The 144,179-nt window shown below is 39.0% G+C and overlaps 1 protein-coding gene and 1 long non-coding RNA gene across 2 annotated transcripts; one reads left to right on the top strand and one right to left on the bottom strand.

The window, feature by feature from the left end:
• The first annotated feature begins 44,735 nt into the window (after positions 1 to 44,735).
• On the top strand, positions 44,736 to 100,415 carry ENO4 (enolase 4). Its single transcript, XM_053691754.1, has 13 exons — positions 44,736 to 44,924; positions 45,945 to 46,073; positions 49,661 to 49,851; positions 57,191 to 57,321; positions 58,715 to 58,884; positions 59,793 to 59,921; positions 72,499 to 72,567; positions 76,559 to 76,723; positions 76,880 to 77,005; positions 77,489 to 77,684; positions 79,257 to 79,324; positions 90,921 to 91,038; positions 100,095 to 100,415. The coding sequence occupies exons 1-13, from the start codon at positions 44,763 to 44,765 to the stop codon at positions 100,151 to 100,153; spliced, it is 1,713 nt and encodes a 570-aa protein (XP_053547729.1). The 5' UTR covers positions 44,736 to 44,762; the 3' UTR covers positions 100,154 to 100,415.
• A 29,808-nt stretch (positions 100,416 to 130,223) lies between these two features.
• On the bottom strand, positions 130,224 to 134,673 carry LOC128639626 (uncharacterized). The gene is made up of 2 exons (XR_008399234.1): positions 131,516 to 134,673; positions 130,224 to 131,406 (listed from the first exon to the last, which is right to left on the bottom strand). It is a non-coding gene; the product is annotated as an uncharacterized LOC128639626 (long non-coding RNA).
• Positions 134,674 to 144,179: the final 9,506 nt, after the last annotated feature.

Genomic DNA, 144,179 nt, shown 5'->3' with positions numbered 1-144,179 from the left:
AAGCTATTAAACTAATCACGAAAGATGCTTAATATGTATTGTAAATATGCAGATTAGGTTAATTTATTAGAATGTGTTAGTTTTACTTGTCTGATTATTCTGTCCTCTAAAACGGTTTTGTTTTTGTTTACATTTTAACATTAGAAACCAACACTAGGAGGCAGTAAAAACTCATAACTGTTATTGAGTATATACAACCCAAAATATCGCTATTATAAAAGTCAACACACTTTCTACTCACTACTGAGTGACCTGCCTCTGTACTGTGTGCAGTAACCTTGTTAACTAGCTATTGTCACCTGTTTGGTTACCTGTTCGCAGATCTTTATAACAGTGAGTTATCACCCCCTCTCTCTCTCTCTTTCTCTCTCTCCTCTCTCTCTTCTCTGTGTTTTTCTCTCTTCTCTCTCTCTCTCTCTCTCTCTCTCTCTCTCTCTCTCTCTCTCTCTCTCTCTCTCTCTCTCTCTCTCTCTCTCTCTCTCTCTCTCTCTCTTCTCTGTGTTTTTCTCTCTTCTTTCTTTCTTTCTTTCTTTCTTTCTTTCTTTCTTTCTTTCTTTCTTTCTTTCTTTCTTTCTTTCTTTCTTTCTTTCTTTCTCTCTCTCTCTCTCTCTCTCTCTCTCTCTTTTTTCTCTCTCTCTCTCTCTCTCTCTCTCTCTCTCTCTCTCTCTCTCTCTCTCTCTTCTCTCCCGCTTCTCTTCTCTCTCGCTCTTCTCTCTTTTATCTTCTCTCCCTCTTCTCTTCTCTCTCTCTTCTCTCTCTCTCGCCTCTCTCTCTCTCTTCTTTCTCTCTTCTCTCTCTCTCTCACTCTCTCTCCTCTCTCCTCTCTCTCTTCTCTCCCTCTTCTCTCTCCATCTTCTCTCTCTTTTCTCTTCTCTCCCTTTTCTCTTCCCTCTCCCTCTTCTCTCTCTTTTCTCTTCTCTCCCAATTCTCTTCTCTCTCTATTCTCTCTCTTCTCTCTTTTCTCTCTCTCTCTCTCTCTCTCTCTCTCTCTCTCTCTCTCTCTTATATCTCTCTCTCTCTCTCTCTCTCTCTCTCTCTCTCTCTCTCTCTCTCTCTCTCTCTCTCTCTCTCTCTCCTTTCTCTCTTCTCTCTCTCCTCTCTCTCTTATCTCCCTCTTCTCTCTCTCTCTCTTCTCCTCTCTCTCTTCTCTCTCCTCTCTCTTTTCTCTCTCTTATCTCTCTCTCTTCTCTCTCTCTATTCTCTCTCTCTTCTCTCTCTTATCTCTCTCTTCACTCTCTCCTCTCTCTTCTCTCACTCTTCTCCTTTCTCTCTTCTCTCTTTCTGTTCTCCCCCCCCCCCCTCTCTCTCTCTCTTCTCCCTCTTCTATCTCTCTCTCGTGTATATCTGACATGCACATATATATATATATTTTCTACTCACTACTGAGTGACCTGCCTCTGTACTGTGCGCAGTAACCTTGTTAACTAGCTATTATCACCTGTTTTGCTACCTGTTTGCAGATCTTCATAACAGTGAGTTATCACCCCCCCTCTCTCTCTTTCTCTCTGTTTTTCTCTCTTCTCTCTCTCTCTCTCTTCTCTCTCTCTTCTCTCTGTCTCTCTCTCTTCTCTCTCTCTTCTCTCTCTCTTCTCTCTCTCTCTCTCTTTCTCTCTGTCTCTCTCTCTTCTCTCTCTCTCTCTTCTCTTTCTCTCTGTCTCTCTCTCTTCTCTCTCTCTCTTCTCTCTCTCTTATCTCTCTCTCTCTCTTTTCTCTCTCTCTCTTCTCTCCTTCTTCTCTTCTCTCCTCTCTCTCTCCTCTCTCTCTTCTCTCTCTCTTCTCTCTCTCTCTACTCTCTCTCTTCTCTCTCTCTCTTCTCTCTCTCCTCTCTCTCTCCTCTCTCTCTTCTCTCTCTGTATCTCTCTCTCTTCTCTCTCTCTTATCTCCCTCTTCTCTTCTCTCTCTCTCTTCTCCTCTCTCTCTTCTCTCTCCTCTCTCTCTTTTCTCTCTCTTATCTCGCTCTCTTCTCTCTCTCTATTCTCTCTCTCTCTTCTCCTCTCTCTCTTCTCTCTCTCTTATCTCTCTCTCTTCTCCTCTCTCTCTTCTCCTTTCTCTCTTCTCTCTTTCTGTTCTCCCTCTCTCTCTCTCTCTCTCTCTCTCTCTCACTCTCTCTCTTTCTCATCTCCCTCTTCTATCTCTCTCGTGTATATCTGAGATGCATATATATATATATATATATATATATATATATATATATATATTTATATATTTATATACGCAAGGCTTTTTTTAGTGGAGGTACTCACTGGAACTGAGTACCCCCACCTCTGCCATCCATCTCATAACAGGTCATATTTGTAATCATGTTAACAGGGTCCGGCCCTGTCAGGCAGCCGGGATACCGGGAAAAATCCTGGTGGGCCACGGAGGGCGAATACGGAATATTTATTTTTTATGCTATTATGCTATAAAGCCTGCGGGCCACCGCCATACCACTCGGTGTCAGTGCTCCTCAGCTGAGCTCACGTCACGCTCCGCTCCGACTTAGTAGTCACTCGTCTCACACACACGTGACATAATAAGGAGGGAGCGCCAGTCTGATTTCCCAGTACGGTGGAAATATGGAGTAAATGGGTCAATATTAGGATGTGAATAGGCATAAATGGACTCTTACCCCACAGTTGTTTTCATATAGCATTCATGGGGTTAATTGTTGTCACTTAGAGGGCGAGGTCTAAACACGAACTAGGACTACACTTCCCATAATTCCGTGGGGATACTCGTAACGTCAGTGCCCTAGAAGTTCAAGCACATGTGTTGGTGACATGACCTGGACACCTGGAGGTCGGTGTTGAGAGGCTCGGAGCTGCGGTGAACGGTGGCCACCTGGCTGGGGTTCCAGTCGGGGTATGCCAAAAAAAGGGGTGAGAAATATTTAAATCTTGGGGGCCTTTCGGATAAAAACTCTACAAGTCATGTTCTAAATAACCCCTGTAATAAAGAGATGTGCTTTGCCACTCTCATGCAATAAAGGGGTTCATTGATTTATTCATTGACTTTTATTGAAAATCTGAGACAAACTGTATAGTATCTGAAAAAGGGATATAGATTGGGGAGTGTTGAGAAGCTGTAGGTATTATCATTCACTGTTGGACAATATAGAGGTAGGTCATGTCTCTGGGGGAAAATGAGCTTGTCTGTTTATTACACAGGGTTTTTTATAGTAGAAAAAAACAAAAACTATGATATTATGATATTTTGTTTGAGGGTACAAACCACATTAACACTTGGAATTAGGCACTTAATTATGACTGCACATATATGCTTGGAGGCACATTAAAATATGACGTTTGAAAGCCTTAAAGATTAAGGGGGTAGGGTTGACTCAGAGGGGGCGGGGCTGTTCTACACAAATTTCCAGGGCCGGTCTGATTTCCCATTCCAGCCCTGCATGTTAATACTCTAGTTTTCACAAGAGGGGGCTGCAAAATACATCAAACATTCTAAATAATGTTGTCCCATTGCTTTTCTCAACGTTACTGAGTACAATATATTAATCAATAATCAGTGAGTACAGGCACCTTTCTTTTACAAAATAGCACTGTATATATATATATATATATATATATATACATATATATATATTAGGCTGACCATATTGCCGCTTTAAAAAGGGACACATATGAAAAATACATATGTCAGGGCTGTTTTCAGGGCTGTTTAAAGAAATGGTTTTGTATAAGAACCCTCACATATGTATTTTTCATATGTGTTCATCCTTAAAGCGGCAATATGGTCATATCCAAAAGTACTGTATGTAGAAGCCCCTACAGTTCTTGCTAACAGGTGCATAGCAATAAATCTCCATAGACAAAAATTGGCAATAGAATGGTTTGTACTGAAGAGCTCAGTGACCTTAAAGGGACAGTCTAGTCAAAATAAACGTTCATGATTCAGATGGGGCATGCAAAAAACTTTCTAATTTACTTTTATCAATAAATTTGCTTTGTTCCTTTGGTATTCTTAGTTGAAAGCTAAACCTAGGTAGGCTCATATGCTAATTTATAAGCCCTTGAAGGCCGCCTCTTATCTTTGACTGTTTTTCACAGCTAGAGGGCAATAGTTCATGTGTGCCATATAGATAATAGTGTGCTCACACCCAAGGATTTACCTAGGAGTCAGCACTGATTGGCTAAAATGCAAGTCTGCCAAAAGAACTGAGATAAGGGTAAGAAGTAGAGGTATAGAGGTAAGAAGTGTATTATTAATATATTATTATCTTTTTGTTTAAACATTAAAAATTATGGAGTAGACTGTACCTTTAAATGTGGCACTGTCATATGATGCACCTATGCCACAAATCAGTTCATGAATTTTCTGCCCTACTAGATCTGCCCCTGTCAACTGTAAGTGCTATTATTGTGAAGTGGAAGCGGTTAGGTGCAACAATAGCCTAGCCACAAAGAGGTAGACCACTCAAACCCAGCGGGGTCGCTAGTGATGTAATGCATAGCACATAAAAAATGCTGTTGCATCACTTACTGCAGAGATACAAACTGCCTCTGGCAGCAACATCAGCACAAGGACTGTGTGTTGGGAGCTTCATGAAATGGATTACCATGACCAAGCAGCTATACACAATGTACACATTACCATGTGCACTGCCAAGCATCGGCTGGAGTGGTGTAAAGCAGCCACCACTGGACTCTGGAGCAGCAGAAAAATGTTCTCTAGAGTGATGAATCACACTCTTTTATCTGGAAGGCGGATGTAAGAATATGATGTGGTAGACGCCATGAGAACCTACTGAAATGCATAGTCCCTACTATAAAGTTTAGTGGTGGAAGAATAATAGTCTGAAGATGCTATTCAGGGTTTGGAGCTGCTATTCAGGACCCCTTAGTTCTAGTTAAGGCTACAGTATACAAATACATTTTAGACAATTAGGCTCTTATAACTTTGTGGCAACAGTTTGGGGAAGGGCCTTTCCTGCCCATGTGCACAAAGCGAGGTCTATGAAGACATGGCTTGATGTTTGGTGTAGAGGAACTCATGTGGCTTGCACAGAGCCCTGACTTCAATCCAATTGAACACCTTTGGGATGAATTGTAATGATGATTGCAAGGCAGATCTTCTTGTCAACATCAGTGTCTGACCACACAAATCTTTTGACTGAATGGGCACAAATTAACACAGACACACTCCAAAATAGTGTGGAAAGCCTTTCCATAAGAATTGGGCTGTTATAGACACAAGGGTGCCAAACTCCATATTAATACCCATGGTTTTGGAATGGGATGTGCAACAAGCTCATATAGGTGTATATAGATAGAAAGATAGAGATAGACAGACAGATATATAGAGCTATCAATTATCATTAGCTAAAATATCTGTGTTTGCTTCACTGTCTAGAAAAATATACAGATAAAAATATATACAGATAGACACACACACAGAGAGACAGACAGACAGACAGAGACATACAGGGAGTGCAGAATTATTAGGCAAATGAGTATTTTGACCACATCATCCTCTTTATGCATGTTGTCTTACTCCAAGCTGTATAGGCTCGAAAGCCTACTACCAATTAAGCATATTAGGTGATGTGCATCTCTGTAATGAGAAGGGGTGTGGTCTAATGACATCAACACCCTATATCAGGTGTGCATAATTATTAGGCAACTTCCTTTCCTTTGGCAAAATGGGTCAAAAGAAGGACTTGACAGGCTCAGAAAAGTCAAAAATAGTGAGATATCTTGCAGAGGGATGCAGCACTCTTAAAATTGCAAAGCTTCTGAAGCGTGATCATCGAACAATCAAGCGTTTCATTCAAAATAGTCAACAGGGTCGCAAGAAGCGTGTGGAAAAACCAAGGCGCAAAATAACTGCCCATGAACTGAGAAAAGTCAAGCGTGCAGCTGCCAAGATGCCACTTGCCACCAGTTTGGCCATATTTCAGAGCTGCAACATCACTGGAGTGCCCAAAAGCACAAGGTGTGCAATACTCAGAGACATGGCCAAGGTAAGAAAGGCTGAAAGACGACCACCACTGAACAAGACACACAAGCTGAAACGTCAAGACTGGGCCAAGAAATATCTCAAGACTGATTTTTCGAAGGTTTTATGGACTGATGAAATGAGAGTGAGTCTTGATGGGCCAGGTGGATGGGCCCGTGGCTGGATTGGTAAAGGGCAGAGAGCTCCAGTCCGACTCAGACGCCAGCAAGGTGGAGGTGGAGTACTGGTTTGGGCTGGTATCATCAAAGATGAGCTTGTGGGGCCTTTTCGGGTTGAGGATGGAGTCAAGCTCAACTCCCAGTCCTACTGCCAGTTTCTGGAAGACACCTTCTTCAAGCAGTGGTACAGGAAGAAGTCTGCATCCTTCAAGAAAAACATGATTTTCATGCAGGACAATGCTCCATCACACGCGTCCAAGTACTCCACAGCGTGGCTGGCAAGAAAGGGTATAAAAGAAGAAAATCTAATGACATGGCCTCCTTGTTCACCTGATCTGAACCCCATTGAGAACCTGTGGTCCATTATCAAATGTGAGATTTACAAGGAGGGAAAACAGTACACCTCTCTGAACAGTGTCTGGGAGGCTGTGGTTGCTGCTGCACGCAATGTTGATGGTGAACAGATCAAAACACTGACAGAATCCATGGATGGCAGGCTTTTGAGTGTCCTTGCAAAGAAAGGTGGCTATATTGGTCACTGATTTGTTTTTGTTTTGTTTTTGAATGTCAGAAATGTATATTTGTGAATGTTGAGATGTTATATTGGTTTCACTGGTAAAAATAAATAATTGAAATGGGTATATATTTGTTTTTTTGTTAAGTTGCCTAATAATTATGCACAGTAATAGTCACCTGCACACACAGATATCCCCCTAAAATAGCTATAACTAAAAACAAACTAAAAACTACTTCCAGAACTATTCAGCTTTGATATTAATTAGTTTTTCGGGTTCATTGAGAACATGGTTGTTGTTCAATAATAAAATTAATCCTCAAAAATACAACTTGCCTAATAATTCTGCACTCCCTGTAGATAGAAACATGAAAGATAGATAAACAGACCGATAGACAGACGGACAGACACACACAGGCAAATAGATAGATAGAAACATAGACATATGATAGATAGATAGATATATAAATTATAGATAGATAAATTACAGATAGAAAGATAGATAGATAGATAGATAATAGATGACAGATAGAGAGATAGATAGATGATAGACAGACACAGAGAAAGATAGATAGATTATAGATAGATAGATAGATAGATAGATAGATAGATGACAGATAGATAGATGACAGGTATATATATATAGATAGATGATAGACATAAACAGAGAAATATAGATAGATAGATAGATAGATAGATAGATAGATAGATAGATAGACAGATATATAGATAGATGATTGACAGACACAGAGCAAGATAGATGATAGATAGATAGATAGATTAAAAGATAGATAGATGATAGATAGATAGATAGATAGATAGATAGATAGATAGATGACAGTACAGCTAATAGTATTACTAATAGTAGCAGCAATATCAGTGCATGCAATTCAAGACTTTTTCAAAATGAATTAAGGCCATTATCCACTGAAGATACAGAAGTTAAAACGTTGAGCTTTATAATGCTGCACAGGGACAATTGTAACAGCAAATACATAAAGATACATCAGTCTTTTACATAATACCACAATATGTTATTAGATTTTTGCTAACAAGGCTAATGATTTGACCTGTTTGTGGCCTTTAAACCATGTAAGTGAGTAACACTAGCTTACAAGATATCCCAATTAGCAGGATAACTATGTTAATTGGATAATGGTATTAAGAACATAAATCTATTTACCTAAACACGCACATGAAATACAGGCTCCATCCACTGCAAAGTAAAGCAGATATGTACTGTTTGGTCTTCAGTTTTACCATCATTTAAAGGCTCGGTAAAGTCAAAATTAAACTTTCATGATATAAATAGAGCTTGCAACTTTCCAAAATACTTCTATTGTCTAATTTGCTTTGTTCTTTCAGTAGCCTTTGCTAAAAAGCATATGTAGGTAGGCTAAGGAGCAGCGATGCACTACTGAGAGCGAGCTGCTGATAAATAACTGCACATACTTGCATCTTTTCATTGGCTCACCCAATGTGTTAAGCTATCTCACAGTAGTGCATTGCTACTCCTTCAACAAAGAATACAAAGAAAATGAAGCAAGATTGATAAAAGAAGTAAATTGTAAAGTTGTTATTAAAACTGTATGTTCTAACTGAACCATGCAAGAAAACATTGTACCTTTAAACTTTCATGATTCATAAAGAGCATTCAATTTTAATCTACTTCATTCTTTTGGTATCTTTTTTTTTTTTTAATACATCGGTATTCTCAGGAGCAGCAATTAATTACTGGGAGCTAGCTGCTTATTGGTGGCTGCACATATATATCTCTTGTCATTGTCTCACCCAATGTGTTTTAGCTACCTCCCAGTAATGCACTGCAGCTCCTTTAACAAAGGGTAACAAGAGAATGAAGCAAATTTGAAAATAAATGTAAATTGGAAATTTGCTTTAAGATTACCAGCTCTATCAGAATCATGGGTTTCATGTCTCTAAAGAATGTAAACACATAATACAATAAAATAAAAAAATAAAAACTTCAGGGTATAATTTCTGGCACACTGGCTTCCTGTTGGGGGTGGAGCTCTGAAGCAGCACGCTCTGTGTCGGCTGTGTAGCCGACTGCCTGGAAATCAATTTCCACTTTCCGCCATCTAGCCCTGAGGCCCTGTTGGGGTTTACTGTGGCAGCTAGTGTGGCTCTTGCCCGCTTAAGTTGGAAGCCTTCTTGGACGATTGGGCCTGTGGTCTCACCGCAATCTGTTTTTATTGGTGCTTGCAGAGTACCCTGCCTCAAGGATAAGACGCTATTCTGACCCCTGACCTACAGTGGAGCAAAAAAGTATTTAGTCAGCCACCAATTGTGCAAGTTCTCCCACTTAAGAAGATGAGAGAGGCCTGTAATTTTCATCATAGGTATACCTCAACTATGAGAGACAAAATGTGGAAACAAATCCAGACAATCACATTGTCTGATTTGTAAAGAATTTATTTGCAAATTATGGTGGAAAATAAGAATTTGGTCAATATCAAAAGTTCATCTCAATACTTTGTTATATATCCTTTGTTGGCAATGACAGAGGTCAAACGTTTTCTGTAAGTCTTCACAAGGTTGTCACACACTGTTGCTGGTATGTTGGCCCATTCCTGCATGCAGATCTCCTCTAGAGCAGTGATGTTTTGGGGCTGTTGCTGGGCAACACAGACTTTCAACTCCCTCCAAAGGTTTTCTATGGGGTTGAGATCTGGAGACTGGCTAGGCCACTCCAGGACCTTGAAATGCTTCTTACGAAGCCACTCCTTCATTGCCCGGGTGGTGTGTTTGGGATCATTGTCATGTTTCATCTTCAATGCCCTTGTTGATGGAAGGAGGTTTGCACTCAAAATCTCACGATACATGGCCCCATTCATTCTTTCATGTACACGGATCAGTCGTCCTGTTCCCTTTGCAGAGAAACAGCCCCAAAGCATGATGTTGCCACCCCCATGCTTCAAAGTAGGTATGGTGTTCTTTGGTTGCAACTCAGCATTCTCTCTCCTCCAAACACGAGTTGTGTTTCTACCAAACAGTTTTACTTTGGTTTCATCTGACCATATGAAATTCTCCCAATCTGCTTCTGGATCATCCAAATACTGTCTAGCATACTTCAGACGGGCCCGGACATGTACTGGCTTAAGCAGGGGGACACGTCTGGCACTGTAGGATCTGAGTCCCTGGCGGCGTAGAGTGTTACTGATGGTAGCCTTTGTTATGTTGGTCCCAGCTCTCTGCAGGTCATTCACTAGGCCCCCCCGTGTGGTTCTGGGATGTTTGCTCACCGTTCTTGTGATCATTTTGACCCCACGGGGTGAGATGTTGCGTGGAGCCCCAGATCGAGGGAGATTATCAGTGGTCTTGTATGTCTTCCATAATCTAATTATTGCTCCCACAGTTGATTTCTTCACACCAAGCTGCTTGCCTTTTGCAGATTCAGTCTTCCCAGCCTGGTGCAGGTCTACAATTTTGTTTTCTGGTGTCCTTCGACAGCTCTTTGGTCTTCACCATAGTGGAGTTTGGAGTGTGACTGTTTGAGGTTGTGGACAGGTGTATTTTATACTGATAACAAGTTCAAACAGGTGCCATTAATACAGGTAATGAGTGGAGGACAGAGGAGCCTCTTAAAGAAGAAGATACAGGTCTGTGAGAGCCAGAAATCTTGCTTGTTTGTAGGTGACCAAATACTTTTTTTCCACCATAATTTGCAAATAAATTATTTCCAAATCAGACAATGTGAGTGTCTGGATTTGTTTCCACATTTTGTCTCTCATAGTTGAGGTATACCTACAGGGAGTGCAGAATTATTAGGCAAGTTGTATTTTTGAGGATTAATTTTATTATTGAACAACAACCATGTTCTCAATTAACCCAAAAAACTCATTAATATCAAAGCTGAATATTTTTGGAAGTAGTTTTTAGTTTGTTTTTAGTTTTAGCTATTTTAGGGGGATATCTGTGTGTGCAGGTGACTATTACTGTGCATAATTATTAGGCAACTTAACAAAAAACAAATATATACCCATTTCAATTATTTATTTTTACCAGTGAAACCAATCTCAACATTCACAAATATACATTTCTGACATTCAAAAACAAAACAAAAGCAAATCAGTGACCAATATAGCCAACTTTCTTTGCAAGGACACTCAAAAGCCTGCCATCCATGGATTCTGTCAGTGTTTTGATCTGTTCACCATCAACATTGCGTGCAGCAGCAACCACAGCCTCCCAGACACTGTTCAGACAGGTGTACTGTTTTCCCTCCTTGTAAATCTCACATTTGATGATGGACCACAGGTTCTCAATGGGGTTCAGATCAGGTGAACAAGGAGGCCATGTCATTAGATTTTCTTCTTTTATACCCTTTCTTGCCAGCCACGCTGTGGAGTACTTGGACGCGTGTGATGGAACATTGTCCTGCATGAAAATCATGTTTTTCTTGAAGGATGCAGACTTCTTCCTGTACCACTGCTTGAAGAAGGTGTCTTCCAGAAACTGGCAGTAGGACTGGGAGTTGAGCTTGACTCCATCCTCAACCCGAAAAGGCCCCACAAGCTCATCTTTGATGATACCAGCCCAAACCAGTACTCCACCTCCACCTTGCTGGCGTCTGAGTCGGACTGGAGCTCTCTGCCCTTTACCAATCCAGCCACGGGCCCATCCATCTGGCCCATCAAGACTCACTCTCATTTCATCAGTCCATAAAACCTTAGAAAAATCAGTTTTGAGATATTTCTTGGCCCAGTCTTGACGTTTCAGCTTGTGTGTCTTGTTCATGGGCAGTTATTTTGCGCCTTGGTTTTTCCACACGCTTCTTGCGACCCTGTTGACTATTTTGAATGAAAAGCTTGATTGTTCGATGATCACGCTTCAGAAGCTTTGCAATTTTAAGAGTGCTGCATCCCTCTGCAAGATATCTCACTATTTTTGACTTTTCTGAGCCTGTCAAGTCCTTCTTTTGACCCATTTTGCCAAAGGAAAGGAAGTTGCCTAATAATTATGCACACCTGATATAGGGTGTTGATGTCATTAGACTACACCCCTTCTCATTACAGAGATGCACATCACCTAATATGCTTAATTGGTAGTAGGCTTTCGAGCCTATATAGCTTGGAGTAAGACAACATGCATAAAGAGGATGATGTGGTCAAAATACTCATTTGCCTAATAATTCTGCACTCCCTGTATGATGAAAATTACAGGCCTCTCTCATCTTCTTAAGTGGGAGAACTTGCACAATTGGTGGCTGACTAAATACTTTTTTGCCCCACTGTATATCTGATGGGGAGTACTGCTTAACCGGCGAAGTGAGCTATCCTGGTCATGTAAGCAAGCTACATACAAGATCGCCGCGGTGGAACCTGTGTTCTGAGTCCCGTGATTTGACACGCTGCTTGAGGACGGAGCTGCTGATACCCAGAGGGATCCGAGTATCACACCCCGATCTCACAGCACAAGGGGGCAGTGGAGGCAACATTACTTGTTTTGACCCGCAAAAGAAGGAAATACGCCAAAGCTTCCAGGAACTACTTGTTGGTATCCTCGAGGTGTTGAAGTAAACCTCCTAAAGTTGTTTGTATCTTTGTGAAGACTCAGCTTCTATCGCCATCTGCAAGAGCGCAAGTATACCGTTTTCTCCTGTATACTGGTTCTGTGCTATCTTTTGCCTGTCTGTAACATATTCCCCGGCTTAGGGAACCAGCTTGGTTGTTACCTTTAAAGAACGAGAGATGGGCTACTGTTGCAATTAACTAATCCCTTGCCTTTGTACCATCAGGAGGAAAAACAGACATAATAACATAAGCCACATTGGTTTAGATCTCACAAGATAACTTCCGTAATAAAAGGGAAAAAGGGATTTATCCTTGCTACATACTTATCCAATACTATCCTGTTATAAACACTGAAGGGTTAGATGTACCCTATTGCTGCCCATACTAAAGCTCTCTGTTACCGGCTGGGACAAATGCCCATAAAAATCCTGTTTCATTTAAAAGGTGGATTTCTTGTCCTTATCTCCTCTCCACAAAGTATCTGGATACAAAGAAGAACTGCTTGAGACTTTCTTTCCCCCTCCAGGGAACTGGGCAAAGAGCTGTAAAATCTCTGTTGATTTAGTCCCATAGGGGTGTATATAAGAAGGGGTGTTTCCCAAGGACTTTCTTTTCCAAAATATTGAAGGCTATTTCTGATCCTGCCATCATGGCAGTTCTGTTTCAATTGTTATGGGGAATAGCTACAAATGTTATACTGTGCAAGTCTTGATCATATAAGTTTGTATAGTAGAAGCATCTCTCTGCTTATGTAACCCTTGCTATAGTTTCTCCTACTGGTTTATTATTTGCTAGACACTGAATATATTGGCTCTTGATGTTATTGATATGCTGCTGTATATCCTCTGTTAAGTGAGGGGGTGCTGCTGGCAGTTGACAAACTATATTCTCAGATAAAAATATCTCTCTCTTTGTAGTTTTTCTGTTCATTGCCAATAGTTCACTCACTTGGAAGGAGGATAACAATTTTGGGTCTCATATTTATATATGACTACTGTTCTCAGTACTTTGCCAACCATATATCTTGGTAAAAGTACAATGTTATTCCCCAGTACTCAGTAAAGTCTAATAGGTCCAGATCCATATTGTACCTCAATATAACGTGGTAATCTTGGCCCCCTCACGGCGTCTTCTTTTTATATAATACAGGCCTATGTCACTAGTTACCATTTTCACGTATTCTCTGGTTAGGGATTTTCTATCCCTTACCGGAGCAGATTACAACTTACACCTTTCATAAAAAAAAATTAAAAAAGAAAAAAAGGGGGGACACTCTCGTCACCAATCCCTTATCACAGTCCAATTATTTTTCATTTCACTTATTTTTTGCTTAATAGTTTGCATTGGTACTATTGTGTTTTCTATCTAATTAATTATATATGCACTTCACTTAATGAAAAAAATGTGTCACTCAGGTGAAATCTAGTTCACCCAGAATGCCTGTTAAATCTAAAGATAAAAAATGCAAGATGCCTGACGCCAGTTAAGATACCACATCTGGTACGACTCCTATTGTATTTGACACACAAACATTGATAGCTCAATTAACTGATCTGTTTGCTCCCCAATTTGATTCAATATCTACAGAAATAATCTCACTCTCCTCCGAGGTTAGACAATTCCCAACCAGAATGTTAGAAGCAGAGAACCGGATATCAGAGCTAGAGGATCAGGTAAATAGCCAAGAGAATATAATTGCTAAATAAGATTCTAAAATTAACAACATGCAGCTGCGCCTTGAGGATCTGGAGGTTCCCTCAAGGCGCAACAATATTAGAATAGTTGGTTTGCCCGAAGTTCCTGAATTTGCCAATCTCATAAAATTTACATCTGTAGCATTACCCCAGGCCCTATGTATTCCATCTAAACCATAGAAAGGGCACATAGAATTGGTCCCAGGAAATCCAATACAGATGGGTCCCTTAGAAGTAGAATGTGCATTTTTGAAAGTATTAAAATTCCAAGATAAAATAGAATTGCTAAAGCTATTCAAAAAAGGTGATCCTCTGATGTTCGGTAACAAAAAAATATTACTGTTTTTAGGCTTTTTCCAGCGAAACGTCTATGAAAAGGAAACTGATGGCCCATATTGTAGTAAATTAATTAATAAAGGGTTAAATGCTCGTATGATCTACCCTGCTAAAATTATAGTAGAGGATAATGGGTCTAGGCTGGTCTTCAATGATGCTGTCGAAGTTAAAGAGTATATTGCCTCTAAATAATTGGTTATTTTCAATATGTATATATCTCACGCTAATTAAAGGGACACTCAATCAAAATTAAACTTTCATTATTCAGATAGAGCATGCCATTTTAAACAACTTTCCAATTTACTTCCATTAACTAAATGTGCACAGTCATTTTATATTTAAACTTTTTCAGTCACCAGCTCCTACTGAGCATGTGCAAGAATAAGTGTGTATGCATTTGTGAATGGCTGATGGCTGTCACATGGTACGTGTATGCATTTGTGTTTGGCTGATTGCTGTCACATGGTACAGGGGGAGTGGAAAAATACATAACTTTTAAAATTGTCAGAAAAGAAATCTACTACTCATTTGAAGTTCAGACTAAGTGCTATTGCATTGTCTTGTTATCTTGCATTTGTTGATTATGCAAATCTACTGTGGTGACTGGTCCTTTAATGTGTGTAGAATGGTTTCTATTTTTCTATGTAATGCCTTAATTACGGTAAGCCTGCTAGTTTGCAGGTTGCGGTCCCAAATATAAACCGTGGATGCAATATCTGTTTATCCGGGGTCAGTCCCATGTTGTGTTTTTTTGTTTTTTTTCTCTCCCTCCCTCCCCCCGCATTGTTCCACTGGCAGAAGGAATCATTTTATTTTAGTCAAATAGCTGATTTTAAAATCTTGTCTTGGAATGTAGGAGGAATTTCCTCTCCCATGAAACGTAAATTAATTATAAAAACTTTGGCCAAATTTAACCCTGATATTGTCCTTCATCAGGAGTGCATCTTAAAGCTCAAGAAGCCACTAAACTTAAGATAAAATGGGTAGGAGAGGTGATCACTATCTCATCTACAAATAGGAAATGTGGCGTTGCCATCTTAATCAATAAGGAGCTTGATTATAACGTTATACATGTTGATTTAGATCCTGCTTCCAGATTTATTATACTACAAATCCTTATAAATATTAAATATACTATTTGCAATAAATATGGGGAAAATAAAGAAAATCAGAAAGCTCTAAATACTTTAATAAGTTTTGCCATAATTTGAAGCTGTTTGATATTTGGCGAATTATAAATTTGATTCACAGCTTTTCTCCTGTGAATCAAAAGCTCATAGAACCTTTTCACGGATTGATTTATTTTTAATCTCTGAGTCCCTGTCTATTCTTAGAGTTGATACCGGAAAAGGTTAGATCTTGGTATCGGACCACGCGATTATCTCCTTATCATTTCTCCTCTCTGGCAAAACTCAATCTAAAACTGCAAGATTATTTTATCTTCGCCATCTTTATAATAATCCTAGGTTTGTATCATGGTTAAAACAGAAATGGAAGGATTATTGTACTCATAATATTTCATATTTTAACAAAATAGAAATCTTTTGGAAGCCTCTAAAGCTGTTTTGCGGGGCGAAATAAAGGCGTATTTAAATATTTGGAACAAAAAGAACAGGGCTCGTGAAGTGCAACTAGCAAACCAAGTCAGAAGTACCTATAAAAAATATTATATGGGACGGTCTTTTATAAATTGGAATAAATATTTAGATATAAGAAAAGAGATTTATTTTTAATGCAAAAAAGCACAAGAAGAAGAATCCAAAATGAATCTCCACTTTAGGAGTTTCCATGGTTGTTCAGCAAAGAACTTAGCCAGACTCATTAAAAACAGAAATAAGAATTTTTTTATATCTGCTATTAAAGATGGTGATAATCGATTTACCCACACCAAATAAATTAGTAATGTCTTTCTTAAATACTATCAACAACTCTATGAGGTAGTAGACACAAATACTCATAACCAAGACACTTTTTGGTCTAAGACTTTATTACCCAAGATAAAGAAGGAGGATCTGGATACTCTTAATGTTCCTATTACTAAGGAGGAGATCAGAAAAGCGATCAGCAAATCTAAATTAAACAAAGCTGCTGGCCCTGACTGTCTCCCAGTACAATATTATAAGAGTCTAGCTGAAGATCTGATTCCATCGTTAGAAAAACTTTTTAATAGTTTCTTTCATTCAGATAACCCTATATCAGTCCTTTTCTCTGCAGCAAATATTTAGTTGATTCTGAAGAAAGGTAAAAACTCAGAAGATCCAGCATCTTATAAACCCATCTCTGTGCTAAATACAGATTACAACATTTTAGCTTCTATTATTTCCATTAGATTGGCTTCTTGTCTCGATAAACTTATTCATCTTCACCAGTCTGGTTTCATGTCATCCAGAAATCCTGCAAAAAAATCTATGCAAATTAATTACTTTTGTCGACTATTCATGGGATCTAGACCAATTTAAGAAGAAGAGTCCTTATAAGGATCTAGCTATTCTAACTCTAGACGTTGTTAAAGCATTTGATTGTATCTCTTGGGGACATCTTTTCAAAACTCTGGCAAATTTTGGTTTGAACAATTTGTTTCAATTTATACACAAGCTATATCAAAAGCCAATATCTTTTCTGCGTATTAATGGTACTCTATCCTCTAAAATAACGCTGCGGAGAGGTACTAGACAGGGTTGCCCTCTATCGCCCCTTCTTTTTAACATTGCCCTAGAGCCTTTACCGGCACGGTTAAGAGATGTATTAACAGGGATTTCTCTTGGTACCCAAAGCTTAAAAACCTTACTTTATGTGAACGATTTATTAATATTTCTGGAAAACACGTTTAATCAATCCCATCCACAGTCCAGTGTCTAGAGGAGTTCAGCTCCATTTCAGGATACAAAATCAATTTAGAGAAAAGTGAACTCATGTGGGTTGGAAAACATACCACTAAGCCTTCAAAACTCGTTCAGAGTGGTCAATACCATTAAATATCTTGGACTAGAAATTCATAAAAACCCTAAACATTGATATAAAGCAAACTTTATATTGCTTTTTCAGAAGATTAAAGAATATCTTGAGTTATGGGCAGCCTTTCCATTATCTATACGGCTCGCATTAATTTAATTAAAACAATTATTTATCTGCGTATTCTCTACCCTCTTCAAAATCTACCTTTTTACATACTAAGTAAAGATTTACGTAAGCTATCCTCATGGTTCTCCAAATTTATCTGGAACAGCAAGAAACCCTGCATCTCTCTTAATAAACTCTCGCAAAAATATATATCAGCCGGTTTAGCTCTCTCAAATCTTAGATTCTACAATTGGGTTGCTATGCTTAAAATTTCTATAGACTGGATTGCCCAGACTAATATAGTTTCTTCTACTGATATGGAATCACATCTTATTGCTCCCTGGTTCTTAAAGGCTATATTACATTGTCCAAAACGGAATCTACCTTCGAATGTCGTTTCTCTCATTTCAATTAAAAATATAATTTTGGCTTGGTATAAATTCTGCTCTTTCCTAAATATTGATTATACCTTCTCTGAATTTTTGCCCATAATCGGTAACCCGCAATTTACCCCATGTATAAATCAAAAGGTGTTTAAATTTGGCTAGAAAAAGGTATCAAAGATATTCGACAATTGATAGATGAGAACCAACAAATAATAGTTTTTTTGATATTATCTCCCATTTGTTTTATTTAACTTTACATTTAGTCCCCATATAATTGTTCATAAGTGTTTGACAAGTCTATGAGATAGGGTTATTTAGGTAAGAGTTATTGCCCAAGTTTGCATATATAATAATATTTGTTCAGGTATAAAATATAAGATGACTATAAATAAGTACATCTATTTGTGTATACATACATATATACTCTGTACAATTATATATTTCTAGTAAAGCAATTTTTTCTCTTTCATCCTTTTTACTATGGGACACTAAGGGTTAAATATCTTTTAGGAAGGTATACACATTGATTTCTGCTGTCTGTTGTAATTATTTTCAGGTGTTCCATAGTAAGTTAACAGATGCCTATAAAAGGATTCAAGTGCCAGTTGCTACCTAGGTATCCGATGACGGTTTAGGCCGAAACGCGTTATACCACTCAGTCTGTACTTGCAAGTATTTTATCTATATGCTGCTTTTATGTAATAAATGCTGATTCAAATATATATATTTTTCCTGAGCTCCGTTTTTTCGTTTTTGAAAACCAACAAATACTTCCCCAAGAGGTAATCTTCCAATATTATGACCTTCCTCGATCAAATACATTTGCTTATTTTCAAATACGACATTATATTTTCTCGCAAAAGTGGCATCTCTCTCCCGTGGCCTGATATCAAGATCTGTATCCAGAAATTTATATCCGGCAATGCTTCAATCTCTTTAATGTATGACATTATGCTCACTAAACAAAGCTTACTATTTATGGATAAATTGTGCAGCTTTTGGTTGCCCAATTTCCCTACAATAGATTCCGATAAAATTAAACTAAGCTTTGCTACTATTGCCAAATGTCAAATTTATGTGAGCTGGAAAGAATCACATATGAAACTCATTAATGATTTTTATTTATCTCCCCTCAAAAACATAATTTATGTAAGAACTTACCTGATAAATTAATTTCTTTCATAGTGGCAAGAGCCCATGAGCTAGTGACGTATGGGATATATATTCCTACCAGGAGGGGCAAAGTTTCCCAAACCTCAAAATGCCTTTAAATACACCTCCCACCTCACTCACACCTCAGTTTAACGTATAGCTAAGTAGTGAGGTGTAAAAAAGGAGTAAAAAGCATACAGAAAGAGGAACTGGAAAATATAATATGCTTTATATAAAAAATCATAACCCCCAAAAAATAGTGTGGGTCTCATGGACTCTTGCCACTATGAAAGAAATGAATTTATCAGGTAAGTTCTTACATAAATTATGTTTTCTTTCATGTAAGTGGCAAGAGTCCATGAGCTAGTGACGTATGGGATATAATACCCAAGATGTGGAAGTTCACGAGTCACTAGAGAGGGAGGGATAAAATAAAAACAGCTATAACCGCTGAGAAATTAAATCCAAAAAAATATTTATGTTTTTCTTAAAAATATAAAAAACTCAAATCAAAGGCTCTAGACTCAAACTGAGACAGCTGCCTGAAGAACCTTTCTACCAAAGGCTGCTTCCAAAGAAGCAAAAGCATCAAAATGGTAAAATGTAGTAAATGTATGCAAAGAAGACCAAGTTGCTGCTTTGCAAATTTGATCAACTAAAGCTTCATTCTTGAAAGCCCAAGAAGTGGCAACTGATCTAGTAGAATGAGCTGTAATTCTCTGAGGCGGAGACTGCTCCGCCTCTAAATATGTTTTGTGAATCAACAGTTTCAACCAAGATGCCAGAGAAATGGCAGATGTTTTCTGACCTTTCCTGGAACCAGAAAAAATAACAAATAGACTAGAAGTCTTTATGAAATTTTTAGTAGCCTCAACATAATATTTCAAAGCTCTTTCCACATCCAAAGAATGTAAAGACCTTTCAAGAGTATTCTTAGGATTAGGACACAAGGAAGGAACAACAAATTCCCTATTAATGTTGTTAGAATTCACAATTTTAGGCAAACATGTAAACAAAGTCCGCAAAACAGCTTTATCTTGATGGAAAATCAGATAAGGAGACTCACAAGAGAGAGCAGACAATTCAGAAACTCTTCTAGCAGAAGAGATAGCAAAAATAAATAACACTTTCCAAGAAAGTAATTTAACATCCAGAGAATGCATGGGTTCAAAAGGAGAAACCTATAAAATCTTCAATACCAAATTGAGACTCCAAGGAGGAGAAATAGATTTAATAACAGGTTTGATACGAGTCAAAGGGGACTATCTATCAAGCTCCGAACGGAGCTTTAGGGCCCGTGTTTCTGGTGAGCCTGAAGGCTCGCCAGAAACAGCAGTTAGGAAGCAGCGGTCACAAAAACCGCTGCTCCATAACCCTGTCCGCCTGCTCTGATGAGGCGGACAGGAATCGCCGGAATTCAACCCGATCGAGTACGATCGGGTTGATTGACACCCCCTGCTGGCGATTGGCCGCAAGTCTGCAGGGGGTGGCATTGCACCAGCAGCTCACAAGAACTGCTGCTGCAATGCTGAATACGGAGAGCGTATTGCTCTCCGCATTCTGCGATGTCTGTCAGACTTGATCCGCACTGTCGGATCAGGTCCGACAGACATTTGTTTTTTTTTTGTTTTTTTTTGTTTTTTTTTCCTTTTTTTATTGAGGGAAAAGCTGTACATAGAGAAATTACAATACAAAAAAAAAATCAGGATACATCTTCATCTTATATAATCAACATGGGATTGCATCTTAAATAAAATAACATAGAAAAGATTTTCCCCATTTTACTTGCATTTTATACATCTTTCCCGATGTTTTATCGATTTAGATTTACTGGAATATTTTTTCTTTCCCCCCCCTTATACTATTTTCTCTTTTCTTACATTCTTTGTACGGAACATCTATATATACAATGATACACTTTAGATAAGTTATACTGTTCCTTATACGTTTCCTTGAGTTCTCCTGCACAATATTACTGTTATTTATCTTAATTTCTCACCAGGGGCTAAAAAAAACCCCTCCATTATATAATAGAGCAAGCACAAAAAAAAACCAAGAAAGATCACCAACATATTAAAAAACAGTGCCCAACAGGGGGGGGGGGGGGCAGGGGGGAGGAGAGAGAAAAAAAAAAGGAAAAACCCTCTAATATTACAAAAAATTTGTTATGAGCATACCCAATTTGGAGGTAATGAGCCATTTACAATTAATTCTAGAAAGGGTATAGAGTCTTGAAATGTAGATAATATCTGGTGTTGCACTATAATAGGTGATATGTATATATACTTTTTCCATTTCTTAAAAAATGTGTTCACCTGGTTCTCTGCCCCCTTATCCAATCCTATGGTCTCTATCATAATCTGACCTCTCATATGATTCAGAAATTCCGTTAAGGACGGAGCATTTTTATGCTTCCACTTTTTGCATATTTCATTTCTTGCGCTCAGGATCGCCGTGTTTATAAATAGTCTGTCTCCGATATTGTGTGTTGGATACAGAAAAAAGACATGTTTTGCCACTATTTCTGTCCTGTCGTTTACATTTCTATTTATCCAGTATTGGATTATACTCCAAAATTGTGTGACCTTTGGACAGCTCCAGAAATAGTGCAATAAATCCGAATTTGGTCTATGGCATTTGGGGCAGATCTGCTGGAGTTGAGACCACTTGGCAATTCTGGATGGGGTTAGATAAAAATTGTTAATTACCTTGTATTGGGACTCCCTTAGGTTGATTCTATCTGTGGCTTCTAAAGTTTTCTTTATGCTATCTGTTATGTCTTTTTCCTGGAGTTGTGGAAAATACTTTAGAAATTTTTGTTTAATCAATTTGATGTGGCTTTCTCCCTCCTGAACCATGATGTACTGGTACCAAATTGATATTGATCTATTACCTGCTTTGTATAGTTTGATGCCTGACTCTATATTCCTCTGAGTCCAATTCATGCCGAACCTTTTTTCTTATTCGTTTATAAAATGGCGAGTCTGTAGGTAAGCATAGAAATGTTTAACTGGCAGATCGAATTCCTCCGTCAGCTCTACGAATGGTCTAATTGAGCCTGTCAAAGATTCTTTCAATTGTGATGCGTAAATCAACCCTTTATTTTTCCAGACATTAAATATTTCATTACTATATCCTGGTAAGAAGGCTGGATTACCGCATAGCGGAAGATGGTTGGAGATCTGGAATTCTATGCCGGACAGACATTTGTTAAATATGCCTCAAAGCCTGAACAAAACAGGGAATATCAGGAAGCTTAGCAATCTTTCTATGAAATAAGACAGAAAGGGCAGAAATTGTCCTTCCAAAGTATTTGCAGACATTCCTTTATCCAAACTATCCTGAAGAAACTGTAAAATCCTAGGAATTCTGAAAGAATGCCAAGAATAATTATGGATGGAATACCATGAAATATAGGTTTTCCAAACTCAATTAAATAGAATTACAAGCCTGTATCATAGAGCTAGTCACTGAGTCAGAGAAACATCTATGACTAAGAACTAAGCGTTCAATTTCCATGCCTTCAAATTTAGAGATTTGAGATCCTGATGGAAAAACGGCACTTGAGACAGAAGGTCTGGCCTTAAAGGAAGTGGCCAAGGCTGGCAACTGGACATTCAGACAAGATCTGCATACCAAAACCTGTGAGGCCATGCAGGTGCTATCAGAAACACATACGTTTTTTCCATTATGATCTTGGAGAACACCCGCGGAAGAACCAGAGGTGGAAAAATCTAAGCAGGTCGGTAAAACCAAGGAACTGCTAACGCATCCACTATGTCCGCCTGAGGATCCTTGGACCTGGTAAGGTATCTGGAAAGCTTCTTGTTTAGACAGATGCTGGACAGATAGCTCAGAATGCTAATGCACTGTGGCTGAGCTCTGTAGCAACCCAAGGGTTGCAGGTTTGATACCCGGTGAGGTCCACTCAGCCTTTTATCCTTCCGAGGTTGATAAAATGAGCAGTGCCTTGAGACCCTTATGGGTGATTAGCCATGCTTTACAAGTACCCGATACATACATACATCCAGACAAGAGGACATCAGATCTATTTCTGGAAGACCCCACATCTGTACAAGATGAAAAAACACATCTGGATGGAGAGACCACTCCCCGGGATGTAAAGTCTGATGGCTGAGATAATCCGCTTCCCAATTGTCTACACCTGGGATATGAATCGCAGAAATTTGACAAGAGTTGGATTCCGCACAAGAAAGTATCCAAGATACTTCTTTCATAGCTGAAGGACTGCAAGCTCCCCATCCTGTAAGACTTGCATCTGTTGAGATCAAAGTCCAGGAAGGATGAACAAAGGAGGCCTCTTGAACAATAAGGTGAGTCAGAGAGAGTTGAGTGTTAGGATTTAAGTATATCAGTTGTGATATCTGAGTATAATCCCTGCACCATTGGTGCAACATGCAAAGCTGTTAAGGATTTCTAAAACACAGACTCTACCAACCTTGACAAATATTTAGCCATAAATAAAGTTGCTAAAAAAGAGCACTGAATTACTGACTCAAGGCATTTATACAAACAATATATAACAACTTTACTTAAAAAGTGCTCAATCCATAGCTGAGAGTGTCTTATATAATAAAAGTATATACTTACCGTTTAAGACACCCATCCACATATAGCAGACAGCCAAACCAGTACTGAAACATATCAGCAGAGGTAATGGTAGAGGAGTATAATGTCGATCTGTAAAGGGAGGCAGCAGATGAATCCCTGCGACCGATTTTCAGAGAGTCTTAGAATAGATTTCCCATAGGCGAAAACATGGTGTACTCCCTTCACATCCCTCAGACAAACACAGAGGAATTGGGCTTCAAAATGCTTAGAAGCGCCTTTCACAGAAGAAAATCAAGCAATACTTGCTTCACCGCCTCCACAAGGAGGCAAAGTTTGTAAAACTGAGATGTGAGTGAGGTTGGAGGTGTATTTATGCTCCACCTCTCTGGGAGTCCCTTCATTGGCTCCCCATTCACAGCAGAATTAAATTCAAAATTTTCACCCTTACATACAAAGCTCTCACCAACGCCGCTCCCCTCTATCCTCCCCGCTATCCTCTCTAATAAACACGTATACTCCAGCCCGCCCACTAAGATCCAACAATGACTTGCTCCTTGCATCCGCGACTATCACCTCCTCTCATGCTAGAGGAACACGCTCCCTCGATACGTCAGGCTTTGCCCTAATCTTTCTTCTTTTAAATGCTTCTTGAAGACTTTTCTCTTCAGAGAAGGCTACCACCCAACTCAATAATAAATTAATTTCACTTACCTAACTTTTCCCTCATCTAACTCTGCATTAACATCTTTCTCAATCTTGCAGTCCTTACCTCCTGTTTCTCAACCTCCTACCCTTCTAGATTGTAATTTCCCACAGGAATAGGGCCCTCAATTCCTCCTGTATGTGTTTGTAATTTTTGTCCTGTCTCTTACAAGTTTTATATAATTGTTTTATTTAAATAAATTGTATCCATGGACAGCGCTGCGGAATATGTTGGCGCTTCATAAATAAAGTATAATAATAATAAAAACAGAATTTATGCTTACCTGATAAATTTCTTTCTTTAGCGATGTACCGACTCCACGGATTCATCCTAACTTGTGGGATATTGTCCTTCCTGACAGGAAGTAGCAAAGAGAGCATCACAGCAGAGCTGTCTATATAGCTCCCCCATTACCTCCACCCCCCAGTCATTCGACCGAAGGCCAAGGAAGAAAAGGAGAAACTATAAGGTGCAGAGGTGACTGAAGTTTACATAAAAAATACTATCTGTCTTGAATAGACAGGGCGGACCATGGACTCGGTACATCGCAAAAGAAAGAAATTTATCAGGTAAGCATAAATTCTGTTTTCTTTTGCAAGATGTACCGAGTCCATGGATTCATCCTAACTTGTGGGATACCAATACCAAAGCTTTAGGACATGGATGAAGGGAGGGACAAGACAGGAACCTAAACGGAAGGCACCACTGCTTGCAAAACCTTTCTCCCCAAAATAGCCTCCGAAGAAGCAAAAGTATCAAATTTGTAAGATTTGGAAAAGGTATGACGCGAAGACCAAGTCGCAGCCTTACAAATCTGTTCAACAGAAGCATCATTTTTAAAAGCCCATGTGGAAGCCACCGCTCTAGTGGAGTGAGCTGTAATTCTTTCAGGAGGCTGCTGTCCAGTAGTCTCATAAGCCAAACGGATGATGCTTTTCAGCCAAAAGGAAAGAGAGGTAGCCGTAGCCTTTTGACCTCTATGCTTTTCAGCATAGACAACAAAGAAGATGATTGATTGAAGATAAAATAAAACTAACAGTTTAACACCTCTTCTCTTTACTCTTCCTGCTTAGAGCCAGCAAAGAGAATGACTGGGGGGTGGAGTTAAGGGGGGAGCTATATAGACAGCTCTGCTGTGGTGCTCTCTTTGCTACTTCCTGTCAGGAAGGACAATATCCCACAAGTTAGGATGAATCCATGGACTCAGTACATCTTGCAAAATAAATAATATATATATATATATATATATATATATATATATATATATATATATATATATATATATATATATATATATATATATATTGTATTTATAATCTAGTGTCTCTACATATACTATTACCTCTTAACTGAAACAAACTATACCTGTGTTGCTCATCAAGACTTCTGAATACATTACACCTATTTCCCAGAGACATGTCTTAATAACACCTCTGCACCTCCTTCAGCAGTTGACTCCCTAATCCTAAACTAATCTCCCAAACTTCCTTTTGATTGCAGTGGTTGATTTCAGGGATAATTTGTTCACCAACAAGGCACATGAGTCATACAAAATAACATGCCAGATGTTTGAGGCATTGACAGATAAATTAATTAGACACACAGGGGCTGTTCCTAGCTAGCACCAGCGAGTGGCCAAGCTGCTGCATTTTATTGTCTAGGTTCCTTTTCAAAAGGAAGAGATAAGGACAGATTCTGTTTTATGTGTTCATGAATAGAGGAAATGCTTTTAAGGTCGCTAATTGTGCTTTAGAATAATTATGACAATATTCAGGATGATTATTAACAATTAACACATGTTATTATGACCCTTCCATTTGGCTCCTCTAAATAAATGCCTGCTTCTATCCTTCCAGCACCACAACTTAAATAAAACCACACACCACAGGAGGTTTGATTCTGTGTGCAGATACATACATTGCAGAATAAACCATTATTCATTGACTGTTAAGTGAATGTCTTTAAACCATTCTCCAGCTGTGAAGATTCTAAAAACAAACACCTTCTGGTTACTAACAAAAATTTAGTTTGCATACAAATATTTGATCCGATAAACTTGACAGAATGAAAACAATCTACATAGATTCCTGTAACAATTGCATTTTTGTGAAGTGTGTTTTTTACCCCTAAAGAGAAATAGAAGTCAAATGTAATGTTTTGTGATTCAGATTTAGAGCCTATATTTAAAATAAATAAATAAAACCCTTTCAAATTATTTTGTGATTAAATGTACCTGTTATTCTTTCTATCCTTTTCATGTCTTTTCTTGAGCCTATATCAATATGTTGCCAACAAAGAATACCAAAATAAGGAAGTGAATTTGATATCAGGTGTACATCGGAAACTTTTTAAAAATGTAGTTCTTTATAGGAGTAATACAAGTCTAACTTTGACTTTCACATTCTTTAAAAAATTTTTTTAGCAATCATCATTTTAATGCCAGGTTAGAACTCACTAAATATTAAGTCACATTTTAAATCCAACAAGAAATGTGTGTTGTAGCATAACTAATCCTACAGGATAGGTTCCTCAGCGGCTAATGTGAAGAAAAACAAACTTTACACTACTGGTAGACTGAAATGTACCTCCAGTGGCATAAAAAAGTAGTTCTGTTCATAACAGGAATATTCATTTTTCAGAACAAATGCTGAAATAATAATTTAAAAAACACTTTTAGATTAAATAAAGAAAAACATTTGTTCCATTTTTTTTCCACTGAAAAAATGATTATGAGTTCCAATTAATTACAGATAGAAAATGCTAAAAGTTAAGGGATTACCTCATTAAAATATTGACAGATATATAGTTTGTGTTTCAGCAAAAAGACTGTTGATCCAGGTTTACTAATAACCTGAAGATATTATCAAACTACTGATTATCAGCTATGCATAATGCACCATTTTCTACTATTGTATTGGTTGTTTGGTTGTATCCTTTATATATATATATATATATATATATATATATATATATATATATATATATATATATATATATATATATATATATATATATATATATATATATATATATATATATATATATATATATATATATATATATATATATATATATATATACTAGTTGGTAAGCTTGCCCAGAGGGCAGTCTATGTGTTGTAAATATAAAAAAATAACAAAAATAGAACTACAGAAAATAATAAACAAATTATCAAAAATTTAAAAATGAAACCTAATCCACATGAAAATAAAAAAGACCCCCCAAAATAAAAACACCCCCTAATCTAATGCTAAACTACCAATAGCCCTTAAAAGGGCTTTTTTGCAGGGCATTGCCCTAAGTTAAACAGCTCTTTTACAGCTACAAAAAATTCTAATTCCCCCCTAACAGTAAAACCCACCACCCACCAAACCCCCCAAAATAAATAAACCTAACACTAAAAAACCTAAAACCTGAAAAGGGCATTTGTATGTACATTGTCCTTAAATGGGCATTCAGCTCTTTTAAGAAGTGCTCATAAACTTAATCTAAAAAAAAAACAACCCAAAATTAAAAATAAATAAATAAGTCTAACCTCCAAAAATGTAAAAAAATAAACCTAAGTTTAAATTAAGATAAAATTACAGAAAATAAAAAAACAAAATTATCAAACTTTAAAAAAATTAAACCTATTCCCTATGAAAATAAAAAATTCCCTCCAAAATAAAAACGCCCCATAATCTAAGAATAAACTACCAATAGCCCTTAAAAGGTCTTTTTGTAGGGCATTGCCCTAAAGAAATTAGCTCTTTTACATTAAAATTAAACAAAGTCCCTTCTAACAGTAAAACTCACCACCGACCAAACCCCCCAAAATAAAAAACCTAACACTAAAAAACTTTAACTATCCATTGCCCTGAAAAGGTTATTTGTTTGGGCATTCAGCTCTTTTGCTGCCCATCCCTAATCTAAAAAAAAAAAAAAAAAAAAAAAAACCTAAGTCTAACCCCCAGGTTGGTACTCACGGTTGCTGAAGTCACCCGGAGAAGGTCCTCTTCTAGGCATTGAAGTCTTCTTCCAAGCGGCCGACATCTTCTTCCAAGCGGGGCCCTCTTCTTTCTTCATCCAGGACAGTGGAACAGAAGACCGGCGACGGCGGAACTGAAGAACAGCAACGGCGGAACTGAAGACCGGTGACTGCGGAGCCATGGAGCGTGGAGGATCCTCTTCTTCCGATCGCCGCCATACACTGAATAGTGAATTCAAGGTACGTGATTAAAGATGGTGTCCCTGTAATTCCTATTGACTGATTTGATTCTTCAAATTCAAATCAGCCAATAGGATGAGAGCTACTGAAATCCTATTGGATGTTCAAATTATCCAATAGGAATTCAGTAGCTCTCATCCTATTGGCTGATTTGAATTTGAAGAATCAAATCAGCCAATAGGAATTCAAGGTACGCCATCTTTAATTGCGTACCTTGAATTCACTATTCAGTATACGGCAGAGATCTATGAAGAGGATCCTCCAAGCTCCATGGCGCCGCGGTCGCCATTCTTTAGTTCCAGGGTCGCCAGTCTTCAGTTCCAGGGTCACCGATCTTCAGCTCTGCGGTCATTGGTCTTCAGCTCCGCCCTCTGCTCTGCGCCGGCTTGTTCCTAGAAGATGAAAGACGAGGTCACTGCTTGGAAGACTTCACCACCTGGAACAGGACCTTCTCCGCCGGACTTCAGGAACCGTGAGTACCAACCTGGGGGTTAGACTTAGGTTTTTTTTAATTTTTTTTTGGGGGGGGGGTTGTTTTATTTAGATTAGAGATGGGCAATTCTTAAAAGAGCTAAATGCCCTTTTAAGGGCAATGCCCATACAAATGCCCTTTTCAGGGCAATGGGTAGTTTAGTTTTTTTAGTGTTAGGTTTATTTATTTTGGGGGGTTTGGTAGGTGGTGGGTTTTACTTTTAGGGGGGACTTAGAATTTTTTGTAACTGTAAAAGAGCTGTTTGACTTAGGGCAATGCCCTGCAAAAAAGCCCCTTTAAGGGCTATTGGTAGTTTAGCATTAGATTAGGGGATGTTTTTATTTTGGGGGAGATTTTTTATTTTCATAGGGATTAAGTTTAGGGATTAGTTGTTTATTATTGGCTGTTCCGATCAGCCAATAGAATGCGAGCTCAATCTGATTGGCTGATTGGATCAGCCAATCCGATTGAACTTGAATCTGATTGGCTGATTCAATCAGCCAATCAGATTTTTCCTACCTTAATTCCGATTGGCTGATAGAATCCTATCAGCCAATCGGAATTCGAGGGATGCCATCTTGGATGACGTCACTTAAAGGAACCTTAATTCGTTGGGTAGTCGTCGGGGAAGGAGGATGTTCCACGCCGGAGGTCTTGAAAATGGAGCCGCTCCTCGTCGGATGGATGAAGATAGAAGATGCCGCTTGGATAAAGAGGTCTACCGGTCCGGATGTCCTCTTCTGCCCGGATAGGATGAAGACTTCTGCCGGTCTTGATGTCCTCTTCTGCCCCATCGGATGAAGACTTCAGCCCGGTTGGGTGAAGACGACTCAAGATAGGGAGATCTTCAGAGGGGTAGTGTTAGGTTTATTTAAGGTTGGTTTTGGTTAGAGTAGGGGTATGTGGGTGGAGGGTTGTAATGTTGGGGGGTGGTATTGTGGGGGTTTTTTACAGGCAAAAGAGCTGATTACTTTGGGGCATGCCCCGCAAAAAGCCCTTTTAAGGGCTGGTAATAGAGCTGTTAACTTTTGTAATTTAGATTAGGGTAGGGAATTTTTTTTTATTTTGGGGGGCTTTGTTATTTTATTAGGGGGCTTAGAGTAGGTGTAATTAGCTTAAAATTATTGTAATCTTTTTTATTTTTTGTAATTTAGTGTTTTTTTTTTGTAATTTAGTTTAGTTTATTTAATTGTAGGTAATAGTAGGTAATTTATTTAATTTATTTAATTACAGTGTAGTGTTAGGTTTAATTGTAACTTAGGTTAGGATTTATTTTACAGGTAATTTTGTAATTATTTTAACTAGGTAGCTATTAAATAGTAAATAACTATTTAATAGCTATTGTACCTAGTTAAAATAAATACAAAGTTGCCTGTAAAATAAATATAAATCCTAAAATAGATACAATGTAATTATTATTTATATTGTAGCTATATTAGGGTTTATTTTATAGGTAAGTATTTAGTTTTAAATAGGAATACTTTAGTTAATAAGATTTAATTTATTTAGTTAGATTAAAATTATATTTAATTCATGGGGTGTTAGGGTTAGGGTTAGACTTAGCTTTAGGGGTTACTACATTTATTAGAGTAGCGGCGAGGTCCGGTCGGCAGATTAGGGGTAATACTTGAAATTAGGTGGAGGCGATGTTAGGGAGGGCAGATTAGGGGTTAATACTATTTATTATAGGGTTTACGAGGCGGGAGTGCGGCGGTTTAGGGGTTAATAACTTTATTATAGTGGTGGCGAGGTCTGGTCGGCAGATTAGGGGTTAATAAGTGTAGGTAAGGTAGCGGTGACGTTGGGGGGGCAGATTAGGGGTTAATAAATATAATATAGGTGTCTGCGATGTTAGGGGCAGCAGATTAGGGGTACATAGGTATAATGTAGGTTGCAGCGGTGTCCGGAGCGGCAGATTAGGGGTTAATTGTGTAATGCAGGTGTCAGCGATAGCGGGGACGGCAGATTAGGGGTTAATAAGTGTAAGGTTAGGGGTGTTTAGACTCGGGGTTCATGTTAGGGTGTTAGGTGCAGACTTAGAAAGTGTTTCCCCATAGGAAACAATGGGGCTGCGTTAGGAGCTTAACGCTGCTTTTTTGCAGGTTTTTTTTTTCAGCCCAAACTGCCCCATTGTTTCCTATGGGGGAATCGTGTACGAGCACGTTTTTCCAGCTAGCCGCTACCGTAAGCAACGCTGGTATTGAGGGTTGAAGTGGCGGTAAATATGCCTTTACGCTCCCTTTTTGGAGCCTAACGCAGCCCTTCAGAGAACTCTAAATACCAGCGTTGTTTAGAAGCAGCGCTAGAAAAAATAGACGCATAGCTAACGCACCCCTTTGGCCGCAAAACTCTAAATCTAGGCGTATGACTTTAAAAATGTTGTATAGATAATGGTGTCTTCCATTTAAAGCCAACGATCCCTCCAGCCTCTTATAAACCAGTTGGCTGGAAAAAGTTGATTGAATCCACTTGGCTGCTCTATTTTGTGTAAGTCAAAATATTTTTAAAGGTACAGTTTAGTCCAAAATAAACTTTCATGATTCAGATAGGGCATGTCATTTTAAACAATTTACTTTTATCACCAATTTTGCATTGTTCCCTTGGTATTCTTAGTTGAAAGCTAAACCTAGAAGGTTCCTATGCTAATCTCTAAGCCCTTGAAGGCCACCTCTTCTCTCAGGGCATTTTGACAGTTTTTAACCACTAGAGGGTGTTAGTTCATGTGTGTCATATAGATAACACTGTGCTCACGCACGTGGAGTTCCAGGGAGCCAGCTCTGATTGGCTAAAATGAATGTCTGTCAAAAGAACTGAAATATGGGGGCAGTTTGCAGAGGCTTAGATACAAGGTAATAACAGAGGTAAAAAGTGTATTTGCATACCTGTGTTATATAGGGAATTGGTAATAAATGGATTATCTATCTTTTTAAACAATAACAATTCTGGTGTAGACTGACCCTTTAAAGGGACATACAAGGAAAAAAAGAAAATGCTGTAAGGTGTGTGCTTAACTCCTGCAAATGTGTTAAACATATAGTTAAAGCCAGTTGCAGAGTACAAATATACTACTGGGAGCTAGCTGGACACATTTGGTGAGCCAATGACAAGAGGTAGTCATCAATCACCAGCTAGCTTCCAGTAATGCATTTCTGCCCCTAAACCTACCTACTGTATGTATGCTTTTCGACAAAGAATACCAAGAGAACTAAGTACATTTCATAATAGAATTAAATTGAAAAATATCTTAAAATTGAATTTTTATCTGAATATCATTAAAGTTTCATATTGAATTTCATCCGCATTTAAATAAAACCAATGTTTTAAAAAATAAGTTGACTTTTCCAGGTTTTGAAACAACTGAGTTTGACCTAAATAAGTTCTTCAAATTGTAATGTGATTGTTGTTTTCTTCCTATAAGAACCTAAAGTGCTTTATATTTTAGATTAGAGATAAATACACAGTCCCACACTTCCACAAACATATTCATTTTCATTCAACCAATCATCACCTGTACAGCAATAAGCGATGTGTAAAATCCACAATCTGTGAGACTATGGGAATGATCTAAAGCAACAACAAAATTCATATTTTAAACGTCATACAAAACAAATATTTGAACCATTCACACAAAAATAATCAGGGAAAAATTGTATTGTTAAGGTGCATCAAAAATCATAACAAAATTCTTCACCAAAAATCGTATATTAAAGGGTCAGTAAACCTTAAAAATAATGTTATATAATTCTGCACATAGTGCAGAATTATATAACATTATATTAGCCAAACTTTGTAAATCATAATATTCACTTTTTATTTTGTAAAAATACCGCTGTTTTACAGACCCGCTCTCTGTACTCTGCTGAGCGGGTCTGTTGTTTTTACTGAGCGCATCGGGCCAGCTGTATAGTCACAGCCCGGCCCGACCGCGCCATTAGACACAGTGCAGCTCGCTCCTGCTGTCAGACAGAACGGGAGCGAGCTGCACTGTGTCTAATGGCGCGGTCGGGCCGGGCTGTGACTATACAGCTGGCCCGATGCGCTCAGTAAAAACAACAGACCCGCTCAGCAGAGTACAGAGAGCGGGTCTGTAAAACAGCGGTATTTTTACAAAATAAAAAGTTAATATTATGATTTACAAAGTTTGGCTAATATAATGTTATATAATTCTGCACTATGTGCAGAATTATATAACATTATTTTTAAGGTTTACTGTCCCTTTAACAAAAAAGTAAGATTTGTATGTAATTTACACAGGAATAAATCAAATTAAATATGCACAGTGTAAATCGTAATTATAGTACACTGGATGTGCAAAAATCGCACAGAAATTTAAACTTATAAATACAAAATGCAAAGCGTAATTGTTGTTTTTTTGTAAAATGGGCTGATCATAAGCGTTCCATGGCCCGCGTATATAAAAAATGTCTCTCTAATCCCAGTGTAATTCTATAAAGATTTTCACACTGCAGATCTCACAGTTTTTTTCTCGCCAACTAAAAGGTGGCGAGCTTTTCTCAAAACAATACGAACACTTATAACCCCAATAGAAAAACAAGTGCATACTAAAATATAGGCAAATTTAAGATGCTATAAGCAGATAACAGCATAATGTAAGTTATATTGGCTGCAGGATTTTAATTTTAAAGTGCACCCCCTGCTCCCTGCTAACTTTGCACTAAGAAGCGTAGTGTCCCTCTTCAGCAAGCTTCATTACTTTTAATAGGAGCCATCTCGCCACTCGCAGGGACTGACCCTTTTTTACGATCATTCCACCGAGGCAGCCCTGTGAGAGTCAGCGAGAAAAATTATTTTTGAGCTGGCAAAGATTATATCATCGAGCTCTAAGAATGAGATGATGAATGGATATAACTATATACCTGTTCACAATTACAATACAACATTTTTGTATTTTGTTCTCAAAATGTTTAAACTTGGCTGAGTGTTTACTGTGACTTTATTTTTTTTACTTCCACGTCCCTTTTCAGTTTGACACTAATACAATTTTACAAACATCTTAGCAAACACAACCATAAAGCAAAATGTTGATAATGTCATATGTAATGTGCTGCTGTGCATTAGAAATACTAATTTAAAGGGACACTGAACCCACATTTTTTCTTTTGTGATTCAGATAGAGCATGAAATTTTAAGCAACTTTTTAATTTACTCCTATGATCAAATTTTCTTCATTCTCTAAAAAAGTGCTTTCCAGAGTTCTGAACCAAAAAAAAAAAAAAAAAAAAAAAAAAAAAAAAAAAAGCTTAGATGCCTTCTTTTTCAAATAAAGATAGCAAGAGAATGAAGAAAAATTGACAATAGGAGTAAATTAGAAAGTTGCTTAAAATTGCATGCTCTATCTGAATCACGAAAGAAAAAAATTTGGTTCAGTGTCCCTTTAAGTACTTTTATCACGCAGTACAGATTTAATCACCTGCTATTTCATGTTCACTGAGATGTTGTTTTATTTTGCTCACGATCACTAACTGCCTGTAACCAGATAAACAATGTTTATAAATATATGTTTGTATCTTTGCTACAACTTTACAGCAATCACCATGCATGTTTCCTTCCCACAGCATGAATAAAAGGCATCCTCTTTATTCACACCCAGCTGGTATGAAGTGCATAGCTACAGAAAGAAACTGCTCTGCTCGCGTTGCTATCTCAGCAGGGCCGCCCCTCTAATTTGTTTGATGCTGGTATTTAACAGCTAAAGACATAATCTTCCTGGGGATGCTGCCTTCGTTTATCATGTTTCATTTAAACATTTACAAAGCATCCACAACTAGTGCTATGGTGCCCTGAATGAAAAGAACAGTGGAGAGAGTTTAAACCCTTACTTAAAAAGACAAGGTGTATGACTGTGAACCATGATGATCAGTAAGCAAAATACAAACTCAGATAAAAGCCAATATCTATATGTTTATTGTCCATTTAAAGGGATATGAAACACATTTTTTGCTTTCATGATTCAGAAAGAGCATGCAGTTTTAAACAAGTTTCTAATTTTCTCCTATTATCAAATTTTCTTCATTCTTTTTGTATCTTTATTTGAAAAGTAGGAATATAAGCTGAGGAGCCGGCTCATTTTTGGTTTAGCACCTGGGTAGCACTTGCTGATTGGTGGCTAAATGTATCCACCAATCAGGAAGACCTACCCAGGGTTCTGAACCAATAGACAGATAGATATTGGCATTCATCTGAGTTTGTATTTTGCTTACTGATCATAATGGTTCACAGTCATACACCTTGTCTTTTAAAGAGACATTATACACCGATTATAATTTAACTGCATGTATTAAGACACTACTACAAAAAGTAATATACACAGATACTAATATAAAAACCCAGTATAAAACCTTTAAAAAACTTACTTAGAAGCTCCCATTTTAGCACTGTTGATACGGATAATCTGTAACACCCACTGAAAGTGGCTGAGAGCAGCCCCACCCCTGCATATGAAAAGACCAATTATACAAACAGAAGCAATGTGAAGTCTGTATACATCAGTATACATATAAAACTTTGGGGCTTGGTTAGTAGTCTAAAAATCAGCACAATGTTATTTATAAATAAGCAAAACTATACATTTTTACAAAAACACCCCCAGATGGGCTATATAAATTGATCATCTACAACACATTTATGCAAAGAAAAATCTAGTGTACAATGTCCCTTTAAGTAAGGGTTAAAGGGATGGTAAATGCAAGCTATATACTAAATGCCAGTCTATGTACAATGTAAAAATAATATGAGTTTAATTCATCAAAAATTCATATTTTACAACTTATTATATTAAACTATATCTAAGCGCTTCTTTACTATGTTGTCCACCATCTGCCCCAACACAAAGACAATTTTTTTCTCATCAGTAACGTTTTTTCATCTTCTAATCAAAGTCATGGTGTTTTGGCATGAAAGAAAAAATATTGCGCATGCATTAGCGACATCATGCTTCTTGTATTTTTTCATGAGTCGCATATGCGCATTACAATTTTTAAGACACACATGCCCACAGCTCATCGTATACAGCTTATACACGGACCGCATAATTTGCAACATTTTATTTTGATCGTTAGGAATGGGGAATCACGTTCTCTGAAAAAATGCAGCACATAACAAAAACATCCAGCTCCCACGGCTCCGGAGATATAAAATGAATCATTTGAGTGATTCATTGTATTCTCCGTAGCGAAAATATCAGCATGCACAAGTCGGCAAGATTGATTTTGACGGCTCAGTATGTAAACAATGATTTGCGTGACTCGCTTACATTTCAGCAGGACGGGTTACAAAGATCATATGCAATCTGTTAAAGAAAGGTCACGATCACATCATTAATATTTATAGAGGGAGTGGGGACGATATTGAAAAAAAAAAGAAAATATACAGGAAATTTAAAGGGGGCGGAGCTTCGGCATGAACGAATGGATATGTAAGTTTAAAGTTTATTACACAAGACGATTGTAAATTAAAATGATAACTTAGAGACTATTACTAACAAGTATTGATAAACAGACTAACTAGAAACCACAGGGCCCAGGTGCAATAATCTAAGAAGGCCCCCCCACCCAAAATAAAATGTGAATTTAATACATATTTTTTTTAACATTTAACACAGAAAAAAATGTGAATCAGATTACATGTTTGCAAAAGAAGGTACCATGTGCCCACAGTCTGAGCTGGTCTGACCCCCTATTACTGTATATAATGACACTGTTTAACCCACCAGTACTGTATATAGTAAGTTAGTGACACAGTCTGTAATCTGCCGGTGAGATGGCTGGCCTGACCCTACTCACTCCAGTACTTTATAAAGTGACCACAGCAGTCAGTGACATGGTCCAGCCCCCCTGTACTGTATATAGTGGTACTGTATAGTGACACTGTTTACCCCCCGCACCCCCATGCTGTAGTAACAAAGTCTGTAATTTGCTGGCTCCACAAACATACACACATACATGCATAGACACACAGTCACATACATACATACATACATACACACACACACACATAAACACCAATGGGTAAAACAGAAACATTAACCCCTGTAGTCAGAGACACTAGTGAAGCATCACATCACACTCAAATGATATCAGTGCAGGCAGTGGCAGGTCAACCATTTTTATTGAAGCTGGGCCCCCACCCTCGGGGGCCCGGTTGCAGGTGCGTCCTCTGCACCCCCTGTAGATAAACAATAATTGATGGTCTGAAATATTAAAATTTACCATCACTTTAAAACACTCTCCAGTGTTCTTTTCATACAAGGCCCCATTGCACTATTTGTGGCTGCTTTGTAAATGCCCCTCCTAGACATTTAGCTTTGCCACAGACCACTCTGCTTATCAGGCACTGATGTCTCATGCCCAGTTCCATGTTTTGAGTAGAATATATCATTAGTTAATAGGTATCATTAAAGGGATATTAAAATGTAAGAGATTGTAATACACAATTTTGCATAGTTAAAAAAAGTAATATTCTTTTATTATTTATTTTGTTCCCTTTTCCTTTAAATAATTTACAATTAAAATTCTTGGTTTTCTAAATTCCTTTCTATAAAGTAGCGGGCTCTGCCATGTTTGAAGTTAAGCTGCCCCTTATCTGTTTCCCCTGCTGAAGACAATTAGGAACAGATATAAAAGAGACTGTCCAAAAAGGAATTTCACACAGCTTTGCTTGCACAGAGGTAAAGAGAAAACTAGTTCAAACATGGATGTAATTTATAGAAACTAAACCAATAAACTTATATTTTCAAAATGTTATCAACTACATCCGCATATTATTATAAGGCTAATCTTTCTTTGACTACATCATTAGGTCTAACATGTATTTACTGTTTAACATCTTTTTAAAGGGACATAAAACCCAATTCTTCTATTTTATGTTTCAAATAGAGCATGTGATTTTAAACAGCTTTCCCATTTACTTCTATTATCTAATTTGTTAAAAAGGATACCTAGGTAGACACATGAGCTGCTGATTGGTTACTGAACATAAATGTCTCATGTTATTGGCTCATCCCATGCATTAGCTAGCTCCCAGTAGTGCATTGCTTTTTCTTCAACAAAGGATAACACGAAAATAAAGAATATAAGATTATAGAAATAAATTGGACATTTTCTTAAAATGAAATTCTGTTTCTGAATCGTGAAAAAAAAAATGTGGGTTTCATGTCACTTTAAGCATCAATACATAATTTTGCTATGTGCAATCAGTTAAAGGGGCATAAAAGAGCAAAAAGAAATGCCCTGATGTGTTTATTATTGCACTATTGTTTGCATATACAGTCGTATGCAAAAGTTTAGGCACCACTGAAAATTTCCATGATTTTCATTTATAAATAATTCGGTGTTTGGATCAGCAATTTAATTTTGATCTATCAAATAACTAAAGGACACATTAATATTTCAGTAGTGAAATTAGGTTTATTGGATTAACAGAAAATGTGCAATATGCATTAAAAAGAAATTAGACAGGTTCATAAATTTGGGCACCCCAACAGAAATATTGCATCAATATTTAGTAGAGCCTCCTTTAGCAGAAATAACAGCCTCTAGACACTTCCTATAGCCTGTAATGAGTGTCTGGATTCTGGATGAAGGTATTTTGGACCATTCCTCCTTGCAAAACATCTCCAATTCAGTTAGGTTTGATGGTTGCCGAGCATGGACAGCCCGCTTCAAATCCCCCCACAGATTTTCAAAGATATTCAGGTCTGGGGACTGGGATGGCCGTTCCAGAACATTGTACTTGTTCCTCCGCATAAATGCCAGAGTAGATTTTGAGCAGTGTTTTGGGTCGTTGTCTTGTTGCAATATCCAGCTCCGGCGTAACTTCAACTTTGTGATTCCTCAACATTATTCTCAAGTATCTGCTGATATTGAGTGGAATCCATGCAACCCACAACTTTAACAAGATTCCCATTACCGGCACAGCCCCACAGCATGATGGAATATACACCAATTTTTTACTGTGGCTAGCAAGTGTTTGTCTTGGAACGCTGTGTTTTCTTTCCGCCATGCATAACGCCCCTTGTTATGACCAAATAACTCAATCTTTGTTTCATCAGTCCACAGCACCTTCTTCCAAAATGAAGCTGGCTTGTCCAAATGTGCGTTTGCATACCTCAAGGGACTCTGTTTGTGGCGTGTGTGCAGAAAAGGCTTCTTCCGCATCACTCTCCCATACGCTGAATTGTTTTATGATGCGCAGTGACACCATCTGCAGCAAGATGATGTTGTAGGTCTTTGGAGGTGGTCTGTGTGCTGTTTTTAAATGTTCTCACCATCCTTTGCCTCTCTGATATTTTACTTTTGGGTTTAACAAGAACTGTGCCTGCAGTCTTCCATTTCCTCACTATGTTCCTCATAGTGGACACTGACAGCTTAAATCTCTGCAATAGCTTTTTGTAGCCTTCCCCTAAACCATAATGTTGAACAATCTTTGTTTTCAGGTAATTTGAGAGTTGTTTTGAGGCCCCCATGTTGCCACTCTTCAGAGGAGAGTCAAAGAGAACAACAACTTGCAATTGGCCACCTTAAATACCTTTTCTCATGATTGGATGCACCTGTCTATGAAGTTCAAGGCTTAATGGGCTCACCAAACCAATTGTGTGTCCCAATTAATCAGTGCTAGGTAGTTACAGGTATTAAAAACAACAAAATGGCAAGGGTGCCCAAATTTATGCACCTGTCTAATTTTGTTTTGATGCATATTGCACATTTTCTGTTAATCCAATAAACCTAATTTCACTACTGAAATATTACTGTGTCCTTCAGTTATTTGATAGATCAAAATGAAATTGCTGATCCAAACACCCAATTATGTATAAATGAAAATCATGGAAATTGTCAGGGGTGCCTAAACTTTTGCATACGACTGTAACTGTGTGGTTATCTCCTAGAAAGTGCTTAAACACATAGTTAAAGTAATCTTCAGAGCAACAATGGGATCTACATGGACACATCTGGTAAACCAATGACAAGAGGGATTTGTGTGTAGCCACCAATTACCAGCTAGCTCCCAGTAGTACATTGCTGCTCCTGAGCCTTCATAGATATTCTTTACAACAAAGCATACCAAGTAGGGTTGCCACCTTTCCGGGATTGACCCAGACAGTCTGGGTTTCAAATTGTGTGCCTGATTTTACAGTCTTCACAGGATTGGACATGAAAATGTTTGGGTTTACCCAGTCCCCACACTTATCTCCCAAGTAGACCTGTGTGCCCCATTTCATGAAGAGCTATTTACCTCCACAGCACTGCTCAAGTGTTGCCATAGACTACAACATTCACCATTCATGTTTACAGATAGTTTATTGTAGGCTTTAGCTGTAGAGAACTGCAGGGATCGCTGCCTAGGGTGACCATATTGCCGCTTTAAAAGGGACACATATGAAAAATACATATGTCAGGGCTGTTTAAAGAAATGTTTTGTATAAGAACCCTGACATATGTATTTTTCATATGTGTCCCTTTTTAAAGCAGCACTATGGTCACCCCGACGCTGCCACATTCCCTGTGATAACTTTTAGTGAAAGATACAGACCCCTGAGCAACTCCCCTGGTGAACATAGCAATAGAGATTTCAGTGGAGGTTGGGCTTCCAACATGGAGGTGCAAACTGCCTTCTTTTAAGCCCATTAATGCCCCACCCCATCCGCTGCGTAGATAATGGTCAGAATGACAGAATGAAAAATATCTGAGTTTTTTCTTTAATGATTTCCTGCAGAATATTGTTCAACTAATATAATACCCATACAGAACCCAATGATAAAGAGGAACAATTAAATAGTCTAAAATTAATGGGGCCACATCATTTTTCTTACCAATGAGACAAGCTGTTTGATCCCATTATATTTGAAAACATGCTAAAAAATATTATTTCCATGGCTTATATTTCAATTTGGTTTCTGCTGTCTTGTCCTTTTCTCTGATTGTTAGACAATGAGCGCTTCTTAGTCTTCATTCACAGCAAGATTAGTACGTTTCACTATATTCTATAAAGAATTGTTTTTTTATAAGGTGGCAAACTCAATGAATGAAGCATTTTTTTCCTATTCATATTTTTTTATTCAAATAGATATATTTAATTACCTATACTATCTATTTGTATTTATTTTCATAGTCCGTCAACTAAGAACCTATTCCATAAATATAAGATTTTTTTTAAAAGATATTGCTACTGTGTGCACGGCACAAATGTGTTCGGGTTCGGCCTGAAATAAAGGTGGCCACCATAATACCAAGAGAATAAAGTGGATTTAAGAATAAAATTAAATTGATATTTATCATCAAATGTTAATAAATATAATAAAAAAATAGAGGGAACATTGCTTACTAGGCTTTGAAGCTTACTAAATCTGCTACACCCCGGAATCAAGTCTGTCTATAGCTTATTGTAATATAGATCTAATTCCAGTGATCCTAAATTTTTAAATTGATTTCTAACAATATGTTAACATCAGGACCCTATAAATACACTATTATTCTATTTTACTTTGCAATTAAACTAGTGATTAAAGTTGTATAAACTAAAAAAAGAAATTAAATTGAAAAACTCTTTAAATTGCATGCTGTATCTGAACCATGAACATTTCATTTTGATTTTCTTGTCACTTTAAAGGGTTTACCCTGAACAAAATAGTATAGTTAAAAGGAAAAAAAAAAGATAATTACTTCCAGTATTTTGAATGTGTCACTATGCTATGACTGTATACAAGGGCAGCACGTAACAGCTTGGTTTTATGACACCTTGCCACGCCAATGCTCTCCAAAGAGAAATATAGGGTTGCCACCCTGCCATGATTTTACATGGCTGGTATTTTAACCCTTTAATCGTGTTTTACAACACGTGGTCAGCTCAGCCCCCTGTATAATTCCCAGAAACTACTAGATGCCAAGAAATAAAATAAAAATGTTTAAGCACTATACATCACATTATAAAAGGACATCAAAAAGGCCAAAACATACCCTATACCCCGTATTTTAAAGCCCAGATGTCCCTCATTAAAATAAAACCCCTAGAAAAGTTTTAACCATAGTGATCACCTGGTGTGAATAAATGTGCATTTATTTGAGTAGGGGCTCATGGGAGCCCCTATGTGTAAACCACAGTTAAATAATTATACCAAAAGGTACTAATTTATATAAACATAACCCCTTGTTCTTTTGACGATAGAGTTTAGAAAAAAAACACACTTTTCATTACAACCTTGTTTACTAAAACTGTTAATACATATTTTTTTTTTTTAAATAAAGGGGTATTTAGGCACTTATAACAATGCATCAAAAATGACCTAACTACCCCCATGGCCCCATTTAAAGCCCAGAATCCCCTTTTTAAAATAAAGCTCATGTAAAGTAATAGTGATCACCTGATATGAATAATTGTCCATTTATTTTCATAGAGACTCATGAGAGCCCCTATATGCAAATCAAAGTTATATAACTATACCAAAATACCCTTATTTATATGAGGATAATTCCTTTTGACTACAGAGGTTAGAAGAAGAAAAAAAAACACATGCACACATTATTGTTTGCAAAGTTTTTTACTAAAATTTTTATAAAAATATACATTTTTTCAAAACTTTTATTGCATGGTTCTCACATGTCATGATATATTCATAAAATAACATAAAAGTTTAAATCTGATAGGTCTGCTGAACCCCCCCCCCCCCCCACAATATTTAATATGTTTGGGTTTCGCACTGAAAATTACCTTTAGTGGAGATTAAATGTGACTAGCATGTAAAAACTCCAAAACAGCTCAGCACAGGGGTGGAGATGGTTCATTAATTAAAGGACCACTAAATACAGTATAATTCCATAATTAACAAGTTCATAATAAATAGGCTTACCATCATTTTTAGAGGTGAAACTGGGACCACCTGGTGCGGTGCCAGTGGGGGTGTGGTCAGGAGCGTGGTCAAGGGGGCGTGGCAATTACAGGTCCTTTTAAAGTAGTAGCTTTTATGTGTGTAATGTTTCGTGGATACTCTACCCTTCCTCAGTCAAACAAGTGAATCACAGTTTAAATAGACCATAACACCACCCCCTAGTGAAAAAGGCACCATTACGTTGTCATGGCAAATAAATCATTAATCTAAATCTCAGATTCTAAATAATGCCAAACATCAAGCATAATTATCACTTTCATAATGATCAATTTCACAATTTAATATCTGCAGTGTAATATGTGTTTTATGTGTCTAATTAAGGAACAGAGCCAAATACTGATAAGGCATAAATATAAAATTGAATGAAAGTAAAAAAGAAACACGTACCTGCTAAAGCTGTTTAAGAGGCTACTCTATACCATAATGCAGGAAGATTACAGCCAAAATGCTATCCTGCATGAAATAAAGCAAGATCCAGGCCAAAAATCCTGCCTGTCTGTACTTCCTAGTCATACCCATATGATTCCCCTAAAGGTGTATTACCGGCAATGTCACCAGGGGTCGGGGGGGGGGGGGGTGTTAAATTCTTAGAAAAATAAACCAAGTAGTACTACAAAATAAAAAAAAACTATGCTGCTCACTCAGCCTGTATTACTAAATGTAAACTTTGAAGGACACAAACGTTAAGCTAAGCAGGGCTGTATGTAACAAAGTACCAGCATCTATATATGCTGGAGATCCTCAGTCCAGTCATTTTGAATAATGTGTCTGGGTTTCAGGTGGTCTGAAACACGGACACATGATTTGAAACCTGAAGGTGGCAACCCTACTGGGACAGAATGAACAACTGGGTGGGACACTGGGACAGCGCCTCCAAACCGGGACAATCCCAGTAAAAGTGGGACCTCTGGTAAGCCTAATAATAAAAGACAATGTACAAAGACTTACTCTGAATTTCAAATAGGCAGATTTTTTTTCCCTGACAAATATAAACAACAAATATTTGCTGGCCCCCATATCATGTGATAGCCATCGGCCAATCACATACTAGTATGTATACCCTATGAACTTGTGCACATGCTCAGTAGGAACTGGTGCCTCAAAACTTGTGTATATATAAAAGAAATTTAATAGAAGTATTGGAAAATCTCCTAAAATTGCATGATGTATCTGAATTATAAAAATTCGATTTTGACTTTAGTGTACCTTTAAGGGGTTTAGCTTAAGGTCAATGCATAACAATAAGAATAAATATAGAAATAAACATCTTATAATAGTGAAACATAATCTAAGTGTGTCTGAATCTAAATATGAACAAACAATCATGCAAAGGGACATGAAACCAAACATTCCAATTTACTTCTATCATCTAATTTGCTTCATACTTTAGATATCCTTAGATGAAGAAATAACAATGCACATGGGTGAGCCAATCACAAGAGACATCCATGTGCAGCCACCAATCAGCAGCTACTGAGCCTATTTAGATATGATTTAAAAAATGATATCAAGAGAATAAAGCTAATAGGGGATAATCACTTGTGCTGCTTTCTGGGAGTCAAGAAGGAATAATGTATAATCCCAGTATGTTTTTGATAAACATAATAAAATATGATGCAGCAGGTAATGGTGGCATCAGGGCCCATAGCAACCAGTCTATACATAGGTGTTAGCAGAATAAGTAAATCCTAATGCAGGGGAACCTTTTATTAGTGCAGGTTGTAGATTTATCTATTTATCCTTATTCCGAGCAGCATGTACGTCTGAGCTACCTTGGGGGGACCGGGGAGAAGCTCTGTTGAGTAGGTCTTCTACTGATGAGGAGTTAGGGGAGCATGAGATTTCTCCTATCCTCCAGATCCTATAGACGCAAAGCTGCCATTACACAAATGTACTCCCAAGAACACAACCACTACACAGTATAATAATATTAGCCACCTAAACCTGCAAAACATAACGCATGCGCAGTGCACTGCAGAGACCGGCAGCTACTCATTCTCATACCAAGGAGCCTTGCCTTGTTGCCTAGTAACCAGGAAAGCGTCAATGCGGCCTAGAGCTCAGTACTGCGTTAGCTGCAGTCTGGGACTTCTACCCCGGAGTTTGACGATAGGACAAGATGAGTTACGGCCGGTGCAATCAGTCCCGGGAAGTCCGGGCTTCCTATGAGCTAAAACAGGCGGCTGCTGAATTCTACAAGTCCCGCAATGTTCCTGAAAGGCTGGAGGAGGCGCTGAACAGCACATTTTATGTCAAACCAGAAGACGTCTACGGGCACTTGGTACGCGCATCAGCCTTCTAGTCTGTGGGAACAATTGGTATAGATAAAAACTTGTATGTTCGTGTAACACGGCCAAATAGTGCACAGGGAGCTCCACTTTTTATTGTAAGATATATTATGGAAACGTACAGTGTCCTCCCAAAGTGCTACTCAACAACATAATCAATTCAAAATGGTGTGATAGTCAAACATATAATGTAAAAGCAACTAATGAACTTTGTAAGTCTGTCTATCTATATCTATCTATCTTATCAATCTAGTTGTCTATCTATCATCTATCCATCCATCCATCTATCTATCATCTATCTATCTATCTATCTATTTTATCTATCATCTACCTATCTATTATCTATCTATCTTATCAATCTAGCTGTCTATTTGTCTATCTATCTATCTATCTATCTATCTATCTATCTATCTATCTATCTATCTATCTATCATCTATCTATCTAATCAATCTATCTGTCTGTCTGTCTGTCTGTCTGTCTGTCTGTCTATCTATCTATCTATCTATCTATCTATCTATCTATCTATCTATCTATTTTATCTATCATCTACCTATCTATTATCTATCTATCTTATCAATCTAGCTGTCTATTTGTCTGTCTATCTATCTATCTATCTATCTATCTATCTATCTATCTATCTATCTATCTATCTATATCTATCTATCTATCTATCTATCTATCTATCTATCTATCTATCTATCTATCTTATCAATCTATCTGTCTATCTATCTATCTGTCAATCTATCTATCTATCTATCATCTATCTATCGTCTAAGAAAACCAACTAGAATATCAAACCAGTGTAAAGTAAAAATAAATAAATATTTTTTGGTAAATTTTTAACTTCGCTCCTGAGCAGTCATTGATATTCTTCAAACAACATTTATGCAATAATAATATAATATACATTTCCAATATTGTTATCTAATTCTATATTTAACATTTTAATTCTATCACTGCTGATTTTATGTTGTTGAATAGTTTTTATTTTATTTTGTATCTTATCTTGCAGGCCAATTTCTTTGCAAAATTATCCAAGACCCCAGTAATTAGTGAAATAAAGGGGAAAAAAGTTCTTGATGGAACCGGTAAAGCAACGTTGGAAGTTGAAGTGTTTTGTACAGTCCAAAACATTGACAAGGTACTCAAAGTATAACACAATGTCCATAATATCACTAATTTCTCTATTCTTAAGGTTATATTTCCCTTTAACTTAGTAAAACAGGACAAAAGGAGTAAAAACATCGCAGATGAAGGAAAACAGATACCTGTCCTCTAAAATTATTAGTGTCAGCATTTTTTTACCATTCCCCAGTTTTGCATAACCAACACTGTTATAGAAATATACTTTTTACTTCTGTAATTACCTTGTATCAAAGCTTCTGCAGACGGCCTCCTTATCTCAGATCTTTTGACAGACTTGCATTACAGGCAATTAGTGCTGACTCTTAATTAACTTCACGTGCATGAGCATAATGTTATTTATATGAAACACATAAGCTAACAACCTCTTGCTGTGAAAAACTGTTAAATGCATTCAGATAAGAGATGGCCTTCAAGGACTTAGAAATTAGCATATGAGGCTACCTAGGTTTAGCTTTCAACTAAGAATACCAAGAGAACAAAGCAAATTTGATGATAAAAGTAAATTGGAAAGTTGTATAAAATTACATGCCCTTTCTGAATCGTGAAAGCTTAATTTGGACTTTACTATCCCTTTAAGTGCCACGTTTGAGTTTATAGGTATCAAACAAACAAAACATATAAGTCCAAAAAATGTTTAGTGGCAGAGGGCCAGATTTAGGTAAGGTTCCAGGGTAGGGACAGGAAACCCCAATTTTTTCTTTTGTGATTCAGATAGAGAATACAATTTTAAACAACTTTCTAATTTACTTCTATTATCTAATTTGCTTCATTTTCTTGGTATCCTTTGTTGAAGAAGCAACAGTGCACTACTGGGAGATAGCTGAACACCTTGGGTTAGCCAATAACATGGGGCATATATGTGCAGCCAACAATCAGCAGCTCCTGAGCCTACCTAGGTATCCTTTTCAACAATAGATACAAAGAGAACAAAACAAATAATAGAAGTCAATTGCAAAGTTGTTCAAAAATACCCACTCTATATGAATCATGAGAGAAACAAAATGGGTTTGATGTCCCTTTAAAGATGATGTATCTTGGTTTGGTTGATACAAAATGGTAAAAAAAATAAAATAAACTCTGGTAAAGCTGAGTTGAGAGTAATGTTTTGCATTGCAAAGTCTAAAAGATTGTAATAATGAATAGAGATTTATGTAAAGAAATACATAAGACGCTGATACAATACCAGATTGCTTTGCTCGCTCTAATCTCCTAAAAGCTTTGCTTTTAGTTTCTAAACAAGAAATCTTTTTAACTCAGAAGCTCTTTTGTCTTCTTTATATTTATATTTTTATATTTGTCTTCTTTATATTTATATTTTTATATTTGTCTTGTTTATATTTTTATATTTGTCTTGTTTATATTTTTATATTTGTCTTGTTTATATTTATATATTTGTCTTGTTTATATTTATATTTAAGAGATAAAAGTGTCACTGTTTTAAAAGAAGTCAGAATATGATATTAATTGAAACCACACAGAGTTCAGTTGCTCATAACCCTTTCGAGATAATGAATTTGCAAGATCTGTAAATATAGACAATGGTCCTCAGAGATGATTAACATGCTCTCGCATTGTAACTACAATAAATAGTAATGGCAGAAGCTAGGTTTTCTTCTTAAGGCAATGTCAGGATAAATAAAGAAGCATAAACTCCAAGGTCCTTATTGTAGATGTTTCTCTGTACACATTAAGTGTATCTGACTCACAATTACTATTCTGTGAATAAAATGAGATAAGTGCCAGATTTATGATATGAAAAGGGAGAATATAAATTAAATTTTTCATTAATTACTTTTTAGCCTTGATGAATAAATATCATAGAATATATATGTAATATCATCAGTCACTGAAGGGCACTCTCAGGTCTTAAATGGATTATTCTTTATTTCTTCAATATTTAAAAAGACATCAGAGTTGTCGCCGTTTCTGCATGGAGATGCTGAGACAGAGGTGAGAGCAGCTGAATTGCTGCATGTGAAAATCCTTGTATATAAGCCAAAATATTGCTGGCTTAAAAAAGCGCTTGTGAATAAGCCGAAACGTCGACAATTCTGTTGTCTTTTTAAATATTGAAGAAAGAATAATTATTTTAAGATCTGAGAGTGCCTTCAGTGACTGATGATATTATATTATTGTATGAATAAGGATTGCACCCGGGCAAGTGCTTGGACAGATCCGGATATATATATATAAAAGAGTAGAGAATGGACAAGCGCACAGAGGGGGCACCCCTGGTGAAGTATATCTATATCAAGCTCGTTCACTATAATAAATGTGTAAATGCACAATCACGTGATTCAACCTCATCCAGTATGAGGTATGAATAAGGCACTTGGTTATAGATGATCTCTCTTCCTGGTCTCCTTTCGTGATATCCACTAAGGTCCTCTTCTCCTTTTCGCATCTGGCCAAATGGGACAAGCTCAGGTACCACGTCAAGGTCCTTTCCAATACCTGAGTCCCTAACACAGCCACACAATGCAAGCTCGAGAGTGCCCCCTCTGTGCGCTTGTCCATTCTCTACTCTTTTAGAACTACCTGGGGAGGATTCTTCTTTCTAAGCAGACACTCCCATCTCGGACACAGCAGCCGGAACTAGAGGCATCTGGGGGAACAGTCATAAGCCTGATTAAAGACCGGACAACTTTGTGGACTGCCCTATATTCATTTTTTGCTGGACTGGGGTTGTATGTATGTAATTAGGTGATACAGGTAAAAGCACCAGGAGCGGTACATTAGAATATCTAAAACAGAGGACTTACCACTCCATGTTTTAACTATACCTGTATTTAGATGGGCTAATTGTGTACAATATACCATTGTAATTAGTTTATTCTGCACCTGGTTTACTCCCAAGTATCAGTGCAACATCTACGAGTGCAGACATATCCATTCTTTTGTATATATATATATATATAAAACACAACCTTAGCACTCCCTGTAAGGTAACAATGGCAGTGCAGAGTCTCCAAACACACTCCAGTATATATATATATAATGCTAAATGTTTTGCATAAAAAAGGTTATTATTTCAAAACTAACAGTTAGTGCAGGTAATGGACAGATTGCTTAGTGGTTGATAAGGACACTTCCTACAGTTCTATTTGTGAACACAAACATGCCCTACAACCATAAAAACAGCACAAGGAAATCCATGTTTAAAAAAATGCAAAAAAAATAAATATGTAATGCCCTTGTGCTTACAGGGCCGTAATAGTAAAATAAATGACATGCTCTAATTTGTTAGAGCATTTCATTTTAAGACTATCAACCCTACACTACTGTGTGTTTAACACCCACAGTAGAAGTGCTGCTTTGGGACCTGTAGAGCACTGCAGATCCCGAGCAGAAACTGCCACTAATCCAATCAGCAGTGCTAGTTGCACATCAGAGTTATGTGACTAATGCTCTGTGGGTCAGGACTGTCACTTCTACTTTGTGTTTAATACACAGTAGTGTAGGATTGATAGTCTTAAAATGACATGTTGTAAAGAATTAGAACATGTTATTTTTCGACTATCACGGCCCTTTAAGATTACATTTATTATATCAGTTTGTGTTTTTCTTTTCATTATGTTGTAGAGTGTATGCTCTTCTGTCATCTCAGCTTGTTCAGATCTGTTACACCATACGTCAGCCAATGCAAATGGATTCGGTGAAGAAGAAAGAATTAACTCCATTGATGTGGCCATTGAATGGATAAAAAATGACTTAAGCCCATTGCTGAAAGGAATTTCACCGAATGAACAGTTAAAAATTGATCAGCTACTGAGGTAAACTAGAAAATATTTATCTTTGTGAAGATTTTTATATATATATATAGCCAAAAGTATGTGGACAATCCTACTAATTATTGAGTTCAGGTATTTCAGCCACCCCCTTTGCTAAAAGGTGCATAAAGTCCAGCTCATAGCCATGAAATCTCCATAGACAAACATTGGCACATTGGCTGTACAGTGGGTCTGACTGAAGAGCTCAGTAACTTGGCACAGCCATAGGATGGCACTTTTGCCATAAGTCAGTTTGTGATATTTCTGCCCTATTAGGGCTGCCCCTGTCAACTTTAAGTGCTATTATTGTCAATCGAAAGCGTTTAGGAGCAACAACAGCCCAGCCATAAAGTGGTAGGCCCTGCATACTCACAGAGAGCGAGCGTTGAGTGATGAAGGGCCACTTATCATTTGTTCCATCGCTCACTACGGAGCCTATATGCTTTTTTATACATTTGCATAATATGAATGTTTTCATGATCCTCTTAAATTGTTGATACATTTTAAATAATTCAAATGATATATATTATTAATTCCTACTTAGACAGATTTGTCTCCATTTAGATCAGACTGTAAATCTAGTTGGACTACAGAATCTAAGGTTATTCAGTGGTTTTGAGATATAAATCTCTCATGTTGGGTTATATAACAAGGTTTTGCACTGGTGTTTTACATTTTATACTAAATACATTTTAGAATAGCTACAATGAATGAAATCAGTTTTACTGTTCAATATCAGTATTACCCTTAAAGGGACATTAAACACTAAATACATGCTAGATAGAATGATGCATTCAAAGATTAGTCCATGACTAACATGCAGATGTATTTTTTAACCCACAGCACTTTTCCATTTTCTGTCCGTTTGGGACCAAGGCTATTTTTACATTTCTGCAGTGTTTGTGTTTAGCTGTAATTTTCCCCTTACTCATTTAATGTACCCACACATATTATATACCGTTTTTCTCGCCATTAAATGGACTTTCAAAATATACCATTATTTTCATCATATATTATAATTTACTATAATTTTTTTTATAAAATATGAGGAAAAAATGGAAAAAAAAACACTTTTTCTAACTTTGACCCCCAAAATCTGTTATACATCTACAACCACCAAAAAAAACATATGCTAAATAGTTTCTAAATTTTGTCCTGAGTTTAGAAATACCCAGGGGTCGATCCGATATAAATCAGATTTTTTTAACTTAATTCCGATTGGCTGATAGAATCCTATCAGCCAATCGGAATTCGGCGGACGCCATCTTGGATGACGTCATTTAAAGGTACCTCATTCCAAGTTCAGCGGTCGGCCGGGATGGATGCTCCGCGGCGGCGGAGCAAAGAAAGAAGATTGAAGATGCCGCCGGAAGAATGAAGACTTTGCTGCCGCTTGGAGGAAGACGTCGCCGGAGGAAGAATTCTTCTTTGCCGCTTGGAGGATGACATCGCCGGAGGAAGAATTCTTCTTTGCCGCTTGGAGGAAGACATCGCCCGGATCGGATCAGGAGTTCGGCCCGGTGTGGTGAAGACAAGGTAGGGAGATCTTCAGGGGGGTAGTGTTAGGCTTTTTTAAGGGGGGTTTGGGTGGGTTTAGAATAGGGGTATGTGGGTGGTGGGTTGTAATGGGGGGGGGGGGTATTGTATTTGTTGTATGCAAAAGAGCTGAATTCTTTGGGGCATGCCCCACAAAAGGCCCTTTTAAGGGCTGGTAAGGTAAAGAGCTTTGAAATTTGTTGAATTTAGAATAGGGCAGGGAATTTTTTTATTTTGGGGGTTTATTATTTTATTAGGGGGCTTAGAATAGGTGTAATTAGCTTAAATATCTTGTAATGTTTTTTTTATTTTTTGTAATTTAGTTTAGTTAATTTAATTGTATTTTTAGATAGATGTTTGTAGTTTATTAAATTTATTGATAGTGTAGGTGTATTTGTAACTTAGGTTAGGATTTATTTTACAGGTAATTGGGTAATTATTTTAACTAGGTAGATATTAAATAGTTAATAACTATTTAATATCTATTATACCTAGTTAAAATAATTAACAATTTACCTGTAAAATAAATATTAACCCTAACATAGCTACAATGTAATTATTAATTATATTGTAGCTATCTTAGGGTTTATTTTATAGGTAAGTATTTAGATTTAAATAGGAATATTTTAGTTTATAAATGAATTAGATTAATTTAATATAAATTTAGTTAGGGTTAGATAGAGTTAATATAGTTAATATAAATACTATAGTAACTATATTAACTATATTAACCCTAATATAATTAGGGTTAATATAGTTAATATATATAATGTAATACCTATATTAACTATAATATACTTAGGGTTAATATAGATAATATAGCTGGCGGCGGGGTAGGTAGATTAAATTAGGGGTTAATCATTTTAATAGAGATGGCGGCGGTGTAAGGGGCTTACATTAGGGGTTAATAATTTTAATATAGATGGCGGCGGTGTTAGGGGCTCACTTTAGGGGGTTATAGATATAATATAGCTGGCGGCGGGGTACGGGAGCGGCGGTTTAGGGGTTAATAACTTTATTAGGTTGCGGCGGGGTAAAGGAGCGGCGGTTTAGGGGTTAATAGCTTTTTTATTGTTAGGCTAGTGAGGGGGGATAGCGGATAGAGGGTTAGACAGTGCGGGCTATGTTAGGGAGGCGTGTTAGACTTGTTGGGCTACGTTAGGGAGGCGTGTTAGACAGTGCGGGTGTTTTAGACTTTAGTCAGGTTTTATAGGCGCCGGCAGTTTCTAACGTGCCGCAAGTCACTGGCGACGCCAGAAATTTGTACTTACGCAGATTTCTGGACATCGCTGGTTTGTGAGACTTACGGCACGTTAGCATCTGACGGCGACTTATATGGGATGGCTCGAGTTGCGAGCTGAAACTGCGGGCGACGCCGGTTCCCTCGCTTGCGCCGCAAACTGCGATCGATATCGGATCGCGCCCCAGATGTTTACATGTTCTTTGCTTTTTTTGCAAGTTATAGGGCCATAAATACAAGTAGCACTTTGCTATTTCCAAACCACTTTTTTTCAGAATTTGCAATAGTTATATTGGGACACTGATATCTTTCAGGAATCCCTGAATATCCATTGACATGTATATATATATTTTTTAGAAGACATCCCAAAGTATTGATCTAGGCCCATTTTGGTATATTTCATGCCACCATTTCACCGCCAAATGCGATCAAATAAAAAAAAATTGTTCACTTTTTCACAATTGTTTTCACAAACTTTAGGTTTCTCACTGAAATTATTTACAAAAAACTTATGCAATTATAGCATACATGGTTGTAAATGCTTCTCTGGGATCCCCTTTGTTCATAAATAGCAGACATATATGGCTTTGGTTTTGCTTTTTACTAATTAGAAGGCTGCTAAATTCCGCTGCGCATCACACATGTATTATGCTCAGCAGTGCAGGGGTTAATTAGGGAGCTTGTAGGGAGCTTCTAGGGTTAATTTTAGCTTCAGTGTAGTGTAGTAGACAACCCCAAGTATTGATCTAGGCCCATTTTGGTATATTTCATGCCACCATTTCACCGCCAAATGCAATCAAATTAAAAAAAAACGCTAAATTTTTCACAATTTTAGGTTTCTCACTAAAATTATTTACAAACAGCATGTGCAATTATGGCACAAATGGTTGTAAATGGTTCTCTGGGATCCCCTTTGTTCAGAAATAACAGACATATATGACTTTGGCGTTGCTTTTTGGTAATTAGAAGGCCGCTAAGTGCTGCTGCGCATCACACGTGTATTATGGCTAGCAGTGAAGGGGTTAATTAGGTAGTTTGTAGGGAGCTTGCAGGGTTAATTTTAGCTTTAGTGTAGAGATCAGACTCCCACCTGACACATCAGACCCCCTGATCCCTCCCAAACAGCTCCCTTCCCTCCCCCACCCCACAATTGTCCCCGCCATCTTAAGTACTGGCAGAAAGTCTGCCAGTACTAAAATAAAAGTGTTTTTTTTAAAAAATAAATAAATACATTTTTAGCATATTTACATATGCTACTTTGTAGGATCCCCCCTTAGCCCCCAACCTCCCTGATCCCCCCCAAAACAGCTCTCTAACCCCCCCCTCTGCCTTATTGTGGGCCATCTTGGGTACTGGCAGCTGTCTGCCAGTACCCAGTTTGCAAAAAAAATGTTTTTTTTTTTTAATTATTATGTTATTTTTCTGTAGTGTAGCTTCCCCCCCCCCACACAGACCAATCCCCCACCCCCTGATTAATGTATTTTTTATATATAAATACTATTTTTTTATTAACTTTTTAACTTTTAATACAATCTTTTTTTCTGTAGTGTAGCGGTTCCCACCCGCTCCCTCCCCGTGCACGCGATCGCCCCCGCCCTCCCGTGCACGCGCGCGCCTGTGCGCGCCTCCGATCACCCCCGCCCACGATCCCGCCCCCCTACACATCATCAAGGCCATCGATGGCCGCCACCCGCCTCCCGAACCGGCTCCCACCCACCAACGAATTTAGCCGGTGATGTCCGGTGCAGAGAGGGCCACAGAGTGGCTCTCTCTGCACCGGATTGCTAAAAAAGGTTATTGCAGGATGCCTCAATATCGAGGCATCACTGCAATAACCGGAAAGCAACTGGAAGCGAGCAGGATCGCTTCCAGCTGCTTTCCAGACCAAGGACGTACGCCACACGTCCTCGGTCATTAAGTGTATTTTTTTTGAGGACGTGTGGCGTACGTCCTTGGTCGTTAAGGGGTTAAAGTTTCATTAGTTGTTTAAAAAGTGACAAAATAAGTGTAAAGTTTTAGTGTCTATAAAACACTGGGAGCTGCCATGTTGTAACTTGTGTTACCTTCTCTGCTGTGGCCAATTAGGGACAGTTATAAATAGGTCATTAGAGTGTGCAGCCAATGGTTGTGCTGGATTTAACAGTGTTCTGCACTTCCATTTCTAACAGGAACTGAAAAGCTTACAATTTCAGAATGGAATTACAGGCAAAGAGGACAAAATAAATAATGAAAGTATATTGCAGAGTTGTTTTATTATATACAATTTATCATATTATATTACCATCTCAAAGTGTTTAATGTCCCTTTAAGACTTTAGAGACTGGAATAATATAAGGTACAAAAACCTTTATCCAAACTGTTTGAGAACAGAAAAGGTTTGGATTTTGGAATATTTGTATACTTGAATCTATAAAATGAGACAGCTTGGAAAAGAAATTGGGCCAGTTGTAAGTAACAGTATCTGATGTCATATAAACAATATTTACATGTTATAATACAGCTTATAGATGCAACCTAAAGGTAGTTTTATATCTGTTGAATACATAGTACCATCAAAAATAGTACAGTGCTGTAATCAGAAAGGTAATAGTTATTGCTTTAACTAGTTATAGAGTAGTGTTTGCATTTTAGCGCATAAAAACAAACCAAAGACGCAGGCAGAGAAGAGTGTGACTTATTAGCAGGGAAAATGGTGATTTGTAATCATTTTATTTATAAAAAATAAATAGTTTTACCTGTATCAAGAATTGGTGATTTCAGTATTCATGTTCAGATCTCAGTAACTTTAGTGTAAAGGTTTTATAATAATGACAATTCAAGGCAAATAGAATCTTTAGAAAACACAAAAAAGACAAAAGTTCATAACAAGACTCAAGTGCTATTTATTAATAATGCCAGTGCACAGAATAAAAAGGTACTTACAAGGTATGCTGGATGAGACTTGTAGTACGCAACACACAAACTAGAACAATAAAGGAAGCTGGTTACAATAGCATCTCAAAGTTACAGCAGTCCTTGAAGGAAAAAGACCTCAACGCATGTTGTTTGTGTAGAGACTGATTTTCCCAAGAGGATAACGAAAATTCCAAGTGAAAGGAGGTGTTAAAAAATATAACAATGTAATTTAAAGGGGCACTCAAGTCAAAATTAAACTTTCAGGATCCCGATAGAGCAGGCAATTTTAAACAACTTTCCAATTTACTTTCATTAACAAAATGTGCACAGTCTTTTTTATATTTATACTTTTTGAGTCATGAGCTCCTACTGAGCATGTGCACAAATTCACAGCATAAACGTATATGCATTTGTGATTGGCTGATGGCTCTTGGCTGTCACATGATAGAGGAGGAGTGAAAATAGACATAACTTTGAAATTTGTCAAAAACAAATCTACTACTCATTTGAAGTTCTATTGTATTGTCTTTTTATACTTTTGTTGATTATGCAAATCTACTGTATTTACTGGTCCTAAAACTAAAGCTAAACTTCTCCCTCAAAGCTGGTAAATGTCTGGATTTGTGTATTAGATACAATGACTGTACTTGCTAAAAGAAAAAAAAATGTCAGAGTTTAAAATAAAAACATGGCCACCATGGCTGGCAAATGAGTGTACCTAAGGGATATCTGAGATAAAAATGACATATAGGCCTCTAGTTATAATGCTCCGTAAGGAGCTTGATGGCCTCTGTTTCTGGCGAGTCTTCAGACTCACCAGAATCAGCAGTTATGAAGCAGCGGTCACAAAGACCGCTGCTCCATAACCTGTCCACCTGCTCTGAGCAGGCAGACAGTCATCGCTGGAAATCAACCCGATCTAGTACGATCGGGTTGATTGACACCCCCCAGCTGGCGGCCTATTGGCTGCGAGTCTGCAGGGGGCGGAATTGCACCAGCAGCTCTTGAACTGCTGGTGCAATGCTGAATACAGCGAGCGTATTGCTCGCCGTATTCAGCGAGGTCTGGCGGACCTGATCCGCAGTGTCGGATCAGGTCCGCCAGACCTTAATAACTAGAGGCCATACTGTATATAGGCTAATTTTGCTACTTATTGATAGAGATATCATATATTAATGTGAAATAGAAATATATCACTTAAACACCAAAAAGTTGTTTAAATGATAATCATGTACTAACCTTAAACATATTGTTGCTGTTGGATTCTGGAATATACGGACGGCGCCCCTGCCTCCATCATTTTCCATTGCCCTTTAAATGGGTAACCGTGTGCATTACATAAGTATAGATGCCAGACTAACTGTGAGTGTTTCTACATCCAATCAGGAGCCTGTATTTTTGTGCACAGACGTAACATTCAGCGGTGCATTAAATGTTTTCCAGAATATAAACAGAAGCATTTTGTTTACAGTAAGTACATTTGTGTGTAAACGCTTTTTACTTCATTTTCTGTGCTGCATTTTAGGGACGTTAATGTGTTTTATTTATCTGCAGATCTCTACTGAAAAGTACAGTGGCTTGAGGATTTTTCTGCAAAGCCAATCTAACATTCTATTTTTGACTTGCCATTATGGAAGGCAATTTCCTTATATTTTGTTTTTGTCTCTGTAGAGAATATTTTAAGCCAAAAATGGAGGAAGAAAATACAAAAATGAGAGTTGAAAAAGATACTGAACCCTCCCCACCAGAATCTACTCAAACACCAGTTGCGTCTTTAGAGAAGAAAAGAGGAAGTGGAAAAGGTTATAATATGAAATCATGTTACTTCCCATTGTCTGCTACTTACTTGGCTGCACTGATTGTTGATTTCCATCATGATCCATTTTACAACCCTGTCAGTAACTTACAGTTACAAACCCTCACACTGTACCTGCTCGTTAAAGGAACGATAAAGTAAATCTGTTGTGCCCATGAAAGATCAGAAATGAAATGATATATTTTTCTCTTGCATTCATAATGACACCACTTGAATCAATAGATGGTTTTTTTTCGGTGAAGGCCAGTTTAGTTGGAGCCTTGCTCCTTTTTTCCATCTCTCACTACTTGGCGCCTTTCTATTATCGTGGGAGTTTTTAGACCCTTCTCTTTTCCTTGTATGTGAACTGCAAATGTCTTTGCGCCTGAATTATCTAACCAATTTTCTCTGTTCTATTCATCTAAACCAGAAGAGTCTCGCCATGCCTCCTGCTTCCTCAGTGTTTACAGATATTTCTGCCACCCTCTGTAGACAAAATCTCCCATTTTCTACTTCTCTCCTAGTTAGTACATTGTAGAGAATTGTCCCTTATAATTGGATCCTCTTAGCAAAAAATTAGTAGGGATGTACATTCATTTAGTTACAAATGCAAATTTGTAACAAAATGCAGATATTCGTTTTGTTTATATAATTATATGATAATAAATGCACTAACTCATTTAAAGAATAACAAATACAATTCATTAATATTTTCGTTATTCTTTCAATAATGTGTATTAGTTACCTGTAGCGCACTGGGGAGCCGGCTAATCCTCTTCTTCTTCATAGACTCCCGGGCCACACTAATGCTACTCTTATCACCTCCCAGGTGGTAAATTGCCATAGAACAAGCTATTGAACTGTTGTTCGTTCCCAAGAGTACACTTCTCTTTCTGTATGTATTTGTAATATGATCTTGGGGAAGTTTCCATAATGGTGATATTGAAAACCAGATGTGGACTCCTTGCCCCAGTGTGCTTAGAGGAATATGGCTGCACCTCCCTAGGAGGCCCAATGAAGGCCGAAACTATTGTCTGGGGTTGCCTTGTTCCTTGTTCAGAGAAGGCTTGCCTGTTATTTCGGAGCTGGACTGACCTTGTTAGGCGAGATCAGACTGATATACTTCAGGAAAGTTCTTCTCTGTTAAAAGCATTATTGGGCTAAAAGAGACTGCTCCCAGGTGGTAAATCGGCTGCAGACAGCGATATTTGACTATTTACGGAGTTATTAGTGAATAACTGCAACACATAAAAATATCTCTGCAAATCTACAAAAAAAGTCTTTACTGTTCCACACACTCACAATTAGTAGAGCTCTTTGCTTCACTTCCTATCTTGTAAAGAACATATATAGTAGCTTTGTTTACTTGAGCCTTATTCTGTCATTTTATAACTTCTCAGGTAAAAAGACTGCTGTGACAGAGAAGCCTATTCCACCAGAGGAGCCTCATAAACCGGCCATAGTGGGAAGTCTTGCTGTCGGCGGAGTGTCACTCGCTGTAGCTACAAGCGGTGCGGTCATCAATAAGATCCCTTTGTATTTGCATATCAGCTCGCTAAAACACCAGCAGGTAAACCCTTTTAATCTGTTTGGGTAATTTAAATGTTTTGCAAATAACAAATTGCTTTGAAACATATAGATTAACCCTTTAGCCAAAGATAATGGGCTAGTTTCATAGGACACTCATGAGATTGCATTTGGGTCTTGCGGTTTAGGTGAGATTATGTTAAAAAAATCATTGACTCTCATTTTGCCTATAATTTCTAGCGTTTCATTAGTGAATGTTGCTCCCATTAGCATATATAGATGTGTTAAGTGCCCCGATACATGATATCTCACACAGCAAACAATAACCACTAACAACACGGTGAAGCAATAATTACAAACGTAACAGTTAGAAAATAAAACGGACTTTGTAAATATTCATAATTTTATAATATTTCCATGCCTGTAAAGTTGGGTTGTTGGATAAAACTAAAGGTGCCTCAGAAACCTGACTGACACAAAATAACGGGCTGGCATTGGGCGTTCTGGAGTGTTCTAGAGGCTTGGTTAGGGGTTTTAACTTAACGTCATTAACGTTTGAGGAATTGATAAAGTCTAGAATGCTGTATCTTGTCTCATGATCATGTCTCTGAAGAGGTTGTCTAGTTTTCATTTTTCTTTAACTATTTTCAAGTTTTCTGTGCTAATTAGTTATGCCAGTATCCCTGACAGCAATACTTCTTCTATGCATTGAGAAATTAGTAACAATTGCAAGATAGATGCAGCACTGGTGTTTGTGGTGAAGAGCGAGTTCTAATCCATACAAATTCAGCCATTTTTGGGTTGCTAGGCTGCACCAAGAGTTTTAAATGAGATATTTGTTTGACAAAATGCTCAGTCAGAGTTTTAAATGTCCAACTACTGTCTGATAAGAGCTGAAATTGGTGAAGCAAATGGATTTTTTTTTTATTGTTCTAATATTTTCCGGTACAGGTACCCACAGAGCTGGTTATGCCGACACCTATGATATCGTTACTGAGCTATGGAAAAATGTCACCTGGCAAATTGAATCTTATGAAAGAAGTCCTTGTTATACCTAACACAGAGCTTTCAATACAACAGGTTAGACTTGCTGTGTGTGTATACAAACATACTGTAGAATATAGGGATTGAAATATCCATAGACTTGCTGGTAAAGTAAACAAAATGAATATGACAACCGAGATGAGGTAATTCCCTCCGACACTTTCTATAAACTGTAATACGCCAAAGCTGAAAGCCTGTCTTGTTTGGAAATCTATTGAAATACAATACAATATTGTTCTATACTAACACTGCTAAATAATAATCCAAATATACAAAAAAACACAGCAGCGTAGAGACTCTAAGTGTAGTATTTAATAAAATAAAATAAAAGCGCATATATAAACACACAAAAATTATAAAAGGATGAAAGCATATACAAAATAGCCGGTACATCTCACCCAATCCTCTGCTACCTGCCTCTGAAGTCCCACAATGTCTGTGCATAAACGGATAAACTGAAACTGGTGATGCACATACATTGTGGGACTTCAGAGGAAGATGGAAGGGATTGGGTGAGACGTACCGGCTATTTTGTGTATGCTTTCATCATTTTATATTTTTTGTAAGTGTGTTTGTATATGCGCTTTTATTTTCTTTCATTAAATACTACACTTGGGGGACGATTTTTCATGTTCGGGCGGACATGTCCGGCTGTAGCGCATCATGTCCGGCCGACATCGATAAATGCCGACAGCATACGCTGTCTGCATTTATCATTGCGCAAGCATTTTCGCCCCCTGCACATTGGCCGCTAGCGAGGGTGTCAATCATCCCGATCGTATCCGATTGCTGTCCGCTGTCTCAGAGATGGCGGACGAGTTAAGGAGCAGTGGTCTTAAGACCGCTGCTTCTTAACCTATGTTTCCGGCGAACCTGAAGGCTCGCGCGCAAACTGCTGCATTCGCAGCATAGCCCCTTAGAGTCTCTGCGCGGCTGTGTTTTTTGTTTATTTTCAGTTTCTCTCTCTAAGGGAACCTAGAGTGGATCACAGAAAGCAGCATTTTTTGCATTGTAAGGATTATATACGGAATGTACAGGGAGTGCAGAATTATTAGGCAAGTTGTATTTTTGAGGATTAATTTTATTATTGAACAACAACCATGTTCTCAATGAACCCAAAAAACTCATTAATATCAAAGCTGAATAGTTTTGGAAGTAGTTTTTAGTTATAGCTATTTTAGGGGGATATCTGTGTGTGCAGGTGACTATTACTGTGCATAATTATTAGGCAACTTAACAAAAAACAAATATATACCCATTTCAATTATTTATTTTTACCAGTGAAACCAATATAACATCTCAACATTCACAAATATACATTTCTGACATTCAAAAACAAAACAAAAACAAATCAGTGACCAATATAGCCACCTTTCTTTGCAAGGACACTCAAAAGCCTGCCATCCATGGATTCTGTCAGTTTTTTGATCTGTTCACCATCAACATTGCGTGCAGCAGCAACCACAGCCTCCCAGACACTGTTCCGAGAGGTGTACTGTTTTCCCTCCTTGTAAATCTCACATTTGATGATGGACCACAGGTTCTCAATGGGATTCAGATCAGGTGAACAAGGAGGCCATGTCATTAGATTTTCTTCTTTTATACCCTTTCTTGCCAGCCACGCTGTGGAGTACTTGGACGCGTGTGATGGAGCATTGTCCTGCATGAAAATCATGTTTTTCTTGAAGGATGCAGACTTCTTCCTGTACCACTGCTTGAAGAAGGTGTCTTCCAGAAACTGGCAGTAGGACTGGGAGTTGAGCTTGACTCCATCCTCAACCCGAAAAGGCCCCACAAGCTCATCTTTGATGATACCAGCCCAAACCAGTACTCCACCTCCACCTTGCTGGCGTCTGAGTCGGACTGGAGCTCTCTGCCCTTTACCAATCCAGCCACGGGCCCATCCATCTGGCCCATCAAGACTCACTCTCATTTCATCAGTCCATAAAACCTTAGAAAAGGTTGAGATATTTCTTGGCCCAGTCTTGACGTTTCAGCTTGTGTGTCTTGTTCAGTGGTGGTCGTCTTTCAGCCTTTCTTACCTTGGCCATGTCTCTGAGTATTGCACACCTTGTGCTTTTGGGCACTCCAGTGATGTTGCAGCTCTGAAATATGGCCAAACTGGTGGCAAGTGGCATCTTGGCAGCTGCACGCTTGACTTTTCTCAGTTCATGGGCAGTTATTTTGTGCCTTGGTTTTTCCACACGCTTCTTGCGACCCTGTTGACTATTTTGAATGAAACACTTGATTGTTCGATGATCACGCTTCAGAAGCTTTGCAATTTTAAGAGTGCTGCATCCCTCTGCAAGATATCTCACTATTTTTGACTTTTCTGAGCCTGTCAAGTCCTTCTTTTGACCCATTTTGCCAAAGGAAAGGAAGTTGCCTAATAATTATGCACACCTGATATAGGGTGTTGATGTCATTAGACCACACCCCTTCTCATTACAGAGATGCACATCACCTAATATGCTTAATTGGTAGTAGGCTTTCGAGCCTATACAGCTTGGAGTAAGACAACATGCATAAAGAGGATGATGTGGTCAAAATACTCATTTGCCTAATAATTCTGCACTCCCTGTATGGTGGGTACCCCATGAAGGAACGACAGGGGCTTCTCCACACCAAGTACTGCACTTTATTCACCTTGAAGTACATTATATATATATATACAGCCGTATTCAAAAGTTTAGGCACCCCTGACAATTTCCATGATTTTCATTTATAAATAATTGGGTGTTTGGATCAGCAATTTCATTTTGATCTATCAAATAACTGAAGGACACAGTAATATTTCAGTAGTGAAATGAGGTTTATTGGATTAACAGAAAATGTGCAATATGCATCAAACAAAATTAGACAGGTGCATACATTTGGACACCTCAACAGAAATATTGCGTCAGTATTTAGTAGAGCCTCCTTTAGCAGAGATAACAGCCTCTAGACGCTTCCTATAGCTTGTAATGAGTGTTTGGATTCTGGATGAAGGTATTTTGGACCATTCCTCCTTGCAAAACATCTCCAGTTCAGTTAGGTTTGATGGTTGCCGAGCATGGACAGCCTGCTTCTAATCACCCCATAGATTTTCAATGATATTCAGGTCTGGGGACTGGGATGGCCATTCCAGAACATTGTACTTGTTCCTCTGCATAAATGCCAGATAGATTTTAAGCATTGTTTTGGGTCGTTATCTTGTTAAAATATCCAGCCTCTGCGTAACTTCAACTTTGTGACTGATTCCTCAACATTATTCTCAAGTATCTGCTGATATTGAGTGTAATCCATGCGACCCTCAACTTAAACAAGATTCCCAGTACCGGCACTGGCCACACAGCCCCACAGCATGATGGAACATCCACCAAATTTTACTGTGAGTAGCAAGTGTTTGTCTTGGAATGCTGTGTTCTTTTGCCGCCATGCATAACGCCCCTTGTTATGACTAAATAACTCAATCTTTGTTTCATCAGTCCACAGCACCTTCTTCCAAAATGAAGCTGGCTTGTCCAAATGTGCGTTTGTATACCTCAAGGGACTCTGTTTGTGGCGTGTGTGCAGAAAAGGCTTCTTCCTCATCACTCTCCCATACGCTGACAGCTTAAATCTCTGCTATAGATTTTTGTAGCCTTCCCCTAAACCATAATGTTGAACAATCTTTGTTTTCAGGTCATTTGAGAGTTGTTTTGAGGCCCGCATGTTACCACTCTTCAGAGGAGAGTCAAAGAGAACAACAACTTGCAATTGGCCACCTTAAATACATTTTCTCATGATTGGATGCACCTGTTTATGAAGTTCAAGGCTTAATGGGCTCACCAAACCGATTGTGTGTTCCAATTAATCAGTGCTAGGTAGTTACAGGTATTAAAAACAACAAAATGGCAAGGGTGCCCAAATTTATGCACCTGTCTAATTTTATTTTGATGCATATTGCACATTTTCTGTTAATCCAATAAACCTCATTTCACTACTGAAATATTACTGTGTCCTTCAGTTATTTGATAGATCAAAATGAAATTGCTGATCTAAGCACCCAATTATTTATAAATGAAAATCATGGAAATTGTCAGGGGTGCCTAAACTTTTGCATACGACTGTATATATATATATATATATATATATATATATATAAACTTGAGAAAAGAGCGATGTCCAAGGCAAAGTTAAAACAAAAGTCTTTTATTCGTTTCCACTTGTGGTAAAAGCAAACATGGGAGTACCATAAGCACATAAAAGTTACACAAAAGCATTAGGCTACGGAACGCTGCTACGGAGCGAACAACAAGCCAGGAGATCCCGGTTCGATTAAGTCGCTGGAGACACGAGAGGAGCGGTGAGTGGGCGCAGCAAATTGCTGTGTTGGGCACGGGCTGCTCTGAAAGGTCCCATTTTTTGAACCGCCAGTGTCAAACTGACTGAGACCGGTGATAGGTGACTGTTTGCTGTGTGAATTCAGCAGTGTTTTGCTGCCAACATTTTGGAACTTTTGCGGGGAATGCAGAGGGAAGAGACTGTTATGCAGAGTTTTGCTTAACTATTACAATATATCGTGCAGTTTAATGAATCTTTCCTTTTTTGGCTATATATATATATATATATATATATATATATATATATATATATATATATATATATATATATATATATATATATATATATATATATATATATATATATATATATATCATATATATTTTTTTACATTTTTTATTGCTGTCACTTTTTTCTGTTATATTTTTTTCTCCAGTACCCATAGTAACTACGTAACCTTCAGTGTTATGTTCACCATATTTTTGGAGTGATATTTTGAGGAACCCATTTATCGTTTTTTGTTCCAAATAATAATACAACAATATTTAGAAATCATTGATCAGCATTTTTAGTTCTGTGTTACAGTAACCTAGTTTGAACAGTCTGCCTGTCATTCACTAGTTATTACTAGCTCAATTTCCATTTTGTGAAGCTGTTCTGCTCATATTTGCGCTCTTGAGTTAAAGAAACCGTACAATAATATAACAATATTATAATGTTATTATGTGTAGTAAAAAACTTTGGAATATACTTTAACTGTTTATTATCCCCTTTTATGTAACTTTAAAAGTTCTGGGTTTTTAAATTCTGAGAGCTGGAAGTGCACACTGCAGACTTCCCAAACCTAACCCTGCTACATATCTATCTCTATTTGGCTTCAGCAGAGTTGATTAGATAATAAATTCAAAACAATTATTTGTTTGCTAACATAATGTCAGTTGCTATCTGTGTCTACTCCAGTAATAAGCACAGATTGCAAAATTGTAACAGCAGCACTGTCCAGATCCACATTACACTATGGTAAAGGGCGACAACATCTGCCTTTCAATCGACCTCAAATTCAAGTAACCAACAATAGTGCAATAGTGAGACTTCAAAATTTGCACAAAATAGGAATGAACTCTTGTGATGGAGATTTAAACACAAGCTTTATTTAAAATCTGGGACACAAATATAGGGCTAGATTATGAGCGCTCTTGCTCGCTCATTAACTTTGCTAGACGGAGGCTTTTTGCATGCGTCGGGTTGTGCTCGTATTATAAGCGAAAATCCGACGCAAGGCAAAAAGTGGAACTTTGAATATCATGAACGGGTTAACGTATTCCCTCATAGACTTCAATGGAGCATGAAAAGTGGAAAGTATCTAACACCAATAATTTACGCGCAAACCCAATTGCATTAAGCAAGTGCGCTAACCAGACATGAAATATGAATATTTCACATTCCAATGTTCTTCACACATATATGTTCTATTCATAAATAAAACATTTATAGTAAATACATAGACCACATATGATTGAGCCCTTATAACATTTTAATGCAATATTTTTTTAAAAATAATGTTATTAGACAGTGTTACTATGAGTGTAACTGTACTTTGTAATGTATTTTTGATGTGTTTTGTGACAATTTTTAGTCAAGCGTAACAGTTAACCAGAGCTCTGAAGTCATGCTATCCCGAAGTGCCTTACATTTAATCGTGCTCAAGGGAAGGCGTTTACTTTCAACCTGTAACACACGCGCTACTTTCAACACGCGCAAACAGCCTCAATAATCCCCTTTTTGCTTGTGTGCAACAATTAGTCTGCCACTCGTCATCTAGCCCATAATGGGAAGTCCCAGTTTTCCTTAAAAGTAATAAAAATATATAAAAACAGCTCTATGCATGTAACCGGTTTACTCTGCCTTTCTCAAGAGCGTTAAGAAATAAATCTCAAAAGCTCTTTGAAAGGCACATATTGTCGTCCTTTATCCTTTTGGAGCGGTGAACAATACTAAAATGCTATAATGTCCTAGAGCAATTTCATATTTTACTGACTTAAAGGGACAGTCTACTTGAACATTTTTATTGTTAAAAAAGATAGATAATCCCTTTATTACCCATTCCCCAGTTTTGCTTAACCAACACAGTTACTGTATATTAATCTACTTTTTACCTTTGTGATTACCTTGTATCTAAGCATCTGCAGACTGTCCCTTATTTCAGTTCTTTTGATAGACTTGCAATTTAGTCAATCAGTGCTGAATCCTATGTAACTCCATGGGAGTGAACACAATGTTATCTATATGGCACACATGAACTAGCACTGTGTGGTTGTAAAAAGCTTAATATAACAATGCTGGTTATGCAAAGCTGAGGAATGGGTATCAAATGTCTTATCTATCTTTTTAAACAATAAAAAATAAATCAAGTAGACTGTCCTTATAATAAAGGGACACTAAACACCATTGGCTAGATTACAAGTGAGGCGCAAATATTTTTGCACAAGCGATATCATGTTTTCGCAAGCCCGGGGCGTATTTAGGTTTTGTGCTGCCCTAGGCACTCAAAATTCTGCTGCCCCCCCCCCCCCCAAATAAAAAGGTTTTAGGCCTTTTTTCCCCTTAATATTTCTTTGGGTCAGTGTGTAATTTTTTTCATAACAATTCAAAAGAAAATGGCTAGCAAAACACTTGCATACAGGTGGGTTTAATTGCATGCATCTCATACCATTTTCTCCCTGAGAGAAGGGAGAGAAAAGAAGGGGAGGGGAGAAAAGGGAGGAAAAGGAAAGAAGGAAGGGAGGGAGAAGAGAAAAGTGGGTAGGGAGAGGAGAAAATGGGGGAGGGAAAGAAGGGAGGTAAAGAAAGTGATAGAGGGGAGCAAGGGAGGGAGTTGAGAGAAAGAAGGGAGGGAGGAAGGAAGGAAGGGAGGGAAAGAAATAATGGAGGGAGCGAGTTGAGGAAGGGAGGGAGGGAGAAAGGGAAAGAGGAAGGGAGGGAAAGAAGAATACACTTTGAAAACTATCACTGCCCTTTACATGCAACAACATACAGTAATTACCATCATTCAAGTAATGAAACGTTTTAAGTGTCCGTAAACTATTTACTCTGTGGGTTCATGAATGCAGAAAAAGCTAGCTATTAGTAGCTAACATACATTAGCGCTGAGAGTTTATGATTAGACATCACACGAATGCAGAGAAAGCTAGCTATTAGTAGCTAACATACATTAGCGCTGAGAGTTTATGATTAGACATCACACGAATGCAGAGAAAGCTAGCTATTAGTAGCTAACATACATTAGCACTGAGAGTTTAGGATTAGACATCTCATGAATGCAGATAAAGCTAGCTATTAGTAACTAACATACATTAGCGCTGAGAGTTTATGATTAGACATCACATGAATGCAGAGAAAGCTAGCTATTAGTAGCTAATATACATTAGCGCTGAGAGTTTATGATTAGACATCACATAAATGCAAAGAAAGCTAGCTATTAGTAGCTAACATACATTAGCACTGAGAGTTTATGATTAGACATCACATAAATGCAAAGAAAGCTAGCTATTAGTAGCTAACATACATTAGCACTGAGAGTTTATGATTAGACATCACATGAATGCAAAGAAGGCTAGCTATTAGTAGCTAACATACATTAGCGCTGAGAGTTTATGATTAGACATCACATGAATGCAAATAAAGCTAGCTATTAGTAGCTAACATACATTAGCACTGAGAGTTTATGATTAGACATCACATGAATGCAAAGAAAGCTAGCTATTAGTAGCTAACATACATTAGCGCTGAGAGTTTATGATTAGACATCACATGAATGCAGAGAAAGCTAGCTATTAGTAGCTAACATACATTAGCACTGAGAGTTTATGATTAGACATCACATGAATGCAGAGAAAGCTAGCTATTAGTAGCTAATATACATTAGCGCTGAGAGTTTATGATTAGACATCACATAAATGCAAAGAAAGCTAGCTATTAGTAGCTAACATACATTAGCGCTGAGAGTTTATGATTAGACATCACATGAATGTAGAGAAAGCTATTAGTATCTAACATACATTAGCGCTGAGAGTTTATGATTAGACATCACATGAATGCAGAGAAAGCTAGCTATTAGTAGCTAACATACATTAGCGCTGAGAGTTTATGATTAGACATCACATGAATGCAGAGAAAGCTAGCTATTAGTAACTAACATACATTAGCGCTGAGAGTTTATGATTAGACATCACATGAATGCAGAGAAAGCTAGCTATTAGTAACTAACATACATTAGCACTGAGAGTTTATGATTAGACATCACATGAATGCAGAGAAAGCTAGCTATTAGTAACTAACATACATTAGCGCTGAGAGTTTATGATTAGACATCACATGAATGCAGAAAAATCTAGCTATTAGTAGCTAACATACATTAGCGCTGAGAGTTTATGATTAGACATCACATGAATGCAGAAAGCTAGCTATTAGTAGCTAACATACATTAGCACTGAGAGTTTATGATTAGACATCACATGAATGCAGAGACAGCTAGCTATTAGTAACTAACATACATTAGCGCTGAGAGTTTATGATTAAACATCACATGAATGCAGAGAAAGCTAGCTATTAGTAACTAACATACATTAGCGCTGAGAGATTATGATTAGACATCACATGAATGCAGATAAAGCTAGCTATTAGTAGCTAACATACATTAGCGCTGAGAGTTTATGATTAGACATCACATGAATGCAGAAAAATCTAGCTATTAGTAGCTAACATACATTAGCGCTGAGAGTTTATGATTAGACATCACATGAATGCAGAAAGCTAGCTATTAGTAGCTAACATACATTAGCGCTGAGAGGTTATGATTAGACATCACATGAATGCAGAGAAAGCAAGCTATTAGTAGCTAAAATACATTAGCGCTGAGAGTTTATGATTAGACATCACAAGCTGATCTAAGCAGTGCACAGACGCATCCAGTCTGTTAGTAACTAAGACCTGCAATAAGCACTGCGCTCCCTGATCCGCCACAGTTGACAAGGGGAGGCAGCATATCGGCACAAGGTCTTCTCCAGCCTCACCTTGTAAGAATATCCCCGGGCAAGTATCTCACCAAGAACGCTTCCACTGCAAAAATGCTAGCAGCTCTAAATGAAGCAAGGGTTTAAAGGAGCACGGCCTGTAAAGAGTGACTTTAATCAGTGCACGTGCCTTGTCTTCTCTGTAAAAGCCTGCACTTTATCGCTCACTGTACTGTGTGCTGGCTTTTAGAGAGAGGATAGGGCAGATGTGCTGCCCCTCCCAAATCTGCTGCCCTAGGCGCCGGCCTTGTTGGACTAGGCCATAATACGCCGCAAGCACTTTTAATTGCGCTGATATTACATGTTGAGCTTCAATCCTTACCGTGATCTCAGAGCTATGGTTAACTGTTTTCTGAAATTAAAAAGTTGCAGAAAACACTTCAAATACATTACAAAGTAGAGTTACACTCATACTAACACTGTCTAATAAAAATTATTGTTAAACAAAATTGCATTAAAAAGTTATAAGGCCTCAAAGATATGAGATCTCAGGTGTTAGAAAAAAAATGCAGGTAAAGGACTTTAAAATTGAGATACATACATATACATGACTAAACATATATATGTATGCATATATTAACTCTGCAGAATCTGTTGGCGCTCTACAAATAACTGATAAAAATAATAATAATGTCTATATCTGTGTACATATATTAATGTATTTATATGTGTATATATGTTTTTATAGACATATATGCACATATAAATACATTAATATATATGTATACATATTTTTCATGTTTTCATGTTGTGTATGCGCTTATTAAAATGAAGGTCAACTTCACTCAACTGCCCCACGGCATCGGATAAACTTTGCAAAATGGAGCGCTCAAAAAGTAAAGATTTAAAAAAATAATGAAATCTAAAAAATTTGATGAATTAAACCCACCCTCATTTTGCAAAGTTTATCTGATGCCGTGGGGCAGTTGAGTGAAGTTGACCTTCACTTTAAAAAAAAAAAAACATGTTAAAGAACATTGGAATATGAAATATTCATATGTTCATGTCGTTTTAACGCTAATGAGAATGTCCTGGTGTTTGTACAAGAGAGTGGGTGTTAGGTTTTTTTCTCCATTGACTTCTATGGGGGAATACGCGCACGTGATATTGTAAGTTCAGATGTTTGGGCTAGTCGGGTTACTGCTTGTGCAAAATAAGTTTTTTTGAACTTGTAATACCAGCGCAACCCGACTAGCGAAAAAAAGCTTAACTCTAGCAGAGTTTTCGTAATCATGAGAAAAAAATACAGCGCCCCTTGTAATTAATTATAAGATATTTCTGTTCTCCTGCTCTAGAAAAACATATCAGCCAAGTCTCAATATTTTTAAAACAAATTAACATCTTGTTTGTTGCAATTCATTTTTTCAATGCCAAACTCCACCCAATATTTGCCTTATTTAGAGGAGCCAATCAGGCCTTGAGTCTACAGACAACAAGGCTAGACACAGTCATATTGATAGTATAACAGGCATTGTCTGGCAGTTGTTATCTGCTGAGTCCAATTAGGAAAAGGTATGTAGCAGTGTTAGCTTTTAGAAGTCCGTAGGGTACATTTCCAGCTCTGAGAATCAGAGATTTTGCAATGTTCAGAGTAACATTACATAAAAGGGGGCAAAATAATTAACAAAATTATATTGCAAATTTGTTTTACTACACATTACTAATCATTTTATATTAAAATCTGTCCTTTTTTACAATGTGTCTAATGGTTCTGGTCAATAAATAGTGCACTAATAAAATGCTTTACTACAATACAGCATCATATTATGTCCCTTTAAAACTCTGTTGGAAAACGCCACACAAAAATGAATACTAAAAAACTAAAAAAAGAAAAACGTTTTAAAGGGACAGTCTACTCCAAATTAAACTTTCATGATTCAGATAGGGAATTTAATTTTAAACACCTTTCCAATTTACTTTTATCATAAAATTTTCTGTGTTCTCTTGATATTCATTGTTAAAAGCTAAACCTAGATAGGCTCATATGCTAATTTCTAAGCCCTTGAAGGCCGTCTCATATCTCAGTGCATTTTGACAGTTTTTCACAGTTAAACAGTGCTAGTTCATGTGTGCCATATAGATAAACATTGTGCTCACTCCCGTGGAGTTATTTATGAGTCAGCACTGATTGGCTAAAATGCAAGTCTGTCAAAAGAAGTGAGATAAGGGGGCAGTCTGCTGAGGCTTAGATACAGAGGTAAAAAGTATATTAAAATAACAGTGTTGGTTATGTATAACTGATGAATGGGTAATAAAGAGATTATCAATCTTTTTAAACAATAAACATTTTCAAGTTGACTGTCCCTTTAATGAAATTGGTTTTAAAATTGCTGAAATAGGAATATGTCTATATACAGGCACATAGAGTCCCACATCACTTTTTAGTTTTGGAAAGGATACGTTTTTCTTGGTCTATTTTGTACAATTATAATATTATTCCAATATAAAGAACCATCTGTTCTAGTCATATTTATTTTATTGAAATTCTTTAAAGTGATATGTAACAGTATTCCAATAATAATTTTATATATATATATATATATATATATATATATATATATATGTGTGTGTATGTTAAATCGTAGTAAATATATATATATATATATATATATATATATATATATATATGTATGTGTGTGTATGTTAAATCGTAGTAAATATATATATATATAAAAAACAGATTGTGTTAAAAAACAGCAAACAACTTGCTTGCTTTCTTGCAAAATGAGCATGTTGAAATTCTCAGTGTAACTGCTGCAAATAGTTACATAAAGAAGCTGACATACTGAGAATTTAAGTTGCATTTTGCCTCTTCTGAGCAAGGGCAAGAAACTGACTTCCTATTTCAGTATCAGTAAGCCAGCTCATTTTGCTCTTGAACATTTATGACATCAAACTATGTATGCCTTCTTATAGAGACCATGGCCCCCCTTGTGGGGCTGTGACAGGAAGTAATGGACACCAAAAATGAAGTTTAAAAAATAGATAAAAGGTAATATTATAAATAATACATATTGCAATGAGTCCTATTAAGTATAAGTTGTTGCTTAGTGTTTTTTTAATTACAACAGCTAAAACTATCATCAGTTAAAATGTTTTACATATATACATGATTAATACAGAGAATGTCTGTTGAATGTTGTTAATCAGGCATAATTGTATAATCAGCCCAAGAGCTTTCTTAGAAACGTAATTTTAGTTAACAGAGTCTAATACATTATTATCCTTTTCTACAGAGTGTTGACATGGTCTTGGCGCTTCAGAAACAAATTGTCAAACAACTTGATAGTGTGTCTAAGGCTGGGGTAAGTTCAAACAAATGTATCTTTATTAATTGCAAGTAGTAGTTTAGAAAATGATATCTATTTACTAGGTGAGAATGTGGCTGGGGAATGTGGTATAAGTCTTAAAGGGAGAGTAAACACTTTGTAAATACAAGACATTTCTGTTGCATTGCTTTAGAATAACATATCAGCCAAGTCTAAGGGGGAGATTTATCAAGCAGCCAATGCCAATTTATCAAGCAGCTGATAGGCCGCAAATGTGCAGGTGGCGGAATTTGCACATGCATTTCACCAGAAATGCTTGTGCAATGTTAAATGCCGACAGCGTATGCAGTCGGCATTTAGCGATACAGGGCCGCCTGGGGTATGATAAATCTACCCCTAAATGTTTTTCAAACACATTAACAATTTTTAGTGCAATTATTTTTCACAGGCAAACTCCACCTACCTTTTGCCTTATCTGAAGGAGCCGATCTGGGCTTTAGTCGGCAGACAATAAGGCTAACCATGGTTATAATGTTAGTATAAAGTAAATTGTTTTGCAGCTGTTAGCAGTAAAAAGCTCATTAGGAAATTATATGTAGCAGAGTTAGCCTTTTTATAAAAACCTCTAACTAACATAGACCCTGATTCCATTATGGTTTAATTTCCCTTTTGAAAACATTGGTAAAATAAATTAAATTATGTATATTATATTATATAACAGGGAAATCATGTTAAAGGGACATGCTTCTCAACACACATTATCTTTTAGAGGTTGTAAGGACAAACACTGTGGAGGACTACAAGAATGCCTGGCATAACATAAGGCAATCCTATGAAGTAAATAAGTTTACACTTCTAGGACATTTTGGGCAGACTTGTTGGGTTTATGGTTATTTGTTGATGTTTCTGTGATTATCACTGATGCAAGTGTGAGAAAGAAAAAGTTTTTTTTATGTAAAATTAAGATCAACTCACTGCTGTGAACAGCTCTGGTTATTATCTGCATGGTGAAAAAGCCAATTAGCATTACCAGTGCTACACTCCTGCTTTGCTGCGATCTTGTGGGAATTTATTTTCACTCTAATATGTGATGTGGTTGCTTGGGAATTGTGGGGGAAAAATTAGAGTTGTGCTTTCAGCTTTGGACAAATACAAATTCATCTGAATTCATGCCAGTTTGCCAAGTTGTCCAATGCATAAGCAGCCAATTGCATTATTGGACGAAATGGATGAAGAACGAACAAATTATTGACCAAATCAATTAATTCATTAATTTGTGCTGTTTGGTACCAAAAATGCAGGAAGGGGGTGCTATATTGTTTGGCTAATCATCTACTTTGTTTGTAAACATGGGGTCTTACCATTTATGTGTGAATCATCCCCTGTCTAATCATGCCATAGTATTACTAATGATTGATTTTAGCGACATCCAGTCAGGCATTACATTTTGGATTTCAGTCATACAGGCTTGTCCAGTCAATCTAGCATAGGGAGGTGGGAGACTAGGTGTCAAGTTTTCTCCCTGACTTTTATAGTGATTTGTTGCTTTTTATCTTGGCTGCCATATTAGACTCACCTGTCTTCTGCCCTTGCTTTTAGCAGAGTGTGTAACGCTGCTCATTACTCCAGGCTCCCTCTTATGGCCAAACTGGAGAACATCATCAGAGAAAGACAGGTTGCAGTCCCAGAATGATGATGTCATCATTCCCTATTTAACTGCCCCAGTCCTGTTTGTCTTTGCCCTTGCATTGTCTCTGACTTCTCTGTGAGTTCCTGTGTTCCTGACTCTGTGTATAACTTGGCTTGTTTGACATCCTTCTGGTTCCTGATCCCTGGCTTGTTCCAGACTTTGCTGATCTTCGTGTTCCTGTCCCCGGCTCGTCTGACTACTCGCTTTGGTTCCTGCACACAGTTGTATTGTAGCCTGATGTTATAAAATGTCTGGGTTAGTGAATAGACTAAATAATAGGGAGTCAGATTTGCTTATGCCCAGAAATCACAGAATAAAAACTTAGGTTTTGAAAATATTCTGCTCTTAAAACACTAGGGGCAGGGCTAATTTTGCAAGAAAACAAGTAAGTTATTTGCTGTTTTTTTACACAATCATTTTCTTTTTATATTTACTTTGATTTAACATATTTGTTTTTGCCAAAGAAGCACTGTTTAATATCCCTTTAGCGGATTAATGAAATTAACTTACCAAAAAAAGCAACATTACAGCCATAAGATTATAATATACCTTCAATAGGAAATGTTTCCTCAAAAAGCATTAAATTAAAAAAAATCGTATTTAAACAAAAAAAAGTTTTTTTTTTGTTTTTTTTAAATCATTGATTTTTATCCACCCTAACTGAAAATAATGGTAACAAATCAGAATCCAATAATCAGCTGAAAAAAATCTTTTGGACAAAACACATTTTTTGCCTGTGCATATTTCTATAAAATATCTTCCTTTTTACATAAAGATATTAATGTGATATTTTCTAGTCAGTGTTTTACAGATATGCTGCATTGCGTCTTCACTTTTAACTAATACAGCATATTGGTAACGTCCTTCTACGCATACAAAAATGATTAGAGATAGACTTTCATAGGGGGTCTTACGGGGCTTCACAGAAGCAAAAGATACACAGCTAAAGAAAAAGTAAAAGATTGTAGCTAACTCATTCAATATTGGAAATGACTGCTTAATATTTCTGGATGCAGTATTGTAGTATTCCCTGGTCAATTACCCATGTGGCATCCTCTATATCTGATGGTGTAGAACTTAGGAGAGAGGTAGCTGGTATGCAGTGTATTTGGTGTTCGAATGCCCAGGCAAGTGATAAATAGTATTCTCTGTATTTGATTTTCTAGTGCCCAAGTAAGTGATGACCGGCATCCTTTGTATTTGAAAGGGTGGTACCCCGAGAAAGTGATAGCTGTTATCAACTATATTTGGTGGTCTAGTTTCTAGGCAAATAGTGGTCAAACTTCTCTAGCTGACACCCTCTGTAATCGGTGGTGAGGTCCCCAGGCAAGTGGTGGTTCACATACCCTTATTTGGTGATGTAGAACTTAAGCAAATGGTGGCTGGCATACTCTGCACCCAATATCCCCTATATTTGGTTATGTAGAACCCAGGCAAGTGTTGGTTGGTATACTCTGCATTCAGAGGTATATTCCATAGTCAAATGATGGCATCGTCTGTTTTTGTTTTTATAGTGCCCCAGCTAGTGCTTGCTTCCAGACTCTAGATTTAGATTTTGTGTGACACTGTCTTTAATGGTTAATCCAGGTTACTGGTTTGGTATCTATATGTTAAATGCAGGTTTCTAGAAAATACTGACAACATATGTATTTTATATCACTACTTATATCTTATGGGAATAGACAGTTAGTGTTACGATGGCAGACACTAGACTTTTCTCTCTAGGCAGAGAGCAATACAGTGGCTTACTGATAACAGAACCCATCACATAGAGTAGTTTACGTTAACAATATCCTTATAATGTAACAGGCTTTGATAGCAATAAAACCTTCCTGATTACAAAAGCAATGCATCAATTATGTTCTGTCAATTTACGCAACGCTAGAAATGGGTAGACTGTTGAAGGCCAAGTGCTCTTTACCTCACAGCGTCATATGTTTTTCTGACACCATTTGCAATTGAAGCTTTTAGATATTTTCTTTTTCTTTTTCAGTTTTAAAAGAATAGAATGTATGAGCACAGTACAGTCAAGAGTTTTCTATTGACAGTGAAGAACGTTGCTTGAATATTATGTTTTCAATGTGAAGGAGCAACTATAGGGCTGTTGTTAAACCCAAGTTATAGAGCATGGCTTGTATTGCTACATTTTGCACTTTAATAAAAAGTAAATATCACTTTACAGACGATTGTGTACTAAAGCACAGCATTTGTGAAATGTCAAGATGTAAAAAAAAAAAAGACTAAAAGCAGATTACCTTCCTACTCATACGTATACAGCTTTTAGTGATAACTAGCTATGAGTTTTACAACACATTCCTTTCTCTTTAATTCCTGCAGTCTGTAATTAAGAATGTTTCGCCGTTGGGCTGCTTAATATTAGCGTGTGACCGTGTAGATCAGCCTCTGGAATTAATTTCTGAAGCCTGCGGACATCTTAGCCTGGAACTGGGAACAAATCTTCATTTAGCAATAAACTGTGCTGCCCACGAATTAATAGACTATGTAAGTAACCTCTTAACATAGTTTCGCCTTGATTGAAAGCATTTCCTTTCCTGTTTTAACGTCCTTCTTTAATTTATCTCTGCTGATCAATCTTTTATTTAGATGGAACACATTTTAATAATTTGCATAATATTTTTTATTTATTTATTTTTTAAGAATAAAGGTAAATATGAAATAGTAAGTGGAACATTTAAGAATCCTGACGAAATGGTTGATCTGTATGTGGATTTAATTAACATACATCCTTCCATTGTTGCTTTATTGGACCCACTAAGGAAAGAGGTAAGACACTGCATTTATTTTATATCTACAAATTGCTTGCATATCTTAAAGGGACATTGTATTGTAAAATGTCCCCCTTTTTAATACATTGCAAATGATACATTTTAAACATTATAGAATGTTTATATATATACTACTGTTCTCTAAAACAGAAGAAATACCAAGTTATGTTTATAATTAAGATAACATTGTGCTAAGATAAATTTAGGTCATATAACCTTACAGGTAACAAAATCATACAAAAAAAGACTCCTCTTTCAAACGATTGGTCACATGATCTTCTACCTATCACATGGATAATTTAAAAAATGGGAAAAGTATAGATTGTGTATATTGTTGGGAAATGTTTTTTGCCTCAAAAAAAAAAAAATCTGTTTACCTCTTCATGTGGATGTGGACTGTGTTTGAAATACTACTAGTCTCAGAACCTGTAGTTTTATATGCAGAGTATTTTTCTTCCCTATATATTTTTTCTGTAAGCAGGACAGAGTACAGTGGCAGAGGCTGTGCATTGCTCTTGGCTCCCGGTGTTATCTTATTGGTGAAGTTGCCACTAAATCTGTGTCTGAACTATTAGAGATCCGTGATATTAACATTCCCTGGTCTAGTGGCTTGGCTGTAAAACACACCAATGAAACTACAATTTGTGACCTTTTAGAAGTATTCCGTTTGGTTGAAGGTAAGCCAGAAATGTGATTTAGGATACACTGCTACATCTGTACCCTGTACACATATGCACTATTGGTTATTTTTAAAAATGCAATTGAAATGGAACATATGCACCTGATTGGTTAATTTGCATTAAATGGCCAGTAAATGATTTTTTTGGTATCGGTATTTTGCAGTTTGGTAGCAGTATTTTGCAGTAAATTATTTTTTTGGTAGCGGTATTTTGCAGCTTTAATAAGCTTTGTTAGAGACTGACCTTTGTAAAAGCAATTCTTCCCTATTTTTTGTACCCCAAAATACCGTCTGTGTTACTCTTCAGAAACGGCTTGTCTACTGCTGCGTTTTAAAAAAACAAAAAACAAAAAAAAACACGTTACAGTGTTGCTGTCTAATCACAATCCTCTTGATTGTGCCGTTCACCTTAAGGTAGATCGCTCTCATGCCAGATAAATCAGGCAACGACTGAGGGTTGTGATTAGACAGCAACTCTGTGACACCGTTAAGAAACAAATGCAGAGGCAGATATACAGGCTTTGAAGAGTAAAGCAGAGGCTGTTTTGGGGGACAAAATATGGGGAAGCATTGCTTTTAGAAAGGTGATTCTGTGACAAAGCGTATTAAATGTGCACATACTGTACAATACTGTTACAAAAAAATTCAATGTTTTACGGGCCCTTTAAATGATTGTCCTTTAATGAAATGTCTACACAAAAAAGGACATTCCAGAATAACATTCTTAATATATTATATGTTCATTCAAACATTTGCTTAAAAATTAGCTGTAATGTGACAGAATAAACAAGTATTTCTCTTTCCATTTTTTTTCTCAAATGTTCTCTTTTAGATTGAACAAAGGAAGAAAAGTAAAATATTGTTTTTCTATATACTTTAATTTTAAGTGTACTAGATGATAAACTGCTAGGTTAGACCCTAGTGTCACATATTACCCTATGTACTCAACCAAAAGGAATCTTAATGTTTCCAAGATGTAAGTGTTCTGTGTTGTTGACAAACAATAATGTTACTTATATTTATAAATACTTAAACAATTCACCTTCAAAAAATTATTTATTTACTGGAAAATGTAAAATATGTTTAAGTGCAAGCGATAATGTAAGCCATTAAGTTTAAAGGAATTCAAGAAATGCAATTGTGTTCAAACCTTGACATTTAAGATTAGCAAAAATACATAATCACATTATGAGTTAGAATTCAAATTTTGATACCAAATTACATTTAGTAGCCTTGATTCAAGGGGTAGAATCTGTGTTAAAAAGGCTCCAGAAGCTTTGCACAAGAACACAATCACATTGGTAAAATAATGCATTTCAGTCTCCTCTCCCCTCCAAAGACCGCAATTTGCTATGTGGTTTTCCCCCCTATATTCCTGCCAAGGTGTTTTTTTCCCCTTGCATCTCAAGTGCTATTGTTTGTGTGCTGGTGACAGGAAAATAAGGAAAAAAGAAAAAAAAGGGAAAAAAAAATCCTAAACAAGAAAAAGTAGGATTTTGCATTTAACCCTTATAAGGAAGGGGATTCATACAAAATAAAATAAGTAACTTTTTCCCCATCTTTGTTTTAGGTGAAAAGCGTGTAAGCATTATAGGAGGCCTGTTTGAGGAGTCGCTTGGTGACAGCATTGCAGATCTGGTGAATGTCTTATAATTTTGTTTCTAAATCTACGGCATATTCATAAATAAAAAGTTCACAAATAGGGGAAAAGAAAATATAATACATTTACAGTATTGCAGTTATCGTTGGCAGATATCCAGTATTTTAATGAACAGTCCAGTTCTTCAATTATCTGTCCAGTAAAAACATAATTTATGTAAGAACTTACCTGATAAATTAATTTCTTTCATAGTGGCAAAAGTCCATGAGCTAGTGACGTATGGGATATACAATCCTACCAGGAGGGGGCAAAGTTCCCAAACCTCAAAATGCCTATAAATACACCTCCCACCTCACTCATACCTTAGTTTAACGTGTAGCCAAGAAGTGAGGTGTAAAAGAAGGAATAAAAAGCATACAAAAAGAGGAACTGGAAAAAATAAAGTGCTTTATACAAAAAGTCATAACCACAAAAAAATAGGGTGTGTCTCATGGACTCTTGCCACTATGAAAAAAATGAATTTATCAGGTAAGTTCTTACATAAATTATGTTTTTTTTTTTCATATAAGTGGCAAGAGTCCATGAACTAGTGATGTATGAAATATAATACCCAAGATGTGGAAAACCACAAGTCACTAATGAGGGAGGGTAAAATAACAACAGCTAAATTCGCTGAGAAATTAAATCCAAATAATTAAGTTTTCTTTAAAAAAAAATCTAAAAAACTCAAATCAAAAAGGCATTAGAATCAAACTGAGACAACTGCCTGAAGAACCTTTATACCAAAGGCTGCTTCCGAGGAAGCAAACACATCAAAATGGTAAAATGTTGTAAATGTAAGGAAAGAAGACCAAGTTGCTGCTGTGCAAATTTGATCAACTGAAGCTTCATTCTTAAAAGCCCAAGAAGTGGCAACTGATCTAGTAGAATGAGCTGTAATTCTCTGAGGCGGAGACTGCCCCATCTCCAAATAAGCTTTGTGAATCAAAAGTTTCAACCAAGATGCCAGAGAAATGGCAGAGGCTTTCTGACCTATCCTGGAACCATAAAAAATAACAGACTAGAAGTCTTTCTGAAATCTTTAGTAGCCTCAACATAATATTTCAAAGCTCTTACCACATCCAAAGAATGTAGAAGAAGAAGAGTATGCTTAGCATTAGGACACAAGGAAGCGACAGCGATTTCCCTATTGATGTTGTTAGAATTCACAACTTTAGGTAAAAATTTAAATGAAGTCCGCAAAACAGCTTTATCTTGATGGGAAATCAGATAAGGAGACTCACAAGAGAGAGCAGACAATTTTGAAACTCTTCTAGCAGAAGAGATAGCCAAAAGATATAACACTTTCCAAAAAACTAGTTTAATATCCAAAGAATGCATAGGCTCAAAAGGAGGAGCCTGCAACATATTTAAAACCAAATTGAGACTCCAAGGAGGAGAAAAAGATTTAACAACAGGTTTGATACAAATCAAAACCTGAACAAAGACAGAAAGAGCAGAAATTTGTCCTTTCAAAGTATTTGCAGACAAACCCTTATCCAAACAATCCTGAAGAAACTATAAACTCCTAGGAATTCTGAAAGAATGCCAGGAATAATTATGAGTGGAACACCATGAAATATAGGTTTTCCAAACCCGATGATAAATTTTCCTTGAAACAGACTTACGAGCCTGTATCATAGTGCTAATCACTGAGTCAGAGAAACCTCTATGACTAAGCACTAAGCGTTCAATTTCCATGCCTTAAAATTTAGAAATTTGAGATCCTGATGGAAAAACGGCCCTTGAGACAGAAGGTCTGGCCTTAAAGGAAGTGGCCAAGGTTGGCAACTGGACATCCGGACAAGATCTGCATACCAAAACCTGTGAGGCCATGCTGGTACTATTAGAAACACATGAGATTGTTCCATTATGATCTTGGAGATCACTCTTGGAAGAAGAACCAGTGGCAGAAAAATATAAGCAGGTTGGTAAAACCAGGAAACTGCTAAGGCATCCACCATCTCCGTCTGAGGATCCCTGGACCTGGAAAGGTATATGGAAAGCTTCTTGTTTACATGATAGGCCATCAGAACTATTTCTGTAACATCTGTACAAGATGATAAAACACATCTGGATGGAGAGACCACTCCCCCGGATGTAAAGTCTGATGGCTGAGATAATCTCAGATATTTGAAAAGAGTTGGATTCCGCCCAATAAAGTATCTGAGATACTTCTTTCAGTGCTGAAGGACTGCGAGTCCCTCCTTAATGATTGACATATGCCACTGTTGTGATATTGGCCCCTATTTATCAACCCGTCAACTTACTTGCATTCGCCGGCACCAATACACTCGCCTAAGATCGCCTGACATCGCTGCCGCGGACCTGAATACGTTCTCCAAAGTTACCAAAAAAGCTGTCAAAAAGCCACGCACCAAGTATGGGGCGATGAGCAGCGGACTGTTGTTAACTAACAGTCATCGATCTCGCTGCTCTTCGGCTTTTTCCCAGCTTTATTGGTATACTGTCACTAAACACACTATAACTATACTAAACTGTTTTACCCTATACCGCCGCTCCCGGACCCCTCCGCAACTAAATAAAGTTATTAACCCCTAAACCGCTGCTCCCGCCACCTGCATTATACTTATTAACCCCTAATCTGCCACCCCCTACACCGCCGCCACCTACATTATGCTATTAACCCCTAATCTGCCCCCCTACACAGCCGCCACCTACATAATACTTATTAACCCCTAATCTGCCGTCCCCTATACCGCCGTCACCTACATTATGTTATTAACCCCTAATCTGCGCCCCCTACACCGCCGCCACCTACATAATACTTATTAACCCCTAATCTGCCGCCCCCAACGTCGCCGCCACTATATAAAATGAATTAACCCTAACACCCCCTAAATTAAATTGAATTTAAATAAATATAAATAAAATTCCTATCATTAACTACATTATTCCTATTTAAAACTAAAAACTTACCTGTAAAAGAAACCCTAAGCTAGCTACAATATATCTAATAGTTACATTGTATCTAGCTTAGGGTTTAATTTTATTTTACAGGCAAGTTTGTATTTATTTTAACTAGGTAGAATAGTTATTAAATAGTTATTAAAATAAATACAAAAGTACATGTAAAATAAAACCTAACCTAAGTTACAATAACACCTAACACTACACTACAATTAAACACAATTAAATAAATTACATACAATTAACTAAATTATATACAATTATCTAAAGTACAAAAAAACCCAAAACACTAAATTAAACAAAATAATAAACAAATTACAGAAAATAATAAACAAATTACACCTAATCTAATAGCCCTATCAAAATAAAAAAGCCCCCCCCCCAAATGAAAATAACCCTAGCCTAAACTAAACTACCAATAGCCCTTAAAATGGCCTTTTGCAGGGCATTGCCCCAAAGTAATCAGCTCTTTTACCTGTAAAAAAAAATACAAACAACCCCCCAACAGTAAAACCCACCACCCACACAACCAACCCCCCCAAAAAAATCCTAACTAAAAAAACCTAAGCTCCCCATTGCCCTGAAAAGGGCATTTGGATGGGCATTGCCCTTAAAAGGGCAGTTAGCTCTTTTGCGGGCCAAAGCCCTAACCTAAAAATAAAACCCACCCAATACACCCTTAAAAAAAACTAACACTAACCCCCTGAAGATCGACTTACCGGGAGACGTCTTCATCCAAGCCGGACAGAAGTGGTCCTCCATACGGCAGAAGTCTTCATTCAAGCTGGGCAGAAGTGGTCCTCCAGATGGCAGAAGTCTTCATCCAGATGGCATCTTCTATATTCATCCATCCTGCGCGGAACCTTCATTCGCGGGTAGTCGTCGGCCGAAGAGGATGCTCCGCGTCGGATGTCTTGAAGATGGACCCGCTCCACGCCGGATGGATGAAGATAGAAGATGCCTGGAGGACCACTTCTGCCCGGCTTGGATGAAGACTTTTGCCCGTCTGGAGGACCACTTATGCCCGGCTTGGATGAAGAGGTCTCCCGGTAAGTCGATCTTCAGGGGGGGTTAGTGTTAGGTTTTTTTAAGGGTGTATTGGGTGGGTTTTATTTTTAGGCTAGGGCTTTGGGCCACAAAAGAGCTAACTGCCCTTTTAAGGGCAATGCCCATCCAAATGCCCTTTTCAGGGCAATGGGGAGCTTAGGTTTTTTTAGTTAGGATTTTATTTGGGGGGGGGTGGTTGTGTGGGTGGTGGGTTTTACTGTTGGGGGGGTTGTTTGTAAAAAAAATTACAGGTAAAAGAGCTGATTACTTTGGGGCAATGCCCCGCAAAAGGCCCTTGTATCAACCTGGACTCTCGCTTTCAGGAAAGGCAAGCCGAGAGAGACAGAACAAGGAGGGTCCTTCCCTCCCGTCCTCCTATTCGCCCAGTTTCGGCAGCATCTGCTACCCCTTTAGCAGCTCCAGTTACCGCAGTAGAGGAACCCATGGATCTCTGCTCCTTCAAACCCTCAGAGTCTGAAAGGCAGAGAAGAAGGAGACTGAGACTATGTTTTTATTGTGGATCTAACACCCACCAACTAAAGGACTGTGACATTTGGCCGAGAAAAGCCAATGCTTAGGGGATAACACTGGGGTACCTCTGAGCATGATCGCTACTAAATCCCCTCACTCCTCTCGGATCCTGGTACCGGTTATCCTTACCTTCCTTCAGTATACTGTCCACACTCAAGCCTTCAGTGCTTCAGGGGCAGCGGGAAACTTCCTTGATCACCGTTTCATGATTCAAGCTGGTTTGCCTCTTCTACAGAAAAGACATTGTCTCAAAATAACTACCCTGGATGGCACCCCCCTTGGTTCTGGCATGATCCATTTTGAGTCAGCACCCCTGACCCTGACTGTGGGAGTCCACACTGAACAGCTACAGTTTGAGGTCATTCATTCCCCAGCACAGCCTGTCATCCTTGGTCTTCCTTGGCTTCGGGTACACAATCCACAGTTTGACTGGGCTGAGGGACAACTGGCCTCCTGGGGTACCTCATGTTTCCACTCCTGCCTTGCTAAAGTCATTCCTCTACCCATAGCCAGTATACAGACTTTTTAAAACCTTCCTTCAGTATACACAGACTTTGCGGATGTGTTTGAGAAAAAAGTAGCCGACGTGCTGCCACCCCACCGTCCTTATGATTGCAAGATCGGCCTCTTTCCCAGAGACCCACTTCCTAAAGGGAGGACTTATCCACTCTCCAAGACTGAAACCAAATCTATGGAGGAGTACATCCAAGAGAACCTAGCTAAAGGTTTCATTCGCCCTTCCTCCTCTCCTGCAGGGGCAGGCTTATTTTTCATCAGTAAGAAGGATGGTGGGCTCAGACCCTGCATTGACTAAAGGGCCTTGAACAACATAACCATCAAGAATCGCATACCATTGATTACCAAACTGTATGACTCACTCCAGGATGCTCGCTTCTTCAACAATCTGGATTTACATGAGGCATACAATCTGATTCGTATCTATCCAGGCAACGAATGGAAAACCGCCATTAACACAAGATCTGGGCATTACGAATACCTTTTAATGCCCTTTGGGCTGTGTAACGCCCCTGCAGTCTTCCAGGCATTTGTCAATGATGTCTTCCGTGACCTCCTCAACCGCACTGTCATCGTTTATCTGGACTAAATCCTTGTTTTCTCTTCCACTTTAGAGGAGCATAATAGGCACATGAGACAGGTGCTTCTTCGACTCAGAGATAATTCTTTGGTAGCCAAGCTAGAAAAGTGTGAGTTTGTTCAAGTGCAGATCCATTATCTTGGTTATGTCACCTCGAAGGAGGGTTTTGCCATGGATCCTGCTAAACTCACCGCAGTAGTAGAATGGCCACACCTCTCAGTGAATTGACAAAATGGTACAAAGACTGTAAACATTGGCCTCCTGAGGCCATAAATGCTTTCTGTTCAGCTCCTGTGCTGCGCCATCCTGATCCTGACCTACAGTTCACTTTAGAGGTTGATGCCTCCGAGATAGGGGCTGGAGCAGTTCTTACCCAATGGGACCCTTTGACTTCCAAGTCACACCCTGTAGCCTTTTTCTCTAAATGCTTTACTCCTGCTGAGAGGAACTATGATGTGGGTAATCGTGAACTCTTAGCCATTAAGATGGCCTTGACTGAATGGCGTCATTGGTTAGAGGGCACCACCACTCCTATTCAGATTCTCACCGACCACAAGAATCTGACTTACCTAGAGACTGCTCATCGACTCAATCCAGGACAGGCCAGGTTGGCCTTGTTCTTTTCCCGTTTTAACTTTGTGGTCTCTTATCTTCCTGGGACCAAGAACAAGAAGGCGGATGCCCTTTCCCGTCAGTTCCCTCACTAGTGATTCCTCAGAAGCTTCTATTGAACACATCATACCCCCTCTTGTGTGGTTGCTCAACTCAATACCACCCTTCTGCAAGGATTGCAACGTGTTTAGTCTAGTAAACCTCCTGGTGCCCCCATGGCCTCCAATATCCTTTTTGTACATCTGAATCTGCGTATCCCTGTGCTAGCCTGGGCTCATGATAGCAAACTCTCAGGACATCCTGGTTCGACTAGGACTTTCAAGTGTCTTTCCCAACATGTTTGTTGGCCTACTATGAAGTCTGATGCTCAGGATTATGTGAAAGCCTGCACAACTTGTGCTGCCAACAAAACTCCCCGATCCTTGCCTCCTGGATTGCTCCAACCATTGTCCATTCCCAAACAACCATGGACACACATAACAATGGACTTCATTGTGGACCTTCCTTCTTCCAACAACCATACAGTTATCATACCGCTTTTCCAGACTGGCTCACTTTGTACCCCTAACCAAACTGCCTTCTGCTCAAGAATTATCATCCATTTTTCTCTTGCATGTGGTACGAGTTCATGGCATTCCTGTGAATATTGTTTCCAACAGAGGTCCACAGTTCATCTCTGCCTTCTGGAGAGACTTTTTTAAGTTGATTGGAACCACTGTTTCCTTGTCGTCTGGGTACTATCCTCAGACCAATGAACTAACTGAGAGAGAAAACCAGGATCTTGAAGCCTGCCTTAGAGCCTTTGTCAACGCTCGCCATACCAACTGGTCTGAGTTGCTACCCCTAGCTGAGCTGGCAAGAAACACTCATTGTCATTCTTCTCTTCGATGTTCTCTGTTTCAAGCCCCAGCAGGGTATCAACCTTGTGTCTTCCCCCTTTCAGCTCAGTCCACTGGGGTCCCTGACGCAGACCGATACGCCACTGAACTCACCACTCATTGGCAACGTATTCGCTCTAAGCTGCCTTCAGCTGTCTCTAGATATAAGAAGTTGGCTGATCGTCATAGGGCTTCTGTACGTGCCTTTCCAGTGGGTGAACGTGTTTGGATCTCTACTCGATATATTCGTCTACGTCAACCCTGTCACAAATTGGTGCCTAGGTTTATCGGTCCTTACAAGGTCCTGAAAAGACTGTCTCCTGTTGCCTACAAAGTGGCCTTGCCAAAAACCCTATGCATACATCCAGTCTTCCACATCGCTCTACTTAAACCTTACATCAAGAATAGATATACCCGGCTCCGAGCTCCTCCTCCCCCGCTCTTGGTCCGTGGTGAACCCGAATATGAGGTAGCTAAGATTCTGGACTCCAGATACAGGCGCAGACAACTGCAGTATCTAATACATTGGAAGGATTACTCCGTGGCAGATTGTTCCTGGGTTCCTGCCCGTGATGTGCATGCTCCATCTCTGGTCTCCAGATTCCATGCTGTTTATCCTTTAAAGTCGACTCTGGTTCCCGGAGGGAACCCTTGAGAAGGGGGCTATGTCACGCCGCGCCGCTCTAGCCGTTGCTAGGGGCGTGGCGTCTCCTTCCCTGCTCGTTGCCAGGGGAAGTATCGGCTCAGGATGCGTGCGGTGCTGACCTCATCGCCGCACGCTCCTGATGCCGGTCGGAGCTCAGTGGCGCGAATCCTGCACCTATTTAAATGTTACATTGCATCCAAGTAATGTTTGTCTACAACACGGGCTACGTGCAAACAAATGTTTTAGTGTTAGATCGAGTGAGACCTCTTCTTGTGATGTCAGGATATTGTGTAACTGTACGTTTAAATATCATATTGATGTATTTTGACTTGTGTAACAGCCATAGCTCTGAAGTCACACTAACCTGATGCTCATTAAATTCAATTGTGCTCAAGAGAACTCATTGACTTTCAACTTGTAATACTCACGCTACTTCCGACGCATGCAAAAAGACACGATAAACCCCTTATCACTCTCGTGCAACAGTTACCACGCTGTCATGCCATGCCAGCCGTTGCTAGGGGCGCTGCGTCTCGTTCCCTGCTCGTTGCCAGGGACAGTGTCGGCTCAGGATGTGTGCGGTGCTGACGTCATCGCCGCATGCTACTGATGCCGGTCGGAGCTCAGTGGCGCCTATTTAAATGTAACACTGGCGATCTGTCACTGCCCAAGTATAGGTGTTACTTTGTGTGGTCCTGGGTATGACAGATCGTTCTTTCTAACTGCCTATTATTGATTACTGTTGCTGAACCTGCCTATCTGAATACTCGACCTGTCTTAACCGTTAATCTGCTGGATTGATTACTGTTGCTGGACCTGCCTGACTACTCTACCTGCCTTAACCCTTAATCTGCTGGACTGCTTTGCTGTTGCCAAACCCTGCCTGCCTGACCATTCTAGTGGTTTATCCTTGGACTGCTTTGCTATTGCCAAACCCTGCCTGCCTGACCATTCTAGTGGTTTATCCTTGGATTGCTTTGCTGTTGCCAAACCCTGCCTACCTGACCATTCTAGTGGTGTGCCCTAGGACTGCTCTGCTGTTGCCGCTGGGGACTGTCCTGCCTGTGGTTAGTGCCGCCTTCCTCATCTCACTAACTTTATCTGCTCTGGGATATTCCCTATCATTCCGGCTTGATGCTGGGATAACAAGACTACTGGCTGAGTTTGGTCTGATAGAGGAGTATCCCACGAGCATTACACACGCCACTTGTAATCTAGCTCTATGAGAGCTGTCCCTGTTAGCCAATTTGTCTCTAGTGACGAGTTGTGAACAAACATACATTTCCTGTTAATTCAGAATCAGTTTAACTTAACCTCTTTCATTCAAAAATGTTAACATGTTTAAAGGGACATGAAAGTCAAAATTAAACTTTTATGATTCAGACAGAGCATGTGACTTTAAGAGACTTTGCCGTCTACTTATTTAAATTTGCTTTGTTGAAAAGCCAGCACGCGAGCAGAGATGCACAACAGGTCACAGATTTTGTATCATTTTGCTCCTCAGTGTAAAATTGTGTCAATAAACAGCTGGAAGTAAGTAGCAAATGAGAGCAACAGTTAACTGGCAGTCAGTAGAGAAACACAGACCCCTATTAGAGAGATCCCACCTTGCTCTCTGTTCAGCCAATAGGTAAACAGGCCTCATACTCTCTGCAAATTGCAGCCTAAATAGAGTACAGGCAGCTGTTGTTACTGAGTCCAGAAAACGCTCACAGAATGATCAACACCTGGGGTGTGTTTAATCTTTGTCCCTGAGATGAGTCCAAAAACAATGGGATGCAGCTGGTGATTGGCAGAAATGTGTGTGCAGCTTCTAACTGGTTTACAGGATGTGTCTTTCTCAGGAGATGTCAGGTAGAACATAAAAGGGACATAAATCCATACAAAAATAAATATATATATACTTTTTGTGATTCAGATAGAGAATACCATTTTAAACAACTTTCCAATTTACTTTGGTTATCAGATTCGATTTATTCTCTTGACATCCTTTGTTGAAGGAGCAGCAATGTAGAACTAGGAGCTAGATGAGCACATTGTGTGAGCCTATTACAAGAGGCATATATGTGCAGCCACCAATTAGCAGCTAGCTCCCAATAGTGCATTGCTGCTACTGAGCCTACAAAGCTTACCAAGAGAAGGACACCCATTAGGTAACAAAAGGAAATTTGAAAGTTGTTTAAAAAATAAACGTGCATTTGTTGCTTTAATTGAACAACAAATGCCAAATATGACTGCCGGCTGCAGCAACAAATGCTAAAAATGGCTGCCGGCTCCAGCAACGAATGCCAAATATGACCGCCGGCTGCACCAACGAATGCCAAATATGGCTGCCGGATGCAGCAACGAATGCCAAATATGACTGCCGACTGCAGCAACGAATGCCAAATATGACTGCCGACTGCAGCAACGAATGCCAAATATGACTGCCGGCTGCAGCAACGAATGCCAAATATGACTGCCGGCTCCAGCAACAAATGCCAAATATGACTGCCGGCTGCAGAAACGAATGCCAAATATTGCCACCGGCTGCAGCAACGAATGCCAAATATGACTGCCGGCTGCAGCAACGAATGCCAAATATGACTGCCGGCTGCAGCAACGAATGCCAAATATGACTGCCGGCTGCAGCAACGAATGCCAAATATGACCGCCAAATATGACCACCGGCTGCAGCAACAAATGCCAAATATGACCGCCGGCTGCAGCAACGAATGCCAAATATGACCGCCGGCTGCAGCAACGAATGCCAAATATGACTGCCGGCTGCAGCAACGAATGCCAAATATGACCACTGGCTGCAGCAACGAATGCCAAATATGACTGCCGGCTGCAGCAACGAATGCCAAATATGATTGCCGGCTGCAGCAAGGAATGCCAAATATGACTGCCGGCTGCAGCAACGAATGCCAAATATGACTGCCGGTTAAGTCTTGATAATTTGTATTGTGATCAGAAAAACAGCACTGGCAGATGTTAGGTATGAGACCATTTTTCATCTCAACAAAAAAGAAAAAAGTGCACTCAAAAACAAAGAAAATGGCTGCTTGTGATTGCATCAACATAGAAAAACCTCTCATTGGCAGCTGTTAATGATTGTCATTAAAGGGATATGAAACCCAAAATTTCATTTGATACTTCCGATAGAGCATACAATTTTAAACAACTTTACAATGTAGTTAAATGATCATATTTGCTTTGTTTTCTTGGTATTCTTTGTTGAAGGAGCAAACACTACTGGGAGCTAGCTGAACACGTTGGGTAAACCAATGACAAGAGACATATGTGTGCAGCCACCAATCAGCAGCCAGTTCATAGTAATGCATTGCTGCTTCTGAGTCTACCTAGGTATGCTTTTCAATAAAGGATACCATAAGAACAAAACACAAATAATAGAAGTAAATTGGAAAGTTGTGTAAAATTGTATGTCCCTTTAAAGCCTATATTTGATGCATTTTCCCTGGTGTATTTACCCTGATTATAAAATATATAGTCTGCAGTGTATCTCACAGCAAACCATTTTAAGAGTTAGGCAGATGGTTCATGCAAACGTATGAGAGTCTCTTGTGCAGGAGGAAATTAGGCAGGCAATGCAAGAAACATTAATAACAATCCTCAATGTGTCAGTAGCAAACAGATTTCAGTGTTCCGCATATGAATGTGATACCGTGTGTTATTACTTCGTTCTTTCAGTATTCAGTATGCTCAAGCCTCTATTATATTGTTAACTGACATCTCAATGAGCATTGTTTGTGTTAATTGCATGTTTGTGAAATAAAAGGAAACAAAATAATTGTAAGAACAAAGGTTCTTCTGATTAAATTGTATAAGGTGCTGTATTTTTGTGCCCTCAGGCTGTTGGGCTCGGAGCGAGGTTTGTCAAGTTGGGAGGTCTGATGCGTGGAGAGAGGACCACCAAATACAATCGTCTGCTGACTATAGAGGGAGAGTTGATGCAGAATGGAACACTGGGTACAAATAACTTTATTCTCTCCCTTTTCAGCCGTGACCAGTTCTGTGTATAAAGATGTTGTATACGCATGAAATAAATAATAATGCAGGATGGGAAATAATTTAAAGACAATGAACATTACTGTTTTCACATAATCTTTATTTACCCTTAAACAAAGAAATTGACCCGTTAAAAGGTGATCAGTATGTTTAAAGGGACGTTGCACTGTAAAATTATCTTCCCTATAATATTTTCCCAATAATTCTTTTTAGCAACTGAAGTGTATTATTTATTTATTTTATAAATAGCTAATTTTCCTTTATTTTGTCATTGGGGATAGCTGCTTTCGCCTGTCACCTATACTGAAAAGATGAATACTTTTGTACTCGGTAAATAAAATCTATCGGCTAGATTTAGAGTTTTGTCGGTAACGACCCGCGTATCTAACGCTGGCTTTTTTTTCCCCGCACCTTTTAAATACCGCTGGTATTTAGCGTTCACAGAAGGGCTGCATTAGGCTCCAAAAAGGGAGCGTAGAGCATAATTTACCGCCACTGCAACTCTCAATACTAGCGGTGCTTACGGACGCGGCCAGCTTCAAAAACGTGCTTGTGCACGATTCCCCCATAGAAAACAATGGGGCAGTTTGAGCTGAAAAAAAACCTAACACCTGCAAAAAAAGCAGCGTTCAGCCCCTAACGCAGCCCCATTGTTTCCTATGGGGAAACACTTCCTATGTCTGCACCTAACACCCTAACATGTACCCTGAGTCTAAACACCCTTAACCTTACACTTATTAACCCCTAATCTGCCGCCCCCGCAAACGCTGACACCTGCATATTTTTTTAACCCCTAATCTGCCGCTCCGTACACCGCTGCAACCTACTTTATCCCTATGAACCCCTAATCTGCTGCCCCTAACACCGCCGACCCCTATATTATATTTATTAACCCCTAATCTGCCGCCCCCAACGTCGCCTCCACCTACCTACAATTATTAACCCCTAATCTGCCGACCGGACCTCACCGCTACTATAATAAAGTTATTAACCCCTAATCCGCCTCACTCCCGCCTCAATAACCCTATAATAAATAGTATTAACCCCTAATCTGCCCTCCCTAACATCACCGACACCTAACTTCCAGTATTAACCCCTAATCTGCCGACCAGACCTCACCGCCACTATAATAAATAAATTAACCCCTAAACCGCCGCACTCCCGCCTCGCAAACCTTATAATAAATAGTATTAACCCCTAATCTGCCCTCCCTAACATCGCCGACACCTAACTTCAAGTATTAACCCCTAATATGCCGACCGGACCTCACCGCTACTCTAATAAATTTATTAACCCCTATAGCTCAGTCTAACCTTAACACTAACACCCCCCTAAGTTAAATATAATTTAAATCTAACGAAATAAATTAACTCTTATTAAATAAATTAATCCTATTGAAAGCTAAATACTTACCTGTAAAATAAACCCTAATATAGCTACAATATAAATTATAATTATATTGTAGCTATTTTAGGATTAATATTTATTTTACAGGCAACTTTGTATTTATTTTAACCAGGTACACTAGCTATTAAATAGTTAATAACTATTTAATAGCTACCTTGTTAAAATAATTACAAAATTACCTGTAAAATAAATCCTAACCTAAGTTACAATTAAACGGTAAGGGCATTTTTATGGTAGTGCATTTTTTTATTTTGGGGGGCTTTGTTATTTTATTAGGGGGCTTAGAGTAGGTGTAATACTATTTACTATAGAGTTATTGAGGGGGGAGTGAGGCGGATTAGGGGTTAATAACGTTATTATAGTAGCGGTGAGGTCCGGTCGGCAGATTGGGGGTTAATAATTGTAGGAACAGAAGGCGGTAGGCAGGTACTACTCCAAGCGTATCTGAATTTAAAAATACAAATTTATTGATTCATTTAAAAGAATGAACAGACATGGCAGCAATAGAGCAGGAAGTCTGACATGTTTCGCACCTCACAGGTGCTTACTCATTGACTGAGTTCTGTGTTTCCATCTCACATGTTTATAGGCTGAAGTGGGAATTGGATTAACCCCTTCAGTCCCACAAATGCAGAAAATAAGATAAAAACAATCTATTGTTTGACATCAAAGAAAAAGTTAGTTTTACCAAAAAACAAGTTATTGAATTAGTAACCATGGCTAATACTTTAGATTTACCTACTAATACTCAGCATTTAAAGTTAGCTCAAATCTTAATTATTCTGATCGCATATCTTTTGAAGATATGTACACTATAAAGTGAAGATAAAACATAATATAAAGATTTAAAAATATCATGATATATGGACATAGTAACATTAGAATAGACACTCTGGCACAGGAAAAGGACACTGCACTTCGTTTATATGTTTTATATATATACTTAATATATATTCAACCTATACCAAATATTTAGTTTAGCTAAAATGCCACATGGGAACTGGATACATGGAAATCAGACTTAATTATCAATGAAATAATTTATATCACATTCTCTATTCATACCTGAAGGAGAACGTGTATTTAATTTTAATATCCAGTAAAGTTCTTTTTTTTTCCAAAATTTTATCCCTATTACCACCTCTTAAAGGGACATTTGCCAAATCAATAACTTGAAATGTAAGTTGTGCAATATTTGTAAGATGTTTATTATTAAAATGTTCAACAACTGAGGAGTCTGTGCTATAATTTTTTACATCCCGGACATGTTCATTAAGACGTGTCCTGACAGTGCGAGTGGTTTTTCCCACGTACTGAAAAAAACATAGATTACAAGTTAATAGATAAATGGCATATTTAGAGCCACAGTTAGCATAGAACTCTATTGGATACGTTTTGTTATTAAATTGACACACAAAGTGATCATCCTGTAAAACATTAGAACATGCCAGACACATGCGAGCTCCACATTTAAAAGTGCCTTTTTTATTTAACCAGGATGTAACATATTTTTGTGTGGAATTTTGTTTTTTCACTAAGCTTGGTGTTAATGTTTGAGCTAGTGTCCTTGATTTTCTTGGTACAAATTTGCATTGGTGTATTAGTGGTTGTAAAATTTCGTCTGATTGCAACAAATTAAGATGCTTTTTTAAGATTTTGACTATTTCTTCATATTGTTGACTATATGGTGTAGAGAAAACAATAGCATCACTGAAATTTGAATCAGGATCATAAGTGGATTCTTTAAGATATACATCCTGTTCTTTAGCTATGTTTTTATCTTTTTGAACTGATTTTCTTACATCTTCAAGCTGTTTATGATTATATCCTCTTACTTTTAGTCTATCTCTAAGCTCTATAGATTGTTTTTCATATATGCTGTCTATTTTAGTATTGCGCCTCAATCTTAGAAACTGTGATTTAGGTATAGACCGAACTAAATGATTACGATGTTGGGAGTGTGCGTGCAATATGGTATTTCCTGCTGTTTGCTTTCTGTATGTACTGGTCACTATGGTATTATCTATAATTTGTATGGTAAGATCTAAATAATTAACCAACTCTTGACTATGTACCCCAGTAAATTTTAGGTTTAAGTCATTACTGTCACAATATTTAAAAAAAATTGAAAAATTATCATCATTCATGGGTATCTTAAAAACAAATAACAAATCATCTATAAAACGCACATAATGTGCAATGTGCTGATTCCATGGATTATTTAAAGAATAAAGATGTGTTTGTTCCCAAAAAGCCACAAAAATGTTGGCAAATGAGGGGGCAAATTTTGTCCCCATCGCCGTACCACATATCTGTAAAAAAAATTCATTATTAAATAAAAAATAATTATGAGACAGTAAAAATTGTAATACCTCACAGATGTAATCAATTTGAGACAAAGTGTGATACGATTCTCTTTTCAGAAAGTGTTTAACAGCCATGATACCTAAGTTTTGTGGAATCGATGTATAAAGGGAAGTTATATCTATAACTCCCCAAGAATAATCACTATGCCAATTGACTTCATCCAAGGTGAGCAAGAGATGCGAGGTGTCCTGTAGGTAGCTCAACCGTGACACAGCAATGGGCTGTAAGATGGAATCAAGCCATGCGGCTAATGGCTCAAATAAAGAGCCAATGCCTGCCACAATCGGCCTACCCGGTGGACACCCCGCATCCTTATGCACCTTGGGTACATGGTGAAATATAGGGCAAATAGGGTTAGTTGGAACAAGAGAAGATTTATCTTTATCAGAGAAAATTCCCAAAACAATACCATTATCTATCAACTTAGCAAGGTCCCTTCTAAATAAATTAGTTGGATTACTAGTCAATTTCTTGTATGTTTTTTCATTGGACAATTGTCTATAAGCCTCATCAAAGTATGCTTCTTTATTCATGACAACTATGCTGCCCCCCTTATCCGAATTGCGTATGACTATATTATGATTGTTCTGCAAAGATTTAAGTGCTTTACGCTCATTGAAGGTCAGATTATGGGGGGGGGGCAGCACAGTGTGTTTTATTTTCCAGTGCCAGAATGTCTTTTTGTACTGCTTTTTGAAAGGCATTGATACATGGTCCCCTAAAGTTGGTGGGGTAAAAATCAGAATGATGATGTGGATTAGGAAAAGACACTGTTTGATATTTTGAATTTTCATCATTATACATGTCAACCATCGTATTAAGAGTACAGGCCTCTTCAAAATTTACATGTATCTCTTTTTGTTCACCACCCCCCTGGAGTCAACACTGTCCTGAAACTTGTTCATTACAAAATATCGTTTCAATGTTAGCTTACGGACAAATTTGTTAACATCCAGGAGGGTGGAGAAACCAGAGAAACTACTTGTGGGTGCAAATCCCAATCCCTTAGAGAGCACATTTGTTTCATGAACATTTAGTTCATGATCAGATAGATTTATTATGCTGAGGCCTTGATCAATTTGATTTCTGGGTGAATCTACTGGTAAATCCATATTTCCTAAATTTAAAGTCCCTTCTTTTTCTTTTCCTTGTTCTTTCCTTCTCCTTTTGTTTTTCCATCTTCTTCTTCGCCTTTGTTTCTTTGTGGATTTCTTCTGATCTTCGGTTTGTCCACTATGGGGGCCTCCTCCACTTCTTCTGTTGACGATTCCTGTAAAAAAGAAGAAGAGAGAGAGAGGGAGAGGGGGGAAAGGGAGTTCAAAGAGGATATAGAGGAGGAACAGGCTGAGGCACCTATGCTTCTTGCACTTATATCAGAGTCCGTGGAGTCACCTTCATCTGTGCTAAACACCACCTTTCTTTGACTCTTGTTTTTTTTTTTATTTTTAAGAATTGACTTAGGTTGTTCTTCATCTGCGGTTAATTTGCCTTGTTTGTCAGCATTTTTATTATTTTTATTTTTATAATTTGACCTCCTTCTCTGCATATTTAGTTGGCGTAGGGCTGCCCAGTTGTACACTTGGTTTTGCTCATAATCTTCTTTATCACGTATAAACTTATTTCCCTTTCTGGTAGCTTGTTCACCATCTAGTTTTTCCAGTGCATCATCCATTCTTTTCTTGAAAGCACTGAATTTCGTATTTCTTTTATGGTTTTTAAGTTCTTCGTTTGCTAGAATCAGAGGGTCTCTTAAGTTTATACGCTTTTTTTCTAATGAGTATATTAATTAGTTTGCTAGAGCACTCAGTGAGTGCCATGTTCCATTCCTCTAAGTCTGCTGAATCCTCAAATTCAAAAGAGGGAAATTTCTTGATTCTAAGACCTCTGGGAATACGCTTACAATCTAAATATTTTTGAAAAGCGATAATGTCCCACATTAATCTCAGATCCACTGATAACATGTGCTCTAGGTTTTTAAAAGTTTTTTTGAAGTCTTGCTGTTCCTTTAAGTCTGACTCAGGATCTTCTGCAAAAATCTTGTCAAAGTATCTTTGTCTTGTTTCAACATCAAATACAGCATGTTGATACTCAGTGTCCCATGTATGTGTGTTACCATTATCAGTCACAGAATTTTCATTTGATAAATCAATTGTTGCCATGTTACAAATATCGATGTCAATGCCTGCCATGTCTGTATATTTTTATTCAAACGCTTGTATACAGGGGTAATAATATTAAAATGTATTATTGGTGTCGGTTTGTAAGATAAGACTCTAAGGTCTATGCGCTCTGTATCTGTAAGTCACCTTTTAAGTCACTGTGTTTTTTATATATGTATCCAAAATGAAAGTTTAGCTGCTTCAGAGGTTAAAAAATATATCAAACTCTTACTTGTCAGCGTCCGTTGGTTAAGCGTCCTGGTCTCACCGTGATGTGGATACTTCAGAGCCCTCTCAGCTTGTGGCGCCCGATCAAGCGGCGTAGTGATCCAAAAGCAATTAGCAGAAGAAAGTAGTGCTGCAACCAAGGCGTTCAAGTTGTACAACACCATAGCCCAAAACTGGGTTAGTATAGTAATATCTCCCCTGGAGTACCGTAGCCAATAATAATACATTAGCCATGGTTACTAATTCAATAACTTGTTTTTTGGTAAAACTAACTTTTTCTTCGATGTCAAACAATAGATTGTTTTTATCTTATTTTCCGCATTTGTGGGACTGAAGGGGTTAATCCAATTCCCACTTCAGCCTATAAACATGTGAGATGGAAACACAGAACTCAGTCTATGAGTAAGCACCTGTGAGGTGCGAAACATGTCAGACTTCCTGCTCTATTGCTGCCATGTCTGTTCATTCTTTTAAATGAATCAATAAATTTGTATTTTTAAATTCACATACGCTTGGAGTAGTACCTGCCTACCGCCTTCTGTTCCTGAGTTTCTACGGTCTGATCCACCGTTATTGGCTACGGTACTCCAGGGGAGATATTACTATACTAACGCGGTTTTGGGCTACGGTGTTGTACAACTTGAACGCCTTGGTTGCGGCACTTCTTTCTTCTGTTAATAATTGAAGGTAGGTTGAGGCGACGTTGGGGGCGGCAGATTAAGGGTTAATAAATATAATATAGGGGTCGGCGGTGTTAGGGGCAGCAGATTAGGGGTACATAGGGATAACGTAGGTGACGGCGGTCGGCAGATTAGGGGTTGAAATTTTTAATAGAGTGGCGGCGATGTGGGGGGGCCTAGGTAGTTTATGGGTGTTAGTGTACTGTAGAGCACAGTAGTTAAGAGCTTTATGAACCGGCGTTAGCCCAGAAAGCTCTTAACTCCTGGCTTTTTTCTGCGGCTGGAGTCTTGTCGGTAGATTTCTAACGCTCACTTCAGCCAAGACTCTAAATACCGGCGTTAGAAAGATCCCATTGAAAAGATAGGATACGCAAATGGCGTAGGGGGATCTGCGGTATGGAAAAGTCGCGGCTGCAAAGTGAGCGTTAGACCCTTTCCTGACTGACTCTAAATACCAGCGGTAGCCCAAAACCAGCCTCTAACGCTGGTTTTGACGGCTAACGCAGAACTCTAAATCTAGCCGTATGTAAAGTAGACATGTACATTCTGCAGCTTTTCTCACCGAATAAAGAAATATGAGGCTGTTTTTTGCATTTGGCTTTTTTCAAAGCCGAATATCTCTTTTGTGCAAGTGAAGCTCACTATGGTCTGTGCAAAGCCAGATCATACGGGGCCGATTCTCTAAATCTTTCCAGATCAGATGTGGTTTTTCTTGCTGACCCTCGCAGGGGCTACCATGGTGGAATTATTGTAAAAAAAAGGGGCAGTCCTTGCGAGTGGTGAGATAGCTCCTATATAAAGTTATGGAGCTCGCTTGAAAAGGACACCACTCCATAGAGTGAAGTTAGCAGTGAGCAGGGGGCACTTTAAAAATGAAACCCTGCAGCCAATTTAAATCACATTACTCTGCTTTCTGCATATAGCATTTTACAATCGCTCCTATTTTCGTATGCTTGTGTTTTTCTATTAAAGGGACAGTCTAGGCCAAAATAAACTTTCGTGATTCAGATAGAGCATGTAATTTTAAACAATTTTCTAATTTACTTTTATCACCAATTTTGCTTTGTTCTCCTGGTATTCTTAGTTGAAAGCTTAACCTAGGAGGTTCATATGCTAATTTTGTAGACCTTGAAGCCCACCTCTTTCAGATTGCATTTTAACAGTTTTTCACCACTAGAGGGTGTTAGTTCACATATTTCATATAGATAACACTGTGCTCGTGCACGTGAAGTAATCTGGGAGCAGGCACTGATTGGCTAGACTGCAAGTCTGTCAAAAGAACTGAAAAAAGGGGCAGTTTGCAGAGGCTTAGATACAAGATAATCACAGAGGTTAAAAGTATATTATTATAGCTGTGTTGGTTATGCAAAACTGGGAAATGGGTAATAAAGGGATTATCTATCTTTTAAAACAATAACAATCCTGGTGTAGACTGTCCCTTTAAGATTATAAGTATTTTGAGAAAAGCTTATCACCTTCTAATTGGCAAGAAATAAACTGAAATATGCAGTGTGAAAATCTTTACAGAATTATGCAGGGTTTAGAGACGCCCATGTTCAGCCTATTTTTCACAAAAGTAACAATTACTCTTTATATTTTGTACATTTTATACTCTACAGCATGTTTAACAAGTCATTAGAAACACATTAAGGGGAAGTCAGTTTTACAGTAGTGTCCCTTTAAGGACACTAAACATTCTTTGTTTTATTAATGCAACATTAAACACACATTTTTTTTTTCTTTCATGATTGACAGAGCATGCAATTTTTAAACAACTTTTAATAACATTTGCTTTTTTTTTTGGTACCCTTTATTGAAAAGCATACCTAGGTAGGCTTAGAAGCAGCAACACACTACTGAGCTAGTGCTTAGTGTTTGCACATATATGTCTCGTTATTGGCTCACCTGTGTTCAGCTAGCTCCCAGTAGTGCATTTCTTTCAACAGAGGATACCAAAAGAGTAAAGTCAGATGATAATAGAAGTAAATTGGTAAGTTGTATAAAATTGGTGTGCTCTGTCTGAACAGTGAAAGAACAAAGTTGCATTTCATATCCCTTTAAAGGGACATCTCAGAGATGCCATTTGTGACCATGGTATATTTGATGACATAAGCAAACATTCTTAGTAAATAGTTTTGTCTGATCCAGTGATTTGTGCATTATTTTTATATTTTAGGTCGCCGGGCTCAGTATGAATTCCCTGTGTTTTGCGAAGATGAACAAGGTTTAGCCTAATACTTAAAAAGTAAATGTTTTTAAATCAAATGGGATTATAGACGATCATGTACCCAAATCAAACATTGTTCTTCTGTGTTTGTTACCAAAGAGGACGTTCTCAGCATCACACAATATCCTGATGATTATTACAGTTTACAGCAGACTCTCCAAACCTACCTAGTCAATGCTACAGGAATTCAGATTCGGTAAAATATGATCACAAAGATAAAGAAACTTCAAAATGAATGTTGTTTAAAATAAAAAAAAATGTAGTTTGGAATTAATTAGTCATATATTCATTATTGTGCAATTCCGGACCTTAGTGTGTTGCACTTTCACAAGAAGAAATCCGGCTCTGAAAATAACCGAATGCTGCTGGCAGCCGCCATCTTCCCCATTCATTCCGAATCTCCTGAATGCCTAGTTTTAACTGAGATCAGAGCACTTCTGTCTTCATAAATATTTAAATTCTGGGGATTTATCCCTTAATGACCACAGCACTTTTCCATTTTCTGTCCGTTTGGGACCAAGGCTATTTTTACATTTCTGCAGTGTTTGTATTTAGCTGTAATTTTCCTCTTACTCATTTACTGTACCCACACATATTATATACCGTTTCTTCTCGCCATTAAATGGACTTTCTAAAGATACCATTATTTTCATCATATCTTATAATTTACTATAAAAAAAATTATAAAATATGAGGAAAAAATGAAAAAAAAACACACTTTTTCTAACTTTGACCCCCAAAATCTATTACATATCTACAACCACCAAAAAACACCCATGCTAAATAGTTTCTAAATTTCTCTTGTTAAGTGTATCCAGTCCACGGATCATCCATTACTTGTGGGATATTCTCCTTCCCAACAGGAAGTTGCAAGAGGATCACCCACAGCAGAGCTGCTATATAGCTCCTCCCCTAACTGTCATATCCAGTCATTCTCTTGCAAGCCTCAACCAAGATGGAGGTCGTAAGAGGAGTGTGGTGTTTTATACTTAGTTTATTCTTCAATCAAAAGTTTGTTATTTTTAAATGGTACCGGAGTGTACTGTTTATCTCAGGCAGTATTTAGAAGAAGAATCTGCCTGCGTTTTTTATGGTCTTTACAGAAGTAACTAAGATCCATGGCTGTTCTTACATATTCTGAGGAGTGAGGTAACTTCAGAGAGGGAATGGCGTGCAGGTTATCCTGCAATAAGGTATGTGCAGTTAATATATTTCTAGGGATGGAATTTGCTAGAAAATGCTGCTGATACTGAACTAATGTAAGTAAAGCCTTAAATGCAGTGAGAGCTACTGGTATCAGGCTTATTAATAGAGATGCATACTCTTATAAAAATGTAATATAAAACGTTTGCTGGCATGTTTAATCGTTTTTATATATGTTTGGTGATAAAACTTATTGGGGCCTAGTTTTTTTTTCCACATGGCTGGCTTGAATTCTGCCTAGTAACAGTTTCCTGACTTTCCACTGTTGTAATATGAGTGGGAGGGGTTTTTTTGTGCAGCAAAAATTACAGACACAGACATCCAGCTTCTTCCTGCATGATCCAGGATATCTCTGGAGGGCTCAAAAGGCTTCAAAGTCGTTTTTGAGGGAGGTAACAAGCCACAGTAGAGCTGTGGCAGTTGTTGTGACTATTTAAAAAAAAAAAAAAAAACGTTTTTGTCAGTTATTATTCTGTGTTTGGTATTAAGGGGTTAATCATCCATTTGCAAGTGGGTGCAATGCTCTGCTAACTTGTTACATACACTGTAAAAATTTTGTTAGTGTAACTGCCTTTTTTCACTGTTATTTCAAATTTTGGCAAAAATTTGTGTTTCTTAAAGGTGCAGTAACATTTTTTATATTGCTTGTAAACTGGTTTAAAGTGTTTTCCAAGCTTGCTAGTCTCATTGCTAGTCTGTTTAAACATGTCTGACACAGAGGAAACAACTTGTTCATTATGTTTGAAACCATGGTGGAGCCCCATAGGAGAATGTGTACTAAATGTATTGATTTCACCTTAAACAGTAAAGATCAGTCTTTAACTATAAAAGAAATATCACCAGAAGATTCTGACGAGGGGGAAGTTATGCCGACTAACTCTACCCACGTGTCAGACCCTTCGCCTCCCGCTCAGGTGATGCACGCTAATATGGCGCCAATTGCATCAGGGAATCATGAATAATACCCTGTCAGAGGTATTATCCAGGTTGCCTGAATTAAGAGGCAAGCACGATTGCTCTGGGGTTAGGAGAAATACAGAACGCGCAGATGCTGTAAGGGCCATGTCTGATACTGCGTCACAATATGCAGATCATGAGGACGGAGAGCTTCAGTGTGTGGGTGACGTCTCTGATTCGGGGAAACCTGATTCAGAGATTTCTAATTTTAAATTTAAGCTTGAGAACCTCCGTGTATTGCTTGGGGAGGTATTAGCTGCTCTGAATGACTGTAACACAGTTGCAGTACCAGAGAAATTGTGTAGGCTGGATAAATACTATGCGGTGCCGGTGTGTACTGATGTTTTTCCTATACCTAAAAGGCTTACAGAAATTATTAGCAAGGAGTGGGATAGACCGGGTGTGCCTTTTTCCCCACCTCCTATATTTAGAAAAATGTTTCCAATAGACGCCACTACAGGGGACTTATGGCAGACGGTCCCTAAGGAGGAGGGAGCAGTTTCTACTTTAGGAAAGCGTACCACTATCCCGGTTGAGGACAGTTGTGCTTTTTCAGATCCAATGGATAAAAAAATTGGAGGGTTACCTTAAGAAAATGTTTATTCAACAAGGTTTTATTTTACAGCCCCTTGCATGCATAGCGCCTGTCACGGCCGCGGCGGCATTCTGGTTTGAGGCCCTGGAAGAGGCCATCCATACAGCTCCATTGACTGAAATTATTGACAAGCTTAGAACACTTAAGCTAGCTAACTCATTTGTTTCTGATGCCATTGTTCATTTGACTAAACTAACGGCTAAGAATTCCGGATTCCCCATCCAGGCGCGTAGGGCGCTATGGCTTAAATCCTGGTCAGCTGACGTGACTTCGAAGTCTGAATTACTCAACATTCCTTTCAAGGGGCAGACCTTATTCGGGCCTGGTTTGAAGGAAATTATTGCTGACATTACTGGAGGTAAGCGTCATACCCTTCCTCAGGACAGGGCCAAAGCAAAGGCCAAACAGTCTAATTTTCGTGCCTTTCGAAATTTCAAGGCAGGTGCAGCATCAACTTCCTCCGCTTCAAAGCAAGAGGGAACTTTTGCTCAATCTAAGCAGGCCTGGAAACCTAACCAGTCCTGGAACAAAGGCAAGCAGGCCAGAAAGCCTGCTGCTGCCTCTAAGACAGCATGAAGGAACGGCCCCCTATCCGGCGACGGATCAAGTAGGGGGCAGACTTTCTCTCTTCGCCCAGGCATGGGCAAGAGATGTTCAAGATCATATCTCAGGGATATCTTCTGGACTTCAAAGCTTCCCCTCCACAAGGGAGATTTCATCTTTCAAGGCTATCTGCAAATCAGATAAAGAAAGAGGCATTCCTACGCTGTGTGCAAGACCTCCTAATTATGGGAGTGATCCATCCAGTTCCGCGGACGGAACAAGGACAGGGTTTTTATTCAAATCTGTTTGTGGTTCCCAAAAAAGAGGGAACCTTCAGACCAATTTTGTATCTAAAGATCTTAAACAAATTCCTCAGAGTTCCATCTTTCAAAATGGAAACTATTCGGAACCATCCTACCCATGATCCAAGAGGGTCAGTACATGACCACAGTGGACCTAAAGGATGCCTACCTTCACATTCCGATTCACAAAGACCATCATCGGTTTCTAAGGTTTGCCTTTCTAGACAGGCATTACCAATTTGTAGCTCTTCCCTTCGGGTTGGCTACAGCCCCGAGAATCTTTACAAAGGTTCTGGGCTCACTTCTGGCGGTTCTAAGACCGCGAGGCATAGCGGTAGCTCCGTATTTAGACGACATCCTGATACAGGCGTCAAACTTTCAAGTTGCCAAGTCTCATACAGAGGTAGTTCTGGCATTTCTGAGGTCGCACGGGTGGAAAGTGAACGAGGAAAAGAGTTCTCTATCCCCACTCACAAGAGTCTCCTTAGGGACTCTTATAGATTCTGTAGAAATGAAAATTTACCTGACGGAGTCCAGGTTATCAAAACTTCTAAATGCTTGCCGAGTTCTTCACTCCATTCCGCGCCCTTCGGTGGCTCAGTGTATGGAGGTAATCGGCTTAATGGTAGCGGCAATGGACATAGTGCCATTTGCGCGCCTACATCTCAGACCGCTGCAATTATGCATGCTGAGTCAGTGGAATGGGGATTACACAGATTTGTCCCCTCTGCTAAATCTGGATCAAGAGACCAGAGATTCTCTTCTCTGGTGGTTGTCTCGGGTCCACCTGTCCAAGGGTATGACCTTTCGCAGGCCAGATTGGACAATTGTAACAACAGATGCCAGCCTTCTTGGTTGGGGTGCAGTCTGGAACTCCCTGAAGGCACAGGGATCGTGGACTCAGGAGGAGAAACTCCTTCCAATAAATATTCTGGAGTTAAGAGCGATATTCAATGCTCTTCTGGCTTGGCCTCAGTTAGCAACACTGAGGTTCACCAGATTTCAGTCGGACAACATCACGACTGTGGCTTACATCAACCATCAAGGGGGAACCAGGAGTTCCCTAGCGATGTTAGAAGTCTCAAAAATAATTCGCTGGGCAGAGTCCCACTCTTGCCACCTGTCAGCAATCCATATCCCAGGCGTGGAGAACTGGGAGGCGGATTTTCTAAGTCGTCAGACTTTCCATCCGGGGGAGTGGGAACTCCATCCGGAGGTGTTTGCTCAATTGATTCATCGTTGGGGCAAACCAGAGTTGGATCTCATGGCGTCTCGCCAGAACGCCAAGCTCCCTTGTTACGGATCCAGGTCCAGGGATCCAGAAGCAACGCTGATAGATGCTCTAGCAGCGCCTTGGTTCTTCAACCTGGCTTATGTGTTTCCACCGTTTCCTCTGCTCCCTCGACTGATTGCCAAAATCAAACAGGAGAGAGCATCGGTGATTCTGATAGCACCTGCGTGGCCACGCAGGACTTGGTATGCAGACCTAGTGGACATTTCATCCTTTCCACCATGGACTCTGCCTCTAAGACAGGACCTTCTGATACAAGGTCCTTTCAATCATCCAAATCTAATTTCTCTGAGACTGACTGCATGGAGATTGAACGCTTGATTCTATCAAAGCGTGGCTTCTCCGAGTCAGTCATTGATACCTTAATACAGGCACGAAAGCCTGTTACCAGGAAAATCTACCACAAGATATGGAGTAAATATCCTTATTGGTGTGAATCCAAGAATTACTCATGGAGTAAGGTTAGGATTCCTAGAATATTGTCTTTTCTCCAAGAGGGCTAGTTCCTTAAAGGGACAGATTTCTGCTCTGTCTATTCTTTTGCACAAGCGTCTGGCAGAGGTTCCAGACGTTCAGGCATTTTGCCAGGATTTGGTTAGAATTAAGCCTGTGTTTAAACCTGTTGCTCCTCCGTGGAGCTTAAACTTGGTTCTTAAAGTTCTTCAAGGAGTTCCGTTTGAACCCCTTCATTCCATTGATATTAAACTTTTATCTTTTAAAGTTCTGTTTTTGATGGCTATTTCCTCGGCTCGGAGAGTCTCTGAGCTATCTGCCTTACAATGTGATTCTCCTTATCTGATTTTTCATGCAGATAAGGTAGTTCTGCGTAACAAACCTTGGTTTTTACCTAAGGTGGTTTCTAACAAGAATATCAATCAAGAGATTGTTGTTCCATCATTGTGTCCTAATCCTTCTTCAAAGAAGGAACGTCTTTTACATAATCTGGATGTAGTCCGTGCCTTGAAGTTTTACTTACAAGCTACTAAGGATTTTCGTCAAACATCTTCCCTGTTTGTCGTTTACTCTGGACAGAGGAGAGGTCAAAAAGCTTCAGATCTCTCTGTCCTTTTGGCTTCGGAGCGTAATACGCCTAGCCTATGAGACTGCTGGACAGCAGCTCCCTGAAAGGATTACAGCTCATTCTACTAGAGCTGTGGCTTCCACATGGGCCTTCAAAAATGAGGCCTCTGTTGAACAGATTTGCAAGGCTGCGACTTGGTCTTCGCTTCACACTTTTTCAAAATTTTACAAATTTGATACTTTTGCTTCTTCGGAGGCTGTTTTTGGGAGAAAGGTTCTTCGGGCAGTGGTTCCTTCCGCTTAATCCTGCCTTGTCCCTCCCATCATCCGTGTACTTTAGCTTTGGTATTGGTATCCCACAAGTAATGGATGATCCGTGGACTGGATACACTTAACAAGAGAAAACATAATTTATGCTTACCTGATAAATTTATTTCTCTTGTAGTGTATCCAGTCCACGGCCCGCCCTGTCCTTTTAAGGCAGGTCTAAATTTTAATTAAACTACAGTCACCACTGCACCCTATGGTTTCTCCTTTCTCTGTTTGTTTTCGGTCGAATGACTGGATATGACAGTTAGGGGAGGAGCTATATAGCAGCTCTGCTGTGGGTGATCCTCTTGCAACTTCCTGTTGGGAAGGAGAATATCCCACAAGTAATGGATGATCCGTGGACTGGATACACTACAAGAGAAATAAATTTATCAGGTAAGCATAAATTATGTTTTTGTCCTGAGTTTAGAAATACCCAATGTTTACATGTTCTTTGCAAGTTATAGGGCCATAAATACAAATAGCACTTTGCTATTTCCAAACCACTTTTTTTCAAAATTAGCACTAGTTACATTGGAACACTGATATCTGTCAGGAATCCCTGAATATCCCTTGACATATATATATATTTTTTTAGAAGACATCCCAAAGTATTGATTTAGGCCCATTGTGGTATATTTCATGCCACCATTTCACCGCCAAATGCGATCAAATACAAAAAATCGTTCACTTTTTCACAAATTTTTTCACAAACTTTAGGTTTCTCACTGAAATTATTTACAAGCAGCTTGTGCAATTATGGCATAAATGGTTGTACATTTTTCTCTGGGATCCCCTTTGTTCAGAAATAGCAGACATCTATGGCTTTGGCGTTGCTTTTTGGTAATTAGAAGGCCACTAAATTACGCTGCGCACCACACGTGTATTATGCTCAGCAGTGCAGGGGTTAATTAGGGAGCTTGTAGGGTTAATTTTAGCTTTAGTGTAGTGTAGTAGACAACCCCAAGTATTGATCTAGGCCCTTTTTGGTATATTTCATGCAACCATTTCACCGCCAAATGCGATCAAATTAAAAAAAATAGTCATCTTTTTCACAAACTTTAGGTTTCTCACTGAAATCATTTACAAACATTTTGTGCAATTATGGCACAAATGGTTGTAAATGCTTCTCTGGGATCCCCTTTGTTCAGAAATAGCAGACATATATGGCTTTGGTGTTGCTTTTTGGTAATTAGAAGGCTGCTAAATGCCACTGCGCACAACACGTGAATTATGCCCAGCAGAGAAGGGGTTAATTAGGGAGCTTGCAGGGTTAATTTTAGCTTTAGTGTAGAGATCAGCTTCCCACCTCACAAATCAGACCCCTGATCCCTCCCAAAGAGCTCTCTTCCCTCCCCCACCCCACAATTCTCCCGCCATCTTAAGTACTGGCAGAAAATCTGCCAGTACTAAAAAAAAGGTATCTTTTTTTTTTTTTTTTTAATCTTTTTTTTAGCATATTTATATATGCTTTTGTTTAGGATTCCCCCCCCTTAGCCCCCAACCTCCCTGATCCCCCCCAAAACAGCTCTCTAACCCTCCCCCTCTGCTTTATTGGGGGCCATCTTGGGTACTGGCAGCTGTCTGCCAGTACCCAGTTTGCACATAAAATGTTTATTTTTATTTTTTCCCCTTTTTTCTGTAGTGTAGCTTCCCCCCTCCTAAGACCAATCTCCCACCCGCTCCCAGATCCCTTAGATTTATTTTTTATATATATATTTACGCCCCCCTTTCTCCCACTTTCAAAAACAATTTTTCTGAAGTGTAGCGGTTCCCACCCGCTCCCTCCCCGTGGACGCGCCCGCCTCCTCACGCACCTGTGCGCGCCCCCAGCGATCCCGCCCCCTCTCTCACTTAGACCTCATCGATGGCAGCCCACCCGCCTCCCACTTCAGCTCCCACCCACCAACGAATGCGGCCATCGATGTCCGGTGCAGAGAGGGCCACAGAGTGGCTCTCTTTGCACCGGAGGGGTAAAATTTGTTATTGCAGGATGCCTCGAGGCATCCTGCAATAACCGGAAAGCAGCTGGAAGTGATCAGGATCGCTTCCAGCAGCTTTCCAGACCGAGGACGTGCAGGGTACGTCCTTGGTCGTTAAGGGACTTTTTTTAGAGGACGTACCCTGCACGTCCTCGGTCGTTAAGGGGTTAAAAGTTAAAAGTGACATGAAGCTCAAAATGGCCAATTTACTTCTATTATCAAATCTTCTTCATCGTTCTCTTGGTATCCCTTATTGAAAAGTAGGAAAGTAAGCTCAGGAGCATGCACGTATCTGCGGCACTATATGGCAGCAGTTTTACAGCTATACATTTGCAAGAGCACTAGATGGCTGCATGTTTTCCTGCCATATAGTGCTCCAGATGTGCACACTATCTACGTATCTCTTCAACAAAAACATAAATCATGACTTACCAGATAATTTCCTTTCCTTCGATACAGGGAGAGTCCACAGCTGCATTCATTACTTGTGGGAATACAGAACCTAGCCACCAGGAGGAGGCAAGGACACCCCAACCAAAGGCTTAAAAACCTCCCCCACTTCCCTTATCCCTCAATCATTCTACCGAGGGAACAAGGAAACAGTAGGAGAAATATCAGGGTGAAAAAGGTGCCTGAAGAAATATATTTAGGGCCGCCCATTGGAGAACACGGGCGGGAGCTGTGGACTCTCCCTGTATCGAAGGAAAGGAAATTATCTGGAAAGTCATAATTTATGTTTTCCTTCTTAATACAGGGAGAGTCCACTGCTGCATTCATCACTTGTGGGAAACAATACCCAAGCTACAGCAGACACTGAATGCTAATGGGAGGGTAAAAAAGAGAGGCAGCCCCTAATCTGAGGGCACCATAGCCTGCAAAACCTTTCTCCCGAAGTTTGCTTTAGCAGAAGCAAAAACATCCAACTTGTAAAATTTGGAAAAAGAATGTAAGGAGGACCAGGTAGCAAGTCTTACAAACCTGATCCATAGAGGCCTTATTTTTTTAAGGCCCAAGAGGAAACCACTGCTCTCATAGAATAGGCAGTAATCCTCTAAGGAGGCTTAAGATCCGCTGACTCATATGCTAAGTGGATGATACTCCTCAACCAAAAAGATAAAGGAAGTTGAAGAGGCCCTCTGACCCCTACACTTCCCAGAATAGATAACAAACAGAGAAGAAGTTGGTCTATATTCCTTCGTAGCCTGAAGATAGAACTTCAAGGCACGAACCACATCCAGATTATGCAGTAAACGTTCCTTCAATGAAGAAGGATTGGGTCATAAGTAAGGAACCACAATTTCTTTATTGATGTTGCGATTTGACACAACCTTTAGGAAGAAATCCTAACTTAGTTCGTAGAACAGCCTTATCAGCATGGAACACCAGATAAGAAGGGTTACATTGCAAGGCAGCAATCTCAGAGACTCTTATCACAGTAGCAATAGCTAGTAGAAAAAGAACCTTCAAAGACAAAAACCTTAATGTCAACCCCTTGCATAGGCTCAAATAGAGCCCATTGCAAAACTTTAAGAACAAAATTTAAACTCCAAGGAGTAGCATTAGATTTAAACACTGGCCTGATCCTAGTCAGAACCTTAACAAAAAAACTGTACATCCGGAAGCTCAGCGAGCCTCTTGTGCAGTAAAACAGACAGGGCCAAAATCTGTCCCTTCAAGGAACAAGATGAGAGGCCCTTCACCAGTCCAACCTGGAGAAAGGAAGGAATCCTGGCAACCTTTACTTTGTGCCAGGACAAACCATGCTCTTCACACCAGAACAAGTAGGTCCTCCACACCTTATGAAAGATGCGACAAGTAATATTTAGTAGTAGGAGCATCTAACTTATCACAAACACTTTATATGGGAAAAAGAGAACCCACCCCCATAGAGAGTCAGGAACCAGGATCCTTAAAAAGCAGACGACGGAAAGAGGAATCTAATCCTGTTCCACTCGTCCTTAATAAGGATTTCCATCAAATTTAGGACCCAGAGGTTCCATTGGCAGCTCAGCCTTTGGAACCTCTAAAGTAGTCCAAACCTTCCTTAGTAGAAAGCATAAACGTTCTGTCCAAAATCTAAAAACTGGATCCTTCACAGGCGGAGGATTATAGGCAGCAGACTCCAACCCTGAAAGTTCATGCTTTGAAGTTTCAGAGAGAACCTCATTCTCGGATAACTGTTTGGATATATCAGACAAATTATATGATGCCACCTGGGCAGGAGTGCAAGATTTAACCTTGCACTTGGCAGTGCGAGAGAAAGCACTAATGACGCGCAGACACCCGCCGTATGAAACTGCGCAGTAACGTCTGGTGAAAAAAGGCCCCTTCCAGATGGAGGATTAGCAGTGCAAGGGGAAGCTGCATGTGTATACCAGATGCATGTAGGGTGTGCACCTCACTGAACTCCTCAGAGGTGGGTGGCTCAGTGGTATCAAACATGTCAACCTTATTTGATATAATCCCCTTATCAAGACATATGGAACATAATTGAGAGGGCGGATATTGCAGAGCTCCCTCACAATATAAACAGGCATTACTCTTTGAAATAGAGGGAGAACCCTCTAATGAATCAGAGTCCTCCATAGCTAAAGTACGATATGTGGAGGACTACAGAAAAAACAACAACTTTATTTTAAATTAAAAAAGCGGCACCTTTATACCCAGTGACTGGGGTCCCCACCACCTCCTATGACCCAGACAGAACAGAGATAAAAATCCTCTCTGGTAGTACCTCGGCCAAGAGAAATGAAATGGAAGCCTTGACCATATTGGTCACATTGTGTCCAATGCAGGACCGTCCCTGCTATGAAAAAAAGCGTGCCAAGCTTTTAAGCTGTGCAACCTTCAAAGTAAAAGTGAAACCTGTATGTTCCATCTCAGCCTATGAGCCCATAAACATCTTACACAAAAAGCAGCATAAAATCAAATAAAGCATATATGATTAAACCCAACTGTTCATAATACCCCTCAGAAGATATTAACCCTTGATTCCATATAGATAAAAGGAGCCACACTGTGACCCTGTCTTCTAGCGTTTGCAATATGTGTAAAAAATGAAATGATCTTACCGGAATCTATGCCGTGGGACAGTAACACGGTCCTTCAAGTTTGACAGATTGTAGCAGCGCTTCTGACATGGACTTGAGTGAAGAAAGCAGGCAGCGAAACTCGTCAACGCTGATTGCTTAAGGAGCTGTTAATATGAGTCTGGATGGTTTCGCAGAAAGACTCTCCCTTTATCTCCAGACTCTAACTTTCATCAATGCTCTCACTGAGAGGCTGACAAGACTACTTAAAACTCCAGCCCCATCTCGAAGTGTACTACCCTCCATAAGAGACTACTCAGAAATCTTCTGACACTTCTCTGCCAACCTCCTGTGACAAAAGGTAAAGAATGACTGGGGGATGAGGGAAGTGGGGGAGGTATTTAAGCCTTTGGCTTGGGTGTCTTTGCCTCCTGGTAGCAAGGTTCTGTATTCCAACAAGTAATGAATGCAGCTGTGGACTCTCCCTGTATTATGGGCTCGATTTATCAAAGCCCTAAGGCTGCAAGTTCTCACAAGAGCTTGCTCGCCGTAATTTAACAAGCAGCAGTCACCAGACCGCCGCTTCCCTAACCTCTTCGCCACCTCTAAGGAGGCGAAATTCAATCTCTGTGGTCTAGTCCGACCGAAGAGATTGACAGCTCCTGCCTGCGTTTGATTGACGCGGGCAGGTGGTGGGATTGCACGCGAGTGCTCGTGTGCAATGTGATTACCTGCGGTTAAATTCGCCCCGCCCCTGTCCTCCTCAGCTTTGATAAATCTAGCCCTAAGAAGGAAATACCATGAGAACTAAGAAAATTTGATAATAGAAGAAAATTGGAATGGAAACTTTTTTTAAAAATTGTATGTCCTGTCTGAATCATTGCAAGGTAACAGTCACATGTAAATTGTTAAAAGGATGCTAAAGTCAAAATTACAGTTCAGATTCAGGTTTCTTTTTTATTTACAATTTTCTTCTGTTGTCTAAATGTGCACAGTCTTTTTATATGCACAGTTTGAGGTACCAACTCCTACAGAACATGTGCAAGAGTGCACAGTATAAACCTATATGCATTTTGTGATTGGCTGATGGCTGTCACATGATACAAGGGGAGGGAAAATGGAATTCACTTTGAAAATCACCAGAAAACTATCTACTCCTCATTTGAAAGTTAAAGTAAGTGTTATTGCATTGTCTTTTTATTATATATTTGTTGATTTTGGTTCGTTATTGATGTAAGGGTCAACAGAAATGCCTTTAAAATAATACATTTACATAATGAACTAAAATAATCATTTCTGCAATCATATTAACATCTATAAAACCACAAAGTGAGCAGTCATTTCTCGTTTGTAAAAACAGGATTCACATAGATAAGAAATCGGTGTTCATGTTTCACTTCTGAGCTTGTGCAGGAAAGCCTTTGTTTTCTGATTAGAGAATTCAAGGCAAACAGTGCATCAGTTAAAGGGACATTCTGGTCAAAATTGAAATGCACCTAGACTAATTACATCTTTGATTAGAAACATATTTGCATTATACATGTATTGACAAAAATGCTTCTAGTAAAAGTTATCACTGTTTTAGTGTTAACAGTTTTCTCTGCACGTGCATGTGAAGCATAGCTAGATATTCTCAGGGCATCAGTATTTTAAACACTGCAGCTGCTCAGAGTGCCAGTGGGGCTTGTATCATGTCAGCAATTAACTGAGTCTTTACTAGATGGTAGAAGCACCTGCTCTGAGCTCTTGTGTTTAGTGCATACTGAAATATACTTTTAAAACAGCAATAGTTTTTATTAAATGCATTTTTGCTAATATGTATGTATATGTACTAATTTTGTATATTACGCAAATACTTGTATTTAAAACTGAAATGCATCCATATGGATTTAAATAGTGGCTGGAATGTCCCTTTAAGCAGATGCATGAAATGCTTATTAAAGGGCCCCAATAGTTAAATAAATAAATTACATGTTTAGAACATGTATAACCACACAAAGGGGTAAAATGCACAGTGCTGCTCGGGACCTGCAGTGCACTGCTGATGATTCTGAATGGAACCCACTGCTAATGCAATCAGCAGTGCTAGTTGCATATCTATATCGTGCGACTAGTGTTACTGATTGGATCAGAGCCAGGTTCCACTCTGGACCAGCAGTGCACCATGGGTCCTGAACGTCACTTCTACTGTGTGTTTCTTTCCTATGATTTGGAGAATATCCATAGTGGGAATATCACTCCTGGCCAGCAGGAGGAGGCAAAGAGCACCACAGAAAAGCTATTAAGTGTCACTCCCCCTACCCATAATCCCCAGTCATTCTCTTTGCCTCTGTCAATGGAGGTGAAGTTTGGTGTCTGAAGAAATGCATTCCTTTTTCAGGTACTTTTCCCACCAAGCAAGGATTTGTGTTTAGCTGAGTCCACGTCAATCTCTTCAGTAGAGTAGTGGTGGCTTTTAAGCAGTTAGGAAGTTTTGAGGTAGTCCTTGCTTTGTGTCCCAACACTTTGCTACCCATGGTACAGAAAGCCAGAGTTGGTTACTCTGTTCTTTTTTTTTTCTACAGGTCTCTGTAAGGAGTATGTGTCCTTTCACACCTTGTGAGCTGTCTTCCTGCCAGACAAATAGACTGCAGGTAAGTGCTTTTGTCTTCTAGGTCTTGGAGACTAATACTTTAGAAGAATATGTCATATGCAGTAGATGGGAACATTTTTAAAATCCTTTATACAGGATTTTTTTAGCAGTGGGCAGGCACATTATGTACTGTATGTTGAGACTATGGGCTAATCTTCCCTTTATTGGGACTTTTTCCTCTTTGGGCTAATTTTGTTTAAATTCTTTATTAGTATGTGTGTGGCTTATGTTTTATACATGGATTTATGTTTAAAGGACACTGAGTCCAAATTTTTTATTTTGTGATTCTGATAGAGCATGCAATTTTAAGCAACTTTCTAATTTACTCCTATTATCAATTTTTCTTCGTTCTCTTGCTTTCTTTCTTTGAAAAAGAAGACATCTAAGCTAACGAATCAGCCAATTTGTGTTTCAGAACCATGGACAGCACTTGTTTACTGGTGCTGTCCAATCAGCAAGGACAACCCAGGTTATTCACAAAAAAATGGGCCGGGATCTAAACTTAAATTCTTGCTTTTCAAATAAAGATACCAAGAGAATAAAGAAAATTTGACAATAGGAGTAAATTAGAAAGATGCTTAAAATTGCATGCTCTATCTGAAACATGAAAGAAAAAATTTGGGTACAGTGTCCCTTTAAACTTAAAATTTGGCAGTTGGTTTTCTTTGCCTGCATAGCTAGAACAGGCTAACTGACAGACTGCTTGAGTTTGAAACCAGAAGCAGCTACTTGCATCTTATGTTGTAGGCAAAGGGAAACGTGCACCTTTTAATTGCTGCATAGTTTCCTCTCTCTGACGGTCATGTGACTTCTCTCTACTGTCGGATATTCATGGAGCTGAGCGGCTTCATTGAATTTCAGTCTCTTCAGTGTCAATCAACTAAACGATCATTTCAGAGACTTCTGGAAGACAAATTGTAGTATTAAAAATTCTTAAAGTGACAGTGTATTTAACATTTTTCTACAATTTGGGGAATTTTTTATTTAGTATTATGACATAGACCAAGACTGTGTTTTTTGAAAAATGCGTGTTATGCCTAGAGGCACACATTGTGCTGCATGCTTAGCTAGAAAACTTCAATTTAAAACATAAATTGTTGCCCTCTGAGCCCAATGTCTCTCAGGATGATGCTGTTCAGGCAATGCCAAAGATTTCTCCTCAAACGTCCCAAGCCTCTATGGCATCACATACAGTACCCCGCAGTTCCTCTAAGCCTCCTGTAAGAATTTATTTGCCTGCAGATTTTGGTTCACAGGTATCTTCTGCGGTATCTGCGGAATTATCTACTTTTCCTATGTTGGGATAACGCAAGAGGAAAACTAGACATTCAGATAGTAAGGTTTCTATTCCACCTACTGCTACACAGGTTGCCCTCCCTCATAAGTCTGATGAGGAGGATACACCGGTAGCCTCTGAGGGTTATATCTCAGATTCAGACAGTATTATTCCTTCATCTGATACTGAAGAAGTAAACTTGAGATTTAAGCTTAAACACCTTTGTGTACTGTTAAAGGAGGTATTGGCTACTTTGGACGACTCCAATACTTCTGTTGTCGTCAACCCTAAGAAGTCTAGTAAACTTAATAAATACTATGATCTTTCCTCTGTGGAACTTTTTCCTGTCCCAGACCGTGTGATGGAGATTATTTCACAGGAATGGAAGAAGAAGCCAGGGATTCCTTTCTCCCCTTCTCCTGTTTTTAAAAAGATGTTACCTGTTTCTGACTCTTGGCGCACGGTGCCTAAAGTAGAAGGGGCTATTTCTACTCTGGCTAAGAGGACTACTATCCCTATAGAGGATAGCTGCTCCTTTAAGGATCCCACGGACAAAAAGCTGGAAGCTTATTTGAAGATGTATGTTCATCAAGGTCTTCAATGGCAACCTGCAGTTTGTATTGCCACAGTAGCAAGTGCAGCATCTTATTGGTGCGACACCTTGTCTGAACCAATTTTAGTAGAGACTCCATTGGAGGAGATACAAGATAGGATTAAAGAGACACTGAACCCAATTTTTTTATTTTGTGATTCAGATAGGGCATGCAATTTTAAGCAATTTTCTAATTTACTCCTATTATCAATCTTTCTTCGTTCTCTTGCTATCTTTATTTGAAAAAGAAGGCATATAAGCTTTTTTTTTTGTTCATGACAACACTTTTTTATTGGTGGATGAATTTATCCACCAATCATCAAGGACAACCCAGGTTGTTCACCAAAAATGGGCCGGCATCTAAACTTACATTCTTGCATTTTAAATAAAGATACCAAGAGAATGAAGAAAAATTGATAATAGGAGTAAATTAGAAAGTTGCTTAAATTTGCATGCTCTAGCTGAATCATGAAAGAAAATATTTGGGTTCAGTGTCCCTTTAAGGCTCTCAAACTAGCCAATTCCTTCATTTCTGATGCTAACATGCAAGTTATTAGACTGGAAGCCAAGATGTCTGGCTTCACTGTCCTAGCCCGCAAGGCATTATGGCTAAAATCTTGGTCAGCTGATGTTACCTCTAATTCCAAGCTTCTGGCGCTTCCTTACAAGGGGAAGACCTTGTACGGACCTGGTCTGACAGAAATAATTTCTGATATTACAGGTGGAAAAGGGTCTTTTCTACCGCAAGACAAGAAGAACAGACTCAAAGGACATCAAAAGTAATTTTCGTTCCTTTCGTAACTTCAAAGGTCAAAAGTCTTCCTCTTCCAAGCAGGAGCAGTCCAAGTCTTCTTGGAAGCCCAATCAGTCTTGGAATAAGGGGAAGCAATCAAAGAAACCCTCAGCTTAGTCTAAGTCAGCACGAAGGGTTGGCCCCCGGTCCGGGTTCGGATCAAGTGGGGGGCAGACTTTCCCTGTTTCGCCAAGTGTGGAGACGAGATGTGGACATAGTTGTAAGAATTTACACTTAATCAAAAAGGATCTTATGTTAAAAGCTGTTTAACAACGAAAAACTAATATATATATATATATATATATATATATATCTCAATAATCAGCCTTGTGCAAACACAATCAATATACAATCTTCTGTATATCTATATAACTCTCCAAGAACAGATAACAATGCTCCCTTCAACATAAACAATCACACATTTATTAAAGACAGATAAATAACAAGATTACTTGTTATTGTTTACAAGGTTAAAACACAGAGAAACAATTTAACAGAGAAATAGTAAATAAAATGATATTACCCAGTTTGCTTCTGTGGGAGGCCCTAAGTTATGGATTGTACCTTGATGTTTTCCCTTCCAGAGAGGCACTCTAATTTACTCTATTCTCACCCTGATTCTTATACCCTTTAAAACTGCTGACAATATACTTTTGGCCATGTTCCAAATAAGGTGATCTGAACTATTGTAAGCTTTTGTAACTCACAGCAATCCTTTCTACCCATATATGATCTCAACCCTTAACATGCGTAACTGACCACCTCAGCATTACATCATGCCTAATGCTAAAATAGTCAGAAGGACACACTAGCCCCTCTATAATCAGAATTATACCATTTATACATATTAAAATCTTACAATAGTATCTCAGGGTTACAAAATAGAATTCAAAACTTTCCCTCCCAGGGGCAGATTCCACCTTTTAAGATTATCTGCAGACCAGGTAAAAAGAGAGGCATTCTTAAACTGCGTTCAGGACCTTTCCTTCCTGGGAGTGATTGTTCCAGTAAGAGAACAGGGTCCAATTTGTTCGTGGTTCCAAAAAAAGAGGGAACTTTTCGATCCATTTTAGAAGTGCCTCTACAACCATTCTTCCTTTGGTCCAAGAGGGCCAGTTCATGACGACCATAGACCTGAAGGACGTGTATCTTCATGTTCCCATCCACAGGGATCATCACAAATTCCTGAGATTCACCTTGCTAGACAAACACTTTAAGTTTGTGGCTCTTCCATTTGGCCTTGCCACAGCTTCCAGAATTTTCTCAAAGGTGATCAGGTCTCGGGGGAATTGCAGTGGCGCCATACCTGGACAACATATTGGTTCAGGCACCATCTTTTCAACAAGCAAACTCTCATACAGAGATCTTGTTGTCTTTTCTACGTTCCCATGGTTGGAAAGTGAATCTTGAAAAGAGTTCCCTTGTTCCAGCTACAAGGGTGGTTTTCTTAGGGACCATAATAGATTCCCTATCTATGATAAAATTTCTGACGGAGGTCATAAAATCCAAAATTCTTTCCTGTTCGGTCATCAGTGGCTCAATGTATAGAGGTAATTGGTCTGATGGTCGCTTCTATGGGCACCATTCCCTCGATTCAATTTGAGAGCTCTGCAATAATGCATGCTCAGACAATGGAAAGGAGACCATTTGGATCTGTCTCAGAGGATAAATCTAGACCAGTCGACAAGAGACTCTCACCCGTGGTGGCTCTCTCAGGCCCATCTGTCTCAGGGCATCAGCTCAGTGGCTTACATCAACCACCAGGGAGGAACTTAGAGTTCCTTAGCCATGAATGAGGTGGCACGGATTATTCATAGGGCAGAAGCTCACATATGTTGTCTATCTGCCATCCACATTCCTGGAGTGAACAATTGGGAAGCGGATTTCCTGAGCAGACAGACATTTAATCCCGGGGAGTGGGCTCTCCATCCGGAGGTGTTCTCCAGGTTAACCCTCAAATGGGGGGTGCCGGAGTTGGATTTGATGGTGTCTCGGGAGAACAAGTTTCCAAGGTACGGTTCAAGGTCAAGAGATCCTCAGGCCGCTCTGATAGATGCTCTGGCAGTTCCTTGGGATTTCGGTCTAGCATACCTGTTTCCTCCATTTGCACTCCTTCCACAAGTTATTGCTCGTATCAAACAAGAGAGAGCATTGGTAATTCTAATAGCTCCTACATGGTCTCGCAGGATCTGGTATGCAGACCTAGTGAAGATGTCTTCTCGGCCGACTTTGAGGTTGCCTCTGAGGAAGGACCTTCTAACTCAGGGTCCATTGCTCCATCCAAATCTCATTTCTCTGAAGCTGACTGCTTGGAGATTGAACGCTTAGTTCTGTCCAAGTATGGATTTTCTGAGTCGGTTATTGAGACCATGATCCAGGCTCGCAAGCCTGCTACTCAAAAAAATTACTATAAGGTATGGCCTTAATGCCTTTATTGATGCGAATCTAAGGGTTACTCTTGGAGTAGGGTCAGGATTCCTAGAATTTTGTCTTTTCTCCAGGAAGGTCCGGAGAAAGGGTTGTCAGTCAGTTCTCTGAAAGGGCAGATTTCTGCATTATCCATTTTGTTACACAAGCGTCTGGCGGATGTGCCAAAAGTTCAATCTTTTTGTCAGGCCCTCGTCAGAATCAGACCTGTGTTTAAACCGGTTACTCCTTCTTGAAGCCTTAATCTTGTTCTTAAAGTTTTGCAGCAGGCTCCGTTTGAGCCAATGCATTCCATAGATATTAAGTTGCTATCTTGGAAGGTTTTGTTTCTTATTGCTATCTCTTCTGCTCGGAGAGTTTGCAGTGTGATTAGTCTTACCTTATCTTTCATGCGAATAAGGCGTTTCTTCGTACTAAATTGGGGTTTCCTAAAGTGGTTTTGGATAGTAATATTAATCAGGAAATTGTTGTTCCTTCTTCTCATAAAGAACGTCTGTTGCACAACTTGGATGTTGTGCGTGCTCTAAAATTCTACCTACAGGCGACTAAGGATTTTGACCAGTCTTCTGCCCTGTTTATTTGTCTCTCAGGAAAGCTTAAGGGTCAGAAGGTTAACTCTACTTCTCTTTCCCTCTAGTTGAGAAGTATGATCCATTTTGCTTATGAAACTGCTGGACAGCAGCCTCCTGAGAGAATTACAGCTCATTCCACTAGGGCCGTCTGCTCTTCTTGGGCTATCAAAAGATAAAGCTTCTGTGGAACAGCATTCCAAGGCTGCAACCTTGTCCTCTCTGCATACATTTTCCAAATTTGATACTTTTGCCTCGGCTGAGGCCTCTTTTGGAAGAAAGGTTCTTCAAGCCGTGGTGCCTTCTGTTTAGGTCTGCCTGTCTTGTTCTTCCTCCCTGTTCATTCTGTGTACTCTAGATTGGGTATTGGTTCCCACTAGTAATTGAAAGACATCATGGACTCTCCATATCTTAGGAAAGAAAACAAAATGTATGCTTACCTGATTAATTTCTTTCGTTCCAGATATGAAGAGTCCACAACCCCACCCTTTATTAAAGGGACAGTCAAGTCCAAAAAAAAACTTTCATGATATAAATAGGTAATGTAATTTTAAACAACTTTCCAATTTACTTTTATTTCCAATTTTGCTTTGTTCTCTTATTATTCTTAGTTGAAATCAAATTCTAGAAGGTTCATATGCTAATTTCTTAGACCTTGAAGACTGCCTCTAATCTGAATGCATTTTGTCCACCAGAGGGCATTAGTTCATGTGTTTCATATAGATATCATTGGCTAAAAAGCAAGTCTGTCAAAAGAACTGAAATAAGGGGGCAGTTTGCAGAGGCTTAGATACAAGGTAATCACAGAGGTAAAAAGTGTATGAGGAATCTGTTGGCGCTCTACAAATAACCGATAATAATAATAATATAACTGTGTTGTTTATGCAAAACTGGGGAATGGGTAATAAAGGGATTATCTTTCTTTTTAAACAAAAAAAAAATCTGGTGTTTGTCCCTTTAAAACAGTTATTTTTGACTAAACCTCAGGCACCTCTACACCTTTGTGTTATTCTTTTTCCATTTCCCTTCGGTCAAATGACTGGGGATTATGGGTAGGGGAGTGACACTTAACAGCTTTGCTGTGGTTCTCTTTGCCTCCTCCTGCTGGCCAGGAGTGATATTCCCACTAGTAATTGAATGACGTTGTGGACTCTCCATATCCGGAAAGAAAGAAATTTATCAGTTAAGCATACATTTTGTTTTTAGCTCTTTGAGGGGTTAACACACCGTAGAGCAGGGTAGATAGTCATTAAATTACCTGCTCTAACAAATCAGACCATGTAATTTTTTTCGACTATTATGGCCCTTTAATCACAACTTACAGCTGACCGGAAGAAAAAAAAGGTAGAGGAATTCTGAAGATAATGATGAAAATCAGAAGTTGCAATTTGTAAGACACAGGCAAGTATGACATTTTTCTCTGCAGACCAGGACAAGGTGCCTTGACAGAGTACAATATTGTGCAGCATCAGCGTTAACGCCCTATTCAGATGGATGTCATCATTTGGGATTTTATCACTGATCTTTGTACAATTCAGGAGGTTTACTCGATCAGGAATTAAATTTATTCACATACTGATAAATTTGCTGCTATATTGTAAAACTGTTATCAATTGAAGCAAATCCTCTTGCAACTATCAAAAGTCCTTAGACTTTAATAGTCTAAAGATTTTACCAGTGTTTATAGTTAATTAATTTTAAACAGCAAGATTATTCTGTGTTTGGATTTAAGAGGTATGCACATGGACAAATCACAAACCAGCACAAATCACTGCCCTACTAACCTGATGTTCGTCAGTTAAGATAGGGGGACCTCCCAACTGTCCCTGTTTGAGAGGGACAGTCCCTGATTCTGAGCTGTGTCCCGTTGTCCCTCTGATACAGCCATTTGTTCTTTTTGTAGAATTGTCATTAGCCCCGCCCACAGAACACCCAGAAATGTGCACAAACCACCCTGACACACCCACAGACCACCCAGACACACCCACAATCCCATCCATTAACCACCCATGACCCCTCCCAATAGAGCTCCACCCACAAATGGTGACAGGCCCCTTTCAACCTCCTGTGTCTCTGATACTCAGCCACAAATGTTGGGCGGTATGGTAAAGAATGATATTCGGATCGGATAAGAGATTTGATGGGCGGGGCTAGGTGATTTAAATACCAGCTTGTTGCTCAAGTTCAACTTGAGAATTAAAAATGCCCCTGTGCAGGCTGAAACGCTTCTGCTTTTATTTCTCTTTGTTATGCTATAGTCACCCCCCCCCCCAACTGATGTGTAGGTTTCAGAATACTTTAGGGTGATTGATAAAATAATTCAATCAGGAAAAAGGAGCACCAGCCAGGAAACAACTTGTAAAAAGTTCAATTCTTTATTTCTTCATAAAGTAAAACATGCCTGTCACACAGACCATAGACAATGACGATGAAGTCAGCATTAGAAGCACTAGCTGACGCATTTCGGCTGTTGTAGCTTCTAATGCTGACTTCATCATCATTGTCTATGGTCTGTGTGACAGGCATGTTTTTACTTTATGAAGAAATAAAGAATTTAACTTTTTACAAGTTGTTTCGTGGCTGGTGCTCCTTTTTCCTGATTGAATGCTTTGTGACTCTGACTGTCTCAAGTGCAGCACAGCCAGAGGACACCCCCATCCCAAGCTCCGTGGGTATACGAGCTGTCAGCTTCACAGAGAGAATGAGGGATGACTTTCACCCAATCCTGAAGCAAGCTGTGGAGAGGACCAATGAACGGAAGAGTTTGAAAGGATTTCCGGTTCAATACTGAGGTCACGCAAGCTCCACACACACCAAGCTAGACAGATCAGTATTAACGGCGGTAAAGGGGTATGTTTAGAAAACCGGTGAGAGGAATCGATGCTGGGGCACTCTGTAATGAGGTAAAGCAAAAACAGTGAGTCCGGTACCCTATTCCGCAGAAATAAGGACTGAGGGTAAGCAATTAACGCTCTTACAATCTGTATATTAACAGAAGTCTATTATCATACACTGAACTTTGTTTATATTGTCTCAATCTGCTCAGGAACGTACAAACATATAAACACAGGAACTCTTTTGTTGTGCATTTGATTGATAAAATAAGTCACAGAAACTGCTATGTAACCATTTTGTTTTCATTAATTGAGTGTTACTGGTTAATGGAGTAGTTAATCCACTACTTTGTGTAATATTCTTTACTTTTTAAGTCCAATAAAAGTTAAGTCTTAAACTGATAGTACCAAAATGATTAGAAACAGTGCACTAAACCGCAGTATTTTCTTTTACAAGATATGACGAGTCCACGGATTTCATCCTTACTTATGGGATATCGCCTCCTGGTCAGCAGGAGGCAAAGAGCACCACAGCAGAGCTGTATATATAGCTCCTCCCTTCCCTCCCACTCCAGTCATTCTCTTTGCCTGTGTTAGTGTAGGAAGAGGTAAAGTGAGGTGTTATTTTATATTCCTCAATCAAGAGTTTATTGTTTTTTTAAATGGTGACAGTGAGTACTATTTTTTCAGGGTAAAGCTTCAGGTTTTTCAGCAATGGGAACTGAGAGAGATTCTACACTCTCATTTCACTCCCCATGCTGGTGCTGCCCTGCTGATGGTCTTAGCAGACATTCCTAAGACCCTGTTTGTCCCCACGGAGCTACAGGAGGTGATAACAAAGGACCTCTTCTTCATGTGGGACATATTCAAGCTGCGCTCAACATGGCGGTATGTACAGTCTTTTTGATTCTGGGGAGACAGTTTAGCTCAGAACAGACTGGACGTTATTTATTTCAGCAAAATTGGGGTAATCAACTTGCCAGAGTACTTTATTTGCATGGCTGTTTCCCCCCTTAAACCTGTTGATAACAGTGGGTGTTGTGTTTTAAATATGAGCCCGGTTACATTACGGTGACACATTGTATGCGGGCTGATGCTGGGGATTGTTTAGGATTTACTCCATTTGTGATAACACACGGATTTTGAAGGGGGCACATTGAGATGAATGTGTAATGTAGATGGGAATATGAACGCATTGGTTTTTTCAAGTCGGGTCTATCCGACAGTATGTCCCATGAGGTTTATTCCTATGGCGTTAATCTACCGCCAACGATGGGCGGGGCTTAACATTCGCACACTTAGCCGCACTATTGCTATTCCGGCTTCCGACAGTGTACCTCGATACTCCAGGGTTCCCTAGTGCGCTTGGCTTCTGTACATCTAAATCGCAAGCGGACGGGTTTGGGCATGCAGTTCACTGAGGACTTCTGTTGGTTGAGAGGAAGGTAGGAGCCACAGCAGGGCTGTGGCTAGGTGCAAGTGTTGTTTTTAGCGAAATAGCAGCTGGTTAAACATAGAAGGCTAATTAACCTAATGAAAGTGAATAGGTTGCTTATTACTCTTCCCTAATTTGAAATATTTAGCGCTACACAGTAAAAATTGTGCCGGTTTAAATTTTAAAGGCACAGTACATTTTGTTATTATTTATAGTTTATCTCTGTATCACGACCAATATTGCACCTTGTTTATTTTTGTCATGACTGAACTACTGGACAAAACTTGTTCTATGTGTTTAGATGCCAATGTGGAACCCCTATTACTTTTTGTCCCTCATGTACTGAGAGGGCTTTACAATTTAAAGAACAAATTTTCTTTAATGCAAGTTTATCTAAGGATGTTGCCCAGGCTGACGAGACTCAGGGTATGCCGCAACTTTCTCCCCAAGCGTCACAAACTTTAACGCCCGCCCAAGCAACGCCGTGTTCTTCAACTGCGTCCGCTTCTTTCACTCTGCAGGATATGGCTGCAGTTTTGTCATCCACTCTTACAGAAGTTTTATCTAAGTTGCCAGTGTTACAAGGCAAACACAGCAGAACAGAAGCCCATGTGGTTCCTGCGACTTCTGATGCTTTGATGGCCATCTCCGATGTACCCTCCCTGGGCTCTGAGTTGGGGGGTAGGGAGGCCCTGTCTGATGGAGAACTGTCTGACTCAGGAAGTGCATTGCCCCCAACAGAATCGGACATCATGTCCTTCAGATTTAAGCTTGAACACCTCCGTCTTTTACTGTGAGAGGTTTTGCTGACTCTGGAAGATTGTGATTCTATTGTAGTTCCACCAGAGAAATTGAGTAAGATGGACAAATACTTAGAGGTCCCTTCTTATTCCGACGTTTTTCCGGTTCCTAAGAGAATTTTGGACATTATTACAAGGGAATGGGAAAGACCGGGTATCCCGTTCTCCCCTTCCCCTATGTTTAAGAAAATGTACCCTATAGCCGACACCATGCGGGATTCTTGGCAGACGGTCCCTAAGGTGGAGGGAGCTATTTCTACCCTGGCTAAGCGTACGACTATTCCTATAGAGGACAGTTGTGCTTTTAAAGACCCCATGGATAAGAAGCTGGAGGGTCTTCTTAAAAGACTTTATGTTCATCAAGGGTTTCTTTTACAACCGACAGCCTGCATTGTAACAGTTACAACTGCGGCTGCCTTTTGGTTTGACGCTCTAGAAGAGTCCTTTAGGACTGAGACTTCTTTAGAGGAAATACAGGATAGAATTAAGGCCCTTAAGCTGGCTAATTCTTTTATTACGGATGCGTCCTTTCAGATTGCCAAATTGTCGGCTAAGAATGCAAGATTCGCCATCTTAGCGCAAAGAGCCTTATGGTTAAAATCTTGGTCTTCGGATGTATCCTCTAAATCTAAGCTCTTGGCTATTCCTTTCAAGGGAAAGACCCTGTTCGGGCCTGACTTGAAGGAGATCATTTCTGATATTACGGGAGGTAAAGGTCACCTTCTCCCTCAAGATAAAACATCTAAACAAAGGGGACGACAGAGTAATTTTCGTTCCTTTCGAAAACTTCAAGGGAATCCCCTCTTCCTCTTCCACTAAGCAGAAAGGGAACTTTGCTCAAGCCAAGTCTACCTGGAGACCCAACCAAGCTTGGAACAAGGGTAAACAACCCAAGAAGCCCGCCGCTGCTCCCAAAACAGCATGAAGGGGCGGCCCCCGATCCGGGACCGGATCTAGTAGGGGCAGACTTTCTCTCTTTGTCCAGGCTTGGATAAGAGACGTTCAGGATCCTTGGACTCTAGAAATTGTGTCTGTAGACCAGATAAAAAGAGGCCTTCTTACGCTGTGTAAAAGACCTCTCCACTATGGGAATAATTTGTCCCGTTCCCATACAGGAACAGGGGCAGGGTTCTACTCAAACCTTTATGTGGTTCCCAAAAAAGAGGGAACGTTCAGACCCATTTTAGATCTCAAGAGTCTAAACAAGTTTCTCAGAGTTCCATCCTTCAAGATGGAGACAATTCGGACAATTCTTCCATTGATCCAGGAGGGTCAATATATGACTACCGTGGATTTAAAGTATGCATATCTTCATATCCCTATCCACAGAGATCATCACCAGTTCCTAAGGTTTGCCTTTCTGGACAAACATTTTCAGTTCGTGGCCCTTCCTTTCGGGCTGGCCACGGCACCCAGGATCTTCACAAAGGTCCGAGGGTCTCTGCTGACGGTTCTCAGGCCGCGGGGCATTGCAGTGGCACCTTATCTGGACGATATTCTGATCCAGGCGTCGTCTTATCATCTGACAAAGTCTCATACCGACATGGTTCTATCCTTTCTAAGGATTCACGGGTGGAAGGTGAATCTAGAAAAGAGTTCACTAACTCCACAGACAAGGGTTACTTTCCTGGGAACTCTAATAGACTCTATGTCCATGAAAATCTTCTTGACGGAAGTCAGGAAGTTAAAGATTCTGAATACATGCCGATCCCTTCAGTACAATCCTCGTCCATCAGTGGCTCAGTGCATGGAGGTAATTGGATTGATGGTGGCGGCAATGGACATCATTCCTTTTGCTCGTTTTCATCTCAGATCTCTACAGCTGAGCATGCTCAGTCAGTGGAATGGAGATTATGCAAATTTGTCTCCTCAGATAGATCTGGATCAGGAGACAAGAGACTCTTCTCTGGTGGTTGTCGCAGGATCATCTGTCCCAAGGGACGTGCTTCCGCAGACCCTCATGGGTGATAGTGACAACGGACGCCAGTCTACAAGGATGGGGAGCAGTCTGGAATTCCCTGAATGCTCAGAGTGTGTGGATTCGGTCGGAGTCTCTACTTCCAATAAATATTCTGGAGCTAAGGGCAATATTCAATGCACCTCAGGCTTGGCCTCAGTTGGCTGCGACCAAATTCCTCCGATTTCAGTCGGACAACATCACGACTGTGGCTTACATCAATCATCAGGGAGGAACAAGGAGTTCCTTAGCGATGACAGAAGTATCCAAGATAATTCGGTGGGCGGAGGCTCACTCTTGTGATCTGTCAGCAATCTACATCCCAGGAGTAGACAACTGGGAAGCTGAATTTTTGAGCAGACAGACGTTTCATCCAGGGAAATGGGAACTCCATCCGGAGGTCTTTGCCACCATGATTCTCAGATGGGGCAGGCCGGAGCTGGATCTTATGGCATCTCGTCAGAATGCCAAGCTCCCGAGATACGGATCCAGGTCCAGGGATCCTCAGGCCGAACTGATAGATGCCTTGGAAGTGCCTTGGTCGTTCAACCTAGCTTATGTGTTTCCACCGTTTGCTCTCCTTCCCCTGGTGATTGCTCAGATCAAACAGGAGAGGGCTTCTGTGATTCTCATCGCTCCTGCGTGGCCTTGCAGGACTTGGTTTGTTGATCTGGTGGACATGTCCTCTCTGCCACCGTGGAAGCTTCCATTGAGGCAGGACCTTCACATTCAGGGACCCTTCCATCATCCAAATCTAATTTCTCTACAGCTGACTGCTTGGAGATTGAACGCTTAATTTTATCTAAGAGAGGGTTCTCTGATTCGGTCATTGATACCTTGATTCAGGCACGTAAGCCTGTTACTAGAAAGATTTACCATAAAATCTGGCGTAAATATCTTTTATTGGTGCAAATCCAAGGGTTACTCATGGAGTAAGATTAGGATTCCTAGGATTTTGTCTTTTCTCCAAGAAGGATTGGAGAAAGGGTTATCAGCAAGTTCCTTAAAAGGACAGATTTCTGCTTTATCTAGTTTGCTGCACAAACGTCTGGCAGATATTCCAGATGTTCAATCTTTTTGTCAGGCTCTGACTAGAATCAGGCCTGTGTTTAGACCTATTGCTCCTCCTTGGAGTTTGAATTTAGTTCTTAAGGTTCTTCAAGGGGTTCTGTTTGAACCTATGCATTCCATAGATATTAAGTTATTATCTTGGAAAGTTTTATTTTTGGTTGCTATTTCTGCTTGCAGAGTTTGAGCTTTCAGCATTACAATGTGATTCTCCTTACCTTATTTTTCATTCCGATAAGGTAGTGTTACATACCAAACCTGGGTTTCTTCCTAAGGTTGTTTCCAACAAAAATATTAATCAGGAAATGATTGTACCTTCCTTGTGTCCCAATCCTTCTTCTAAGAAGGAGCGTCTGTTGCATAACTTAGACATGGTCCGTGCCTTGAAGTTTTACTTGCAGGCGACTAAAGAATTTCGTCAATCATCTTCATTATTTGTTGTTTTTTCCGGAAAACGTAGGGGCCAGAAAACTACTGCTACCTCTCTTTCTTTTTGGCTGAAGAGTATCATCCGTTTTGCATATGAGACTGCTGGACAGCAGCCTCCTGAAAGAATTACGGCTCATTCTACTAGGGCTGTGGCTTCCTCATGGGCATTTAAAAATGATTCTGTTGAACAGATTTACAAGCCTGCAACTTGGTCGTCTCTTCACACTTTTTCCAAATTGGATACTTTTGCCTCATCCGAGGCTGTTTTTGGGAGAAAGGTTCTTCAAGCAGTGGTGCCTTCCGTTTAGGTTCCTGTCTTGTCCCTCCCTTTCATCCGTGTCCTATAGCTTTGGTATTGTATCCCATAAGTCAGGATGAAATCCGTGGACTCGTCATATCTTGTAAAAGAAAAGGAAATTTATGCTTAACTGATAAATTTATTTCTTTTACGATATGACATATGACAAGTCCACGGCCCACCCTGTCATTTTCTAAGACAGGTCTTTATTTTTATTAAACTTCAGTCACCTCTGCACCTTGGCTTTTCCTTTCTCTTCCTAACTTCGGTTGAATGACTGGAGTGGGAGGGAAGGGAGGAGCTATATATACAGCTCTGCTGTGGTGCTCTTTGCCTCCTCCTGCTGACCAGGAGGCGATATCCCATAAGGATGAAATCCGTGGACTCGTCATATCGTAAAAAAAAAAAATGTATCAGGTAAGCATAAATTTCCTTTTTTCTCCTTTCTTGGATAAGCTTTTCGGGTATGTGGTGGTAGCACTAGCTACTACAACTGTGCAATATCATGTCGTCTAAAAAAAGCAATGTACATACTGTAATTAAATACTTTATTGCTAAAAAATGCTAACCATCAACTGAGCCTTCAGTGAGTTGTAATCTTTTTGCTGATGGTGTATACACTGATCAGACACAACAAAAAACCACCTACCTAATATTGTGTAGGTCCCTTCGTGCTGCCAAAACAGCTCTGATGCGTTGAGGCATGGACTCCACAAGACCTCTGAACGTATCCTGTAGTATCTGGCACCAAGACATTAGCAGCAGATCTGTCTTGAAAGTTGCAAGGAGGGGCCTCCATGGATCATATTTGTTGTTTCAGCATATCCCTCAGATGCTCAATCAGATTGAGATCTGGGGAGTTTGGAGGCCAACGCAACATTTTCCTCAAACCATTCCTGAACAATTTTTGCAGTGTGGCAGGCTGCATTATCCAGCTCAAATGGGCTACTGCCATCAGGGAACACCATTACCATGAAGGGGTGTACATAGTCTGCAACAATTTCTAGGTAGGTGGAACGTGTCAAAGTAAGATCCACATGAATGTCAGGACTCAAGGTTTACCAGTAGAACATTGCCCAAAGCATAACATTGCCTCTGACAGGCCTGCCTTCTTCCCATAGTGCATCCTGTTGCCATCTCTTTCCCAGATAAACGACATACACGCACCCGGCCATCCACCTGATTTAAAAGAAAAAACATGATTCGCCAGACCAGGCAACCTTTTTCCATTGCTCCATGGTCTAGTTCTGACGCTCACGTCCCCATTGAAGACGCTTTCGGCGGTGGACAGGGGTCATCATGGGCACTCTGACTGATCTGCGGCTACACCGCCCCATACGCAGCAAACTGTAATGCACTGTGTGTTCTAACACCTTTCTATCATGGCCAGCATTCATTTTCTCAGCAATTTCAGCTACAGTAGCTCTTCTGTGTGATAGGACAAAACTGACTAGCTTTCGCTCCACACTATCTACGAAATGCGATAAAAGGGGTGCATCTGTACTATGTTCTGTGTCTGACAATTTGGTGACCGTTCCAGAAGTGGGGAAAAGGACACATGGCATATGCTAGTAGATAAGAAAACTCTGCTGTAATGTAAAACAAAAACTGGGGAATGATGGCAGATGGGGTGGAATAAAGCTCTACAATGTATTTTTACATTGACTATTGTTGGACAGGAGATATTTCCCACATGTGATGCATTGTGGACCATCAGTTGAAAGAAAGAAGAGACTATTGCTAATAACATCATACTTTAATAACAAACAGGTCTGACTGCAAGACAAAAATAAAAAGCTAGAATCATTTCTCCATTTAAATAATTAAATCACAAGCACTAAATCTCAATTAAATTAATAGACTTGCACAGCATTCACAAATATTACCATATGCAAGAAAAAACAAACAACAATATTCACAAACATTTAAAACCCTTTAAAATTACAAAATAAATGTGCTCCAAAGTTTTTTTTTTCCCTATATATATGTTATTTCCACATAAACTGTGCTAAATTCTCTACAGCAAAATCAGCTGTAACATGTTCCAAAAGGTTAAAAACATAAATTTCCCTGTGAAATTTATCTAAACAATAGAAGGTTAATTCCGTTGCATGCAGTATGTTGGATTGACATTTTGTAAATAATCCAGAAAAACATAATTTATGCTTACCTGATAAATTTATTTCCGGATATGGTAAGTCCACAGAATCATCAATTACTAGTGGGAATATCACTCCTGGCCAGCAGGAGGAGGCAAAGAGCACTACAGCAAAACTGCTATATATGTCACTTCCCTTACCCATAATCCCCAGTCATTCGGCCGAAGGAAAAATGGGAAAAAAAGATAACACAAAAGTGTAGAGTTGCCTGAGGTTTTAGAAAAAATAAATGTCTTAAATAAAGGGTGGGCCATGGACTCACCATGTCCGGAAATACATTTATTATGTAAGCATAAATTATGTTTTCTTTCCTAAGATATGGTGAGTCCACAGAATCATCAATTACTAGTGGGAATCAATACCCAAGCTAGAGGACACAGATAATAAGGGAGGGACAAGACAGGTAGACCTAAACAGAAGGCACCACTGCCTGAAGAACCCTTCTCCCAAAAGAAGCCGCAGCTTAGGTAAAAGTATCAAATTGATAAAACTTTGAAAAAGTATGCAAAGAGGCCCAAGTTGCAGCCTTGCAAATCTGTTCCATAGAAGCTTAATTTTTAAATGCCCAAGAAGAAGAAACAGCCCTTGTGGAATGAGCAGTGATTCTCTCAGGAGGTTGCTGTCCAGCAGTCTCATAGGCCAAAAGAGAAAGAGAAGTAGTCGTAGCTTTCTGACCCTTGTGCTTCCCAGAAAAAAAAAAGCAGAAGACTGACAAAAGTCCTTAGTCGCCTGAAGATAAAACTTCAATGCACGCACAACATCTAGGTTGTGCAACACACGCTCATTAGGAGGAGGAGGATTAGGACACAAAGAAGGAACCACAATCTCCTAAATAAATAATCTTGTTTGAAACAACCTTAGGTAAGAAACCTAATTTAATACTTAGAACCACCTTATCAGAATGAAAAATAAGATAAGGAGAATCAAACTACAGAGCCGAGAGTTCCGAAACTTTCCGAGCAGAAGAAATAGCAACATTAAACAAAACCTTCTAAGATAACATCTTAATATCTAAGGAATGCATAGGTTCAAACGGAGCCCGCTGTAAAACTCTAAGAACAAGGTTAAGATTCCAGGGAGGAGTAACTGACTTAAACACAGGCCTAATCCTAACCAAGGCCTTACAATAAGATTGCATATCTGGGCATCCGCCAAACGATTATGCAACAAAATAGACAACGCAGAAATCCGACCTTTCAGAGTAGCCTCTAGATTCACACCAATACAGATATTTATGTCCTATCTTATAGTAAATATTTCTTGTCACAGGCTTACGAGCCTGAATCATGGTCTCAATGACCGACTCTGAAAACCCATGCTTAGATAAAATTAAGCATTCAATCTCCAAGCAGTCAGCTTCAGAGAAACGAGATTTGGATGAAGAAAGGGACCCTGAAGTAGAAGGTCCTTCTTCAGAGGTAGTTTCCACGGAGATAGAGACGACATTTCCACTAGATCTGCATACCAGATCCTGCGAGGCTACGCCGGTGCTATGAAAATCACTGACGCCCTCTCCTGCTTGATTCAAGCAAAGACTCTTGACAGGAAAGCAAACAGAGGAAATATGTATGCTAGACTGAAATTCCAAGGGACCGCCAGAGCATCTATCAAGAAAGCCTGTGGATCCCTTGACCTTGAGCCATACCTCATAAGCTTGGCATTCTGCCGAGAAGCCATGAGATCCATTTCTGGCTGCCCCCAATTGAGGATTAAACTGGAAAATACTTCCGGATGGAGTTAACAATCCCCCAGATGAAAGGTCTGTCGGCTCAGAAAATCCGCCTCCCAATTGCCCACTCCTGGGATGTGGATCTCAGAAAGGCAACAGTTGTGAGACTCCGCCCACTGGATTATCCAGGCCACCTCTGTCATGGCCAAGGAACTCTGAGTCCCCCCCCTGGTGGTTGATGTATGCCACCGATGTTATGTTGTCCGACTGGAACCTGATAAACCAGGCTAAGGCTAACTGAGGCCAGGTCAGTAGAGCATTGAAAATCGCTCTCCGTTCTAGAATGTTTATAGGGAGGACTGACTGCTCCCGAGTCCAAAGACCCTGAGTCTTCAATGACCCCCAAATTGCTCCCCAACCTAGAAGGCTTGCATCTATGGTCACGATCACCCAGGAAAGTCTGCTAAAGCAGAAGAGAATCCCTTGTCGCCTGATCCAGAACTATTTGCGGAGACAGATCCATCAAAGCTACCATCAGACCAATTACCGCCATACATAGAGCCACTGACGGCCAAGGAGAGGAGATAGAGACGGAAATCTTTGTTTTTCTGACCTCTTTCAGAAATATCTTCATTAGTAGGGAGTCTATTATGGTCCCTAAAAACACTACTCTTGTAGCTGGAATCTGAGAACTCTTTCCCAAATTCACCTTCCAACCGCAGGAGCAAAGAAAAGACAACAAGCTCTCCGTATGAGTTTGCTTGTTGAAAAGACGGCGCCTGAACCAGAATGTCGTCCAGATGTGGCGCCACTGCAATGCCCCGAGACCGGATTACCGCCAACAGAGCCCCCAGGACCTTTGAGAAAATTCTGGCAGCTGTGGCAAGGCCAAATGGAAGAGCCACAAACTGAAAGTGCTTGTCTGGAAAAAAAAATCTCAGAATCTTGTGATGATCCCTGTGGATGGGAACATGAAGAGGTATGCATCCTTTAGGTCTATGGTTGTCATGAACTGACCCTCTTGAACCAAGGGAAGAATGGAACGTATAGTCTCCATCTTGAAGAACTGTACTCTGAGGAACTTGTTTAAACACTTTAGGTCTAAAATAGGTCTAAAAGTCCACTCTTTCTTGGGAACCACAAACAGATTTGAATAAAATCCCAGACCCTGTTTCTGCGGAGGAACTGGAACTATGACTCCCAGGACAAAAAGATCCTTGATACAATTTAAGAATGCCTTTCTCTTTATCTGGTCTACAGATAACCTTGAGAGAAGGAACCTGCCTCTGGGAGGAAAAGTCTAGAATTCTAACTTGTACCCCTGAGATACAATTTTCACGGCCCACAGGTCTGGGACATCTCGTATCCAAGCCTGAGCAAATTGAGAAACCCTGCCCCCTACTAGATCCGTTCCTAGATCTGAGGCAGACCTTTCATGCTGACTTGGAGTCAGCAACAGGTTTCTTAGACTGTTTCCCCTTGTTCCAAGACTGACCAGACTTCCAGGAAGACTTGGATAGTTCCTGCATGGAAGAGGAAGTGGAGGGTTTACCTCTAAAGTTACGAAAGGAACGGAAATTACTCTGACGCCCTTTCTGCTTATTCTTATCCTGAGGAAGAAAATATCCCTTTCCTCCTGTGATATCTGAAATAATTTCAGCCAAACCAGGCCCAAACAAGGTCTTACCCTTGTAGGGAATAGCTAATAACTTATAAAAAAACATCCGCATACCAGGATTTTAACCAAAGGGCTCTGCGAGCTAGTACCGCAAAACCAGACATTTTTGCTACCAGTTTAATGACCTGACAGGAAGCATCCGTAATAAAGGAATTGGCTAACTTAAGAGCATTAATCCTGTACTGGATCTCCTCAAGAAGAGTATCTGTCTGAATAGAATCAGACAAGGCATCAAACCAGTAAGCTGCAGCGCTGGCAACAGTAGCAATACACACTGCAGGCTGCCATTGAAGACCTTGGTGAACATACATTTTCTTTAATAATGCCTTAAATTTCTTATCCATTGGATCCTTAAAAGAACAATTATCCTCTATCGGAATAGTGGTCCTCTTAGCCAAAGTGGAAATACCTCCTTCCACCTTAGGAACTGTTTGCCACGACTCCTTAATAGAGTCAGCTATAGGAAACATTTTCTTAAAAATAGGAGATGGAGAAAAAGGAATACCAGGTCTCTCCCACTCCCGTGCAATAATCTCAGAAGCACGGTCTGGAACAGGAAATTCCTCCACCGCAGAGGGAACATAAAAATGCTTACTTGTTAGGGTTAACAAAAATAGTAGAATCTGGGTCATCCAAGGTAGCCAAAGCCTCCTTAAAGGGACACTGAACCCAATTTTTTTCTTTCATGATTCAGATAGAGCATGCAATTTTAAGCAACTTTCTAATTTACTTCTGTTATCAATTTTTCTTTGTTCTCTTGCTATCTTTATTTGAAACAGAAGGCATCTATGCTAAGGAGCCAGACAATTTTGGTTCAGTACCATGGACAGCACTTGTTTATTGGTGCTGTCCAATCAGCAAGGACAACCCAGGTTGTTCACCAAAAATGGCTTGGCATCTAAACTTACATTCTTGCTTTTCAAATAAACATACCAAGAGAATGAAGAAAATTTGATAATAGGAGTAAATTAGAAAGTTGCTTAAAAACATAATTTATGTAAGAACTTACCTGATAAATTCATTTCTTTCATATTAACAAGAGTCCATGAGCTAGTGACGTATGGGATATACATTCCTACCAGGAGGGGCAAAGTTTCCCAAACCTTAAAATGCCTATAAATACACCCCTCACCACACCCACAAATCAGTTTAACGAATAGCCAAGAAGTGGGGTGATAAGAAAAAAAGTGCGAAGCATATAAAATAAGGAATTGGAATAATTGTGCTTTATACAAAAAAATCATAACCACCACAAAAAAGGGTGGGCCTCATGGACTCTTGTTAATATGAAAGAAATGAATTTATCAGGTAAGTTCTTACATAAATTATGTTTTCTTTCATGTAATTAACAAGAGTCCATGAGCTAGTGACGTATGGGATAATGACTACCCAAGATGTGGATCTTTCCACACAAGAGTCACTAGAGAGGGAGGGATAAAATAAAGACAGCCAATTCCTGCTGAAAATAATCCACACCCAAAATAAAGTTTAACAAAAAACATAAGCAGAAGATTCAAACTGAAACCGCTGCCTGAAGAACTTTTCTACCAAAAACTGCTTCAGAAGAAGAAAATACATCAAAATGGTAGAATTTAGTAAAAGTATGCAAAGAGGACCAAGTTGCTGCTTTGCAGATCTGGTCAACCGAAGCTTCATTCCTAAACGCCCAGGAAGTAGAAACTGACCTAGTAGAATGAGCTGTAATTCTTTGAGGCGGAATTTTACCCGACTCAACATAGGCAAGATGAATTAAAGATTTCAACCAAGATGCCAAAGAAATGGCAGAAGCTTTCTGGCCTTTCCTAGAACCGGAAAAGATAACAAATAGACTAGAAGTCTTACGGAAAGATTTCGTAGCTTCAACATAATATTTCAAAGCTCTAACAACATCCAAAGAATGCAATGATTTCTCCTTAGAATTCTTAGGATTAGGACATAATGAAGGAACCACAATTTCTCTACTAATGTTGTTGGAATTCACAACTTTAGGTAAAAATTCAAAAGAAGTTCGCAACACCGCCTTATCCTGATGAAAAATCAGAAAAGGAGACTCACACGAAAGAGCAGATAATTCAGAAACTCTTCTAGCAGAAGAGATGGCCAAAAGGAACAAAACTTTCCAAGAAAGTAATTTAATGTCCAATGAATGCATAGGTTCAAACGGAGGAGCTTGAAGAGCTCCCAAAACCAAATTCAAACTCCATGGAGGAGAAATTGACTTAATGACAGGTTTTATACGAACCAAAGCTTGTACAAAACAATGAATATCAGGAAGAATAGCAATCTTTCTGTGAAAAAGAACAGAAAGAGCGGAGATTTGTCCTTTCAAAGAACTCGCGGACAAACCCTTATCTAAACCATCCTGAAGAAACTGTAAAATTCTCGGTATTCTAAAAGAATGCCAAGAAAAATGATGAGAAAGACACCAAGAAATATAAGTCTTCCAGACTCTATAATATATCTCTCGAGATACAGATTTACGAGCCTGTAACATAGTATTAATCACGGAGTCAGAGAAACCTCTATGACCAAGAATCAAGCGTTCAATCTCCATACCTTTAAATTTAAGGATTTCAGATCCGGATGGAAAAAAGGACCTTGAGACAGAAGGTCTGGTCTTAACGGAAGAGTCCATGGTTGGCAAGATGCCATCCGGACAAGATCCGCATACCAAAACCTGTGAGGCCATGCCGGAGCTATTAGCAGAACAAACGAGCATTCCCTCAGAATCTTGGAGATTACTCTTGGAAGAAGAACTAGAGGCGGAAAGATATAGGCAGGATGATACTTCCAAGGAAGTGATAATGCATCCACTGCCTCCGCCTGAGGATCCCGGGATCTGGACAGATACCTGGGAAGTTTCTTGTTTAGATGAGAGGCCATCAGATCTATCTCTGGGAGCCCCCACATTTGAACAATCTGAAGAAATACCTCTGGGTGAAGAGACCATTCGCCCGGATGCAACGTTTGGCGACTGAGATAATCCGCTTCCCAATTGTCTACACCTGGGATATGAACCGCAGAGATTAGACAGGAGCTGGATTCCGCCCAAACCAAAATTCGAGATACTTCTTTCATAGCCAGAGGACTGTGAGTCCCTCCTTGATGATTGATGTATGCCACAGTTGTGACATTGTCTGTCTGAAAACAAATGAACGATTCTCTCTTCAGAAGAGGCCAAAACTGAAGAGCTCTGAAAACTGCACGGAGTTCCAAGATATTGATCGGTAATCTCACCTCCTGAGATTCCCAAACTCCTTGTGCCGTCAGAGATCCCCACACAGCTCCCCAACCTGTGAGACTTGCATCTGTTGAAATTACAGTCCAGGTCGGAAGAACAAAAGAAGCCCCCTGAATTAAACGATGGTGATCTGTCCACCACGTCAGAGAGTGCCGAACAATCGGTTTTAAAGATATTAATTGATATATCTTCGTGTAATCCCTGCACCATTGGTTCAGCATACAGAGCTGAAGAGGTCGCATGTGAAAACGAGCAAAGGGGATCGCGTCCGATGCAGCAGTCATAAGACCTAGAATTTCCATGCATAAGGCTACCGAAGGGAATGATTGAGACTGAAGGTTTCGACAGGCTGTAATCAATTTTAGACGTCTCTTGTCTGTTAAAGACAAAGTCATGGACACTGAATCTATCTGGAAACCCAGAAAGGTTACCCTTGTTTGAGGAATCAAAGAACTTTTTGGTAAATTGATCCTCCAACCATGATCTTGAAGAAACAACACAAGTCGATTCGTATGAGACTCTGCTAAATGTAAAGACGGAGCAAGTACCAAGATATCGTCCAAATAAGGAAATACCACAATACCCTGTTCTCTGATTACAGACAGAAGGGCACCGAGAATCTTTGTGAAAATTCTTGGAGCTGTAGCAAGGCCAAACGGTAGAGCCACAAATTGGTAATGCTTGTCTAGAAAAGAGAATCTCAGGAACTGATAATGATCTGGATGAATCGGAATATGCAGATATGCATCCTGTAAATCTATTGTGGACATATAATTCCCTTGCTGAACAAAAGGCAATATAGTCCTTACAGTTACCATCTTGAACGTTGGTATCCTTACATAACGATTCAATAATTTTAGATCCAGAACTGGTCTGAAGGAATTCTCCTTCTTTGGTACAATGAAGAGATTTGAATAAAACCCCATCCCCTGTTCCGGAACTGGAACTGGCATAATTACTCCAGCCAACTCTAGATCTGAAACACAATTCAGAAATGCTTGAGCTTTCACTGGATTTACTGGGACATGGGAAAGAAAAAATCTCTTTGCAGGAGGTCTCATCTTGAAACCAATTCTGTACCCTTCTGAAACAATGTTCTGAATCCAAAGATTGTGAACAGAACTGATCCAAATTTCTTTGAAAAAACGTAACCTGCCCCCTACCAGCTGAACTGGAATGAGGGCCGTACCTTCATGTGAACTTAGAAGCAGGCTTTGCCTTTCTAGCAGGCTTGGATTTATTCCAGACTGGGGATGGTTTCCAAACTGAAACTGCTCCTGAGGACGAAGGATCAGGCTTTTGTTCTTTGTTGAAACGAAAGGAACGAAAACGATTGTTAGCCCTGTTTTTACCTTTAGACTTTTTATCCTGTGGTAAAAAAGTTCCTTTCCCACCAGTAACAGTTGAAATAATAGAATCCAACTGAGAACCAAATAATTTGTTTCCCTGGAAAGAAATGGAAAGTAGAGTTGATTTAGAAGCCATATCAGCATTCCAAGTCTTAAGCCATAAAGCTCTTCTGGCTAAGATAGCCAGAGACATAAATCTAACATCAACTCTAATAATATCAAAAATGGCATCACAGATGAAATTATTAGCATGCTGGAGAAGAATAATAATATCATGAGAATCACGATTTGTTACTTGTTGCGCTAGAGTTTCCAACCAAAAAGTTGAAGCTGCAGCAACATCAGCCAATGATATAGCAGGTCTAAGAAGATTACCTGAACATAGATAAGCTTTTCTTAGAAAAGATTCAATTTTTCTATCTAAAGGATCCTTAAACGAGGTACCATCTGACGTAGGAATGGTAGTACGTTTAGCAAGGGTAGAAATAGCCCCATCAACTTTAGGGATTTTGTCCCAAAATTCTAATCTGTCAGGCGGAACAGGATATAATTGCTTAAAACGTTTAGAAGGAGTAAATGAATTACCCAATCTATCCCATTCCTTAGCAATTACTGCAGAAATAGCATTAGGAACAGGAAAGACTTCTGGAATAACCGCAGGAGCTTTAAAAACCTTATCCAAACGAATAGAATTAGTATCAAGAGGACTAGAATCCTCTATTTCTAAAGCAATTAGTACTTCTTTAAGTAAAGAGCGAATAAATTCCATCTTAAATAAATATGAAGATTTATCAGCATCAATCTCTGATACAGAATCCTCTGAACCAGAAGAGTCCAAAGAATCAGAATGATGGTGTTCATTTAAAAATTCATCTGTAGAGAGAGAAGATTTAAAAGACTTTTTACGTTTACTAGAAGGAGAAATAACCGACAAAGCCTTCTTTATGGAGTCAGAAACAAAATCTCTTATGTTATCAGGAACATTCTGCACCTTAGATGTTGAGGGAACTGCAACAGGCAATGGTACATCACTAAAGGAAATATTATCTGCATTAACAAGTTTGTCATGACATTTAATACAAACAACAGCTGGAGGAATAGCTACCAAAAGTTTACAGCAGATACACTTAGCTTTGGTAGATCCAGCAGGCAGAGGTTTTCCTGTAGTATCTTCTGGCTCAGATGCAACGTGAGACATCTTGCAATATGTAAGAGAAAAAACAACATATAAAGCAAAATAGATCAAATTCCTTATAAGACAGTTTCAGGAATGGGAAAAAAATGCCAAACATCAAGCTTCTAGCAACCAGAAGCAAATGAAAAATGAGACTGAAATAATGTGGAGAAAAAAGCGACGCCCATATTTTTTGGCGCCAAATAAGACGCCCACATTATTTGGCGCCTAAATGCTTTTGGCGCCAAAAATGACGCCACATCCGGAACGCCGACATTTTTGGCGCAAAATAACGTCAAAAAAATGACGCAACTTCCGGCGACACGTATGACGCCGGAAACGGAAATGAATTTTTGCGCCAAAAAAGTCCGCGCCAAGAATGACGCAATAAAATGAAGCATTTTCAGCCCCCGCGAGCCTAACAGCCCACAGGGAAAAAAGTCAAATTTTTGAGGTAAGAAAAATATGATAATTAAAGCATAATCCCAAATATGAAACTGACTGTCTGGAAATAAGGAAAGTTGAACATTCTGAGTCAAGGCAAATAAATGTTTGAATACATATATTTAGAACTTTATAAATAAAGTGCCCAACCATAGCTTAGAGTGTCACAGAAAATAAGACTTACTTACCCCAGGACACTCATCTACATGTTTGTAGAAAGCCAAACCAGTACTGAAACGAGAATCAGTAGAGGAAATGGTAAATATAAGAGTATATCGTCGATCTGAAAAGGGAGGTAAGAGATGAATCTCTACGACCGATAACAGAGAACCTTATGAAATAGACCCCGTAGAAGGAGATCACTGCATTCAATAGGCAATACTCTCCTCACATCCCTCTGACATTCACTGCACGCTGAGAGGAAAACCGGGCTCCAACTTGCTGCGGAGCGCATATCAACGTAGAATCTAGCACAAACTTACTTCACCACCTCCCTTGGAGGCAAAGTTTGTAAAACTGATTTGTGGGTGTGGTGAGGGGTGTATTTATAGGCATTTTAAGGTTTGGGAAACTTTGCCCCTCCTGGTAGGAATGTATATCCCATACGTCACTAGCTCATGGACTCTTGTTAATTACATGAAAGAAATTGCATGCTCTATCTGAATCACAAAAGAAAAAATTTGGGTTCAGTGTCCCTTTAAGTGTTCCAGCTTAAATCTGAAGGACACAACTTCAGCATCAGTAGAAGGAATTATATAGCCTGAATCCGAGATTTCACCCTTATATGCACCCTAAGAATCATCATCCTCAGACTTCTGAGAGGAAATACTTTGATTAGCCACTTCAGGATCAGAAACCTTACTTACTGTTTCTTTAAAATTTCCTTTCTTTCATGTAATTAGCAAGAGTCCATGAGCTAGTGACGTATGGGATATACATTCCTACCAGGAGGGGCAAAGTTTCCCAAACCTTAAAATGCCTATAAATACACCCCTCACCACACCCACAATTCAGTTTTACAAACTTTGCCTCCGATGGAGGTGGTGAAGTAAGTTTGTGCTAGATTCTACGTTGATATGCGCTCCGCAGCAAGTTGGAGCCCGGTTTTCCTCTCAGCGTGCAGTGAATGTCAGAGGGATGTGAGGAGAGTATTGCCTATTTGAATGCAGTGATCTCCTTCTACGGGGTCTATTTCATAGGTTCTCTGTTATCGGTCGTAGAGATTCATCTCTTACCTCCCTTTTCAGATCGACGATATACTCTTATATATACCATTACCTCTGCTGATTCTCGTTTCAGTACTGGTTTGGCTTTCTACAAACATGTAGATGAGTGTCCTGGGGTAAGTAAATCTTATTTTCTGTGACACTCTAAGCTATGGTTGGGCACTTTATTTATAAAGTTCTAAATATATGTATTCAAACATTTATTTGCCTTGACTCAGAATGTTCAACATTCCTTATTTTTCAGACAGTCAGTTTCATATTTGGGATAAATGCATTTGTTTCAATCATTTTTTCTTACCTTAAAAAAATTTGACTTTTTCCCTGTGGGCTGTTAGGCTCGCGGGGGCAGAAAATGCTTCATTTTATTGCGTCATTCTTGGCGCAGACTTTTTTGGCGCAAATTTTTTTTTCTGTTTCCGGCGTCATACGTGTCGCCGGAAGTTGCGTCATTTTTTGACGTTTTTTTGCGTCAAAAATGTCGGCGTTCCGGATGTGGCGTCATTTTTGGCGCCAAAAGCATTTAGGCGCCAAATAATGTGGGCGTCTTTTTTGGCGCTAAAAAATATGGGCGTCATTTTTGTCTCCACATTATTTAAGTCTCATTATTTATTGCTTCTGGTTGCTAGAAGCTTGTTCACTGGCATTTTTTTCCCATTCCTGAAACTGTCATTTAAGGAATTTGATCAATTTTGCTTTATATGTTGTTTTTTTCTTTTACATATTGCAAGATGTTCCACGTTGCAACTGAGTCAGAAGATACTTCAGGAAAATCACTGCACAGTGCTGGAGCTACCAAGCTAAGTGTATCTGCTATAAACTTTTGGTATCTGTTTCTCCAGCTGTTATTTGTATTGCATGTCATGTCAAACTTATTAATGCAGATAAAATTTCCTTTAGTACTGTTACATTACCTGTTGCTGTTCCGTCAACATCTAATTTTCAGAGTGTTCCTGATAACATAAGAGATTTTATTTTTTAAATCCATTAAGAAGGCTATGTCTGTTATTTCTCCTTCTAGTATACATAAAAGTCTTTTTAAAACTTCTCTTTTTTCAGATGAATTTTTAAATGAACATCATCATTCTGATACTGATAATGGTTCTTCTGGTTCAGAGGTTTCTGTCTCAGAGGTTGATGCTGATAAATCTTTGTATTTGTTCAAGATGGAATTTATTCGTTCTTTACTTAAAGAAGTGTTATTTGCATTAGAAATAGAGGATTCTGGTCCTCTTGATACTAAATGTAAACGTTTAAATAAGGTTTTTAAATCTCCTGTAGTTATTCCAGAAGTGTTTTATCTCCCTGATGCTATTTCTGAAGTAATTTCCAGGGAATGGAATAATTTGGGTAATTTATTTACTCCTTCTAGACGTTTAAGCAAATTATATCCTGTGCCATCTGACAGATTAGAGTTTTTTGGGACAAAAATCCCTAAGGTTATGGGGCTGTCTCTACTCCTGCTAATGTACTACTATTCCTACGGCAGATAGTACTTCTTTTAAGGATCCTTTAGATAGGAAAATTGAATCCTTTCTAAGAAAAGCTTACTTATGTTCAGGTAATCTTCTTAGACCTGCTATATTTTTAGCGGATGTTGCTGCAGCTTCAACTTTTTGGTTAGAAGCTTTAGCGCAACAAGTAACAGATCATAATTTTATAGCATTATTATTATTCTATAACATGCTAATAATTTTATTGGTGATACCATCTTTTGATATCATTAGAGTTGATGTCAGGTATATGTCTCTAGCTATTTTAGCTAGAAAAGCTTTATGGATTAAACTTGGAATGCTGACATGTCTTCTAAGTCAACTTTGCTTTCCCTTTCTTTCCAGGGTAAATAATCATTTTCGTTCCTTTCCTCACAACAAGGAACAAAAGCCTGATCCTTCATCCTCAGGAGCGGTATCAGTTTGGAAAGTATTTCCAGTTTGGAATATATCCAAGCCTTATAGAAACCTATAGCCAGCTCCTAAGTACCTATGAAGGTGCGGCCCTTATTCCAGCTCAGCTGGTATGGGGCAGATTACGTTTTCTTCAAAGAAATTTGGATCAATTCCGTTCTTAATCTCTGGTTTCAGAAACATTGTTTCAGAAAGGTACAGAATTGGCTTCAAGTTAAGGCCTCCTGCTAAGAGATTCTTTTCTTTCCCGTGTCCCAGTTAACACAGCAAAGGCTCAGCATTTCTGAAATGTGTTTCAGATCTAGAGTTGGCTGGAGTATTTATGCCAGTTCCAGTTCTGGAACAGGGGCTGGGGTTTTATTTTATCTCTTCATTGTACCAAAGAAGGTCAATTCCTTCAGACCAGTTCCGGATCTATCATTATTGAATCGTTATGTTAGGATACCAACATTCAAGATGGTTACTGTAGGACTATCCTGCCTTTTGTTTAGCAAGGGCATTATATGTCTACAATAGATTTACAGGATGTGTATCTGCATATTCCGATTCATCCAGATCACTTTTAGTGTCTGAGATTCTCTTTTTAGACAAGCATTACCAGTTTTGTGGCTCTACCGTTTGGCCTAGCCTCAGTTCCAAGAATTTTTTTCAAAGGTTCTCGGTGCCCTTCTTTCTGTAATCAGAGAATAGGGTTTTGGTATTTCCTTATTTGGACGATATCTTGGTACTTGCTCAGTCTTCTCATTTTCGAAGAATCTCATACGAGTCGACTTGTGTTGTTTCTTCAAGTTCATGGTTGGAGGATCAATTTACCAATCAGTTCATTGATTCCTCAGACAAGGGTAACCT

This window comes from Bombina bombina, chromosome 9, assembly GCF_027579735.1.
Source record: "Bombina bombina isolate aBomBom1 chromosome 9, aBomBom1.pri, whole genome shotgun sequence".
NCBI lineage: Eukaryota > Metazoa > Chordata > Amphibia > Anura > Bombinatoridae > Bombina > Bombina bombina.
Note: the sequence above shows the minus strand (reverse complement) of the source record. Positions and strands in the feature narration are given on the sequence as shown.

Coding starts and splice junctions, on each gene's coding strand:
- ENO4 (XM_053691754.1), top strand. CDS start 44,763: ATGAGTTACGGCCGGTGCAATCAGTCCCGGGAAGTCCGGGCTTCCTAT. Junction 49,852..57,190: donor AAAATTGATCAGCTACTGAG/GTAAACTAGAAA, acceptor TTGTCTCTGTAG/AGAATATTTTAAGCCAAAAA. Junction 76,724..76,879: donor CCCACGAATTAATAGACTAT/GTAAGTAACCTC, acceptor TTATTTTTTAAG/AATAAAGGTAAATATGAAAT.